At 41.0% G+C, this 127,131-nt stretch overlaps 2 protein-coding genes and 2 long non-coding RNA genes across 5 annotated transcripts; 1 reads left to right on the top strand and 3 right to left on the bottom strand.

Annotated features, from left to right (window-relative positions):
* Positions 1-4,039: 4,039 nt before the first annotated feature.
* Positions 4,040-30,760, bottom strand: LOC307219451 (desmocollin-1-like). 2 transcript variants are annotated; one of them, XM_079982668.1, is made up of 17 exons: positions 30,534-30,760; positions 22,630-22,714; positions 21,370-21,572; positions 20,566-20,676; positions 19,923-20,078; positions 19,275-19,419; positions 17,293-17,468; positions 16,308-16,442; positions 15,737-15,922; positions 14,068-14,327; positions 13,126-13,265; positions 11,438-11,650; positions 11,098-11,346; positions 9,034-9,161; positions 6,765-7,034; positions 6,165-6,210; positions 5,944-6,083 (listed from the first exon to the last, which is right to left on the bottom strand). In XM_079982668.1, exons 1-16 carry the CDS (start codon positions 30,609-30,611, stop codon positions 6,175-6,177), a joined length of 2,571 nt encoding a protein of 856 aa, XP_079838794.1. In that variant the 5' UTR covers positions 30,612-30,760; the 3' UTR covers positions 5,944-6,083; positions 6,165-6,174. The 2 variants fall into 2 exon arrangements, with proteins under 2 accessions (XP_079838793.1, XP_079838794.1); XM_079982667.1 differs by lacking the exon at positions 6,165-6,210 and having other exon boundaries at positions 4,040-6,083.
* LOC307219514 lies at positions 9,168-11,055 on the bottom strand. The gene is made up of 3 exons (XR_013840461.1): positions 11,003-11,055; positions 10,677-10,696; positions 9,168-10,525 (listed from the first exon to the last, which is right to left on the bottom strand). It is a non-coding gene; the product is annotated as an uncharacterized lncRNA (long non-coding RNA).
* Positions 30,761-31,075: 315 nt separating the features above from the next.
* On the top strand, positions 31,076-112,485 carry LOC307219509. The gene is made up of 3 exons (XR_013840455.1): positions 31,076-31,197; positions 34,283-34,340; positions 112,027-112,485. It is a non-coding gene; the product is annotated as an uncharacterized lncRNA (long non-coding RNA).
* On the bottom strand, positions 39,907-57,231 carry LOC307219527 (desmocollin-1-like; the record flags this gene model as incomplete). The annotated part of the gene is made up of 16 exons (XM_079982787.1): positions 39,907-40,642; positions 43,477-43,998; positions 44,737-44,888; positions 45,888-46,160; positions 46,261-46,473; positions 47,662-47,801; positions 47,930-48,186; positions 48,780-48,965; positions 49,817-49,951; positions 50,376-50,551; positions 51,646-51,790; positions 53,610-53,765; positions 54,525-54,650; positions 55,036-55,238; positions 55,620-55,704; positions 57,046-57,231. The coding sequence occupies 16 exons, from the start codon at positions 57,229-57,231 to the stop codon at positions 40,181-40,183; spliced, it is 3,417 nt and encodes a 1,138-aa protein (XP_079838913.1). The 3' UTR covers positions 39,907-40,180.
* Positions 112,486-127,131: the final 14,646 nt, after the last annotated feature.

Genomic DNA, 127,131 nt, shown 5'->3' on the forward strand with positions numbered 1-127,131 from the left:
AAGAACATGGGAAGCATTCACGCGACACACCTACACACTGCAGCCGACATACTTATGTGTCGCGACGCACCGTTTGGAAAGCTCTGGCCTAAAGCAAGCTGGCTTACATGTAGGATTTCCAACATAGAGATGGGAATCCTTGTGAATGTCTCGCCATATTTATAAAGGAATTCTGAAACACCCTGCAAGTGAGGCAGAGAACAAAATCAGAAGCCTCTTTAAGCAGGAGAAGAAAACCCTGGAGAACTTGGAGGACAAGTTTTGGCAGATCCCTAGATCTTATGCCAGCATCATTATGCTTTTCCTATGAAGTGCTGCCTCAGCAGAACAGCTCATTTCAACTCAGGGAGTGGGGAGTTGGTGTGGAAGTGAAGGGAAACACCTGGGAGCTTCAGTCTGTATCCTGAGCTTGTGTTTCTTCCTCCCACCCCTCAGGTATTTAAGTGGGAGGTACCCACCCAGATGCAGGAGCCAAAGGGTTCTTGGCCCCTGGCTCTTCTTGAGGGCTTGATTCTTGAATTAACCCTTTTAAAAAGTCCCTTTGATTATGCCATATCAGGCTTGTATTGCTGGATTCTGTAAACAGCACTAGATATTGTCCAGAGCAGCATTAGAGAGAACCTACTAATCAAGAATTGCAGCTTTCAAAGCAGAGACATTTTTTCCTATCCACTTACTGATTTTTTTTCCATATAGTAGGTGGTGCTACTTTTGAAGTTGTCAAATGTTTGAGGTTTTTGGGATACATGCAGTTTTATGTTCTGAATGATTTAAGGTTGCAGCAATTGTATTTCTGGTATAGAACTATACAAAGTTGGGAAATATCCTTTTGAGGCTCCCATGTGTTGTCTTTTCACACATCCATCAGTTTGCTGCAATGACTACTAAAGATCTTCTCCATCCTATCTGTTCCATTTACTTCCAAATAGACAGTACATGAGGCAGCTCAACATTTTAAAAGCTTCTTTCATCGTTGTGATGAAAAGTGTGATCTAGAAAACCTGCAGGACTTACAAACTGCCCAAACATGTTGCCAATGGCTAGAAACTGGGCCTAGTAAGTCATTATATCTGGAAAACAATGATATTATATGGCCCAACATCTATGAAATGGGTACTGGTTGCCATCTGGACAACTTAGAAGAAAGAAGTAGTGCTATAGACTAGGCAATGAATGAGCCCCTGGTGAAACTTGGCCCATATTTGCAACAGTACCGGCCAGTGAGCATCAGACAGAACACATAATAAATAAGCAAATTCTATAGTAGGTCCCTTTGATTTTGAAATAAAAGCTATTTTATTACTCTTGTACAAAATGCATTTAAAATACAAAATGAAACAAGATGTTTACACAGAGACAGTTCTTGAGAAGAACGTCATTGGGAATCATTTTGCATTTTGAGTCAAAACATTTTGTTGGTGAGGTAAAGAAAATAAAATATGATATATACCTATAGCCTGTAAAGTTATAAATACTTAATACAAATCTCTCAACTTTACATGATAATCATACGTTATTTTACATTTTTATCTCTCCAGGCCAGCAAATTTTATAATTCTGTGGATTGCCTGGTACAGGGGTTCTCACAATTTCTGCTGTCAGGCAGCCTTTCCATATCAAGCAGACTGCCACAGAACCTTGGTGCAGTTTAAAGAAGTGTTTGGCCACATTCTAGGGTACACATGTGATTCATGCAGGATGCAAACAAGGTCTGTTATGCTCCATTTGAGCTGCACACTGCAATGGAAGATGGATAGTGGTTGACACCCTGACTTTTAGAGGGCTTGTCCACCATTATTGATCATCAAAGACTCTTTGATAAACAGATGCAGCTAGGAAAGGCACCATATTTGCACACCGTAGTAACAGATAAACATTACAAATAACATAGTTAAATTAACGCTTTGTTAAATTTAAACAGATACTTGTCATCTTTGGGATTCTAATAGTTTGTACCCAAAAGCAGAGCAAGCAAATAGGGAGTAACTGGTTGAAGAGGCAGAGGAAATAACCCAGTGCAAAATGCTAAAAACAATTACCTATTAATACGTTTCATTACTTTACAGCACTTTGCCTCAGTGCTCAAGGACTTTACACAGAGTGCGTCAACCCACCATCTAGGGATCTGAGAGATATTGGGTTGCCTCAGGTCATCTAGTAAATTTACAGGTAAGTCAAGCTTTTAACTGGGCACATCTCACATCCAACTGTTCAAAGCAATCCTAACCCCAGATCCTCTGCCTTGAGGAGGTCAGGACATGTGTGTGCAGATAGATAATCTACACCCGACCCCTGCCCAACAGCAAAAACCAGCAAAGATTTGCTAGTGGCATATCATCCACTACTTCATTCCCCACTTAAGATTGAACTCTTCATCAGAGAGAGATAGCTCAGTTAGTAGAGCATCAGACTCTTAATCTCAGAGTCATGGGTTTTGCCCCACACTGGGCAAAAAGATTCCTGCATTTCAGGAAGTTGTACAAGATGACCATTGTGGTCCCTTCCAACACTATGATTCTAGGGTTCCTTTTAAGGAAACAGAAAATATAGTGTATGATTTGGAGTTCATATTTTATTTCATGGCGTTTCGTATTTAGAAGAAAACCAATAGAAATAGCAACATTTTTCTTAGTTTATACTGTAATTGGCTTTTTGCAATTTCTATTGTTTTAAAAAACAAAATAGATTTGTAAGACTACCTTGGTTTCAATAAATACAGTCACTGACACAACTCAGGATTAGCGGGGGTGGGTAGTGACAAATTAAGGACCCAAAGCTGGTCTCCATTTTAAAACCACAGAAAACTTCTCAGTAAAGTATTCTTCTGGAGACTTCCATCTTCTCCAATAACTTTGAACAGGTTCTTCTTAGATGTTTAAATGGTACACAAATGAGGGGAAAGAGCTGAATTGAAACCTTCTGTGATAGCTCATCAGTTAGTACTTTTATGCCATACTGTGTTTTCTTTTCAGCAAAAGCCCCTGCATCAGATTTATAGCTGTTGTGACTCAGTGCAGCACCCATTAACATTGCAACATTACTTAAGCAGATTTAAACTGATGGGTAAGCTAGCCCGACATACAAAAACTCTTACTCAATAAGGCGTAGCTGCTACTTTTGCAAGCTTGCAATTTAGCAGAATTAGTTCAGAATACTATATACTTAATTTGCTCTTAGATTTTGCTTTATACATTGGTATATGAATTATTTGGAGTGTAAGATACAAACAGAGAAGCCTATATTTCTGTTTTTACTTTTTCTCAAAGCTTAAAAGTAAACCACAAAACCCATGATTTCTCCATTTTCTTTTTATATTATTTATTGCCAGAAAAAATACCAAGAATGTAGTATTTGATACAGCCCATTCATTCATCTTCTTTCTGTTCCATCAGTTTTTACTTCTTTTGCTTTATGTCTTTTGTATGGGGGCTACAATCTACCTAAGGTTAATCAGTCATCCATGTCCCACTGAAGTAAATGCAAGAAGGTAGTCATGTGTAAATTAAATCCCAATTATTTCAATGAGACTTCATCATGACTGTAAACTGGTTAAGGGCTCTGATGTCCAAAGTAGGGCCTATTTATTAATAACACACCCATGTAAGCCAGTGAGTGTTAAGTGTGAAGAAGTGACTTCAGAAGTCTGTGCATTAGAAACCCAACCCCTGAAAATACCCTGAAACTAAAAGCTATATTAATGGTAAGTTAAGGCCTTATAATGCTTTGCAACATTTTGAATATCTTCTCTGGATTCTGCAGATCTAGAGAAATATGTCTGTCTGGCATAAAAGGCTAGAAGACTAATATGAGATGTACTAGGGGGAAAACCTATTTAAAATAGACTATATACCAATTTCACCAAAGTAACAGGATCTTCAGTGTTTAAGATCCTTTGTGCACCAGAAGAATCATTATTCTATTGCTCCAGCAACTTAATGTTATTCTCTGCTCAATGGCACTGACATGAGCATAATAAAGCACAAAAGAAAAGCCTAAAATACCAACTTGATGAGAATAAAAGCCTTTCATTTTAGGTCAATTAATTTCTAGCAAAGAAACAACATCTGCTTTTTAAAAATCAGTTTTTTAAATGCATAGCTTTAAATCCACTTGATTAAAGAGAAGACTATGATGTGTAACATCAAAACAGCAGCTACAGCACACCTCCTTCCCTTTATTTACAATTCAAAATTTCCAATACATTTTTCTTGAATTCCCAAACAAACTGTATGTATACAGATGTATAAAAAATATCAGTCAATGTTTATTCCATCAGAACCAAATACAACAAGCACATTCATGCATGTTAAGTGCAAAGCACCAGTCACTACGTGATAACACAGAATCAGCACAGATCATACCTTTGTTGCTCCAAGTTCAGCTCCCCAATTTTCCTGAGATGGGAGGAGTCAACAATAAGTAGTGCCTGAATACTAGCAATTTTCTCCAGTTCCTATTGTAGTATTTTAACACTCAGCTGTATTAGAGTGGCGAATACAAGTATTACACTTTGAATTAATCTAAAGTCTTTTGGGGGGAAACTGTGGCCTTGGCAAATGTTTTCAATGACATGCGAATGTCACATTTTAATTTCTATACTTATTCCTCAAGTGGATTTGAACATACAAACTAATGCTGTCAGATTTGGTGAACACAAAAATTCAGTACAAAGAAAAATGTGTACATATATACATTAAAACATTTCACTCTCCTCCTTCTCTATTTACTAATTTAGGAGCTTTGGCCTAATTAAACTCATCTAGCAGTCCATACAGCGTAGCCCTCTCAACACCAACACCAGTATCACTGCAGCTGGTGAGGCTGGAGCTGTGCCAGGTGAGCTTTGCCAGTGCACCTGCACGGACTGACCTCACTACCACTGTGCTCCATTCATGTATGCTAAAGCAATATTAGCGTTCGCAGGGCCAGCTCCCCTCTGCCATTACATATATGCTAATAATCAGTGCTATTTTTCTAGAAAGAGGTGCCGGAACACACCACGAACACCTCCCTCATTCTCATAGAATGGCAATGGCGCCCACCTGAGAGGTGGCAGAACTGAATTCCGGCGAGTTCAGGATGAAAAAAAGCCCTGCTAATAATGAACGCATTCTCTGAATATCAGTCATTACATAATCAAAGCAACACTGTCCATACTCAAGGAGGAGGTGCTCATCAGGTTAGTGAATATGCTTAAAAAGAAAAATATAAAGGGAGAATCAAATCGGCTCAATGCATGCATGCTCAGTAGCCACAATAAGCTGTGCTTTGGGGGAACTGGGACTGTAGGGGGGTGTGGAGTATTCGAGAAAAGGTCATGGCTGGCTGCAAATTTTGTTAGAGATCCCATTTAAAAAAATACTTAGAAACCCTGTTTTTCTTAAGAATGTAAGAAATGAATAACTATTTTAACATTCAGCAATAGTATTTAGCGTTTATTTCTATAAAACTAAAGGAAAGATTCATATGAATCAAACCATGCTTGCTATAACCCAGACCCAAACAGCCAGAAATTTTCGAAGCTCAGTTCTTAAAATGATAAAGAATGCATTTTGCCTCCCTGTAACGGTAGATGCAGAGAACACTAGAAACTCTGTTGCTATTTTGAAAAGTTATGTGACTACAATATTGACTGTACATTTGGTTAAAAAAAATACTTTTTGGTGTAAATCTAAGGCAGTACACATGTAGGTAGGTCAAATAGCACAGAGTATCCAGAGGTTTAAAAACAGAAAGTTTGATACTGACAAACCTAATGTCAGAATGTCTTCTGATTAACTACTCCCATGAGAAAAGTGGGGGGGGGGGGAATAAAAATATTTTGTATTCAAGTTGCTATCCTGTGGAAAGGGCGACAATTCTCTGCATTGTTGTTGTCAGCACATTTATCTCTTTATACAGGTTTCTGCTAATGTCCTAAACTTTGGTTCCAGCTGATCTAAAAAGTCAAGCGCCTCTTCATCTTGCTGATCAGTGCAGCAGCCTACAGAGCCAGCCAGCGATCCTCTTCCTTCATAATTATATGAAAGGACATAGTCTTCGGAATGCTTATGCTCTTCATCTTGTCCACAGAGATATACCTTCTGCATAGGGGGAAAAACAGGGTGTTACTTGTTTTCTTAAACTAACCTGAACATGACATAAAAATGATTTCGTGGATTTACCTTTCAATGTTTAATTTTTAATCAGAGTGTGTCCTCTAATGGGTTCCTATATACAAAAAATGCACATGATTGGTCTATATCATTCATTCTATGACGAATTTAACAAAATCAGACCTACTGATCACATACGTAATAATCAAATGCAATGAACTTCCTTATCAGTTTTTAAAAAAACAATGTTCAGATAAATTGGGGGTGGGGACGCCCTAGTTATATATTGCTTATTACAGGGCAGGCTCAGATTTAGGAGCCCAGTTCATAACATATACAGTTTCTTGGGCGACATTACAGCCATTACTATCAACCGTGGTCAATACTGGAGAAGTAATGAGAGATGAGGTCAAAGCAGGAGAGAATCAATACAGGAAAAACAAGTTAAAACAACACAGATATACAAAACAAATACCTGGTCAGGTTACCTTTTCTAAATCCAAACACTAAAACTAAAGGATTGCTTTTCACATTCCAAGCTGCAGGGTGATTTCAAAGTAAATCCTAAAGATTTGCTCAGAAAATATCACCTATAGTTGCAGGCCATTAATATTATATCCAGCTAAGAAGATGTGAGCTCTGAATAAAAGTATGTTTAACAGTGCTTACCTCAGTTAGGCGAGGGTGTGTGAAATTTTGCCATTCTGAATAATTGTATCTATATGCATCCATCGCAGATTGTCCATATCCTCCTCTTTCTAATGTCTGATGCCCCATTTTAACAGAGTCTAAGGTGTGGTGTCCTCCGCCCTTGACTGATTCCAGTGTCTGGTGTCCCTTGACCATCTCAAAGCTTTCCTGTCCTCCAGTTTTCACTCCAAGAGTTCCTTGATCACAAGTAACCATGTTTCCTGTTTTCACAGGAAGTATATTGGGGTCCTAAAAAGAAAGAAAAAACAGCAAAAGAAATACATTAGGGTGCTTGGCAAGAAGGAATTGGACATTATGAGAAACCACGAGAACAAGGAATGGCATTTGGATTTCTGTATTCCCTGCTGGGTATTCAGTCTCTCCAGTAGGTATATAATGGAAGCCAATCCAATTAACTATCCCTGATTTTGCTTAACATCAAGTAATAGCTCCTGTTTATCCTCCTCCACTTACATTTGTGACAGACATAGGCAACTTCTGTGGCCCTGGGATAAATGGAATTCAAAATACCCCAATTCTGAAGTCCTCCCTACACACACAGATGTTCAGGATTGGAGTAATTGTTGTCTGTTACCCACTGCAAAATATCATAACTATTTCCCCAGTGGAGGATGAACACTCAGAAAAGCAAATGACTCAATTAACCTTAGCCTAGAAAGTGCAGCTCAACCTGACCTGTTAAATTCTGGCTAAAATGGGTGTATGTGCAGAAAGAAAACTTGAACTGTTCATTGTCTCATTTTCTTTGCTTGAGCCATTGAAATACTTTTAACTGAAATAATAAGCAGCTTTCCTTAAAGCAAAGGAATGCTAAGTACACTTAATATTCTATAGTTGTGTGCATGATGTAACATTTTGCTAAGTTCAGTTCTCTCATTCAAGCTAGTTAAGAATTAAGTGTCAAATGCTTATTACCATCCACTATAAGAATAAGAATCCACTATATACTGTGGTGTATATATGAACTTAAACTCCGATTTAAAAATTAACACAGTAATCAGAAATACATTACCCCTATTTTTTATTCTTGGGATTAATTGGCTGAGATACCATGGGATTTATATTAGTTCCAGCATTCAAACTACAACTAATATTTTTCCCCAGCACCTTATATATAGTCTCTCCTTTTGTCCCATTCTCCTTCTTTATCTCCCTTAAAAGCCAAACTAATAGCTTTTTAAAAGCATGTACCATATTTTTCGCCCTATAGGACGCACTTTTTCCCCTCCAAAAATGAAGGGGAAATGTGTGTGCATCCTATGGGGCGAATGCAGGCTTTCGCTGAAGCCTGGAGAGCGAAGGGGGTCAGTGCGCACCGACCCCTCTCGCTCTCCAGGCTTCAGGAAGCTATCCGCTGGCCGTGGGAGAGCTTGCCGGCAGTCAGAAGCTTGCGGCGCGCTGAGCTCCGCACGCCCCAAGCTTCGGGATTAGCGCAGCACTCCGCTAGCCGTGGGAGAGCCGCGCGGCTCTCCCACGGCTAGCGGAGACCTTGCCAGCAGTCAGAAGCTTGGGGCGCGCTGAGCTCCGCACGCCCCAAGCTTCAGGATTAGCGCAGCGCTCCGCTAGCCGTGGGAGAGCCGCACGAAGTTGCACGGCTTTCCCAAGGCTAGCGGAGACCTTGCCGGCACCCAGAAACTTGGGGCGCGCTGAACTCCGCACGCCCCAAGCTTCGGGATTAGTGCAGAGCACCTGGGGGAGAAATAATTTTTTTCCCTTTATTTCCCCCCAAAAAAACTAGGTGCGTCCTATGGGCCGGTGCGTCCTATGGGGCGAAAAATACGATATATTGGCGGCATTTAATTTCGAATGTGAGGCAGTCCTGATGCAGTGCTGCTTTCCCAATACAGATTGGGGACCCAATGCCAAAAATTGTATTCCCCATTACTATTTGTTCCCTAGGATTGTGACATCATCTTTAGGGGTAAATAGCAGCCAGGAGGCTGATAGAATACCAGTGCAAGGCCAGTTTTTGTTTTTTTAAAAAAGTTGTTTAACAAAACATATACGGTAGTTTGTTATGTCTTGTCATTCCACATAATTAGAATGCCTTCACTCTCGGATCTGTTCCCATCTAGCCCTCTCTGCTTCAGCATTTAAACAATATTAAAATCTTTTCACTTTCTCAAATCAAGTTCCCACCCCCTCCTTCCACTTGCTCTGAAGCTCTGTGGGTGGGTGGGTATGGCATCTATTGCCCAAGAAATAATGAGCAGATAAAACAACTTACCATTACTTCTTCACCAGGTGCCTCAGTGTTTGAAATGATCAAGTTCTGATTAGCTAAATCATCACATACATGCTTACTGCTACTCACAGGTGCAGCACCACAACAGCCGCAAAGTGTTATCAGGATTACTGGAAAAGCGGATGGGGAGAGGAAAAAGAATCAGATACAATAAGGCATCAGGGCATCTACATATTATTAGCCTTTTATTTCTTAACAATATTTTTACCACCCTCTTCCTCCAAGATGGCGTCATCAGCAGTCTATGCCCTGCCCCCACATTCATCCACACAATATGCTCATGAGATAGTTTCAAAGAGGATAAAAAATCAGTGGCCCAAAGTGACCTAGCAATCACCCAGTGGATGATTGGGGATTTGAACCTGGGTCTCACCAATCTAAGTTCAGCACTCTTAACTACAATCCACACAGGTTTTCTTTATGAATGCTCAGACCCAGTGTTTTGGGGTAAAAAGTGAGGTGCTGGAATTCATAACTTGATAAAAGTGCTGCGGGTTCATGCACAAAATGTCTGCCACGGGCAGCAAAAAAGAGGTGTGGCAGTACTCCATACTAGTGAGTACCATCACAAAAACCCGCTACTTAGACCTAATAAAAAAAATATGTGCTTCCAAGAAAGCTCCAGACCAGCTTCAGTTGAACTTGCTTCTAAACAGTATGTGTAAGAAAGACACAGAAGTGCCATTCACTCTGTTAGAGTAAATGAGCAGGTCAAATAATGTGTTGGTTAAATACTAACAGAACTGGCATCAAAGGTTGACAGGACTGGGTACTTGCCAAGAGCCCACCCTCCGGCAAGGGCACCTACCAACATGAAGCAGCCTCACTGAGCAGGGGAATGAAGGGAGGGTGTCTTGCCCAAGGGCCTGGATATGACAGTGAGTACTTCCCTGAAAATCTACCTCCCCCAGTCCATATTCAGTAGTGTACTGGTTTAATTGCAGTTGACACTGATATAAGTCACCTTGCCATAAAATGCAGTTTAAATGCTTAGAAAATACAATATATTTCTTTTTTTTTTTACTATTCAAAAGCAACCACCACAAACTACTGCAGTATTTTAAGAATCAGAACAAGTTTCAGCACTTCTCTCTAGTTAAAATCAAGGCACAGTACTGTACATATCGGAAGCAGAAGCCAAGAGTAGTCACATAATCCACTGGATGTCTAAAAATAATTTAAATGCACAATTTTATCCAGTGGAAACCATATGAGCTCTTTCTCCAATATGTTCACTAGCTGGAAGGAAATAATTAGGCAAAGGGACCCAGCCCCCTGCTCCACCTTCCCAAATGTCAATTGCTTGAATTCTAGATTTAAATAATGACTCCATACAATCAGTCCAGGCAACTGACTTGGAGGGGATAGCCAGGCACATAGCATTTACTTGTATAGGTGCATCTCTATCCAGCTAGGGATACACCTATAGAAACCTACTTCAATCTGCAGAGATATGCTAGCTGTATTGGGGTGCCTATGCATTTAAGGAAAGGAACCTTTATGGGACTTAAAGAGCCTGAAGTACATTTGACATTTTAAAAAATTATTAGTTCTTTTATTGCCTATAGTATCATTTCAACGCAGTGTTTAATGGACAATTGTTTACATAAATGAATTAAATAAGCCATCTTCACAGCTTTGCAAACTTCAATAATAATAATAATAATAATAATTTATTATTTATATCCCGCCCATCGGGCTGGGCCTTCCCAGCCACTCTGGGCGGCTTCCATAAAAACCAAAAATACAGTAAAATCACACGTTAAAAACTTCCCTGAACAGGGCTGCCTTAAGATGTCTTCTGAATGTCAGGTAGTTGTTTATCGCTTTGACATCTGCTGGAAGGGCGTTCCACAGGGTGGGCGCCACTACCGAGAAGGCCCTCTGCCTGGTTCCCTGTAGCTTTGCTTCTCGCAATGAGGGAACCGCCAGAAGGCCCTCGGCGCTGGACCTCAGCGTGTCCAAAGCAGTCTTAACAATCTTATAACATAGCCCTTCAACTTGACATTCATGGCAAACGCTACATTTCATATATAACATACTTACATAATAGCAACAAGGATCCCCCAATCATTGCAAGGATGGCCCAAAGACCAAGAGTCACATTAGGAGTCTGACGTGCAACCGGTGGCCCCACCCGTGGCCAGTAACGGCAATCACTAGGGGTGGTGCAATCACACATAATTACACGAACTTCAGTGATTCCACCTTTGCCTGCACGATCGGTTACCATCACAGGGATCTCATAAGCGCCAAATGGCAAATTCTCTGCTGGTACCAGGTATGCAGAGTTCTCTGCCAAAAATGAAACAAAAACACAACTCAGTGACGAGCATTCTTTCATTAATTACTGCAGATGCAAGAAATTTAGGAATGCAACACACACCATCATGTTGTGTCAATTTCCACTGTGGGATCATGCGGTCAGGAAGAGTAAAACTGAAAGGGGCTCCATGTTCAGGTAAATCAGCATCCACAGCAGTAAGGCAAACTGGTTGTCTGTCTCTGCAAATTATGTACTCTTTCTTGGGAATCACTGGGAAATTGTCGTTCTCATCTAATAGATTAACCACTATTACTCCAGTGCCCGTTTTACCACCTAGGAAATAACAAAGAATGAGTTATAGCCTTACAATTTAATGCTGTTTCCATGGTTTAACATATCTTTGTCCTACTCATAAGTTACACTTCTGAAATTATTAATTTTACTATTTCCAACAGCAGTTCACAACAAATACTTGCAAGGAAACTCACCCAAACAATAGAATCTGAGATGGGCTCAATAAGATAGCCTGTGTCCAAGATGGATCCCACCCCTACATACTCAATGTTAATTACAAGGCATTTCCAGGCTGATGTTCCATTTTTCGACTAGCATTCATGAGGAAAGGCAATGCTTTTTTCTGGGGGTACGCTTAGATTCATTTTGTGAATCTAAGTTTGGCCTCATTGAGGGGCAGTATTTCAATATGAGTAGGAAAATATGAGTACCCCTAAACAATTTTTTAGGGAAAAAAAGCACTGAGGAAAGGCATTGCTTTTTAAATAACAGAAGAGTGAACCGGGTCCTTCCTTTCTTTGACACAGAGGCCTGGGAAAGTTGTGTGCACCCCTAAGAGCAAGGCATGTGTCCACATCATGTAAATGGACTGAAAGCAAATCCAGAGGCTTGGGATATTGACAAAAGACTTTGAGCACCCATGCCAGCCCCTCTGGAAACAAAATAATTAATTCCTGAATGGCAATATTTTCTTGTAAAGGATGGCAGTTATATTTTTATACCGATTTATGAGGGGAGCAGTGCTGCCTGAATCTTCCCTTGCTTTGTAAACCTCTATGTGGATTTCATTTTAATGTGTTTCATAGTTTGTTGATGTTGTGTAATATTCTATGTGGCCTTATGATATACATAACTCATGTACAAATTTGTTTTAAAATGTCAATTTAATTAATGTATATATAAACATTAAAAAAACTGTTAAGAAACCTGGTTAAGAAAATATCATGGCTAGTTTCAAACATAGCTAACACTGGTCCCAACGTTAAGCTTAACCATGGTTAATGCTGGCAGGGAGGAATCCACAATCAGCAAAGAAAGGCCAAGGAATAAATGCATGGGTCTGTAGGTTAATTCTAATTTCTTAATTGTGGTTAAGCATTCAGAGGCATGGCATGAGTAGCGGCTCTAATTGTTCATTATTTAACTTAGTTTGAAAAGGGTTTGATCGTATAGACAAAAGTATTATAAAGTGATTATACTGAGCAATGGTACACCCAATAAATAAAATAAAATAAAATAAATAAGCCCCACCCCTGGCAAAAGAAAAACAAGACCCAAAATGATGAGCCCTGGGAGTAGCAGTGTGATTTCCCTCTCTCTCACTGGAGTCAAGGAACGGTTGAGAAAGAATAAATGGAAGAAAAAGCTTCCCCCACATATACACACTTCCCGCCCCAGTTGAAGCTAGCAAACACAGCTTTGGATGTGGTATTTGCTCTGCCACATACGTTTTCAGTAGTTTTGTAGGCTACTTTATTGAACTTTGTAGTCTATTTATAGTATGTAATACTCACTCCTGTCCGTTGCAGAGACTGTTACGTTACACTGGTAGAGCTGCATTTGTGGTTGCTCCCTGTCTAGGAGTCTAGTGGTTCTGATCTGACCTGCGTTGTCAATGGTGATCCAGTTACAGGGATCATTTATTATTCTATAACTGTTAGGAATAAATACAGCTGTTAGAAACAAACACCAAAATATATGCTTTATTATATCTTAATGGTTTTTAGGCCTGGTGCAGTTAAATAAGCTGGTACAAATCTCTGTGTTGCACCATCACACAGCAATAGATTCTCAAGCAGCCTCATACTAGGTAGTAGGTCTTTAGTATATACGTAAGACATTTCTATAATTCAGAGCATTTCCCTGCTGCGCTGGTGTCCAATAAATTTAGAGTATACTTAGTTCTTCCAACCTGATCTGCTCCCCACTGGCATTTCTGGCTATACTCCACGAGGATGGCAGTACCATCAGGCCAGCATAAAACTCACAGAATGAACCCAATACCCGCATGTACTCCTATGTAACAGAACAAGGTTTGCCTGTGTAATGTGCAGATAGCCCCCAGTGTAGTGGTGCAACAACAGAGGTACAACAATGTTTATCCATCACCAGTAACAGCTGGCAGACTGGGATAGAACAGCACTGCTTGCCTGGCTTCCCAACACGGAGGTCATTGCTTTTAACAAAGAGGGGAGGGTGAGGTAGGAGGGAAGTTTGGGCAGTGCAGGTACAGTGGCAGAGCCAAGCCAATGCTGCTGCTGCCATTGAGCTTACACCTACTGACCTTATTGCCACATCACCCCTCTCCCCTGGTTATAAGCGGCAAACTCTCCCTTGGAAAGCAATGCACTGCCTGCTCCCACCCTGCTCTGCCAGCTGCTACATCTGTGAATCAGATGGTTGTATTAATACTAACACTAATAGTATAACATGAATTAGCCAACAAAATACTATACATTATGCCTTCAGAATTTCCAGTTTCTGGGTCCCTTGCTGTGTACTGGCCAACCATCGTTTCAGCAGGCAAACATTCCTTGATGTTCAAAAAAAATACACAAGGATCAAATACAGGGCCTTCGTCCATATCCCGCACTTTGACAACAACGACGCAAGTACTTGTAGAAACTGCTCTTGAATTTGGTGGGAGGAAATAAGGTGCTTCATTATTTACAACAATTTCCAACTTTCTCTCCTTGTTTCTTTCGTAGTCTAGCCCCTGGAAAATAAATAAATGTGTGTGTCAATTGCAAGATTTTTCTAATATTCACAGCAAAACAGACAATTATGGAGGGATGATTCCCTATTCAGAAGCAGGTTGTGGATGGAATGTCTCTGCCTCCCAGATAGTTTTGTCAATGAAGTAAGGGTTTTTATTGGCTCTTTGTCTGCTGGACCAGAAGCCCACTTCTGGCCCTGAACCTTTTCACTTGCCTTAAAACAAGCATAAGGGACCCACAGCCTGCAGGCCAAATTAGGTCCATGAAGCCATTTTCCCACAGATGACATCATGGACTCAGCTATACAGCTGCAAATAAAATGATTTAAGTGTGTTTTAATTGCAATATAACAATGTGACACTAGGTGGCGATGGTGAGCCTTATGGAAAATTCAACGCATTTTTGTGGTCCACTCCCTTAGCATTTTATGTAAAGATTTTGTGCTTCTGAAAAGCCTGCTAATACCTCCCTCTTGTACAGAGGTGGTGGTATTTTGACAACATAAGCAATGACACTCAAAACCTGAACACTGCGAATGATGGTACAGTTTTACGTAACGCAAATGCATTGTGAGTTTCTTACTTTCCCATACATCTACTTTAAAATGAAAAGAATAAAACATCTACAATGGCTTGGTTCACATAACATGCTAAACCAAATAATAAATAATAATAATAATTTTATTATTTAATATGCCACCTATGTGACTAGGTTGCCCCAGCCACTCTGGGCGGCTCCCAACAAAATATTAAAAAGCTCAAAAAGAAAAAGACTTCCCTGTACAGAGCTGCCTTCAGATGTCTTCTAAAAGTCATATAATTGGTAATCTGTTTGACATCTGATGGGAGGGTGTTCCACAGGGTGGGCACCACTTCCAAGAAGACCCTCTGCCTAGTTCCCTGTAACTTCACTTCTTGCAGTGAAGGAACTGCCAGAAGGCCCTTCGAGCTGGACCACAATGTCTGAGCTGCACAATGGGGGTGGAGACGCTCCACTCTGGCTTACCACAAACAAGTAAGCATCTAGGCTCTCAGAGAGAAGCTCACAGCTGCTTTGTTTCTACCCAGCATTTCTTGCTGCTGTGCGACATTAAGCTAAGTCAAGGTTTAACATAGTGTGTCTTCTGAACCGTGGCTTGTGATTATGCTCTTAACTGTAACCAAGATTTGGCTTAGTGTGTCATGCAACCACAGCCATTATGTGATCAATATACAGACTGGAAAATCATTGCTGAGAAATAATTATAAATTTAAATTCAGGGACCTCGGTGCTGCCACAGAAGGTCAGAGGTGTTAAACTCTGCTGAAAATTATTACCCACTTCTGTATTGGTCAGTATGATTGGAATTATCATAATACTTATTAAACTATATTCAATTGGATATAGAAAAGCTGTGAAATGTAATTACCTTTTCAACACATAGTGTACCAATATTTGAATCAGGATTTTTTACAATTTTGAAGGCACCATCTTCATTTCCCTTTATAATGTTGAAGGTAGCATGCCAGGCAGGTGTTCCAGGTGAATCTTTGTCAACGACACCGATGTCCATTACTTTTTCGCCAACTGTGTTTTCACTAACATATGCTTCATACTGAAATGAACAAGATTTTCAGAAATTTGTTTCAAAACCATATGGTCACCACAACATAGTTTTCTATGCACATGCTGTCATATATGTTTTTGCAAATTGCTATGGGTTGATAAATTATAGCCTTCAAATATTAATGCTTAAGATATAATGCAATGATGAGATTAAATCTCTGCCAGCAACTGAAACAAAGTGTGTGTCTTTATCCTTCTTATTGACCAGCTTCTTAACCAGGGCTGATGCAATCAGAATAGAGTTAAAAGCTGCAGGATTGGACACATAATTATGAAACTCATGCAAATGACAAAAACAAAATAAAAGAGAGAGAATGCAGAAGATCTTAAAAAGAAGAGTAATGTTCTAAGAAGTGTGAAGGCAGCAAACATACCATACTGTGCTCACACATGGGTGCATGATCATTTGCATCATCAACTTCAATTACAACTGTTGCAGTATTGCACAAACCAAAGGGCTGACCTCCCATATCTCTTGCTTCTACCAGTATTGTGTATGTCGTTATTTTCTGAAAAAGAACACAGCAAACAGTATATGAATATAGTACAATATAAACACAGTAATGGGAGGGGAAGGCCAATGGAACACAATATCCTCTTAATACTGACTCTCTTTAGTCATATTGTAATAATAATAATAATAATAATAATAATAATAATAATAATATTTATACCCCATCCATCTAACTGGGTTTCCCCAGCCACTCTGGGCAGCTTACAACACATATAAAAACATAGTAAAACGCCAAACATTAAAAACTTCCTGATACATGGCTGCCTTCAAATGTCTTCCAAAAGTTGTGTAGTACTTTATCTCACCGACATCTGATGGGAGGGTGTTCCACAGGGTGGGCACCACTGCTAAGAAGGCCCTGCATGGTTCCCTGTAACTTCACTTCTCGCAGTGAGGAAACCACCAGAACTTCACCAGAGGGAACCGCCAGAGTTCCTAGCTAAACAAATGCTTTTAAGGCTTCTTATGCAGAAGTCCATCAAGTACCCTTTCTCTCATTTTCACTGCTGCCTCCTGCAAAAAAGTGATGGAAAGAGAGAGAACCTCTCCCTTTTTCCCCGTTGATGAAAGACAAGATAGGTCACCTCCCTTTCTGTTGTATTTTTGCAGGACTAAGCAGCAGCTTGTATCTCCTGCAACAACCTGCCACTAACACAAACTCTCTTTTCTGCATAGGATTTAGAGAAGGGAGGTGTCAATGACAACAACAAAATAATGAGTTTGTCAAGCAAGCAAACTATAAATTTCCCAGAGATTCGTGCGTCCTCTCCCCGCCTCCCCATCAAATTATGTCTTACTCATAGGCATAATGCTAAATAACAACATTAGACTTTCAATAAAATTACCTCTCTGTCCAGAACTGGATATGCAACAGTAATAGAACCTGTATCTGGATGTATAGAGAACGTATTGGAACCTTGAAGCGGTATAGGATTCTGGCCCACAATTCTGTATTTCAGTTTAGTGTGCAGTGTACCAGGTTCATCTCTGTCCGTTGCAGTTATTTGTCCAACCACGGTACCTGCATACACAGATTATCATTGTAACCTTTTTAAGATTATACTATAAAATACTGATCAAATTATCGTTGGAGATCTAGCCTAATAATACGGCACACATGCAATAATACGGCACACATGCAAGTACTCGAAAAGAAAATACAATACATGGTTGTTAACTTCACCCTTAATAAAGCTTATGGACTGCTGCTTTGCTTTGAAACCTCTCCTTACTTCATTTTGGTTAGTGCAGGCCTAGGCAAACTCAGCCCTCCAGATGTTTTGGGACTACAACTCCCATCATCCCTGACCACTGGTCCTGTTAGCTAGGGGTGATGGGAGTTGTACTCCCAAAACATCTGGAGGGCCGAATTTGCCTATGCCTGGGTTAGTGCAAGGGATTCCAGCCCAAGCCCTGGTGAAATGAACAGAAGATATGCAGCAGTAGATGAAGAAGCCCTGCACTGTTTATGTGATTTTTAAAAAGAAGTAATTCTGAGCTTTCAGTTAATTACATATATTTGTAATGATCTACAGATTTTGAATCACAGAGATTCCTAATAGAGGACATTGCCTAAGAAAATAATCTAGGTTTCATATTATCATATTCTGATAAATCTATGCAGGCCGATGTCTCAAAAGTGGTCTTACAATCACTCGCTCCCCATGTATACCTATGGAAATTTGTTAAGTTAGCAATTACATGAAATTGCACCGAATAAGCATGTGCGCAATTGCTGCTGTTAAACGATATTCTCGGCATACAGTAGGCACAGATCTTCTCACTGATGCTGTTCGTGTTACATTCATTTTGTTAATGACCGTCTAACATTTATCCCTGTCTTCATAAGCAGCAGTTAAATGCTGAATGATGAAAACATGTTTTGATGAGATACAACTTTTATTCTACATAGAAAATAATATCTTCACTATTTTGGAGCAAAGGTTTACCCAGTTACAAACATACACAGATAAATGAAAAACACTCTTCAAACTGGACAGACCAGTTATAAATCTGACTAGCATTTATATCAAGAGTCACTGAAATGAATATGGATGCAAATACATGGTCTAATCTGAAAGCTTTTGAAAAATGTGATGGGAAGGATTATAGCTCAGTGGTAATGCATATTTTGAAAGCAGAAGGTCCTGACTCCCAGGTTCAATCACAGGCACCACCAGTTAAATGATCAGGAAGCAGGTGATGGGAAAGATTTCTGCTTCAGTCCCTAAAATGCTGGTGCTAATAAGAGTAGACAATTCTGGACTAGATGGGCTAGTCATTTGACTTGGTGTACGTTCATATATATCAATGCTCAATATAATAGTAATATGGCACATTCATGCATAATTAGTGAAATTGTATGTATTTGTATGTTTGCCCATGCATTTATTTATTAGATTACTAACCTGCCCCATTCCAAGGGGATGGTGCAGTCAATACTTTTAAAATCCAAAATAGTATAGTAAAACAAATTAATATTAACCTACACTGGCTTAACATCTGCCATTATATAACATCCAAGTAAGAAGATTAAAGATCTTAACACTGGGCCACATTCAATGACAGGCAAATAGATGTCTGATTATACATCCAGGTTTTCCTTTCCCCCCCCCTCCTCTTTACTGCTCCCCCATCTGCTCCAGATGGTTTGCCAATCCTTCAGCAAAGATTTTGGGAGCACACAGAGGTCTGCAGGGAGGAGGGGAAAGAGAGCAAGTCATGTTGCACATGTGAAGGTTCATTACACTGGTGGAAGGGCACCATTAGATTTCACTCATTGGATAAAAATAATTGAAATGATATTATAAAATTTCTAGCTGCTTACCAGCTCTGCAGTTTTCTACAACATTAAAAGACCAAGTAACTGGGTCAAACATTGGTGGGTTGTCATTATCATCCTCAATTCGGATTACATGTCTAAGTGGTACCTCTGGAGTATAGCCATCTAATGTCCTTGCATTGCAAATTATCTGTAAAAAAAAGAGGGAACACTTTTAGTAGCTACCTATGTAAGGATAATTGGTTTTATTGTAATGCATTGCTATTTGCTTCTGAACAAACACAAGAACTTCCAATATTTTACGTTTCTTATACTTTAACAGTGAAAGACTGACAGGTTTACAGTTTCCATTTTACCAATAGCCATATTTCTGTAGAATTCTTAAACTCAAGTACATTTCTGTGTTTCATCAGAAAGACATCCAAACTTTTTACTTTATACATTCTTTTCCCCTGTCAAACTTCTCCATCATTAATTTCTATCAGATAAAGTTCTATTCAGTATCTCAGAAAAAGCTTTGCTTAGTAAAAGCAGAACAAGGTTGCAGATCCTACCATTCCAATTCAAATACTCAAAATGAACAAAGTGTCAATGAACACTACTGATCCATTGTTTAAAACACATCATTTTATACTTACAACACATTTGGCTTCATATTATAATTGTTACAACTGACAAAGTTTGCATTCTTACCTCAAATTCTGAATACTCTTCCCGATCTATTGGGACAGTAACAAAGAGATTTCCCGTTTCCCTCTCAATATAAAAATAATTTAGTGGTGGTTGGTCAACTCCACGACCACTTATAGAATATGTGATGTTGTATTTTTGGGCTGTATCAGAAGACAGCTGTATAAAGAGAATGATGTATGAAACAGAAAAACGTAAGTCATCATACTATAGCTAGTATCTCAGAATTAAAGTATCAATTTGTCTCTTAATTTTCTGGTACCAAAGTTAGTTCAGACTCCTGAAGAACATGACAAATATTTGTTCATTTAAAATCCTTTACCATTTATACAGGAGTGTAATTTAGTACACACTGTTTAGGCTGTGAGATCATAATCACACTGAGGCAGTAAGTCCTGTTTTAATAGAACTGATTTTCAAGTGTGCTTAGGATCACTCTATCTGGTACAAATTACTCTCCAGCAACTACTTAGTCATTAACAGTATTGATATCATTGATGTTTCCTTTTTCATGTACAAGACTTCTCAAAAAGTCATTAGAATTATCCTAAGATCATAACTTACATAGGTTTCTTCTACTCATCTTATTCATAAAACACATTTGCTAGAGCGTAGAGTGTAATCAGACTGGTTTATTAAACGTTACCTGCTGAATTTGCATTGGGAAAGGTCCTAGTGAGTTTTCCATTATTAGGGTTGGAAGAGGACCCCATCTTCGTTTAGTTCGTCTAAGAACAGTCTCTCCTGTTTTATGAGCCTGTGTTCAGGAATAGAAACGAACAATAGTAATATATTCTAGTAATTCCTTACTTTTTCCATTCTCCTATACTGTGTTGTTCCTATTAACGTTCTCCAGCATTTCACCATGGTATCCATCTTTTTCTCCATGAATTGCTATAACATTCTGGTATGGTGATTTTTGAGTACTTCAACCCTGCATAACTGTTTTCAGTTTTTCATGCCTCTATTTTCATTATGTTTGTGTGTGTTTTTGGAATTCTAATGTCCTTGATGAAGATAATTCCTTTTTTGCTACATCAGTTTTAACTGGGCAATAAAGAGACAGATTCAGCCCTCCTCTTTACCTGAAGTGAGAGCTTAAGTTATATGCTAAATCAAATGTTCTGTTGACAGTCAATTAAGGCCAAAAATAGACATTACAGGAACTGCAAAGCTGCTGTCAAAAGAAGCAGAATTATGTATCCTCCTACTCTCTCATCCATACTGGAATGTATATATGACATAATCATAATGTTCTCACTCCTTTTCAATGGCTGAAGTTTGCTTGCAGGGGCAAGGAAACTTTCAGTGCAGTTCTGTCATGTCAAGCATTACTTCTCCCCACCCTAAAACCCCACCTCGTTTTCAGTACCTATAACATCTATATTTGCCTAACGAGGAAGATAACTGAAATGTACTTTGATCTAAAAAAAAATTGCATGTCACTTACCTTTTTTGGATGTGATAGCAAATTGACATGTATTTTCTTTTGCAGATGACCTTGCAAGTCATTAAGCGATATGGTAAAAGCTTTCTTCTCAGAAGACAAAGAAACAGCATTTGTTGTATATACAGAACCATCTTCTAGTACTATGAAATCAGGATCACTTGAACTGATCAGGTCAGATGTCCTAAGATACTGTCTCAGATTTACTGTAAAAAAAAAAAAAAACAGTAAAAACTGTAAACCAAGAAACAAAGCAGCAAAGAACAACTCCCAAATTCATGTCCTAAATTTATATTTGCATGCTTACAATTTTAAAATTTGTACATAGTTGCAGTGTCAGGGTAAAGTTTCTAGAGCATTATCATGACACTCTAGTATGAATCCAATAAGTCGATCTTATCCACCCAGAGCCTTCACAACTGGGGAAAAAGGCTATGACTCAAACTAAGAACAATTAAATAAACAAATAGCGAATAAGCGAATGGATAAATAAACTGGTTACAGATGAGAATGAAATGCAAAATCCAAAAACTTATTTAGTAGTTTTGTTGGTTATAGATTCAAAAGCAAGCTTTATTTACAATCAATAATGAAATACATATCCCATGCTGCCTAAGGCATGGCAGAGTGCAGCACAACTAGAGGCAGTTCATCTGCTTCAACTGTAAGGGCAGAGGAGCCCTCTTGCAGTCCTCTGTCATTTTCTGGGGCTGGGTTTAGGGCAGGGGGTGTTTAGTATGCTTAGGGGACATGTCAGGAGAGCAGAAATGCATGTGATCCTTCAGGTTCAATACTTGTCTACCCTTTACACCACCACCCTTTCTGGCTCCACTGATGTCTGACCCCTGACACTAAGTCAATGAAGTTTTCACAGTGGTGTGGGTGGGGGAATCTAGCATCTGATCTCCTTCTCCAAGGTCAGAGCGCTCTCTCTGCCTTCAGAAAGTGAGATCCAATACTTCCTTTGACCCCATGGGCACCCTCCTAAGGACCATAAGATTTCAGCATAGCAGCACAATCCAATGCATATTTATTTGAAAGGAACCCCATTCAGTTGGGGCTTGCTGCCCATTAAGTGTGTCCAGGATTGAAGTTGTAAGCTTATGCTATACTGTAACTAAGCATAAGCCCCACTGAACACAGATAGGCTTCCAAAATGATGTGCATTGGAGTGCGCTATAAATGAGAGATGGGTTGCAGGGAGAAGAAAACAGAACATCATTGTGAAAGCAACAGAAAGAGGCTCTAGTAATTGTTACTCACATCTGCCAATTAATGTTCCTGCTTCTAGTTTGGAAGGCACGTTAAAAGTCACTTTCTTGCTAGCTTCACAAAATAAACTTAGTACCTGAGGAGTAAAAGAATCGCATTATTATTTTTTGTTATTTTTGTATATACAGAACTATAAACAATAGGCCGAAATATAGCATAGTGATCTAACCTTATCCATGAATTAGATTGTAATATTCCTTAATATGACTGAAATTTGCACATATACATTTCCAGGTTCCCCCATTAAGAATGGTTGACAAGCCTTCATACTATTTGATGTCAATATGAGGAAGGATTTGAGATTATTTTGATGCAACAACATCTAGGCCATATTGCACTGTTATGTGCACAAGATGAATTTCAGTAAGCCATCTATAAGGTTATGTTCTGTTGATAAAGCATCTTCTGGTCAGCAAACCAGAGGAAATTGGCAGCAAACCAGAAAAATTGACCCATTAATTAATGTATTCACCCAGAAAATGAAGTTAGGCTCATGTGGTGCCAATCAGATGGCTGGATTTAGAGACAGTTTTGACAAGCAGATAAAAAGATATTTGACAGAGGGAAGTGCTGCAAAGCACCAACACTATTAGGCCCTCTCTCTTCAGAAGGAACTGCTGGAATGTTAATGGCATGCAACTCTTGAGAAGTGCTCTTTTAGGGAAGTATTTATGATGGGAATACTGATTTTGAATTCAAAGTCTGTTGTTCCAACTGTCTCACAGCTCTTGGCACTGTACCATTGATCTAGCTTGGGGGAGGGAGAATCACTAATTGGGAATCTTAGTTGCAAGGTGAGTTGCCATCTTGGCAGCTTGGGCAACCAAATTTAATTCCAGCATGCCCAGGAACCCAGCAAAAACAACATGACATTTCTCTAGGCAGTCTTCAAATGGGGAAAAAGACAAAAAAATAACAGATGTAAGCTATAGCTGAATGAGCCTGTGGCTGGAATTAACCATAGGAATTAGTTCAGAGATATGTGGGAATCAATGAGATTTCAAAACGTTCCACAAATTGTTGCATATAGTCTGTACCAAGGCTATAAGGAGTTGAGGTGTAATATGCTCCAATGCTCAATTTAATTCCCCAACAAGCAGGATATAGTTTCTTCAGTGCAAACAGCTTTGCAGAACTGTACATTATGGAGCCCCAAATCTAGTCTGGAGTAGATCAACACCCTGTAGATTTGCAGTATATAAGTGTACTCTGTTCCTGAAGTGGTTGAAGAATGCAAAACAGGACATTCAGTGCCTTCATGTATAACACCTATAGGAAGTTAATGTGCAGTAAGAATGTGAGCGTCTTGTTCAACCCTAGATACATACACTCTGAAGCTACAAGGTATGAAACTACTAGGAATTTCAATGCAACTTCAGGATGTAAGCTACACCTTCAGCAAAAGTACAAACAAATGTTTTTTGTTTGAGAAAGGTATAGTCACAAAGTACAGCCGATTGGTATAAAAAAAGGTAAAGGTACCCCTGCCCGTACGGGCCAGTCTTGACCGACTCTGGGGTTGTGCGCCCATCTCACTTAAGAGGCCAGGGGCCAGCACTGTCCGGAGACACTTCCGGGTCACGTGGCCAGCGTGACATCGCTGCTCTGGCAAGCCAGAGCCGCACACGGAAACGCCGTTTACCTTCCCGCTGGTAAGCGGTCCCTATTTATCTACTTGCACCCGGAGGTGCTTTCGAACTGCTAGGTTGGCAGGCGCTGGGACCGAGCAGCGGGAGCGCACCCCGCCGCAGGGATTCGAACTGCCGACCTTTCGATCGGCAAGCCCTAGGCGCTGAGGCTTTAACCCACAGCGCCACCTGCGTCCCATTGGTATACAGCCGATTGGTATACACCAATATATATTGAGAGAGCGGGAAGCTTGTTGTAGTTATCTTTCATTAAACCATGTAACAAAAGACCTACAGAACATCTGGAAATTATCTGCAAAAAGGCAACTGTATGCTATAAGATATGATATCACACTGCAACAAATCTTTACAGAGAAGACAAACACTACCTTGAGGGACACTTTTCTCCCACTTGAAAGTCAAAACTAACGTGAACCTGGAATGCACATTTCCTGAAAAGGATCTGTATGAAGATGAGGAGATTGCTTCTTAATCCAAAATTATAAGACTTTCTGTTGATTTCATATTTCATAAGCCTTTCCTTCTTCTTTTTAAGTGAACTATCAGTTGATCTGATTTCCAGCTTAATCAGGTGATAAGTGTCTGCAGAAACTATATTGAGTATTTGCCAGTATGTTGTTGGGTCTCATGAATGCTGATCATGCATTTCAGAAGCTTGCCAACATGGCATGTCAAAACAACAGGTGGATATACGAAAGCCTTAGGATTCAAACCACGCTTCAAAGGAGGTACTTTATGATAGTCTATATTCTCTATAACAAATCTAGATACACATGATCTGGTTATAGAGGGTCAGCAGCAGATCAAACCCATCTTGAGGCAGTTGTTGTCATCCAGTCCTACCACCATGTTATCAGATGAGTGTGGTGCCACTTATACAGTGGTACCTCGGGTTAAGTATTTACCATAATTCGTTCCGGAGGTCCCTTCTTAACCTGAAGCACCACTTTAGGTAATGGGGCCTCCCGCTGCCACCGCGCTGCTGGAGCACAATTTCTTTTCTCATCCTGAAGCAAAGTTCTTAACCTGAGGTATTATTTCTGGGTTAGCGGAGTCTAACCTGAAGCATATGTAACCTGAAGCGTATGTAACCCGAGGTACCACTGTAGTAAGAAAGGCTCATTGGCTGTTATATATTTAAAAAATTAAAAAATACAAATTGAGGAAGCTTCTGCCCTAAGTTCAACAGGCAAGAATTCAGCTTGGTAGCTAAGAAAACACACCTTCTAAGATCCTTTCCATTATGATACTGATGGGGAACCTGTGAATACAGTGCCCAGAAGTTTTCAGAATTTATTCCTAACAGCTTTGAGGCTAACAGCGCTGGCAATTCCAAAAATTGGAACCCTTATCATATGCCCCCTTTCACTGGAATCAGCTGATCCCCTAAATCAAGGAGTCTCAAAAAACAACAACACACAAATAAATGTTTTCAATTATTCCTCTCCTCTTTTTATTATTTTTACATCAGTAGACATTGCCTTACTGGAGCGACTAATGAAAGGTTTGGCATTACTAGATGCATCTCTGAGCATATCATTCTTTTCAAGTGCAGATTTCCATTTGATAAGGAACAGATTCCACTGCAACCTCTTCAGTGCCTGAGGATTGTGCCATTGCTACATGGCTAGGAGAAGCTTTGGAGGGAGCCAGCACATGGGGCTCGGGAAAATAAATATTCACCTGTTGGGACGTTTTTCAGTCTACCATTTAACACAGAAGCATTACTCACATGGTTCCTCTCAATAGTGACTTTGCCCTCTGTAGGAAAGCTGTTAAGCATCATGTTGTATTAAGTCCATAAGACCAAACTGAGAAACACTGTGATTGTAATTTGTTTTAAAACTATTTTTAATGTTGTGTTTTAAATTGTTGTGACCTTCCCTGGGGCAATATAATAGAGACATAAAAAGATAATAAATTAATAATAATAAAGTGGCAGATATAACAGAATCTGATAACAGAGGCATAAAAGGAGACTACTTGATAAATTGAACACCTACAGAGTCACAATCACAGAGTATCGAATGTATCTGCTGCTGCAGTAGATTTATCTATATGTACAAGTATTATTATTATTATTATTATTATTTAATTTTTACCCCATCCTTCCATTGTGCTCAGGGCAAATTATAAATAATGGTAATTCACATGGAACTACTAATATTTGGGTGTGGGAAGGAGGGATGCAACAGAATACAGATTAGGAGCACTCCTTTATCAAGTAGCAAGAAAGTGAAAGTGAGGTAATTAAAAGGTATTACTGGGTTTCTAACAAAAGTGCCCAGGAAAATAGTATGTAGATTAAATTACCACTTTAAATGTAAAATGGATTAAAGTTTTTAAGAGCAAAAGCGGTGACATTTTTCCCGCATTCCAATTTTCCATTACTGTCTTATACTTTTACAAAAGTCTAGTGACGTCACACTGCTTCATTATTTCTACTCTGGAATAAGTGGGTTTATGATCATTACAAAAGGTTGTTAAAGGCACTACAAATGGTCTTGGAATTACAGGAGTGTCAATAAATTCAGTATGAGTAAGTCGAAGAGAATATGTCACACCAAACAATAACCAGTTAAAGTTAGTGTAGAGTTGTCTTATTGAAAGCAATTCATGTCAATTTGAGAATCAAGTGTTTCATATATGCAGCACAGTTCCATTATTCCTAGCTATGTTTAAAGAACATTAAGAATAAGAGAGAAAATAGCCGTGTGCTTCTATGCATGTCCTTTTAGAAGGAAGTCCTTCTGAATTCCATGGGATTTACTCAGATGTGTGTCTAGTAGGATTGCAGTCTAAAAATCACTTTGCAGATTTTATTTGTATATTACAATTCAGGTAACACATTCAGCACTTTCAAACTGGTTTAAACACATACAAACATTCTAAACATTCACAGAATTACCAGTGCCAGGGATGGGATTTACAGAGCTCTGTTTTGTAAATCAAATACTTTAACTCATTGTTTTCTTTGTGAAGTTCCTATTTTCATCCAAAAAAAAGATAGCAAACTTTTTCTGAAGTGTTTGCATTTTAGAACAATGGAATTCTGTCCAATAAGATAGGCTTTATTTATTTTAAAGTATTGTGTCACAATGAAAGCATTATAAAAATGGGACTTGGGTGGTATGTATAAATCTTATGATTTCAATGGGATTCAAACATATTAAACATCCTGTTCCTAAACACCTTGTTTGAAAACAAGGTACAATTATATCAGCAGGCCTTATAAGTAATACTGTATCTAAAATTGTGAAGTACTTAGATGGAAGAGTGCAAGTTTCTCTATACTGCAACATTAATTGAAACAAGTGGGTTCCATGGAAGTCAGTTTGATACACTGTCAACTAATTCACATAGAATAGGAGTGAGTGTAAGCAGTTACTATACATTAGATATTCCAAAAATAAATAATGAAATTAATGCTATAAAGGCTAGAGTGCAGATTGAATACCATCAGTAGCAGAGGATACTTTTTTTAAAAAAAGCAGGAAAAGTCTATTGAAGGGGAAGTAAAACCAATCAATTAGGAAATTAAATTACTTGCTATTTCTGGCCACAAATGGCAAGCTAGAAGAGCCACCAATTAATAGTTATATTATTATTAATGTATTGAAGGCAAGGGGCAAGTGAACTATTTGCGTCTTGAAACGAAAATCTGATAAACGTGCAGGCTTTCAAAATGAATCTGAGCAGCACTCTGGTTGTGTTTTGTATGGATCACAGAATTAGGTTGACGACCTTGAAATAAATTAGAATGTTGATTTAATTCGTTTGAAAAGATATCAAAATAATCCAGAGTGGGACTTAGTCTGAAGCAAATGTGCACATGACTACAGTCATTACTCCAATTTTTTTGATGTTAAGGAATGATACAAACAATTGTGAGAGAAAATTCCGAACCGTAACTCAATACAGTAAGGTACTGGGAGCCACAGAAAGGCTATGGGCTCTATAAAGATCTCAGTAAGAAAGGAAGCCCAATGTTTTCCATAAGTCTAGCATGATACTGGACAAAGGAAGATACTGGACAAAGGAAGTAAGGTACATTTCTTAAAATAAAATTCATATAGAGACTCTGGGTTGTGTAAATGAGCCTATGTATATTAACTGGCCTATTGCTTACAAAGGATTAGAAGCTCAAATTTCAACCAACATGTCTATGTCTGCACAATCGCTAGTTTTTATAGATTTTAAAAAGGATGTTCACACTGTTAATCATGTTCCCCATTTGTGGGTTGGATCCAGACAAGCATACAGGCAAAGCAGGCCTATTGAAACCAAGGGGACAAGTTAGCCGTGGCTTTTATTTCAATGGGTCTACTCCCAGCATGACTAAATCTGGACCCAACCCATTGTCTGTATTTGACAAAGGGTTGGTAATTTATATAAGCTTCTTTTTTCTACTAGACAGCCAACACTTTGGACAGCTTTAAAGTGGAATTGGACAAATTCAAGAAGGCTATACCCATCAATGTCTTCTAGTCATGATTTCCGTGTGCTCCAGCATTGGATGATATGTGACACCACCGTCTGGGGAGCAGGGTACTGTCTCATGTCCTGCTTGTGGGTTTCCCATAGGTGCATCTGGTTGGCCACTGTGAGAACTAGAAGGGGACTTTGGCCTGATCCAACAGAGCTCTTATGTTCTTAGATGCAACCTTAGAATTATTATTTGAAACATGCAAATCAAATTCACTGCAATAAGAGTGTACCGCAGCTGTTATTTCCTATATGACTGACAAGGGGGGGAAATATTTCCAATCTCCTATTTGCTTACAGCTTTTCTGGTGAACATAAACCCATTGGCAACAGAAGTCAAACTCGGACAACAGCAATAGTTTACTGATAGCAAATGGCTAGAAAATGGTTATTTTTTATTAAATCTGTATACCGTCCTATACCTGCAGGTCTAAGGGCAGTTACAACATAAAATCACAATATGAAAACACAAAATACAGTGGTACCTCGGGTTAAGTACTTAATTCGTTCCGGAGGTCCGTACTTAACCTGAAACTATTCTTAACCTGAAGCACCACTTTAGCTAATGGGGCCTCCTCTTGCTGCCGCGCTGCCAGAGCACGATTTCTGTTCTTATCCTGAAGCAAAGTTCTTAACCTGAAGCAATATTTCTGGGTTAGCGGAGTCTGTAACCTGAAGGGTATGTAACCTGAAGCATATATAACCCGAGGTACCACTGTACATAATAAAAATGAAAAGCAACCTAAAAGTTGCCTCCTCCAGTCTCAATAATCCGTTTCAAATACAGTAGAGAAATGTAGGAAGAAGAGGTACTGAATTTCCTGTGCCTCTAGAGAGTTTTGCCCCCACTTCAGGACCTCTTCCAGGCAAATATATTCCCAAGTCTAATACTGATATGTAAGCACACAGATTAACCATCTCACAGGTATAATAAAAGCATGCCGTCAATTCTTAACCAGCACATTTCCTTTTCAAAGTGGGAACCATCCCGGGCAAGACTAAGGCAGATCAAAGGCACGAGTTAATAAGGGCAGGGCGAAACCCGCAGAGAACACAAACGCCACTTAGCCCAGGCGCGTCGCCGATTTCAAAAAGCCAGTCCCACGGTATATTCCATCGGATCCTAACTCTCCCCACCCCCCGCCCCCCAAAAAACCCCACAGCAAATTCCAGGACGAAACTTCCACCCTGAACGCCCCTGAAGTCACCGTGTGAAAAAAAAAAAGTGAGCTCACTTCCGAGTAAACGCGTCTCTCCTTTTTTAAAGGAGTCTATGCATTTTCTCTCCTCGCCACAGCACAATGAAGTCTCCCCAGTCCCACTTTTAAAAACTTCAGAGTTTCGCAACTCCTACGAGAACACCCCCCCTCCCCATTTTCTCTCTCTCTGCGAATATGCAAGTCGGAATCTGGGGAGGGAAAGCTTCTCCCAGCTTCGAAAGCCTAAGAACGAAAAATTACTTTTCGGTGTGCGCAAATAGCATAAAGAGTCCGGCTTTTTGTTTCTTCCGAAGAGGCGTCCCTGAAAATCCAGGTGGGCGCTGCTCCCCCCCCCCCCCTCGCAGCGCCTCCCGCCCAAGAGCCCCGCAGCACGTCCGCCAGGCCGAACCCAACGAACTTAGCCCGCAAGTTCCCACTTCGGCGCCGTTACCTGTGGCCGCCGCCGCCGCCGCCGCCCAGACTTCCCGCTCCTCTCTCCCTTCAGCCCACCCTCTGCCTCCCTTCTCCCGCTCCACAAAGCGCGACTCCTACTACTACTCACCAGGAGGCCGACGAAGACCCGGAGGCCGGCGTCCGTCCACCAGCCACCCCTGCGCCGCGCTCTCGCCAGCGGGGCCATGCTGCAGCCGGATTGGGGTCGTGCGCGCGAGCGAGCGAAGGTGGGCTCGGCGGGAAAAAGAGACCAGCGGAAACGGCGGCGCGCGCGCGCTGGACGAGCGACCAGGTGAGTCTGAGGCGACCCGCCTGTCTCCACAGCAGGAGCTGCAAGGGTGGTGGCGGCAGCGATAGTGGATCAGCAGAGAGGCGGAGACGGTTGTTTTCTCCTACTCGGGTGATTTTTTTTTTTGTCCTTCTTCTGTTAACTCAAGTCTCCTCCCGTCCGCTGGAGGATTTGCCTCCGAGCGAGGGTGTGGGGCGAGGCGAAGGGAGGTGAGTTTACCTCAGCGGCTCTTCTGAGCGAGCACCTTTAATTAGGTTTCCTTTTTTCTCTCTCTCTCCCTCCTCCCTCCCTCCCTTCGCCCCGCCCCACTTTTTCTTTCTTTCTACTCGGCCAGGGAGTGGAGCGGGAGACACCCTGGTTGGCTCCGACCCCGCCCCGCTGCTGGGCAGATAGGAGATGCGCGGAGGATTAACACACGCCGTTCCCAGCTGCTTGGCCCCTGACTGTGCCCGGAGAGCGAGACTCGCGCGCAGGCAGGGCAAAGGTGCGAGGCGGGCCGCGACGTCACGGCCTCGGTCTTCAGGTTGCCCTGGACGTCCAGGGCCGCCTCTCCAGGCAAGCCCGGGCTGCTTCCATGGACGTCTGGGACACCAGCAGAGCCTCCCACCAGGGGAGACCCTGCACAGGCAGGCGTCCTCGCCCACACTCGGATCAGGAGTTCACATAGCTGTCTTTAAAAACAAACAAACACCTCATTCTGAGCAGGGGAAAAGTCCCTACGAAGTCTAGTTTCGCTTTGCTAGACCCGCTTTCAATGCGTCCATTCCTCTCTCGCTCTCTGCCTTCGCAGGCCAAAGCGACGTCCTGCAGCCGCGCCCTCTTTTCTCTCATGGTGCACAGGTTGCTGAGCAGAGAGCATGCACGTCTGCACCTGGCTCACATTCTCTTATTAATAACAGAATTATTTGTAAACGTAGACTGAGTAGTACTAAACATGATTACTCTCATAACAGACGAGCATAAGCGCCTTTAAAACATTTTATCCAGTACAGAGGGACGCAGGTGGCGCTGTGGGTTAAAGCCTCAGCGCCTAGGGCTTGCCGATCGAAAGGTCGGCGGTTCGAATCCCTGCGGCGGGGTGCGCTCCCGCTGCTCGGTCCCAGCGCCTGCCAACCTAGCAGTTCGAAAGCACCTCCGGGTGCAAGTAGATAAATAGGGACCGCTTACCAGCGGGAAGGTAAACGGCGTTTCCGTGTGCGGCTCTGGCTCGCCAGAGCAGCGATGTCACGCTGGCCACGTGACCCGGAAGTGTCTCCGGACAGCGCTGGCCCCTGGCCTCTTAAGTGAGATGGGCGCACAACCCCAGAGTCTGTCAAGACTGGCCCGTACGGGCAGGGGTACCTTTACCTTTACCTTTTTATCCAGTACAGATGGGATCTTTTTTATTGAGGCGAAAGACACACAATAAAGAAAAATGTGGGTACCCACAGAAAAGCACCTTTCGGGGTGGCAGAACATAGGAAATGTTTTAGCATTTGGGAACAGTTGCATGGTCATGCGTTCTGAATGGTATGGAGAAATGTATGTTATACTGTAATCTGGAAACATTTTTAAGGGATTCTGCCTATATTCTACACCACAGCTCACTTTTTTAGATTACTAATTTTTTAGATTACTATTTTTTGCACCATAACACTCACTTTTTTCCTCCTAGAAAGTAAGGGGAAATGTCTGTGCGTGTTGTGGAGGGAATGCCTACGGGTGGCATGCCTACGGATTTTCCTCCTCTAAAAACTACGTGCATGTTATGGTCGGGTGCGTGTTATAGAGCGAAAAATACGGTTACTGACCACCACTGTTTAGTTCTGTTAATATAAGTATATTTATTGTTTATTTCTTGATTGCATGGAAAGGCAAACCAGTTGTGGCAGAAGAAGGTACCTATCACTGAGCAATCCTAAATTATCAGATTCCTGGATTGTGAAATACCAGCTACTATGACAGGGGAAAAAACTTTTCAGGGTGATCCTCTGACACTGCAGTCTTTAGCATACAATAGGTGTCATATTTTGCACAACGGGATAGTTCAAATTGTATTTCACAATGAGACTACCCAGTGTTGGTGTGAATGTGTGTGTGTGTGTGTGTGAGAGAGAGAGAGAGAGAGAGAGAGAGTGCACAGTGAATTAATGAGAGAAAGATTAAGGGTGAGTGGAAGATAACCCCAAAGGGAAGTAGGAAGGCTGGCCAGTAGGGTTTGGGAAAGCCTATGTGTGAGAGAGGGAGGAGATAGATGGATGGAGAGAAAAGGGCTGCATAGTCTCTGATCTATATAGCCCCTGACCTCTTTCCTCCGAAGGAATGTGATTTTCAACTACAATAAGGTTGCCCACCACCCAGAATTTTGAATTGACAATAATGCTAATACAATGAGAGGTGCCATATTCCCCCAGTTGGGGCAGGTCCATATTTAAAATAGATGTTGCCTATTCCATATCATCACAGCCCTGTCAGAACAGGATGGCCAATAATGCAAACCTGTAAGGCCATCTAAAGATGGCTATTTCACCCAAATAAGATTATCCAGATCTGAGTTAAATTGGAGTTACGGTACCATAAGAGGTTCACGTTAATACATACAGTGGGAATTAACCATGGCAATGAGGCAATGAGACAAATACTATTGATTATCAAAGGATTATAGGGAGGATTAAAGAGGAAAGTATTTGGCCCTCTTATAGTTCTGTTGGGAACTCTCTGTGTGCATGTGTGTATTTGCACTTGCCCACCATTATGCAGTAGTTTGCATAGCTGGTAACAGATGGCGATGCAAACTGCAGTGTGTGTGTGACAAGAAGCAGTGGATGGACAGCCATGGGGAACTACCGAGGGGCAGCAAGAATATGCAGCTGCTGACTCCTCCACTTTCCAGTGTCAGCGGCCCTGCCCCCAGGATCCAGATCCTCAAGCAGGCTGGCACCACTACTGACTGCCCTCATCCTCTGCAGCTGGCCACCAGTTAGCACCAGTTAGTAGTATGAGGAGTGGCATGGGAAAGAAAAAGATGCCCATAAGCATTGGCCAGCCTCATGATCCATAGTGGCATGAGGTGGAAAAGGACAAAGTGGCAGCCAGCCAGACTCAGGATCCATAGCGTCAGGAGCAGTACCAGGTGCTAAGGAGAAGGTCTCAGCTCCCTTGCACTGATCCTTCCAATTGATGCCTGGTGTTGAAAGGTTCAGTGTGGGGTGGGCTTGCAAAATGCAAGCTTTCTCACTTTCCACTTGGGCAGCAGCAGGGGGAAGGAACACAATTGCTGTGGGAAGCAGGAGAAGGAAGCAGGGGGTGATTGAGAACCTGGGAGGGGGTTGATGAGTTTAGCGACCAAGGGCACAGCCATGTGTGTGCATGTGCATAGAGTATTATGTTTGTAGCATTTTAATGGCATTTCGTATATTGCTGGTAAAGCTGCCATAGGCTTCAACTTCCATATATTGAGGCATGAAAATGAAAAGTATGAAGTAAAATGTTAATGAATAAATTAACATGCTTTGGAAGACACGGCGGGAGGTGATGCAGGTGTGTTTGTGTGTGTTTTTAACTAAATCATCTTTTTTATTCAATACTAGACTCAGACTAGACCAAGAGAAGCAGGTTTTCAAGTTATATTGGATGCATGTGAAATAGGTAAGGCGTGATATTTCCAATATTGTTATTCTACATTACTTCTTACTTTTTATAAGTATCTATGATTGTAAATTTATCTGAATATATACTGCTCACTGAAGATACAAGGACTAAAGTTTTCAGCCTCCGTGTACGTGCAGATGTTTATATGTTTATGTTTTTAGTGTTACTATTGATTCTGAGGTCTGTTTGCTGTTTGCTATATATATATATATATATATATATATATATATATATCACTATTTATAATTTCTTCAGAGTTCAGTACATATTTCATTTGTGTTCTTTTACTGCCATTTAAACAAGAATTTAGACTGCTTACCATACTCAAAACTGGTACGATATTTATATGCTTGTTTTTTATTTCTGAATTGATCTTTCTCTTTTGTGGGGATATTGTTGAAAGATTCCCTTTTATTTAGAAGGTAGACCCATATCCAAAATGAAAACTGAATAAACAATGTACAAATAAATAAAGTCCTGCCTAAGAGATTTGCACCACTTTTTATTTCTCTTTTTATTTATGGTTATCCCATCCATGTAGATAACACACAACTTGTATTTTGCTTAGATAATAATTACCCATAATAACCTATGTGCTATTCAGTTATTATTCATACTTTAGACTCCATGACTGAATAGACCATGGAATTGGCACAGTGATTTTATAGCACATTCTTTTTTCCTGTCCTGATGAACCACATAGGATTCACATTCCATATAGGAATAGTTGCACTAGAAAGGAGTTGCACTAATGTATCTGCAGAACAATCTATGATCTGTTGTGCTATTATTTTCAATCCTGTTATTAAGTACCAGTCAACCACCTGTTATTAATGCAAATGTGGTATGGGTGGGAAGCTTCGGAGTATGCATAGTGTTGCCTGAGCACTATTATATTGGGCATGGATGCAATGTCATAACTGTGGGGTAGCCAGCAAAGGGCAGAGGCAGTTATTGCAAGGGAAGACCTGCACTTGGGTCCTGCTTGCCTGCTTCCTATGGGCATCTGGTTGGCCACCATAAGAACAGGATGCTGGACTAGATAGGCATTTAGCCTCACCCAACAACATTCTTCGTATGATCTTATGAGGAGCTTCAGCCACTGCAGCAATAATTGTTCCTTATTTTAAACAATTATTTGCTGGTTCAGGGTTGTGGTTTTGTGAGCCCAAGGGTTTTTCCCTCAGAGAGAAGCCACCTATTCCACATGGCAAACTGCTTTTGAAATTGAGGTTTTCAAAGCTACCGGTAATTTATGATATCACATAGGAGTCACTGCTAAAAACATAGAAGAATTACTACCTGAATAAAATTTGTGTAAATGTTGTATCCAATTCTGCCTGTGTACATGGTGCTGTTGTCATTGAGATATATAACAAAGTGTCTTTAACAATATTTTATTGCAATGTTTTTCCAGTAGCTTGTAAGTCTTTCGATTGTATACATTTTTTTCAAAGTATTGTTGCAATTTCTCTGTAACCACAATCAGTGCTTAAAAAGTAAATCTCTTTCATAATTGTTCTCCTATAACAATATATTGGGAATACATGTTATAGGCATCTCAGAAATCACTGGAAATTATCTGTCTTATGTTCTCACATTTACAATGATGGAAGAGACTAACAGTGCAATCCTGTATGTTTCATCTTAGACATTGAGTCAACAGAGCTTATTGACAGGAAAGAGGATATTGACTTGCAGCCTAAAAGTCCATACAATGCAACCTATAAGACATGATCAATCATAAATCACATAGCAGTTTCTGCAGCCATGATGCCTGGGGCGGAGAGGGTGTTACAGGAAAACCTTGTGTGCTTGGTGGCTGACTTGTTGGGTTTGAATGTGGAAAACCCCATAATAAATCCTGACTTGGCTAGGAAGTGCACTTGATGGTAAACCATTGGTAAACCATTACCTTCCAAATTTATCTCTCTTTAAGGGTTCTTATTAGGTTATAAACACTTTGGATGATGAGTAATATACAAGCATGAGAAGAAAGAGGTGACTACATACTATAATGACTGTCCGACACTGTGGTGGTTTCGCACTATGGTTGCTGTGTTAATTGTTTGGGTGACAACAGGGACATTTAGATAGCTGCTCACCTGGAAAGCTTAGGTATATGTGCAAAACGGTGCTGAATAAGCTCTGACGTGTTTTGTGTAATCTCATTTATATGCTTTACCTTTCCCTTCTCTGACCAGTCTTGTATTCTAAACAAAGCTTGGCATTAATAAAAAGCAGTCATCGGCCTAGTTGTCACAGAGAGCAGATGGGCTGGTGAACCTATATATGAAGGCTGCATCTCTTCAGATTGACGGTAGGGGCCCACACGACTGAATGATCTTTCCTACACAAAAATTCCCCAAATAGCTGTACCATCATAAGAAAAACAGTAGCAGGACTGTCAGCTTGGCTCCACCAAAATCTGCCCCTTTCCCCTCCCCTCTCCTTTTCTGCAAGGGGCAGCTAGAACCTTTACTCCAGGCATCCCCAAACTCTGCCCTCCAGATGTTTTGGGACTACAATTCCCATCATCCCTGACCACTGGTCCTGTTAGCTAGGGATGATGGGAGTTGTAGTCCCAAAACATCTGGAGGGCCAAGTTTGGGGGTGCCTGCTTCACTCCTTTGTTTTCTACATACCAGAACCTTTTGTGAATAGAAGAGGATTAATTCACATGACACATCTGCCCCAAATGTGTCCTTATCCACAGTTTTAGAGAACTAGGCCTCATTTTAAAACATGAAAACTTTAATATATAAAACAATATATTCTTATAGCAGAAGATCAGCGAAACTAAGTGTGCACAGGCACCCTTTTTATCACAGCAAAAGGATCCCAGCTGCATTTACGATCAACTATTTTGCCACAGATTGGGGCTATATTACTACATTTTCCTGCCTTTTATAAGACTGTCGTAACAAATAAGCACAATTTTGTAAAGATGCAAAACAGGCAGAGATTTTAATAGTCTACTTAGCTATATTAGTCCAAATAGCTGTTTTCTTTGGTAGATAAAACAAGGAAACAGTTGAACAAAATCATGTTTTCTGCACACATATCACCCATCTGGATTAGGGGCATGGAAATCTACACCATATTTTTAGGGTTTTATCTGCTGTAACTGTAGCTGGGTAGGAGTTTTGCCCACAGCACTGAACAGCTCTTATTCTAGTCATCAGCTTTTTCTACTCTCCGAAACCATCAGCACTGTCAAAACAGATAATTGGTCCAGCAGGAAAATCCTCAATTTCAGCAACATGAAAGCAGCCTAATGTAGTAGAGTAGAAGAAGACTGCTGCGTTTGCATGCATGTCTGTTAGGGTTGACATTTGGGCAATTAATAAATTACATGTAAAAGTGTGCAAACAATGCCTTAAACATCTCTCAAGGCATCTGGGAGATACACTTTACCCTGTCAGGGTAGTATTTCCGGTATGGGAGGCACAGTTCTGAGTTATGTTCCTAGAGGCTGCAGGGCAGTGTTCTAATTCCTTCTCACTGCAGAAGTGTCATGAGAAGAAACTTTGTCATATTCTGCTTTCAGCATTTCCCATTATCACAAGCAGCTTACAATCATAACAGGTCACTTTCAGTCATACTGTACAACATTAATTTATGATGTGACTATTATACAGAAGTATATTAATATTTTTAGCATACAAAACAAATGAGCTCCTGTTTAAATGCCAGTTTATTTTTGAAAGAACAAAACTTTATCAGATATTTAAAATAATCAGCAAGGAAGAAATATATATATTCAACTAGGCCATTTGTCTTCATCCAGTGGGTCAGGACTCACTGCTGGGTCACAACAGCAGCACTACCATCACCAAATAAATACACTGTATAAAATTAAGAAATGGGCCTCCAAATGCATGTTTAGGTTAAAGGTCTGAAAAAGCTAGCGACTGGGCAGTTCTCAAAAGTAACCTTGTTGATGAAATATCAATAACTCTCTTTGATTTCAATCCAGAACAGCACTCATCTCTGGAATAAGTGTATGGAAACAGCCTTAATGCATTTTGGTAAAGCTTGGATAAAATTGAGAATATTGGAATATTAAGAAAGATTATTTCTGAAAGGTTGCTATGCCAGTCTTGCCAGTCTTGCATACTTATCTTTGCCAACTTGGTGCCCTCCAGATGTTTTGACTATGATTCCCATCAGCCCAGCTAGTATGGTTGTGTTGCTTGGGAATGATGGTGTCAGGGAACTGACATCGGAGTCAAGGCTCTCGAGCGATGCAGGAGAGGGGCCCAGCAGGGAGAGAGGAAGCTCACCGCCTGGGGAAGGAAATCAGCGCAACGCCAGTAGAGAAGGGGGGCAGATGGGGGATTCGGAGAGGGGTCTCCAAGACTCTTCGCCCAAAACACCTCTGCCCACTCCTTCCCTGCGCGCAGGGAGAGATTTCCGCGCAGGGAGAGTAGGAGGAGACTTGGCGTCAAACAACTTCTTTGCTGGAAGAGATTCAAGAAACGCCCACTGACGGATTCTGCGAGTGACTGAACGGCCACGGAGTGAAGGGCTGTCAGCCGAGCCAAGGTTAACCAGGCAATCTAGCCAGCAGCGACGGCAACTTACGCACAAGCAACCCCTTATAACCATTACAGATGGGAACTTGTAGTAGCCCAAAACATCTGGAAAGCACAAGGTTGGCAAAGGCTGATGTATTCACTGACCTGAGCTTTGCATACAAAACTTTTTGAATTTGATTTCATGGCCTTTGACCTCACTGTTTACAATGTTAGAAAATACATAATGCATCTGAAATTTAGTTTGTTGCTTGGTTAGCTGATCTTCATTTTATGCTCAAGTTCAATTACCTTGTGGTCAGGAACCAAATATAACACCAGGCAAATGTTAGACATATCAGTAGTTCTTGTTATTGCTATGATTCTTCAAGCACTTGCCCCAAGCCATATAATCTAATCAATATGCAGTTTCAACATATTGATCAGCTCTGCTGGGTGGACAGAAGCCAGAGGCAAGAGTGAAAAAGGATCTGAAAGGCAAATAGCATGTGACGTATGGGCCTGGCAGCAGTTTGCACATGATTGCTCTCATACACACACGGCATGAGGGCTTTATTTTTTATTTCATTGCAGGAGGAGCTACAGAAAAATAACTGCATGCTTACAACTGCTGTGTGGACAGAGATAAAGTATGGAGGGCTTTTAATGGCATTTATTTGCTAGTGGACTAGTGCTGCATTCCAATTTAATCTTATTTCCACAGTTCAGGCTATAAAATCTAAACGTTGTATCCAGTACATTGTTATGCACATGAGTTGTGTTGATTTCAGTTGGACTTCCTAGGCAACTATGCGCTGGCTTAGTTCAGAACCTTAGTTCAGAACCCAGTACACAGATGATATGTAAGAAATTAAAAGAATATAAATAAGCAATTAATATAAGTAAGAAACTAAGAAAATACTTTAACATGCACACCAGTATCATTTCATGGTTATTACTAGAAGTCTTTGAAAAGAGACACTAAACCAAGTAATACTTTCTGTTTACCAGACATGTGACAGATAATTGAAATAATAGAGTGTTACTGTTTCCAAAGGGTGTTTTTAAAGATAAGGACGAAACTACATTTTGTTAAAAATATAAAATTAGGCACCTGAGCTTAAAACTGTTTTGTGCAGTTAGGTCAAATTTCAGAATCTCAAATTATTATTTTTTAAAAACCCACTAAATCAACTCTTTTAGAGCCTACTTAAATAAAAAATGGGGGGGGGAGAGAGAGATGTGAATGGGGACAGCCTACAGTAGGCCATGCTTTCCTGCTCAAATCCTATTGGGATGAACTAGGGAGGTACAAGAACATTAATTCATTTCAATGGAGTTAAGAAGATAAGACGAGCCTGCTGTGTCAGACCAGTGGCCCATCTGGTCCAGCATCCTGTTCTCACAGTGGCCAACAAGTTGCCTTTGGGAAACCAGCAAGCACGTTCTGGGCACGAGAGCACTCTTCTGTCCTGTGGTTTCCAGCAGCTGGTATTCAGAAGCATTGCTGCCTCCAACTGTGGAAGTTAGCACATAGCTTCCTGTAGAATTGTGCAGGTGGGTTTCAGAACCAATGGAAGCATGCTTCTTCATTACAAAGGCTTCAACCAATGTCTTAAAAGCAGGCTCTGGCTCATTTAAAAACTCAAGTTCTTCTGATGATGACTCGCCAGTACAGGAGCTTAGGGAACCAACCAGCGATCCTTTTCCTTCATATTTATATGAATGTACATATTCGCCGACACGTTTACGTTCTTCCTCCTGTTCGCACAAAAACACCTTCTGCACGCAAAGAAAGTACATGTTAACCATTTTCTTAAATGCACCTAAACATAAATCAGAGCTTCTAACTGGTTCCTGCATACAAAGAAGAATATAATTCATGTATATGATTCATACTATTTAAGTCCCTTTCTATAAAGCATAACAATGCAGTTTGCATACTGTTTATTAAAGGCAATGATCAGCTTCTTGTGTCAATCTATCCCATACTACACAGGATAGAATCACTGGGTTGAAAGGGATTTTCTAGCCGCCTATTTATTAATATTTATTGTGCTTTTATGTCACCCTTCATTCAACAGAATGCCTGGGCAGTGAACAAAATACCCCCTTCCTGGTCAGTACAGGATCTGTGGGCTTGCTTTCTTTTCTCAATTTCCTTTTAAAATTTTGATGGCAAGAACTAGACAGAGGACTTCACATTTGGCCTGACTAGTGCAGACCAGAATGGAACTCTTTCATCTTGTGTTCCGAGCACTGTGCTGCTATAAATGCAACCTAAGATTGCATTAGCTCCCATTGCTCTGTCCCAGCTCCTGCCAGCCTAGCAGTTCGAAAGCACACCAGTACAAGTAGAAAAATAGGTACTGCTGTGGCAGGAAGGTAAACGGTGTTTCCGTGTGCTCTGGTTTCTGTCAAGGTGTTCCGTTGCACCAGAAGCGGTTTAGTCATGCTGGCCACATGACCAGGAAATATGTCTGCAGACAAACACCAGCTCCCTTGGCCTGAAAGTGAGATGAACACCGTAACCACGTAGTCACCTTTGACTGGACTTAACTGTCCAGGGGTCCTTTACCTTTACCTTTTTTACCTTCTATTAGCAGCCACATCACACTGTGGGATACCTTGAGCATCAGCATTAGGCTCTGCATTCAAATAATGGAAGCATTTGAATAGGGAGGACTTTCTCAGTAGTTGCACCAAAGCTCTGAAACGCCATCCCAAAGGAAGGTGGTCTGGTTTCCCCCACTCTTATAATAATAATAATAATTTAATAATAATTTATTATTTATACCCCGCCCATCTGGCTGAGTTTCCCCAGCCACTCTGGGCGGCTCCCAATCAGTGTTAAAAACAGTACAGCATTACATATTAAAAACTTCCCTGAACAAGGCTGCCTTAAGATGTCTTCTGAATGTCAGGTAATTCTTTATCTCTTTGACATCTGATGGGAGGGCGTTCCACAGGGCGGGCGCCACTACCGAGAAGGCCCTCTGTCTGGTTCCCTGTAGCCTCACTTCTCGCAATGAGGGAACCGCCAGAAGGCCCTCAGCGCTGGATCTCAGTGTCCGGGCTGGACGATGGGGGTGGAGATGCTCCTTCAGGTATACAGGACCGAGGCCGTTTAGGGCTTTAAAGGTCAGCACCAACACTTTGAATCGTGCTCGGAAACGTACTGGGAGCCAGTGCAGATCTCTCAGAACCGGTGTTATGTGGTCCCGGCGGCCACTCCCAGTCACCAGTCTAGCTGCCGCATTCTGGATTAATTGCAGTTTCCGGGTCACCTTCAAAGGTAGCCCCACGTAGAGCGCGTTGCAGTAGTCCAAGCGTGAGATAACCAGAGCATGCACCACTCTGGCGAGACAGTCCGCGGGGAGGTAGGGTCTTAGCCTGCGTACCAGGTGGAGCTGGTAGACAGCTGCCCTGGACACAGAGTTAACCTGCGCCTCCATGGACAGCTGTGAGTCCAAAATGACTCCCAGGCTGCACACCTGGTCCTTCAGGGGCACAGTTACCCCATTCAGGACCAGGGAATCCTCCACACCTGCCCGCCTCCTGTCCCCCAAAAACAGTACTTCTGTCTTGTCAGGATTCAACCTCAATCTGTTAGCCGCCATCCAACCTCCAACCGCCTCCAGGCACTCACACAGGACCTTCACCGCCTTCACTGGTTCTGATTTAAAGGAGAGGTAGAGCTGGGTGTCATCTGCATACTGATGAACACCCAGTCCAAACCCCCTGATGATCTCTCCCAGCGGCTTCATATAGATGTTAAAAAGCATGGGGGAGAGGACGGAACCCTGAGGTACCCCACAAGTGAGGGCCCAAGGGTCTGAACACTCATCCCCCACCACCACTTTCTGAACACGGCCCAGGAGGAAGGAGCGAAACCACTGTATAACAGTGCCCCCAGCTCCCAACCCCTCTAGACGGTCCAGAAGGATGTTATGGTCGATGGTGTCAAAGGCCACTGAGAGATCCAGCAGAACTAGGAAACAGCTCTCACCTTTGTCCCTAGCCCGCCGGAGATCATCAACCAGCGCGACCAAGGCAGTTTCAGTCCCATGGTGAGGCCTGAATCCCGATTGGAAGGGATCCAAATGGTCCGTTTCCTCCAGGCGTGCTTGGAGTTGTTCAGCAACCACCCGCTCAATCACCTTGCCCACTCTTTGGGCTATGTTGCCTTGCTTGATAAGTGACTGATACTATTTTATACTGCTTGTATGAGGTGTTAATTGATGGTATTGACTTGTTTTCTCCTGTGATCTTTATAGATTACCATATGTTTTATCTCACTGCTTTATGCTATTTAGTATTATAACTGAATTTTTAGCTTTTATTGTATTGTATACTATGCTGTGAGTGACCTTCAATTCTATTTTGGAAATAAATTAATAATTGTGGGCCACACAAATACCTCACAAGCATGAACAACATGGATCTTTCCAGTAAAACAGCCTAAGTGTATCAAATAACTAGAGAGCTACAGCCAATATTAAAATCCAAAATATGAACTAACTGTAGCTCCTTAACTGAAATATATCACACTACGGTGGATAGTCTTAACATTAATCCAAACATAAACCATGGGAAATCTGTATCAGAATGCTTACTTTAGCTAAATGAGGATTGGTAAATTCCTGCCATTGTGAGCACAAATCCCTGGAGGAACTTCGTATGGGTTGTTTGATATTGTGTAAAGATGCTGTCAAGTGATTTCCTCCACCTTTGAATAATTCTGGTTTGCGATACCCTCTGATATCATGTAAAGATGCTGCCAATAGAGTTCCTCCGCCTTTTACTAATTCTGGTTTGCGATGCCCTCTAATATCATGTAAAGATGCTGCCACGATATTTCCTCCACCTTTGACTAGTTCTGGTTTGTGATGCCCTGTAATATCATGTAAAGATGATGCCAAGAGTTTTCCTCCTCCTTTGACTAATTCTGGTTTGCTCTGCCCTCTGATGTCATGTAAAGATGCTGCCAGTTTATTTCCTCCACCTTTGACCAATTCTGGTGGGTGATGGCCTTCTCCTTTTATCACTTCCAAACTTTCCTGCTTTCCAGTTTTCTCTGCAACTGTGCCCATGCTTACAGCTGTATTCAGTGTGCTCACTGGAAGTATATTTAGAACCTGAAAAGAAAGATAACAGCAGAATTTTGTAAAAGAAGCAGCAGTTTCTTTTTACCATCTATAGTTTGGGAGATAAGATTCCTGAATTCTCGGAAAAACAGGGCCTGAACCCAAACCAACTATTTTCCCCATTATGTATACATATCCCATACCAACTCAAAGCAGTAACTTGTGGGCCTTACCATCTCCACAACTCAGCAACTCTCTTGCCTGCATGCCATTCCAGGATCCAGAAATACATTTTGCAGCACCAGGCCACATAACAACCTGTAGGTCCTCTTATAACCATGATAAAGCGCTGCAGCTAACTTACTGCCCACCATCTTATTTGGCACGTAGAGTTGGCTTAACTTGACTTCCAAACCCAAGAAAATGAATCCCAATCTTTTCTGAACCCAGAAACGTAGCCATGTTCATTAATTTCCATGTGTATATTCTGAATAAAACTTAGTTGAATACCACCTTATGTTTTGGAATTTTTTGGGTGCTCAGGAGTCTTCTTACTGATCCCCTACCTTTCTCTGTCTCTCACTCACACGCTCTCTCACACCCACAGTGCAGGAGTTAGCTCAAAAGTACACACACTAAAAAGATAAAACATTGCAAGCATGTTTTTCCCCCTTTATAGTAACACAGCAACTCTAATATTTAGTGTGCACCCGCCCACCCACACCCCACTTTTTAGAAAGCAAATGCAGTACGGAACTTCATAACTTTTAGCCAAAAAATGCTACTTACTGTCATTTCTTCACCTGGTGCCTCTGTGTTTGACATCATTAAGTTCTCAAAAGCTGCATTATTAGACGCTTCTCCAGGTGCTTCTCCGGGCACTTCTTCAGTATTGGAATTTCTTTTATGGAGCCAGTAACCACAGGGTACCATCATCCCCGCTGTAGAAAGAAATACACATAATCTGAGCTTTAGTTTTTAATGATGTGATTCAAAGTCATGCATGAAGGGAACTGAATTTAAATAAGTAAACAATAAGTAAATTGTTACATATTTTCTATAAAGCAAATAGCATCGGAGGCCGGCATGTACCTCAGGAAGTGGGGGGCTGGAGAAGTAAATACAATAATCAAAGTAAAGGGTGGCTCTCCATTTGTGAAATGCTCTCTCCAGGGATGTTCAGCTGGTACCTTCATCATACACCATTAGGCACCAGGTGAAAATGTTCCTCTTCAACTAAGCCTTTGGCTGATTAACATCCTATAGCCTTTTAAATGTTTTTGGGGGAGCAGGAGGAGGTTATTGGTTTGGTTTGGTTTGGTTTGTTCTTGTTCTTATTATGTTTATTTGTGTCTTTAGCTTGTATTTTTATGCTGTGAACTACCCTGAGATCTACGGATGAAGGGTGGTGTACAAATCTAATGAATACGACTAATAATAAAATGCTATGGATGATTTTTCATTTCAGGGCATTCCCCCCTCCCTTTTCTTCCTCTGGAAGATTTGATAGCTCTGGAAAAAAGGCCTAGTTCTCCCAAACACCAAACAGTCAGCATGTATGTACAGAATGCAGTTGAGATATGCACGTTTTGCAAGGCCTGTTGGAGATAATGCATATTGGCCAGAGAACATACCTAATGTAGTTGATACATGCACAATGCCCAAAGCTTGTTGTGGATTGTACAAATTGACCAGGAAATGTGCAGAATTCCATCTTCGTGGACATGTGCAGATTTTCCATGACACCTGGTGAATGTGCACAGTAGCTAATTGCTATGTGCATTTTCCATTTAACATACCTATATACACAAACATGGGACTAAGCCACCTTAAGTGAACATTTAGAACTCCAAGGAAGAGTCAAGGGAGAAGCAGTTTTGCGACAGACTGGAGTTAATGGCTCATTTTGTATATCATCTATAAGAGAGAGATATACTTACACAGTGATAATACTGATCCAAGGACTGTTGCAGCAATGCCCCAGGGACCAAAAGCAGATTCTGCTTGATATGGAACGCGATCTACAGGGATTGCCCCATTCTCCAGAGCAGCGACTGTGCTGCGTTCAGAACAATTACTTGGAATGTCACAGTCACAGTAGTGAACTGTTATTTCACTTATTCCACTGTTACCTTCATTATCATATATCCTAACAGGTATTATATAATAGCCATAGTCAATATCTTCCACGGGTGAAAGCAATGCTGATTCATCTGTAAAACAAATTGTGCAATGATGAACATTTTTACATTATTTGTTCTGTTAGCTACAGTTATTACTACAGAAGTGGGACAGGGAAAACCATGTACATACCATCATTTGGTGTTAACCTCCATGTTAAGCCCATTCGATTCTCTATTTCAAAATGGAAAGGTCCAGTGTAAGGAGGTAGATCAGCATCAAAGGCCGTAATACAAATTGGTTTTTTGTCCTTACACATGGTGTAATTCTTTGTTGTAATCACTGGGAAATTGTCATTCTCATCCATGATGTTTATCACAATTTTCCCTTGACCTGTTTTACCACCTGGAAAATGGAAGTTTTTCATGATTTAATGCTGTAAATAGTCACACACTGTCACAGTAGCAGGCTCCAGCTAATCTGTGCAAATATGTAGTAGTGGAAAAAAGTTTTGCCCCAAATATAGAAAATTATAAGAATTTTTATCTCTCTCTCTCTCTCTCTCTCTCATGGATTAAAGCTAGCTTTTAGACTTATTTCTGTGGCAACAGGGCAACAAACTAGGAATTCAGTTCAGCAACAGAAGATGGAGTTTTGCATAGGACTCTGAGGGAAAAAAATGCAACCTTTCTGGTATCAATTTATCAAGTGAATAGGCTTAGAAAAAAGCATCTGAATTATGCTTTTCCTATCTGGGTCTACACTTAAACAAACAGCAGAAACCAGGGCTAGGAGGGGAATAGTGCTTTTTTTAGGGGGATACAGTAGCACTGTGGTCTAAACCACTGAGCTTCTTGAGTTTACAGATCATAAGGTCGGCAGTTCTAATCTGTGTGATGGAATGAGCTCCTATTGCTCTGTCCCAGCTTCTGCAAACCTAGCAGTTCAAAAACATACAAGGGTGAGTAGATAAATAGGTACCGCTGTGGCGGGAAGGTAAACAGCATTTCCATGCGATCTGGCTTTTGTCACAGTGTCCCATTGCACCAGAAGCCATTTAGTTACGCTGACCACATGACCGGAAAGCTGTCTTCAAACAAACATTGGCTCACACGGCCTGAAAGTGGAGATGAACGCCGTACCCCATAGTTGAATTCGACTGGACTTAGCCATCCAGGGGTCCTTTACCTTTTACCATTTAGTGCTCTTTTTAAACACTTACTGAATTATCAACAATATTTCAAAATATTTATTCACAAAAATGTCTGTACTGCCATTCAGAAAAAATAAGCAGCATGAAATTGATAAAATTGCATTCATAAAACAAGTACAAAATATGTGGATTTGGTATTATTTAATTTAACCTTTTTATGATTCAGTTTACTGGGTTTTTCTGTTGTTTCATTTTCTTCATGGTATCAAGCTTATTATATATAAAATACAGATGGAACCATGATTTATATCCATATTGTGAGCTCACTGATATCATAGAATTAGAGTTCTTTTAACACTGTGGTTTAAAAGAAAGATACAAAATACTACTGCAAATATGTAGATGGCGTAATCAGCAGTTTACAAGCATTTGTTACTCACTTTGGTCAGTTGCAGAGACTGTTACAATGCATTGACTGTATTCCTCATTTAATATATCTCTGTCTAAAATTGTAGTGGTTATCAGCTGTCCTGTTTCATCAATGGTGATCCAGTTGCATGGGTCATTTATTATTCCGTAACTATTGAGAACATTTTAGGAGGGTTGTATACCATTAGTACAATGTGATTATATAAACCAATTATAATTGTTCCCTGTTTTTAACCACAATCTATAAACCAGATTACTGTGTTATGATTAAAAGTGTACCTTATGCCTGTGCTATCTCCAGTTTCTGGGTCATATGCTTGATAGATTCCAACCACTGTTCCTTTTGGGAAAGATTCCCTTAAAGTTATAATATATTCAGTGGCAAATGTTGGCCCCTCATCCACATCCATAACTTCAATGACAATTGTGGTGGGGTTTCTTGATGGGGCTCTTGAATTTGGTGCTAGGATATAAGGTGCTTCATTATTTACAACAATTTCTAATCTTCTCTCCTTGGAAGTTTCATGGTCCAGTCCCTGGAAACAAACACATTTCTGTTAAAACTAACACAATATTTATTACTGGGTTGCTGTTATAAACTTTGAACAAATATGGTAAAAATAATGAGTGGAATCCAATGGGTATCACTCTGCTGACAGAAGACATGCATAAGCAGAACAGGGAGAGGAATTTTTTTGGGGGTGATTTCTCTGGCCAGGGACCCTGTAGAGTAGATTAAGGGGATGTGGGCTGCATAGGGAGTCTTCAAAAATTGCCTCCCTGTTGGTATAGTGGATTCCTTCCATTAGTGGAATGGCACCTTTTGGATTCCACACAATGGTTATCAACTGGTATTTTGCAATTTCATTAAGTTTCTTGCCTCCCTTCCTTTTCCTCATACTTGCTCATTTCCCCCAAATTGTATAAACCACGGATAAATTTCCTTTAGAGGAACATTTCAAGCTTGGGAACCCTTGGAAAATAGTTACAAATATAACATTTCAAGAACAGCCTTTCAGGGCTTAAAATTATGTTGCATACCATCAAATAATTTCCAAAAAAACTCTAGATGATTCCCATTAGTAATATACCTTTGTACCATAGGTAATTTTTCCCCATCTGCATTTACCTTTAAAGCAAGTAAACACCCGACATTCCTCTCTTGATCAATATTCATAGAAAAAACATTATCTTCATTTCCTTTTATAATTGTGAATACAGCCAACCATGAAGGAGTCCCAGGTTCATCATTATCTCTTACAGGAATGCACAATATTTCTATATTTTCTTCGTTTTCATATATTTTCACTTCATACTGAAATGAAGTTTTCAAATAAGCAATTAATAAACACTTCTAGAACAGTGAAATGATTTTCCAAAGGCAACAATAAAATATTTTAACTCCAGTGGTGAAGCTGCAGAGTTTCAAGCCTTGTGCAGATCTGACACTACCAGACCTGAAATGAGCCGCAAATGGGAATGGCTAGCTCACTACAGGATGTGATTGTCCCTTGGTGTTTACATATACAGTATTATTCATTTTGCTTTTCCTGTTCATTATCTTTGGAGATTAGACCACATTGTCTCTTGAGTTGATACTTTACCCCTAGGATGGGAATTTGTTTGCATCTATGCCTTGTTTGCATTTGTATTTTAGTTACCATAGTAATAGGACACACGTATCTCTTGTTTTGGTGACCTCCTGGCCACACATGGTAATAGCATTCCACTCCCACCTCTTCTTTTTTACCCACATGTCTATATAGCTGCAAACTGAGGTTAACCCTTCATGCATCTAACAGAGTAGAATCTGATAGACACATACTTTTGCTACTTTGGGACTTGGGCTGCAATCCTATATTCATGTACCAGTGAGTAAGCCCAACTGAATTTAATAGGCCATGCTTCTGGGCAGATATCTGTAGGATTGCACTATAACAAAGCTGTACTTTTGAAGGATTCAGAGAAATAGAATAGTCTTGGCAATGATTCTGTAAATACGTGTTCCATCCTGATAGAATTCTCTATAGCTAAAATGCAAATAATTCTATTTTTCCTCAATTTAACATTTATTATGATTACATTTACACCATAGGAAATGCTGGCTGCTCAGGAGGTCCCCACGTTTTTTAAAGCTCTGTTGAATTTTAACAATAACAAACTTACCACATTTTGTTCTAATTGTGGAGCATTGTCATTTACATCTCCAACTGTAATTATAACTTGTGCTGTAGTGCACAGACCAAATTCCTGGCCTCCCATATCTCTTGCTTCAATTTGTAGCTTATACTCTGGTGTTGTCTGCATTAAAAAGAATATATAAACATAATTTCCCTGTTCTGATTGAAATCACAAGATTTTATGAAAAGGAAAACCAGAGACCATGGGACTGCAAAGTTCTTCAGATAGTTACACATTTGTATAATATTAGCCAAGATGATGGATGCTGCATTGAAAAAAAACAGCTTGGCATTGTTTGAGCCTACAAAATAGCATTTGAGAAATATATATGCTTTAAATGATCTGTTTGCAACATCAAACACATCTCTGTATTTTTTTAAAGAGGGAGCAAGAATGACTTCACATTCTGATCCTAAACAACAATTGCATGGCGATGTACCAATTTATTTCACTTATAATCTACCTTCCCTCTAAAAAGCTCCAAGTTGCCCTTCTTGATAGAGTTTTGGCATGTGAATGAAGGCTAGGTGCACAGGAAATTTACCTCTCTGTCCAGATGTGATGTTACCACCGTAATAGAGCCTGAATCTGGATTTATAGCAAATACCCTTAAATTCTGATAACTTTGAAGATCCTGGGATACAATTCTGTATTTCACTTCAGTATGTAGGGTGTATGGCTCATCATTGTCTGTTGCAGTCACTTGCCCAACTAGCGTCCCTGCATGTACAATACATCATCTTTAAATTTCCAGCTTTCCTTCATAAGATAGTTTTAAAATAATTATTTAAATGTGGTGATTTTTCACTTAATCTAAACATGTAAATCCAGGCATATATGTCAGAATGCTTTTTTAAAAAATCACTTTTGTATACCTAGGTATACCTATTTTAAAACATCTGTAGAGAAATATAACCGTTCTTAACATTTGATCAACGAAACAGATATATCTGTCTATGCATCTTTCTATATTCTTATTTGAAACAGATTGGTTTCCCCCGCTGTTGGGGACTTCCTACTGCATAAATAGTGAAGTTCGTTATTTTAGGACTGCATTGTTGAACAGTAGTTCACCACCCTTTCTTTGATGAGAAACCGAAGTTCTCCTGCTGGTTATAGCAGCAACTCATTTGGGGGACAGGTACACTCTGGAGATGACTTTACCAGTGTCATGCTTACTCATCAACATTCTCATCAGTTAGAGAGCAATTGTGGGAAGCAGGGAACCTACTGTATTTGTAGGGCTTGTAGACACCTGGAAAATCAGTATTTTAAAATGCATGGGGAGGCTCCACAAGTATAGAAGGCTCCCCATTTCACACAGTTGCCCTCTAACTCATGGAGAGCAACAGGGGGTGCCAACTTGAATGAATTATGCTCTGCATAATCGTTTCACATGATACATTACATGGAAGCCATTTGGATGGCAATACCCATAAACCTTAGGGGCCCCTGACCCCCTCAAATATTTTACTGGGGGAGCAAAGACACACACCCCAGCCCCTAGGAGTTGGCTCCTATGTAGAGTAACAGAAATGATGGCTATGAAGATGGAGGTAGGCCTCTCATCCCCGTGTGACTGAGGATGGGGGCTGTTACATGATTACTCTAACCAGAATCAGAATCCTTGTATAGGGCTATATGTAGATTAATATTTGTCTGAACTCAGATATAAGCTCAGAATTATAGCAAATAAAAATGATATGGAGCTTACATAACAATTCACAGCACCTCAGTTTTTAATTAGTACTTTAAAATATTGCTGTCTAAACTAAACATGATTTATTTAAAAAAGAAAAGATTTTTAAAATTACCAATTCCACAGTTTTCAAAGACAAGAAAAGTATAAACGTCCTGCTCAAACACTGGGGCATTATCATTATCATCTTCTATTCTAATTATATGCACAAGCGGTATCTCTGGTGTATATCCATCTGTTGTCATTGCATAGCAAATCAGCTGTATAAAAGAGAGCAAACAAACAAACAAACAAACTTTTATTTGCTAGTTGATCTGAAGCAGAAAAAAAATATTTTTAACAAATCAGGATACAATTACTTCAGTCCAAGTTTCTAAACAGGAATCTGCCAAGGTGAACAGGCTGTTATATGCTGTGTGTGGCCATTGTGGTGAGCAGTCCACCTGTACATCCAGAAAAGCACGGGACATTCTGTCCCCATGATCTCCCAGAGAATATGCATTTTAAAACAGACATAAGGATAGGCTACAGTTGAGTTGGACTAAGAAGAAGAGAGAAAGGAGGCATGAGGTAAAGTGGCATAAGAGGCATGAGGAGGCATGAGGTAAAGTGGCATAAGAGGAAATGGACAGAGTCCAAGAGCCATGGGAAGGAGGTACAAAGGAGTTGTGCGTCATACAAAGTAAAGTACAGAGGAAGCAATGGTCAAATAAAGTAGTCCATTGAATGGCCTGGGAAAGAAGGACTTGTGCAAGGCAATTGTGTGTTGGAACAGGGGTCTGAGGCAAGGAAACAAACAAATAGGCACAGCCATTTGGGCCATGGAAAGGAGAGATGAAGGAAGAAGGAGATATGGGAAAGATAGGAAAGACCACATGGGTACAGTGAAGGGAAGGTGGGGCAAGTACCTTTTTGCTGGTTCAACTATAATCCATCTTTGTGGACAAGTTTTCATATATATCCCCATCAATTGGCGCTGCACCTTGAGTGTTAGTATTTATATATTTATTATTGTAGTCTCCTCTTTACTGAATGAAAACAAAATAAAAAAATTCCTTCCAGTAGCACCTTAAAGACCAACTAAGTTAGTTCTTGGTATGAGCTTTCGTGTGCATGCACACTTCTTCAGATACATAGATACATAGTGTGCATGCACATGAAAGCTCATACCAAGAAATAACTTAGTTGGTCTTTAAGGTGCTACTGGAAGGAATTTTTTTAATTTTGTTTTGACTATGGCAGACCAACACGGCTACCTATCTGTAACTTTACTGAATGGTTATAGGAAGTACAATTTTCATTGAAATCATAAAATAAAACCACAATACAGCCAATGACAAAATATCAACACAGCAGCCCAGAACAACAGTTTAGGAGGAAAGACATCTAGTCAGTCAAATGCCTGGTTCAAGCATCATGTTCTTTGTGTCTGCTTGCCTGTTCACCTTTTCCTGAACTGTTTCACTAGTATGATTGGGCAAGTGTTATCAGAAAGCTGTGAAGTAAAGGAAGATAATAGGCTGAGGTGAGCGCAGGCTGGTTGCTATCTTTCATCTGTAAGAAAACCTACAAATGCCTTCTCAGGTTTCCTTGAGTGCCTTGGTACTCAGTCTTCTCCCCCCACCTATTTACATGTACAGGAACATCTGGCTCTGATTGGCAAGTTGATGCTGTGCATGGCCTGTTGATGATTCTACATGTTGCTCACCAACCAAATCCCTCTCACCTTCTATTGAAGAACTGAGGACTAATGTAAACATTGTGAGGCTACCAAAAACAGCTTCTCTGTAGTGGATACAGTGTTTGAAAACTCATTTCCCCACGTGTTTCCCTCAATCATGCAGTTACCTGTCAAAAAGTAACATGAGGAGACTATACTGCAGAGGGCCTTCTTAGCAGTGGAGGCTCTCCCTGTGGAATGTCCTCCCATCAGATGTCAGGGAGATAAAGAATTACACAACTTTTAGAAAACATCTGAAGGCAGCCCTGTTCAGAGAAACCTTTAGTAAAAGAAATACCATGGATCTGTCCAATTGTTACTTATCAGTAAATACGTAAACAGAAGTCTGAAACTCATACCTGAAATTCTGGGTACTCTTCCCGATCGATTGGACAGGTAACAAATAGATTTCCAGTGTCCTCCTCTATGTAGAAATAATTATATGGTGGCTTGTCAACACCATGACCACTTATGGAGTATCTGATATCGTATGTTAGCGATGTGTCGGAAAGCAGCTGTGTAAATGCAAACCAATTTGAAACAGAAATAATAATTAACAAAATCTTGTTTTCTTGTCTATTTATTCAGAATCTGTTAGCAATCCCAAGATGCAAAAACAAAATATTTACACATCAATTCAAATATTATGGACACAGGAAATAAATGTTTCATGTGATAGTAGCTCCATGTAAAGTCTAAAAAGCTTGTGACTTGCTTACCATGTTCCTGGTGAGAGTAGGGAGAATTCATATGATTAGGCTGTTCCACATAGCTAGTTGCTTACAAATGTAAAAGCCTTATATTGAACTCCCATCAGACTCAAGCTGTTGTTTCCTTGGTACTTCCAGGCAAAAGCTGAAGCATTTAAATGGATTTCCATCTCTGGTGTTAAATAGCTGACTTTAGATATTTACATTGCAATTACAAGCTTCTTCAAAAGATGTAGGCAGAGACAAACTGGTTTCCCTAATCCCAGATTTCTGCAGCAATGTATATATCAGCAGCAGTGATGCAACAAACAATTCCCCCAGACAGATGAGTTTACCAGATGGGGTAGACATTTATAGACACAAACGATGGGTTTAACAGTAAAGTTCTTGGCTGCCTAGCAAGAATTGGGGGGCAGAGAGTATGCTGTGTATCTGAAGGCTTCAATCATAGTTCCTATTGATTGAAGTTCTGTTACTGATCACTTATAGCATATGCCAAGCTGCTCAAAAATCCTTGACTGATAATTTGAAAAGTAAAAATGAAGAGGTGAATTTAAAACATACCTGTTGAATCTGCATTGGATAAGGTCCAAGTGAGTTTTCCATTAAAATAGTTGGGACAGGACCCCATCTCCGTTTAGTTCGTCTAAGAAAAGTATCTCGTAAATGTCTTGCCTTTGCTATTGGGACCTAGAAGAACGGGAGAGATAACTAAGCAAACAACAATAGCAATCATAAGCAGTATTCAGCCAAGTCATACTCAAGGCACCTAAATCCATTGATTTCAATGGGTCTCCTCTGATTAAGTTGGATGCCACCCTATGTGTTGCATCACTTTATTTTTCAGTCCCTCTGTGTCTATCTCTCTGCTAGAATTACAAATATTTTAACAGTTAATAAGACTTCCTGACTTCTAGGATAATTGTAGCATATGGGAATACACATTCAGATTCTGATCACAGAGTCATGAAAATTGTCCTTCAAAGTAAAACAGCAGCACTAAAAGATGAGGAAGAAGTGAAAAGAGCAGAAAAAAGCAGGATAAGATATACTGATGCAAATCAGATATGCTTACCTTTTTTGAATGTGTGAGCAAACTAATATGTATCTTCTTTTTTTCCTGTTCATGATTGCTTTTAAGAAATATGGTGATGATGATTTCATGGGAAGTCAGGGAAACATCCCTTGTTGTATACAATGAGCCATCTTCTTGAATTGTGAAATTGGGATTGTTTGAGTAAATAATTTCAGAATGATTAAGACACTGTTTCATGTTTACTGTAGGAAAATATAAATTTAAAGGACTAGTTGAAATGAGGAGGAAAAATAGTTTACAAGGACGTAATTCCAAACAAAGGTGTCTAAAACTGTATTTAGTGCCAAATCAAATTTATGATATACAGGCAGAGGAGTCCCCACTGCCCTGGCCAAAAATTGCTTAGCTGTTGATGGCACAGGTGGTCTGGGCACTCCCCATAACCTATTGTCCTCCAGATCTGTACAATTCACATAATATGTAGGATAATTTAGGTAACCTTAGAATTTGAACTCCAGAATCTGGAAACAACTCAGGTTAAATTTTAATTTCCCTATATATTATTGGTTTTCAAATAGTACATATTTGACAACAACAGCTATAACGCATTATTGGATTCTCACCTTGGCCAACAAATGCCCCTGCCTTTAGATTATGAGGGACATGAAAAGTTACTTTCTTGCAAGCTTCAGAAGATAAACTCAATACCTTAAAGAGAGAGAGAGAGACCAAAACCTTAAATATTCTTTTTTCATGAAGCAACAAAATTATTTCAATACAAACTTTGTACTGATTGGCTTGTTATTTAAATTCTAAAAGTATTCAGCAGTTAGTTTGCTTTGATGACAACAAACATCTACATCAGTGGAACTGTAGAGTTCTCATAGCCCAGTCCTGTATTCCTCATTCCAGCAAATTTCTTTGCTGACCCCAAATTCAAAAGACCTGTGAATTGTAAAGGGTTCATTTGAGAAGCAAAATGTCCATTAATGGATCTCATATATCTTCAAAATATATGTTGCTTCAGGTTCCTTTACACCAAATAAGAGACTCTACTCAAAGGCTCTACTAAAAGTTAACACACAAAGAGAGAGAATTATCAGTAATGAAGAATATTGCCCTTGGAATTTTGCAAACTGCTTAGAGATTTTATTGTAGTCAAGTGATATACTGTATAAATGTAGTGAAATAAATAAATAAACTGGGCTTGGAATATGGAACAGTTTCCCTCAAAACTGGGAAAAAAAAACTCAAGCTTGATCAACAGACTCCATCCCTCATATCCCTAATTATATTTTCAGGAATGCAACAGTTTCCCACAGCCCAGTGAGCCCCTTCTTCCCATGAATTTACCATCTGTTTGCAAGCCATCTCCCATCTTCCCACTAAATAGGTTTGGTGTTCCTACAATGGTGAAAGAAGAGGGGTCTTGAAGCAAGAGTGACAGGAGTGTATCTCCCTCTTCACTCTTTCTGTTATGCTTTACTTGCTGCTATGGCCATTAGTCAGGAACCAAGGAAGAATGGAGAGGGACCCGCTTCCTGTTTCCATTCCACCATTTCTGAAGCTGCAAGGAAATTAAGTGGGTAAGGGAGTCGGCAGGAAGCTGGATGTATACTATTCTCCAGACCATATTTTGTAATACTTAGAGAAGAACTTTGGAAGCCAGACTTATTGTATCGTATTTCAGATTAGTATTACAAGCCACCAATATTTGTATTGCACTTGCAAGAGACATCATTAAAGCAAGCAAATGCAGGAAGAGAATATTAGTTCTGGTATAAAGTAAATGATGTATCATTCAGCATCTAACACATTCAAGATGTATGAATGGACTAGGGGGAAATATATTGCAAACCATGTGTTACAAAGCTTCCCTTTGTTTTATTTATTTATATTTATATACTGCTTGCTTGTAGAAAAAACCTCAGTGGTTTACAAAAAGGATAAAACAATGAAATTGTAACTAAAAAGTATACAGCTGTAATTTAAAACATAAAAAGGTTAAAACCACAATAAAAGACTAAAAATATTAAAACTCCTACAAACTTTATAAACATCTGCACTAGCTGCAGCTTCGGCATCAAGCGTGAGGGAAGCCCCCACATAGAGCACATTGCAATAGTCCAGTCTTGAAGTTACCAACGCATAAACTATTGTGGCAAGGCTTTCCTGGTCCAGGAATGGCCGTCGCTGTTGAACCAGCTGCCCTTGGTAAAAGGCACTTCTAGCCATTGCGGCTGTCTGAGCCTCTAATGACAGAGCTGGATCTAGAAGCATCCCCAAACTGTGAACCTGCTGCTTCAAGGCCAGCCCAAGTCATTTTGGCACTTGAGGCAAATCACAAAATGGTGCCCCCCTCCCATCACCAGGGAAGAAGAGGGAGTGAAGATCTACATCAGGAACAAGGGTGAGATAAATAGCAACATTGGGAGCAGGGTGGAAGGAGACCAGCAGTGCCTCCTAGAGGAGCCGCTGTGGAGGTGGGGGGGGGGGGGACTGCTGAGGAGGAGGAAGATCCAGCTTCCAATGAGTATTCTGCAACTGCCAGTGGCACTATAGCAGCAGCAATAGGTGATGCATTCCTCGGAGCCCAGATCTGTAGATCCTGCCACCCCCTTACTTCTTGTTAAGGGGGAGTGCAACCCCATCCAAGGTAGGCCATTGGCCAATTTCTCAGACCTGGGAACTACTCACCCACAGTGCCTCCACGTTGCCAAGATTCAAGTTCAGCTTGTTCTCCCTCATCCATCTCACCACTGTATCCATGCAGTAGCCAAGAAACTGCATGGTCTCTCCTGATTCAGATGTTATTAAGAAGTAGAGCTGAGCGTCATCAGCATGCTGATGGCACCTCACTCTAAAACTCCTAATGACTGCTCACAGTGACTTCATGTAGATGTTAAATAGCAATGGAGATAAGATAGCCAATGCTACTCTCTGAACTCAGTCCCAAAGGTAGGATCAGAACCACTGTACAGTGGTACCTTGGTTCTCAAATGCCTTGGTACTCAAACAACTTGGAACCCAAACACTGCAAACCCGGAAGTAAGTGTTCCAGTTTGCGAACATTTTTTGGAAGCCAGACGTGCTCTGTTTTGAGTGTTACAGTTCTGATTTGAGTGCCACACTTCCGTTTTGAGTGTTAAGCTGTGGTCTGTCTGTTTTTGCTATTTATTTTGCATTTTTGTTTTTGTGGCTTTTTTTTGTTTTTGTGACTGTGTGAAACCCAGTTCAGCTACTGATTGATTGATTGATTGATTGATTGATTGTGTGACTGCAGTACATTGTTTATTGCTTTCATTTTATGAATTAATGGTCTCATGAGATAGTAAAATTCATGTTAAATTGATGTTTTAGGGGTTGTTTTTAAAAGTCTAGAACAGATTAATCCATTTTGCATTACTTTCTATGGGAAAGCGCACCTTAGTTTTGGAATGCTTTGGTTTTGGAATGGACTTCTGGAATGGATTAAATTTCAGAACCAAGGTACCACTGTAATATGGTGTCTCCAATTCCCATTCCCTGGAGTTGTTCCAGGAGGATACCTTGGTTGATGGTACCAAATGCTGTTGAGAGATCAAGAAGCAGGAGCAAGGTCACACTCTGCAGAGGTCATCCATCAAGACGACCAAGAGCAACTCGGTTCTGTGGCCCAGATAATCTGTGTCCTCCAAAAATGTGCAGCTACTCCACCACAGCCTCTATCACCTTCTCCCAAAAGGGTGTATTTGCAACTGGTCAATAGTTGTTCCAATCCAAAGGCCCAAACAAGGTGTAAGAGTCAGACACAAACCTGCAGATCTCAGCCAAAACTAAAAACAAGCAACCCCTGCCCCACATTCATTCAGAAGTTGTACAGTCATATATAACCTATACCATATGCCTTCCTAATGGTTTGAATTGACTGAAGTGAAAGGATGTGAGTCTTTTCCTGGAAGTTCCTAAATGTGATGATGTGCTCTACATATTGCACTCCTGTTGTGACCCTGACATGGCCAGGTTTTTCATAAATTCCTTATCTCCAACTTTTTGTTTTATTTTATTTAGTACAAGTTCTAATACCGAACCAAATTTCTCCTGATTTGTGGTCTGGCCCCAGTCTCATTTCCTTTGCCTCAGGGGTAGGAAATCTGTGGCCTTTATTGGCTACAACTCCCATCATTTCTGACAATTGGCTATGTTTACTGGGGCTGATGGGAACTGGAGGCACCCTCTCTGCTTTTTCTTCTCCTTTTTTATTTTATGTAAATAGAGTAACATAACAGACTCCTTGTTCAGAATGACCATAAATATCTCTATCTGCAATCATATTCTTATTAAATATTACAAACCACTTCCAATACATAGCCAGGATAGGATCTCAGCAATAATTTACTGACCATAAATTCCTACAAGAAATAAATACAAGAGAATTTAACAAAACCAGAAATTGTCCCCCCCCCCACACACACACATTTAACTAGGACTTTGCCCAAAGAATCAAATAAAAACTCGTTTATTTTAGAATAATCCTTATTATAATATTTCAGTACAAATGCAGAAACAATCCTGCTGATATTATCTGTCACTGAGTATTTCCCCTTCTAAAAAATTCTAAAGAGAGCCAATACCTGATGCAAAGAAATTAATATAGAACACTTAGACCTCTCAAAAGTTTGTTGATATCAGAATATTAAAGTTCCTTAAATCAAAATTAATATCCCTGATGCTGGAACACAGTGATTCCAGTAAACTGTACCAAACAGTTCCATGCATCAATTACTTTAAATGTAATCAGCTTATTAGCATACCGTTTTAAAAACAATAAATAGGACCCCACAATGATCTTTAGACTTTCAGTGTTATTTTGACAATTAGAAAGGCATACTGGAATTGTTGCAAGAAGTTTAAATAATAATAGCAACTGTTTCGTATTCAGCATTGCCAAGAGTCAGTGTAAGGGATGTCTCCTGTACTAAGACATGCAACATATTTAAAACTACATCAGCTACATAAAATAAAGCAGATGTTCTTTATTTTAGCAGATACTATTCTCACCATACTCCAGAGAACAGCTCTATAATGGCCGTAGTCTTTGGCAGAGAATAGTTAAATACAAATATCTACATAGATTTTATTTGGTCCCTTTATTTCATGATGAATTCTGACTACTTACTATTGATATACAACCAATTCAACATTCTGTTCTACTCACCAGTAGACTGAAGAGAAGCTGTAGCCAGATAGATCTACATAAGATGCTGCCTTTAGACCATCTTACAGCTAGTAGCACCATTTCTAGTATAGAAATTCAATGGGCTGCAGGGCTTTTCCAGCTACTGACTTGCTGGGTCTGGTGATAGTCCCCAGAGGAGTCAGGGTGAAAGGAAACACTGCAAGGCAGCAGCAGCGAGTATATGGTGCAAAAAGTGAATGCAACTTTCTTCCTTTTCTTCCCTTTCACTTAAAGCTTTTGCTGTCTGAGAAGGGCCGGGTTGTTAATTCAGCTCTCTTGCTAAATGTCATGGGGCTTGTCCTGAAAGAGACTTGTGGAATGTGCTCTATTTCATTTCAGACTTTCCTTGCCCTGGTGAAATGCTGGGGGAAAGGGAGAAGTTGGATGGATTAGGCTCCTGGGCTTGCCCTTCCCCTCCCAATTGCTTAGGACTAAATTGTTTTTGGTTTCACAGAGATAATTCTTGGTTTCATAGAATCTTAAGCTAGAGGCTGAAGCAGTGAGTGCAAAGATTCTGGCCTCCTCATTCAAGGACCATGCTCCCCAGTCAGCCATGCCGCTTTGTCTCATCTACCGTATCTTTCTTGATTGCCGGGATCCCAATTAAATTAATATAAAACAATTCTTTTCTATTTATAGAAGAAGCTCTAGCCTTCCTTTTCATCACCAAGGTTTTCAGTTGTCCTTTATTCAAAGGACGTTGATTAATTTAAATATCATCCTTATAAACCTATTGATTTGTAAATGATGGTGGGTGTTCCTTGCTTCAGAAAAGAGGAACTTCAGAGCACTAGCTAAATCAACCTTGGTGATCTTTCCAGATACTTTGGATAACAACTCTTATCATACCTGGCCATTGTAAAGGGACTTTGCATTTGGCAGTCATATTATCAAAGCATGAAATATTCACAATTCCATTTGTTATAAATGTAAGAGGAGAATGAATGAAATTTTATTCATTCATATAAATGCACATATATCCCACTTTTCAATGGAATGATCTTGAATTTGTGGTCGCCATGCAAATAATCATGAATCCTTTTATAAAGAGTGTGAAGGTTTTATAATACACTAGGGGAAACTACTTTCCAGGAAGAATAACTATGGTAAAAATGGTATTGCTACCAATATTGGTTTTTTTAAAAAATCAAGAATTGGACACTTTCAGTTAGGATAACAAACCAGCAAATCAAAAAGGGGCAATATCTTATATAAAAGTATATCTAAAATAAGAAAAAAAACAAACAAAGGATTTTCATGCTGAATAAATAGGGGTGGGTTATGAGCAATGCTACTTTAGTACACTGGACATGGACTCCAGATTCCTCAGTATTGCAATTTTAGGAGAACCCCTAAAATCTCCATTGCACATAAAACACTGTGAGGGGATAGAACCAATTTACCAAAATTAACAAAAACTCTTTAATTTCACACTGATTAAAGGTATGGCACTGTAATAAGTGGTTATTAAGCATGCACATATCTCCTTTATAACCTGTTTTGGATTATCTAGATTCAGATAATTGCTTTAAGAACTGGAGAAGGAACAAACACTTAATAAAAAAAATATGACTGACTGCTCTGAAATTAAAAGCTAGTGTATGTACATACACTTGGCAAAACAATCATGGTTCAAATAGTTTTAGACAAGAGCATTAACATTAGAATACTAGAGAATAAACCACCTGTAAACCACCAGACCCATTAAAGTCTGGTCCTTCTCAGATCTCAGAGGGGATAGAATATAGTCTGCCTCAACCTGTTTCCAGGCAGATTTTTGATGTCACATCCTTAAAAATCTGCCTGGAAAAAAACATTTAAAAGTACTTATGTGGTGGCCGAAAGCTTATATGCCTCTTTCATCCCTCCCCCATTTTTTCTTTAAAACTTTTGGAATAGAGTCAGCAGGTTACATACAGGGCTTCTTAGCCCCACATGCCTTGAGTGAACATAGAACAAGTCCCACTAGGGGTGATGGCACTAGTTGCTTCTTCACTCCCATGGGATTTGCACAGAAAAATCTTACTTAATTACTTGCACAGATAATTTGCTTATATTAAAAAACACATGGAAGGCTTCTTTTTTTCTCCAGAAGTTAAATGGCCCAGTAAAATACTCTCTTTGTGGCTTACATATCTTGCCTACTTTTTTTAAAATAAAAGATCAAAATTGTACAAGGAAGCTAAAGAGGGACAAAAGTTAGTTTAACATCAACATAAAGTATAAGTTATGCAATTTTTTTACATGTTGAGGAAAGAATTATAACTAAAAGAAACTTGCAAATTACAAGGTTTATCATATGTCCAGTGGAACTATGACCTTTAACTTAATTGCAAAATTTGGTGATGGAAAATATGTGATATCGTATGAGACAGTAAAGAATAGAATGAATGTATATCATCCAGATGTTCCAATATTTTCAGCTAAGGCATATTATAAATCAACCTATACTTAAATATAGGCATTTACAAACAAAATCTGAATTTCAGCTGTTAATTACATGCCCTAAGTTAATGAATCTTATAAGCAAATGGTGCACAAGCCAACTAAGCTTTACTCAGCTAGCGCTGATAAATGCAAGAGATGTGATTCATCTATGGCAGATTCCATGCAAATTTTCCAAGCCATTTGGAAAAATATGTAGAATACACTTGATAGGCCAAGAAGCTCAGTTACCACCACATATTTTTCATTTAAAACACACCCATTTGCTTATTTTGCAAGAGTTATGTGCAAAAGAAAGGCATATATCTCTGAAAATTACTTGGTTAACTTGCCACTCACAAATAAGGAGATCTGGTCCAACCCCTGCAATGCAGGAATCTTTTGCGCAACATGGAGTTCGAACCCACAACCCTAAGATTAAGAGTCTCATGCTCTACTGATGGTGCAAGCATCCTGAGCGGTACTGTATATGGTTTTCAAAGATCAAAAGCAGAACTGTCTATAATCTTGGAAAAGTATTGGAGGACAGGTGAGGTCCCTGCAGGCTGGAGATGGGCAAATGTTGTCCTCATCTTCAAAAGGGGAGTGAAAGAAGACCCAGGTAACTACCAACTGGTAAGCTTAACATTGATACCAGGAAAGATCCTAGAACTAATGGTTCCTCAACACCCTGGAAAAAGGGGACACATGAGTCCTGCAGGGTTCTGTCCAGGTATTGAGGGGGTGCTCATCAAATTTGCAGATGACACCAAACAGGGAAGGGTAGTGAATGCCACAGAAGACAGAATTGGGATTCAGTATGACCTTAACAGATTGGAGAACAGGGCAAAAACTAACTAAATGAAATTTAATAGGGATGAATGTAAGGTTCTACACTTAGGTAGGAATAACCATCTGCAAAAATATAAGATGAGAGACACCTGGTTTTCCAGTAGTACATGTGAAAAGGTTCTGAGGGTCTTAATAGACCACAAATATAACATGAGTCAACAGTGTGATACAGCAGCAGAAAATGCTAATGCTATCTGAGGCTGCTACCCGTGGGACACGGGTGGCGCTGTGGGTAAAACCTCAGCGCCTAGGACTTGCCGATCGCATGGTCGGCGGATCAAATCCCCGCGGCGGGGTGCGCTCCCGTTGTTCGGTCCCAGCACCTGCCAACCTAGCAGTTCGAAAGCACCCCCGGGTGCAAGTAGATAAATAGGGACCGCTTACCAGCGGGAAGGTAAACGACGTTCCGTGTGCTGCACTGGCTCGCCAGATGCAGCTTGTCACGCTGGCCACGTGACCTGGAAGTGTCTGCGGACAGCGCTGGCTCCCGGCCTATAGAGTGAAATGAGCACACAACCCTAGAGTCTGGCAAGACTGGCCTGAACGGGCAGGGGTACCTAGGCTGCATCAACAGATGTATAGTGTCCAGACCAAGGAAAGTAAAAGAACTCTCTGTTCTGCCTCAAACCACACCTGGAGCACTGCTTCCAGTTCTAGGCACAACAATTGAGGAAGGATACTGACACGCTGGAACGTCTGCAGAGATGGGCAATCAAGATGATCAAGGAAACCAAGCCTTAAGAAGAACCCTTGAGAGAGTTGGGTATCTTTAGCCTGGAAAAAGGGAGACTGAGAAGAGAGATGATGGTCATCTTCAAATATCTTAATGGCTGTCAGGTGGAAGATAGAGCAAGCTTGTTTTCTCCTGCTCCTGAGGGTAGGACCTGAATCAATGGCTTCAACAAGAAATGAGATTCTGACTAAGCATCAGAAATAACTTTTTGACAGTAAAAGGTGCCACACAGTAGAATGAACTCCCTCGGGAGGTTGTGGACTTTCCTTTACTGGAAGTTTTAAAGCAGAAGTTGGATGACCACCTGTCATGGTTGCTTTAGTTGGGATTCCTACATTGCAGGGGGTTGGACTAGATGACCCTTGGGTCTCTTTCAACTATGATTCTAAGTTCCTGAACAGCCTTTTCTTATCAAACCTTTATTAGGCATTTTGCAGGTAAAACCATAAAAAGAAAATAACCTATAAAAGCCTTGAGATATATATAAAAAGGCAGGAGTTGGCTACATACATATATAAATATATACATATAGAATCAGTAGTTTTCCTTGTTAACTTGCTCCTTGGAGGACTGCTGCCAAAAACTCGGCTACCCCCGCCGTTACCCTTTGGTCAGCGTCGGATAGGTAGAGTCCCACACATTCAGCTTGCTGGGGTTCCAGACCACCCGAAAGGGGGGACAGCACGCGTTGACGGAGCGTACTGTACAATGGGCAATGAAAGAGGATATGCTCTACAGTGTCCGGGACATTCATAGAACATCTGCAGAATCTCTTGCTTCTGGGAATGTTTTGATATCTTCCCCAGACAAATGCTGAGGGAAAAACATTCAAACGGGCCAGCATAAAAGCCCTACGTTGGGCTGGGATTATTAATTTAGAGACGTAATTGGCTCTGCAATCTAAGATATTTAAATCATAGAATCTGGGGGAGCAAATTTTGTTTACAGCTGCCATAATATTTTGTCTCTCGACATCCTTTAGTCTAGTTAGGATATTATGGAGAATGTATTGCTCATTAGAATTGTACAGGAGCTCCAGCTCGATGCCCAAAGATTCAATTTTTTTTTCGAGGTGCTGATACCATCTTGATTTATAAGGGTCTTTGAGCAAATCAGCGAGCAGACTTGATGGAGGGCAGCGAAAATGGCAGCGTAACCAATACTTTATTGAGGTGGACCATGCCCAGTATTCCATTGTGTGTATGCCTATTTCTGCACACATTGTTTCATATTTGATCATAGGAGGGAGTCCAAGAATACGTCTCAGAAAGCTGGAGTGAATCTTTTTTAAATCACTGTTATATGCTTGGACCCATAGCGGGATACCATAGAATATCTGGGATTGCACTTTTGCTTGAAATATCTGATTGGCCGCAGGAATAAATTGATTACCTTTCTGATAATAAAAACAGGCAACTGCTGATGAGATGCACTTTGCCTGTTTTATGGCATTTGTGCGATGGGTTGCCCACCCTAAGTTGCTCTGGAATAAGATTCCCAGATATCTATGGATTTTCACTTGTTGGATTTCTTGCCCTCTTATTTTCCATTTCTCTAATTTCCAACCATTCGAGAAGACCAAAATTTTTGTCTTCTCATAATTTATAGAGAGTTTGTTACATTCGCAGTAAAGGATCAGTGAGGATATAAGACGTTTCAGACCCAAGCTCGTTAGTGATAGTAAGACAGCATCGTCTGCGTATAATAGGAGAGGAACTGGTTTCTGATTGAGTTTAGGGGCATGTGATTCTATTTTTTGAAGGTGATCTGGCAAGTCTGATAAAAATAAATTAAATAGAAAGGGGGCAAGAATACACCCTTGTTTTACCCCTTTCGAGTTTGGGATGTCTGAGGAAAGGTGACCTTTGGTGTTAAGTTTGACTTGACAGGTATTGGAAGAGTGTAGATTTTGCATTAGAATCAATAAGCGCTGATCAATTTTTAATTCTGTGAGTTTCCTCCACAACTTTGGGCGGTCAATTGAGTCGAATGCACCACGAAAATCTACAAAAGCAGCATATATCTTAGATTGCCTTTGGGATCTGTATTTTTCAACCAGATGCATAAGTGTAAGACAGTGGTCTAGAGTAGAGCAACCTTTGGAGAAACCTATTTGTTCTTTCCCTGGTAAATTTAGATTTTTCATCCAGGTAAGAAGTTTAGATAAGAGGTGCTTAGCGTAGATTTTCCCTATCACTGATAGTAGGCTTATCGGTCTATAATTCCTTGGTTCTTTTGGGTCGCCATTTTTAAAGATTGGAATAATTATTGATCTTAACCATATCTCAGGTATGGTCCCATATTTATCTATAAGAGTAAACAATTGAGCTAAGGGTTCTGCCCACCAATCTATATAGGTCTTAAATAGTTCTATTGGTAGACCGTCTGGCCCAGGAGATTTCCCCGATTTGAAGTTTTTAACTATCTCTCTAATTTCCTCTTCCTCTACCCTTGGCCACTCCTGGAGTTTATTAATTTTATTTTTAATGGTTTCATTTCCTTTAAGTTCACCGTGTAGATTGTTAAATACAGATGTAAAGTATTGGGACCATTTGGATTCTGCAATTGGTGGCAGAGTTAGTTGATTTTCGGCTTTCAGTCCTCCGTACACTAGGCTCCAGAACGCTTTGTTGTTTTTACTCTGAATTGAGTCGAATAATTGTAGCCATTTTTGGGTTGCGTATTTCTGTTTCTTTTCGGCCAGAATATAATGGTATTTTCTTTTTTCATCAAGATAAGAGGGCTCTAGTTTAGTGCGATTATTTTTAAATGTTTGGCGCAGTTTTCTTTTTAGCTGGAAACATTCATCATCAAACCAAGGGCTAGCGCTATGTTTAAGTTCCCAAACTTTAGGTGGAGTACTAAGCTCTACAAACATTTGGAAGATTTCATTATAAATTTTAGGAATATCACAGTAGAAATTAGTGGTCTTTAGGTTGAATAATACTTGTTTTCTCAGGTTAGCTGTAAGTTTATGCCCCACTTCTGCACTCATTTCCTGGGACCATTTTAATTGGGTCATTTGTTTGTATTGAGAAGGTTCTATGATATTGTGCTTAGTTATTTTGGTTTCGTCCTTTAAGCTAATAGACAGCAATAATGGCTGATGATCGCTTTCAGTGCGCGTTCCAATTTTGAGGTCCATGATCGAATTTATAATATTATAAGGGACAAGGATATAGTCGATGACACTGCATCCTCGGGGGGAGAAGTATGTAAACTCCCCGCTTCTATCGCCTTTTGTTGAACCATTCACAATCTGCAAATTAAAGTTGTTACATAATTCAAGTAGGCGTAAGCCTGCGTTGTTAACAACCCTGTCTCTGGAGAATCGTCCTATTTTCAGGGCATGTGCGATATCATTATCAGTATTCCAATTTAGTTTGCTACATAGTTGTTCATTGTTGGTTCCCACTCTGGCATTAAAATCACCTGCTATTATCAGTGAGGCATTTGGGTATTTATCGGACAGATTTTCTATATAAAAGGTTAGTTGTGACCAATTTTCACTACTGATGTTGTTTTTGGTTGGGGGGATATAGACATTTACAAGTAGCAAAGAGTCTTTTTTTTGGGTTAAAAGTAGAGCTTGTGCAAGTGGTAAGCATATTTCTAGTTGCTTGATTTCAAACCCTAAGTTGTCTTTGATCATACAACAGAACCCTGCTTTCGGCCGGCCCTTCGTGTTTGTTTTCAATGCGGGTTTCGTATAGGAGATGAATCCGTTAATTTTAATATCTCTAGTTGACCATGTTTCTTGTAGGAGTATTAGTTCAAAATCCTTAAAGAAGTTCATTAGGTCTGGGTCTCCGTCTTTGTTTCCCCACCCTGCGATATTCCAGGACAGCAGGCGTAAGATCCGTTTTTGGGTTGGTGGCTGGTTGACAGCATTTAGTCATTCTAGTTCTGTCATTAAGTCCAGCGAGGAATTTTGTCTTGTGCAGATACAGCCGTTTGTCGCTGCTTTCGGTGGGGAACGTAATGGTGGATCTTTTAGATTCTTTTTTAAAGTGCGGGAAATTAGAATTTCCTCCCTTTCTTGATTTTCTTCCTTAACTGTTCCTTGTTCCTGAGAGATTTCTGTGGTTGGTGGGCTATTATGGGCAGTAGGACTGTTTTTAGTCTCTACTTCCATTTCTTTGGCCTCATTTGATGTTGAGCTCGGTGTATCAGGTCTGTTGGAGGTCATCTTTTGTTCGGCAATGTTAGAGTCCTTTGTAGTACTTAAATAAGGGGTACCTATTTCGTTTGGAGCTAGTATTTGATATCTCAGCCAGGAGTTTGTAGTCTCATTACTGGAGTTTTTCCTTGCCGTTTCATATTCTAAAGGCGGCTGGATTTGTAGCTCTGCATCTATACATTTGAAAGTTCCATTTGCAGCTCTCTTTTTGACTATGCATTTTGGGGAAAGGGCTGGCAAGTGTAAAGTTTGATTGTATATTGTATCTACTGCATTTTGTTGACCTTGTCGGTGAATTTCGGTCAATCTGGCCTGTAGTTTCGTCAATTTACTGAGTATGTTTATTTGTTCTTTATCTGGTAGCTTGGCAAAGTTACTCAACAGATCTTCTTCTTCTGGGACTGTCCAGTCTATTGTGTCAAGGGCGAGGTTGTTATTTGATGCTACAGTCGCATGGTTTGGGAGCTTGGATTTTTCTTGCGTAATTTCCCGGGTAGCTGACTGCGATTTCTCCCATCTACTGGGTTCTTCCACGGGGGTAGGGCAGGTGTCGGCTTCTGGTGGAATGGCCTTGTTCATCTTATTCTGTCTTTTAGATGCAAACAATGGTCTGAGTGATATATCTTCAAAGTGTCGGCGCGGAAAAATTCCTTTCTGGGCTAAATGAGCCTTTACCCTTAAGATTTTAGTTGGGATTCTATGGCTACCAAATCTTAGTAGTACCTTTTTGGAATATCCGTCGTTAGTGAGCCTCTTGACTACTTTTAAGTCAATGCTTCCGCCCTCAGAACCAAGGAGCAGATTTAGATGGTGTCTGGCCCAGAAAGATGACTCCCAGTAAGGTAGGGGTCCTCTATATGGAAAAATGTGGAGAACAATCTCACATGGCCTCAGTATCAGGTTGATTGAGTGAGGGGGGCTTCCTCTGCTTTTTGACTGGTTTAGAGGTATAAATTTGTATTTGTTCTGTTTATTTCCAGGGGTTGTTAAGGATGGCAAAAAGGGAGTGAGTTGCCTCCTTTCATCTGGGTTATCCAGCTTCTTGGAGATGTTTTGTAATTGTTCAAAGATTTTTTGAACTGTTTGAGCAGTCAATAGGCAGCATTCCTCCAGCAGCTCCACCTTTCTATCAATTAGTGCTTGTGCCTCGGTTATGGGAGTAGTAGCCTTGTCCTCATTTACTCCTAGGGATATCTCTTCAATTGTCTTTCCATGTAAGGAGTTGAGGGAGGTTTTGGGAGGAGATACGTGCTGTTTTTGAGGTAGCAGGTAATTATCTAGATTACTCTGTTTAAAACCAGAGGGCTCTATGTCAGTTTCTATATCAAGGCACCTGGGTCTTTTGCCTCTTCTCATTACTAGATTCTTAAATCAATGAGATCAGACTTCTAAATAGAGTGATAAAGTTCTCAAGTCGCAATCTCGTTCAATTCTCATTCGGTCCTAGCTGGACTGCTGCGAGGTAAGTAACGAGTAACTGGGAGGGAGTGCCTTAGTGCTCGAGAGAGAATGTCTGAGAGCCTCCGTTAAAACTTCTTTAACTTCATTAAGTCCCGGCACCGAGGAGGATAAGATAAGATAAAATGTTCAAAAGCACAGCGAAATAATGAAAGGAAATAGAATCCGAAAGGAGGAGGAGAGCCGGCAACATTTAGTTAAAAGATCTCTTTGAGCTCCGATAAGAGCGTCTTACCTCGGCGCCATCTTGTCTCCTGAACAGCCTTCAAAGCAGCCCCACATACAGCACACTGCAGTAATCCAGCCTGGAGATGAATCTTGCTCATCCAACGCATCTTGAACAGATATTCTTTATTTGTATTACAACCAGCTAGATAAGCTGGTTCATTCGATTTATTGTTTGAAGAAGAGGAGAAGGAGGTTGAGCTTCTCTCCCAATATTAATTTATTCACTGGAAATACTGTGCTTATGACTTACATAGAACTAAGTGCCATGTATGTCATCTGTATCTGAAGACTCAAAAAAAGGTGTGGTTCTGTGTATATTATTTTACTACCTTCTTTGACATGTTCTTTGCAATTGATCCATATCCTACCTAAGCTCAAACTTGCCTGTGCATGTTGGTTTCAGTACAGATTTCATATTTATTCATTTAGATGCTTTATGAAATCATTATGATACATAGTTTGTGCCATGAATTCCTAATTGTTTGATGATTCTTGCTTCCTATCATTTATAGGAGTCTAGCAACAACAGCAACATTCCTGCCATTATGACAAGAAATATGGAAGGTATTTGCCTGAAGTTCCCTGCCCCAGATTCTCTCTAGTGAGAACTCATCACCTACTGTCAGATGTGTTTTTCAACCTCTACTTCAGTGCTCCTGGGCACAGTGCTTAATTTCCCAGTGCTTAAGACTGGAGAGAATAGCACTTCCTTCTTGCAACAGGAGGAATGTATGGGGTACACTAGTAAAAGAGGCCAAATTTGCTCCTTGCTTCCTGGGGATCCCAGATATTATCATACGTTCCTGTCTGCATAGCCCTATTCTTGGTTCTGCATAGCTATATTATGGGCTATGATTCTTCATCATAGGATACTAGAATTGTGATACTTCTTGAGAATGGTGGAATACTGGGGATTGGTGTTATACATATAGATAATACATCTCTTGTGGACAGTCTTTATCATCATTAAAAGAATAGTTGATGGCTCTTATTATCATATTTTATTTCTTTTCGTTCAGTAAATCTTCATAGTCCATACACAGTAGATTGACATTCCACTCATAAGCATATCCATTTCTAAGCAAGTACCATTAAAGTGTGTGTGTGTGTGTGTGTGTGTGTGTGTGTGTGTGTGTGTGTGTGTTTTGGACTGAATATGAAACCACAATATTGATTTTAGGATTCTGAGCAAACTAACATTTTGCGGGGACATGTTCCAGAAGACTTCACATCAGGAAATGATTGATTTGGAGCCTTCTTCCAGGAGAGCCTTAGATAATTGAGACTGGGTGTCACTAGAAATCTGTTTTCTGTGACCTTCTGTTTTGTGTCTACAAAATAAATGCAAGAAGACATGCATAATTTTACCCATGTTAAACAGTCATTTCATAGTAATGAATACGTAGGGGCTTGGAGCCTAACAACTGCAGGCACAATTCTACTTATGCAATAGGTCTTTTCCACATCTCTGGTGCAGCTCTGTCTGAAAAGACAGAATGGCATGCAATGCAGTACAGGGGGTGCACCTTATGGGAAGGGGGGCGGGGTCAGCAACAAAAAAAGAAGACCCTTGCATAGCATCTACAGGGCTACAGGTTCCCCCAACCCTGGTCTGTAAAGTGGTGGGATGCATACAGCTCAATCAATAATCCACCAACACTGATATATTAGGAATAAAGCAAATTTAGTTCCACTAACTCTAGTAGGTCTAAATATCTGACCAAGTTCAACACTAAATTCAAGACTGGAACTTTTTTATTGCTTTCTCTATGAGTTAGAAGATGCAGTCTATAGAGCATGTGTGGCTAACCTTTGCCCTCCATGTTTTGCTGGACTTCAACTCCCATCAACCTTAACCACTTGGCATTTCTGGCTGGAGCAGATGACACTGGAGTCCAACAACATCTGGAAGGCCACAGATTAATCACCTCTGCGCAAGAGCCTTTGGAGCAAATGCTGGGTGAAATTAAAGCACTGAGCATCACTATTAAGGGCATTTGCTAAATATAATATTTATATTCAGTTTTCTGTGTGATTGAGCCTGCAATCCTATACACATTTACCTGAGGGATGTTTTTCTAAGTGAATATGCATGGGTTTACTCTGTGCTTGAGATAAAAAAAGAGCACATGAGCCTATTCAGGGAAGAAAGAAAGTAACCTATAAAACTGGTACCCATCATTAGGTCATGCTTCATCATAAGGTCATTCATGTAAAAAAAACCTACTTCTGTAACAGGAGTAATCCAATACTTTTAAAAATAATACAATACCTTTAGAATTTCCCCCTCTGATCTCTGATAACAGCAGTAGCAACAGCAATACATTAACTTGCATTTTGCATCAGTGCATTGCCTTAATATTGTGTTTTACAATTCTTTTAAGGTATAGTTCAAGGATGATGAAACAGGCACAGCATTACTGCAGTTTCATGATCTGGGTTCATGTCTTATGTGATCCAGAACCATTCTACTACAACATAATACAGTACCTTTTGTAAAGGGAGCTCATTTACATGAACTTCATGTAAATTAACATTAACCCAGAGGGATTATAGAACCGCCCTTTTTCTTAAACACCAGTCTCACCCTGGCCTGTCCCCATGGATTTTGAAACTGAGGAAAGTTTCGAAATGTACCTAAAAGGAGCAAAGAAAACTAAAGCAAAACAATAAGAACAGCAACCAATAACTGTCAGCTAACCTTCCAAACTTAACATTACATGAACATTGAGATTTATGTATTTTTAGAATAAGAGGATGGGGACACGACAATACAGAAACATGACAGTTTATAATAATAATTTTTTAAAATAAAATAGGCTTTAGGTTAAGCAAAGAGCAGAAGAGCAGGTTAGGCCTGCCCAGAGAGCTGCTGCTTCTTTTCCTAATCTGGATTTGTTTCATCTACTGGGTGTGTTTAGATAACTCAGCCCTTAAGGAGATGGGTGTGCCTCATTCCATCCAGTAGAAACATTTCTAAAGGAGCAGTATAAGCAAGAAGGGGTGCTTTTTAGACTGCCTTGCTTTGAAGGACCATGACTTTCAGGTTGGTAGTGTCAAAGCTTGAGAAGGCCAACCTCATGACTCAGAAAATGATGTCTAAGAAAAGAAGGTAGTAATATTTTGGCGTGGCTGCAAAGGAAAGGAAAGACTTGCATGGTATCCAACACACCCTGTGTTCATTGGAATCAAAGGGCAGCTGGCTCAATTCTGCATGAAGATTGCATTTAGGTTGTTAGAACTTCATATGCTGCGTGAATTTGATTGTGGAACCTGTAAAATTTGATTCAGGGCTTTAGAACTTTATCATTGGTAGCCATTTTAGATCATTGAATCATAACCCTCCAACACTTCAAATAGGGAAATAGTGACACACCTGGAGCACCATTATATGAAGAATTGCTGTTGAACAGCCAACTCTCCTTGTAACATGCCTGAAGGCTCTACTCTGCCTGTTTTCATACTGTATTCTTTGTGTGTGTGCAGCATCCTGTCCTTCCATGATTTACAGAGGGTGAGTGTCCTTTGAGTTAAAGAAATACCAGAAGAACATGTGCCCCACAATTCAACACTTTCTATAGCAACTACAGCCCTGAATGAACATAAGAAGCTGTGTTATACTCAATCAGGCCATTGGTCTATGCAGGTCAGTATTGTGTTAGAAGAGTGGCCCAAGACCCACTTCTCACTCCCAAACTGCAACATGAGACCCACTTTCACATTTTCTTTATACATAATAGTGCTAATAATACATATTATTAATACTAAAATGGCAAATCACAAAGCAGTATACCTTAGCAATACTACTAAATGAAAAACAGTGCTGCAGTGTGGCAACGGAAAGGAGTGAGCATGTAGTTGGCCAGAAATATGTATCTTATTTTAAAATGGCTCAGGCTTTTCTCTTGCCACATTGCAGCACTTGTGGAGATTGATAAAATGAGTGCATCTTAGTCCAGTCCCATATGCAATGTTCCTTTGGTCTGGTCAGTTGGAATCCAATGTGGCTGTGGAAGCTTTGCTGTGACCCAAATAGTGTTGCCTTGCAACCCACATGGTAGGGCCTCGTGGCCACTGGTTGAAACCTATAATCTGCACTGACTGGCAATGGCATTCCAGGATTTCAGGCAGGGGACATTCCCAGACTTTACTTCGAGATGGCACGGATTAAATCCGAGACCTTTTACATGAAAGGCAGATAGATGCATGGCAACTTCCCCAAAAAGCAATGTGAAATGGCAGCCTTCTCTGTCATGGCACTCTGGTTGTAGAACTCCTTCCCATTTGTCCCCTTCATCATCTTTTTATTGCCAAGCAAAGGCATACTTACCCTTCCGGGAAGGGTGAGCTAAATTCTGTTTGGATCACAGCAGGATTGTTTTATTTATTTGTTTGTTTTTGAACTTCTGAGATGGTAGTGTTTATGGTTTAAATACATGTGTTATATGATGCTGTACTTTGCATACCACCTTGGAATCCCTTGGGATGAAGGGTGGTCTAAAAATACAACATAATGTCCTGTATATGTTAATCCTTGCACTCTGATACATCTAAATAACCCAGCTCACCATTCTCTTGCCTTAGGTCTTCAGGCATCATTGGACTACAACCAGCATAAAGCCACCCTAGGTAAACCCCAAAGAACCACAATGCTGGCAACTCACACAGACAACATTTTAACAAGGCATCTCTAAAGGGGGGATTTATCAGGGATACATAATCAGAAAAGGGGCTGCTGCTTCAATCTTTAAGAGAGAGAAAAGTGTGTGTGTGTGTGTGTGTGTGTGTGTGTGTGTAAATAAACTGTTTCAATCAGTACAAAACAAATCACAAAACATAAAGTAGGGTGAAGGATTGTTACAAATGAACTATACTATTACCTCATCAACTGGAAAATGAGCAAGCAAATAAATAAAATATAGCTTGTTGACAATTTCAAATTAATAAGCATCTTACTTACAGCTTCTAGATTACCCTTTACTTCCTCCCAAACCAATAGTTATTACCATAACCACAAACAAGCATATGCTGCAGGGGGGAGGGACAACCAACTCCTGTATGTTCAATAAAGCAAAGCCATACAGCAGTAAACTTACCCTGTGTTCACTGTGTTCTTTGTACCCTGGCAATTACCACCTTTTGTGTGAGTTTCTCTACCAGGGCAATGTGCCACAACTTTTTACTGTATATCAATATTCAAGGCCATTTATTTGTAAATCTTCCCAATGCTTGGCAATTGTGGTTCTCACTGGCAATGAAAAGTGAATTATCAGTTATCTATGGTCCTGCTACAATCTTATACCTTATTATCTGGGAACAACCCTCACTTAACTCAGTGGGGCTTGCTTCTGAGTGGACACAAAGGATAGCACAGTGTGTCTAGTGAATAGGAACTCTGGAGACGTACACTGAAAGTTCCAAGGCAGCTGTTACACTCAAAACTTCCATCAGCTCCAGCAGTGGTAAGGCATGATGGGTATTGTAGTCCAGTAACATCTGGAGGGTCACAGGCTCCCAATCCCCATCCGAAGGATTTATGTATGAGAAGTTAATCTCAGCAAGAACTCCCAGATCTCAACTGTGGAACTTGCTTTTAATTACAGGGTTCAGAGAAATGAAGTTAAGGATACAGAATATAAGGTAAAGGTAAAGGTACCCCTGCCCGTACGGGCCAGTCTTGACAGACTCTGGGGTTGTGCGCCCATCTCACTTAAGAGGCCAGGGGCCAGCGCTGTCCGGAGACACTTCTGGGTCACGTGGCCAGCGTGACATCGCTGCTCTGGCGAGCCAGAGCCGCACACGGAAACGCCGTTTACCTTCCCGCTGGTAAGCGGTCCCTATTTATCTACTTGCACCCGGAGGTGCTTTCGAACTGCTAGGTTGGCAGGCGCTGGGACCGAGCAGCGGGAGCGCACCCTGCCGCAGGGATTCGAACCGCCGACCTTTCGATCGGCAAGTTCTAGGCGCTGAGGCTTTTAACCCACAGCGCCACCTGCGTCCCTGATACAGAATATAGTTGTTCCAAATTCTGAAACACTTTCTCCCCTTTCTGAGTAGCATCCATTTCCAAGTCATCTGTGGTTAGTTCTTCCTGGTCAAAAGATATAGCTTCTCAGCAGACTTGAGTCCCTCCACACCTCTGTGCTTATGGCTTGCTTGCAATTCCTGAATAATGTGTAATGTGTGGAGTGTCAATTCATGCCTCATGAGATGAGCAGGTACTACTTGCACCCTGAACACATTTCAACACATTTCACAATGGCACATGCTCTGCAGGAAGTATGAAAATAAGATAGGCAGGTCACTAAGGATGGACGAATATGTCAATTTCGGTTTCTCTTAAGTTTCTCATTTTTTCAAATTTTTTCCACATTTCCACATGAGCTTGCAGTTTTGGTTTTTTTAAGGGTTCTCATGAAAAAATCATCATCAGTGCAAACTTTTCCTAATATACAAATTTATGTGCAATTTTGCCTAGTACAGTATACATATTTTTGCAAAAACATTTTTTTTTTCCTAATAGAGTGCATTTTTGTATATTTTCACATTTACATGCACACTTTGCACTATTATATGCATTTTTGTACACATTGCTTGGCTGGAGAACTGCACTATTAAAATGAAGAATAGCAAATTTCAAAGGATTGCTGTGTTTCCATTCACATCTCATTTCAGAAAGTGCAAGTTAGATAAGGTCACCTTTAAATGCAAACTTAATAAAATTTCTCCCCCATTCCTGCAAACACTGCTTGTTTGAATGTGTGACGTTGGAATGGTTTGTGTGGGTTTTTTAGATGTGATGCCTCTGCTGTATGATGCATATTGCTAGAAAGAAAGAACAAAACCACAAGGTATAAAGGGTTGTATCCAGTCTTAATCCTAATCACCCACTGAAATAAATGGACATGAATAATTTAGGACTCTTTTATTTCTATAGGTCTGCTCTGAATATAACTTAGTTGGGCACAATACAAAGTATAACCAAGGGTTTTCTTAACTTCTCAGAAATAAGAATTTGTATATCTCTATTTCTCTCATCCATACACAAAAAACAGCCATGCTATGCCCACCATATGCTCTCTTTCCTTTACATCAGTGGCAGTGGGACAGCTGTGGAGGTACATGGAGTGATGTAAGGGGTAGAAAATGTCTCTTGTCATAGTAATCACATGAATGATGTAGCCTTAGTAGGAAGCATTCCCAGCTTCTATCATAGTGATTCATTTAGTACCTGAAGGCTGTGTGGCAAAATAGTTCAATCCCCTTCTTTAATCATGCCCAAAAAAAGCTTCACAAGCATACAAAACACTCCTCCTACCAGCTAATAAAATTGTCCTATAATAAACAATTGTATAGTGCTCAATTTTAATTGCTGGGCACTCTGTATTTGATCACATACCACTGTATTAATTTTTATATCATCCTTATGAATAATGTGTTAAACGATACTCTTTATGATGAGTTCCACACAGCAAGTCAGGTCATGCCAATTTGAAAGCTTGGACCTCACCAGTGATGTGGTTTCTGAGGAATTTCAGAAGCATAAAGAGCAAATGCATACGGTTACCTCTAAACCAGGAAACTATTTGATGTATCTACATAATTGGTAAATAATGAATAAATGATGGCCATTAAGAAGAAAACATGGAGGTCCATATTACCATCACACACACCCCAAAATAAAACCAGTACAGTGGCAACTACCATTCCTTCTATAGGTGTGTTCCAACTATTATAGGCTGCCAAGAGTCCCTAGTTCCATATGAATCAGATTTATATAATTAAAAACCCAATTGCCATTTCTACTAACCAATATTATATTTATTACCAGCTAGTTTGTAATAAATGTATCAAAGGTTTATGTCATCAAAAGCCAAAAATGAATGGCCATAGCCAATGATACATTTACCAACTTATCAAGGTTTGCATAGTTCAAGTAATCCTTCATTAAAATTAGTAATATGCTGTAAAATTCAGGTGGAAGAAGGGAAAGCAGAGGATGGTACCTGAGCTAAGCAACTGATTGTCACAGTTACTTTATGAAGAAACCACAGTACAAAAGAGCTAAACTCTTTCCATCTGTGCATTTATAAGCAAGGGAACAAAACAATACCTTACCTTCAAAAGTGAGGACAAAACCCCACCTGTGTTAAAACGATTGTTTCACACTGTGAGAACAAGGATGAATTGTGCCTTGACCACAACTTAGTGGTTTAAAAAGAAAAAAGAAAAACAAGTTACATATTGGATGGAAGCATAGAGTAATCCCAGTGAAATAAATGAGACTAATCTAAGCATGAGAAGGTTCAGATCTCAGGCAGAGCAATCCTAATGGGATAGGAAGTAGTGGAGTGCTAGACCCCAAGTCCTGCTGGTTCTCATAATATAGAAAGTGGGGGTAGTGTTTTGTTTTCTTATTGCCACACCACCTCCAGGCTGGCATAGTCCAAGTGCCCAGGAATAGGCCCCCTCAGAGGATCTACAGGATCCAGTTATCTAAAGTCACCACCACACCACCCCATCCCGAAACACCCTGTTCCAAGCCTTCCTGCCAGTTACTGCCAGCAGCGCTACCACCAGCAGAGGATTTCTACCCAAGTCGGCAAAGCTGGGGTTTGAAGCTGTCATGACATCCCTCTTCGCCAACAGAAGCTGGAAGAGGGGCACTACATGCCATAGCAACACACTTAGTAATACATAGTAACACACAACCATCTGCATTTCCAAGTGTATCTAATGTCACAATTGCCTTCATAATAAGGGGTTAGTATTTCAATGTTAAAAGGAAATGAAAAGAGTAAGAGATATTGCCATGTACCAATAAAGACTATTTTAACATTCCTTTTCAGTGGTTAGTAGGGAAGTGTTTTATGGTTCAGCCCTATTTGCTAACATGTAGAATATCATGTTATCTGGTGGAGTACAAGCTTCCATTTCTATCACAGTAGATAAATGGCTGTTTCCAGATCTGGTTGTCTGACTTCTAATCAGAATATCTCCAATTGTTTCCTTATTTGAAGACACAGGAAATTGGTCTTGGCAGCTCCTTAATGCTCTAGCTATGTCAATATCTGTGGCTGATACAAATATGTAGGGGTATTTTTAGTGTGTGTTGTGCTTGGAAAGTCTAGGTGAAAATATTTATCTCATCACACAATGTGGGTGTTGGCATGGGCAGCTGAAGGAAAGTTAAATGTTTATCCAGTAAAAACACAGAAGGTTGTTCAGTAACTGCTGCTATTTGATTTTTGTTGAACAGGAAAAATAACTGATTTCCATAAATAGCATCCTATTCCTTGTCGATGTTACACTTGGCTGCAGAACTGAAGATTCTGAAAATTAAATTCCACTGAAAATTTGACACTATGACAATATGGTGATCAGGCATTGCTTTATCGCAGCCTTCAGCAACCTAGAGCTCTCCAGATGTTTTGGACTACAAAAGAGGGCTGTCTGGGAGCTGATGGACATTGTAGGTAGGGATGAAGAAGAAATTGGATTCAGTTTGCATTTAAAGGTGAGCATGCTTACCTTGCAAAAGAATAAGAGATGGTTCTTCAAAACTTGCACTTCTCCGAATTTTGTAATGCAGTTCTCCAACCAAGTAATGTGTAATGTGTAAGGTAAAGGTACCCTTGACTGTTAGGTCCAGTCATGGACGACTCTGGGGTTGCGCGCTCATCTCGCTCCATAGGCCGAAGGAGCCAGCGTTTGTCCGCAGACAGCTTCCAGGTCATGTGGCCAGCATGACTTAACCACTTCTGGCGAACCAGAGCAGCGCACAGAAATGCCGTTTACCTTCCCGCCGGAGTGGTACCTATTTATCTACTTGCACTTTGATGTGCTTTCAAACTGCTAGGTGGGCAGGAGCTGGGACCGAACAACAGGAGCTCACCCCATCGCAGGGATTCGAACTGCTGATCTTCTGATTGGCAAGCCCTAGACTCTGTGGTTTAGACCACACTGCCACCCACATCCCAAGTAATGTGTACAAAAATGCATATACCTGGGTAAAGTGTGGATATAGTAGCATACAAAAATGCATTATATTAGGTAAAACTGCTTTGCAGAAATGTGCATATTAGCCAAAATTGCATACAGTTGTACCTTGGTTTTCGAACAGAATGCGTTCCGGAAGTTCGTTCAACTTCGAAAATGTTTAGAAACCAAGGTGTGGCTTCCGATTGTCTGCAGAAACATCTGAATGTAATATAAGTAAATAAAGAAATAAGTCAAAAAGCCTGAAGAGGGCTATACCCTCGTTCATGTCTTTTGTGCTAAATGGAAAATGTGTGGAGAAAACTAAGCAGCATCTTGCAGAAAAACATCCTTTGGGCAAGGGTCACCAAAGGTCAAACCAGATTTGATGCAATTCGTGCAATTCGCACTATTAGCAGATTGCATGAGTGGCTTTCTAAAGTATATTACAGTTGCAAGGAGCTTTCCCCGAAAGCTAACAGCAGACGGGGGGGGGGGGCAGTCAACCAGTGGCAAAGGGTTAAAGCTCTCCTAGCCTCATGCTGTGGTCCTGATCTGAGCACTCTTGTTCTTCAAACCTAGCATGAGGATCCACCCTAATTAGCCAGATATTAAAGCACATGTGCTTCTTAAGGAAGACATGTGTGCTAAGCACCTGTAAATTACATATTTCACACTTTAAGATAGCTATGAGTTGAAATAAACAGTTAAATGCTTTATTGACCATGTTTCACTGAAAGCTAAACACAGGCTTTAACAGTACAAACCCCTAAGCCAACCTCTCTGCTATGTGTTGCCAGCATTGTTTATCTGCCAAGCTGCCTGAACTAGCTAAGACTCGTCAACCTCTTCATGAGGGAACATGTGTAATCCATCAAGCACCCCATCCACCCTGCAGAAAACAGGACTATCTTCAAGCACTCACCTGGTCCCTGCCTTTTCCAAGAAAAACTCCCAATGGAACAAGCTTCTCAGACATTTTAATGTGGCAAACAATACAATCTGATATATATAAAAAACCTATCTCAAAATAAACCTTTATTTCCCAAAGAGAGAAGATAGACAACATGGTAGTTCTATAATGCAGAAGACAGTCTACTGTTTTTAATGTTTGTAAACTGCATGAGAGTAGACTCACAGGTGTTTGAAGTGTCCAAAGTTACTAGTTTACATATCTGGCAATCTGTCTATCTATAGATTTTACTTTTGCATTTTTCAGAAGCACTACCAAGGATATTCATACCACACACCGTTCCACTGAAGCTCCTCCCTGGAGCAATGCAACTTAACTCCTCCTAATCGCTGTGTTATGTTTACTGCACAGGTTTTCATCCTGACTATCTAGTCTTGCAAGCTACCGAGTGCCAGCAGTTACTTTTTTTTTTTAATGGAGGCAAAGAGTCTAGACAAAGCTCCCTTTAAGAAATTAACTTGGATCTTATGTAGAAATGGCAAAGGATTATGAGTCCTTTAGAAAGAATTGACAGATGTTAAGGTAGTGAAACTAATGGGCATTTTCAGTGAAGCAATAGATTCCCTCCACATTTTCAGTGGAAGCAGATTTAAGTCTTATGCATCTTTTGACACATGTAACACTTCATAGATCCTACACCCAGCAAGTGCAAATGTCAGCTATATATGTGTCCTTACAGAAATTAGTGGCCCCGGAGAGGTCACTACAGGGTTTGACTTCATCCCTGGAGGTACACTCCATTGCCTCTCAAGACAGACAGATACCAACAACACTTGCCATGAAATATCTTCTCATTTAAAGCTGTAATTATGGAACAGTCAAATGTCATGGACTGTCATTAGATGCAGAACACATTGTCCAAACCAGCTGATACTAAGTATTTGGGGGAAATTCATTCCGAAGTTCAAAAGAACAAGAGTTGACTTATGGCTATGCAGTGGCCTAGTATGCAGTTTAGTCTGTATTTTTAAGGGCATATACCTTAGTTTGGTTGGCACAACCAAACCATCTCAATAAATGCAAATCACAAAAATTCACTTCCATGTGACTTTAAAAGGCAAAAATAAGGTTATGTGAATTAGACCCTTTTTATAATCTATTCCAAAGCCATGTAGTTTACAAAACAAGTGTTAAAGTGGTAATGAGCAGAATGGCACTAGATGAACATGAACAGAATCCCACATGTGCAGGAATGAACATACACTGACATCAATGGAATGTATAATTTGGCTTAGAGAAGGAGAAAAAGGAAGAAACCGAGGTTAATCCTGCATATTGTAAACTTTTGTGTTTCCTTTGTATAGATTTATCTCATTAAAGCCACTTGAGAAGATGGTTACCCTTGGATCTATCACTAGAACATGCCTCTTCCTGCTTTCTCATGAAACTGGTGTAGATTTAATGATGACTGCACTGAGATTGGCATTTATAACCAAGCCAAATAATCATTTGTATCCTCCTATCCGTGACATGCACTTGACAAAATTCATCATGTCAAATGCTTCCATGGGAAAGTACTTAGGATAATACAACTCCTTCAAAACAGTCTGCAAAAGATAAACCTTTGTTTAGGCCTTGGTTGATTAAAATACATACTCACTAAATTCCAACAATATCCCATAAATAGATGCTACTGAGATGATACTATTCCATCAGTTTACAATATGTCTAATTCCCCCTACCAGTCTTCCTTGGTTTCAGTTCTGTTTGTAGTTTCCTGTCCCACTTATCCATCACTGGTAGAGCTGCCATACATCCAGATTTTCCCAGACATTACCAGGCTTTCAAAGGCAAAAATGACATCCAGGGGGGATTTCTGAATTTTTGTTCTGGATTTTAGGCAATTCAATCGAAAAATCACATTTTTGGGATGTCTTTGTTTTTACTTTTTGAAATATGACAACCCTAATCACTGGAACACTGCCAAGTTCCTGCTGTATCTAATGTTTTAGTGAGACTGTTCCCGTAGAAATTGTGCTGTTCTTCTTTGCAGTGCTAGAATGCATCATGCTAATTCTCAAACAACTGACAAAATTATGCTTTTGAAATAGCCTTTCAGACTATTTTACTGGACACATAGTCTGCTCCATCCTGAGGGTTCAAAGTATGTACAATGGTAATTAGCCTACTCTTTCTTTCCCTGCCCTGAATTAGAACTTAATACCTCTCCCTGCCCCCAACCTCATAATTTTCAGCTCTGGTAGACTTAGTTCACCCTGTAGTCAGACACATTTATGTTATTATTCATTTAGTTTATATCCTGCCCTTCCTCCAGAAGGAACTTTTCAAAAATTCAAAGTGTTTCACATATATTAGGCTACTGTAATGTACAATATCTCTGAAGATGGTTCAGAAGTTTTGGCTAGGCACAGCTTCCTGGCTGTTTGTGGGGACCAAGTAGTCAGAGTATAAGTCATAGTTCTGCATCAGCTGTGTTGGTTGCTGATGCACTTTCAGGCCAATTTAAAGTGCAGGTGGATATCTTTAAAGCCACAAATCGCTTGTGACCTGGGTATTTGACGGTTCGCTTGCACTACAATGAACCTGCCCAGGCCCTAAGATCAGCTACAGAGACCTTTGTTGCCAGCTAGTCATCAGGGTCAATTAGATTAGTAGGCACATGAGACAGGCCTTATTGGTGGTGGTCCCATCTCCATAGACCTCCGCCTCTCAGGAGGTGTGTTTTGTACCCCTTTTAGTTGCTTCTACACAAACCTTTAAAACTTCGTATTCCAATCTGTTCTTATTTTGCTATTGCTGGTGGAATTGTAAAAATGTTGTTGCTCCGTGTTTTACCTTTGCTCATCTAGATCAGGATACTTCACTGTCTTAAATTTACTGTATTTTATATGTGATTGGTGTGCATGTGTGTGCATGTGTGTGCACCTCTCTCCCTCCATATATACATATATGCACATACATAGATATATCTCTGAACAAGCTGGTGCTTCTGGGCTGATTCACACATCCTTTGCTGCTGGGTCTCATTAAAGATAATTGGCTCCCCTGTGGCTGCAGACTCCCATTCTTTGTTGCTTTTGCTCCAGACTAACAGGCTGCTCCTCTGGAATCCTCTGCACAATGAGCTTGCAAGTGGCAGTCATGCAATGCTGTGTCATCTGAGTCCACCCTTGATATCAGAGGAGGAGTTTCATTCAGTTGTTCCAGGTTCCATAGTTCTCATTACTATATTCCGTGGGCAGATATCAAAGGGCCACATAAATTTCAAAGCACAGTTTTTCAGCCAATCCTAAACCTGTAGGGAAACCATATTCATGGGAGGTTCCCCCTCCTCACCTTCCCTCACATGCCCCACCCACAAGTATGTCCTTCTAAAATGCTAACACTTATGAATAGCATTCAGTCAGCATTTTCACACACTCAGCTTGCCAATTAAAAGAGGGCTTGGTACTGAGTTTACAAGTTAATTTAGATACCCCTCCTTTGGGTAAAGAAACGCTTCAAGGAAGGGTGGTGTGCGTACTTATATTGTATCAGATGTCACACCTGCTTGGCTAAGACGCCATGACTCATTAGTTAGCTGGCACTGGGAAAACACAGATTGGTTTCCCTCTGTTTCTGTCATAGCCTGTGATTAAACAATAAAGAAACCAGGCTTCAGTTAAGAGAAAAGGACATGCCCGTGCCTTAGAAAGAAAGTGTCTACATGTCACCTGTCATTTTATTTCATTTTTTCAAGAGGCAGTCTAATATAATGTCCCAACTGCCCCAGGTACCTCTGAACTAGTCTGGCATGGGGAAAAGGGAAGAGGGAGGGGGAGAAGAGGGAGGCAGCTACAACAATGGGCTGTTGTTAACTCCTTAGTTCCTACCAAACAGCTTAACCCAAGGCAAGTCCATTCATGAGCTTCCCACATTGCTGGTTTGGTGAGTTACTGCTAAACTGGAAACCGAGAAAAGCTGCCCTTTCTACTTTTCCACAGCTGTGTGGACTGCAGCCCTCTTTATACTGACTCCACACAGCTTCAACTCTGCTGCTTAGCAAGAAGAAACCATTTAGAAACAATACATTTAAATTTCCAACCCCACCTCAAAACAGTAAACAACATAAAGCTCCATAAAGCTCCAGCATGAGAGGCCCAGGAGTTGGAATTAACCTACATCTGTAATATCCTGCAGATTTGAGGATAAGTGAAGACTGCATGGATACATTGAGGGCACTACTGTAGCAGCATGCAAAATGTGCTATCGCAGACCAATCTTGCAGGCACACTTCAGCTGAAATTAAAACAAGCTTGTGACTTGTCAATCTGAGCATAGGCGACAAACCCTATATGGTAATTCACCAAGAACCCTCCTGTAGCTTGTTGGCATCCATATGTCTTGAGAGACAGTGGAGTGTGCCTCCAGGGGTGAATCCAAACCACTGCATTAGCAGCACCAAAATGACATCCTCGGGCAGCAAGCCTGGGCAGTGTGTCTGGAGGTCCTGGGATGCCCATACAACAAGACCCCCCCCCCCTTTCAGCCTCACTGATGTGCACCAAATGAAAGCAGAGCAATACATTTCAGACCAGCTTGGCTGATGGAGTTGTCAAAAGGAGGTGTACAAAGTACCATCCAACCGTTTTAGCGACTCCAGTCCAGATTTGTGTGGTATTTATTCCTTAGTCTTTTCTTCTCCTGAATATATTGTGCAAGGAAACAGAGGTTTATGACCAGAATTATCCTTCTCCTAAATGGGCTACTTTTCCAGGTTGATGAGCCCCATCAGCCCCTCATTTCCCTCTAGCACAGCCTTTCTCAACCTTGGGTCCCCAGATGTTATTGGACTACAACTCCCATCATTCCTGACTACTGGTCCTGCTAGGCTGGGATAATGGGAGCCATAGTCTAACAACATCTGGGGACCCAAGGTTGAGAAAGGCTGCTCTAGCATATGTGCAAAAAGTGCCTTCTTGACCATTGAACCCAGTATTAGTCTTGTCTGCTCAATCTGCCATAGCTTGTCTTTGCATGCAGAGGAAGTTCTTAACTCACCAAGAGTTTGAGACCCATTAGTTACCCTCACATGGTTTAGTTGGCCAGTCAGAGCCATTCCTGGGATGTGGCCACTGCCACATGCTGATAGCTTCTAGGAGCCACAGTTGAGAACTGCATGCAGAGACCAAAGGTGGACAAACTACCCCAGAAGCAGCATGATGTGCCCCACACCAGAGGTACTACCCTTCCCCTAACACCCCATACACCCTGACTGCCTATCTAGAACTGCAGAAGCTGGGGGCGGGGGTTGCCAAGCACCTGGCTGGCAAGCTGAATAGGGTTTGATGAACAGGGGAGGGCGGGGCACTCACTGCCCCACAAGATTCTGCTGCCCAAGCCCTGGCCAGAGGAAGTGGACTTTGTAGCACCTGAATTCTTTGTAGCACTCCCTGTCCTTATGCATTAGTCTTAACAAAAATAGCACTTTTTCCTCCATGGACCTCAGGGTGTCATATGTAGGGTTATGCCAGTTTATCCACAGAGCAATCCTATGAGGTATCATATCCATACCATGCACTCTTATACCACTTTATCAGTCCTGCCTTCCACATCCCTAAAGGAACCTGGGAACTATAGTTTGTTAAGGTTGCTGGCCTCACAGACCTACAGCACTCTTAACAAACTAAAGGTCCCAGAATTCTCCATGACTCTTAAAAATAGACCCAATTGTTGCAGGTTCACCCACTGAGCTTCGTGCCTGAGCATGGATTTGAGCTCATGTATCTGCAGTCCAAGTCTAGCATATTATTCACACCTTACTAGCTGTAAATGTGACAGATTTTCATCTCACACATTTAGCTCTGCAAAAGGCATGGCTGGTTTTTGTATGTGGGATGTCGCACATTCTTAATTTATTTTTTTAATGTGGGAGGTAACCTGGAAACTGTGTATGCAAACTTATCTGTCCCTGTGATAATGCACCATCCTTATCTAATTTGTCCATGCTGTTGCCGTAAGTGTGAGCACAAATTGGGTCTTTGCACTACTACCTTTAACCAGTCTGACAATCAGGGTTATGTATTTACAATAGACAATTAGCATATGACGCCTTTTGACATTTCCTGTCTTCTCCCTGCCCTCTTTGATCATGGCGACAAAACCTTTCGGACAAGCAGAAAACAGCAGCTTTATTATTTCAGATAATGACACCAATTACTTTGTCTTGTTGTGAATAATCTGATTTGGGAAATACCACATTCCACCCATCACTCAAATGACACAAGGTTACCGCTTGCCTTCAGCTAACGACATCTACACTGACTATGTACGTCAACACTTCCCACCTTCTTGTAAAACTTCTCAGGAAGCTTATACAAGAAGAAACCTGCCTTCTTTGCACTGCCTCCCCTCTGCAATACCATGTAGTAAAATTCCAAACACATGTAAGTTCATGCAATGGAGTTCTTTCTTCATATCCTCCCCCCAGCAGTCCCCTGCGACCAGTAAAAAGCCTCTGCAACCCAATGTCCCTGTTGCAAATCACACAGCACATAAACTGTGGCAATTGCTCCCACAAGAGGCAGTGCTGGCCATGGGCTTGGATGCCTCTAAAAGAGGCTTAGACAAATTAACAGAGGCTATGTTCTGCTTCCAGGGTCGGAGACAGTACGCTTCTCAGTACCAGTTGCTGAAAACATCAGGAAGGCAGCTTGCTGTTACAATCCAATCCTGCTTGTGGGCATCTGGTTGGTCACTGTGAGAACAGGAAGCTGGACAAGGTGGTCCACTGGCTTGATCCAGCAGGGATGTTCTGGTGTTCTGATGTTCCTGCATTTTGAATGCAATCATTCTCAGGCCCAGTGCATTTGTTATTCACACAGCTGTGCCATTTATGTATAAAACTAGTGGTTTTATACATTATACCTTAGCTAGTAGTGCTGGTATAATTTTTACAATAAAGCATGCATGTGTAAGAGGGGAACTAGAGTCTGTTTTCCCCCTGCCTTACTGCTTACGTGCTATCAGTACCAACTAGCCCCGCTTTTGACATCAAGTGCTGAAACTAGTACCGTTTTCTGGTAGTCAATATGTTACAGCACATGCCTCTGCAAGAAGGGGAGCCTTCACATGTACAACTGTGAACGTGAAGGTTTCCACATGTTCTAATAACCTAATTGCTCATGGAGATGTGCTAAAGCTCTCTCCCTGAAGATGTCGACAACTTATTTGAGCATACAATTTTTCTGTAACTGCACTCTATTCCAGGCCTAGGAATTGAGAAAATGTATAATGACATGTATCTTATCTTCAAGAGCCAGTGTGGTGTAGTGGTTAAGAGCGGTAGACTCCTAATCTGGGGAACCGGGTTTGCGTCTCCGCTCCTCCACATGCAGCTGCTGGGTGACCTTAGGCTAGTCACACTTCTCTGAAGTCTCTCAGCCCCACTCACCTCACAGAGTGTTTGTTGTGGGGGAGGAAGGGAAAGGAGAATGTTAGCCGCTTTGAGACTCCTTAAAGGGAGTGAAAGGCGGGATATCAAATCCAAACTCTTCTTCTTCTTCTTCAGATAACTGTGTAAATAAATTTAGCTTTGGATTTGGAATACCCTCCTCGAGTAATTCAGGAGGCATAGACAACAAAGAGCTTTAAACACTTCTTAAAATTGTGTATGCTTACCTAGGCTGTCCCACACTCTAACTCTTAATTATTTATTTATTTTTCCATTGTTCAACTTCATTTAATTTCATATAGTCTCATTGGATTTATTTATTTTTACTTGGTCTATATAATTTTTACCAAATCTTGTTGTATTAAGTATAGTATTGTATTCATATTTAAGTGGGTGGGATGTTTTAATGTATTTCTCTTTCCTCTTGGCTTTAATGTATCTAAATGGGGTTTATTGTCTATTTGTTTTGTTGTATGGAAGTCGTTTTGGGTTTTGCTGGACAAGATAAAGTGACTGACAAATATAATAAAGTAAAAACAAAAAATGATATTGGTATTTCCCCTAATATTTACCTATGGCTTATATTTTGCATATTGTATGTAAATTGCTTAGAGAACCTGCTATATTAAGTGGATACAAATTGGATGTATGAGTCAGTAATTATGCATAAACAAAGTAATAGCTTTTTAAGGCTTTCACTCCTCGTGTCAATTGAATGCATGCAGGGAGGCCCTACTCACCAGCCATAGCATGTGCATTCTGTAGCAGGAATTTAAAAGGTTACGGTCAGAGATTTATCACGTCCATTTTCCCATTTTCATTTATGTGTTTCTGTCTTGCACAATTTCCCAGAAAAAAGTCAGGCCTAAGAAATTTGATTTCTACACGTTGTCTTCAAATTCATGACTCACTGCTGACTTGAGCTGAAATAGCTACAGACCCAACTACAAGATGTAACAACCTCCCAGACCATGATTCAAGAGGGGAAATCTGTCATTTCTGAATAGTTCAAGGCCAGCTGTTTTCTTTTCTCCTGTGCCTTAAATAGGTTGTCTGGGGTTCTGTCCATTTTATTTCAACACATTCAGGCCAGGAGTGGCAAACCTGTGGCCCCTCAGATGTTGCTAAAGTCCAGCTCCCATCATTCCTAGCCATTGGCCATGCTGGTGGGAAATGATGGGAGTCCACATCTGGAGGCCAAAGATTCCCTTTTTACCAGTTTTATCTACTTCTTTGCAAAATAGAAATCCTGAAAGATCAGCTTCAGAATAATAGAAACCATAGTGGTGAAGACAAATCTATTCTGCCTCACCTACTCACCCTCCACCCATTATAGTCTAAGTTAACTTCTCTTGAGACAATACTTTGGGACGGTGTCTTCTGAGGACATGGCCTGTCTGTTCCACTTGGATTTTCATAGATGTCTGCATTCCTTTTCTTTGACTTTTCATCACATAACCATTTTTCAAGACCAAATCAAGCTGCTTTGTGTGGTCACATGATCTTGGCAGGATGTCATATTGGGTGCAAAAAGTACCACACTGGTGGAGAAGCAGCACTAGCATTGGTGCCGACTTCCAGCAAGATCTCACTAAAATATTGCTAGATCTCGCCAGAGGTTGGCATCAGTGTTGGTGCTTTGTGCCACTGCTGTGCAACCTAGGTATGAGATGCTTCAACAGGGGTAGGTCAGCACTTCTCATTTTGCCTCAGTGTTACTTTTGTGCTTCTAGGATTTGCTGAACAGCTCGGATTTTGTTAACTTATTATTTGAGCATGTATTGTGAGGTAATGATCATTTTTTAAAAACTTAATAAATCTGTTTTTATTACTGTTTGTTAGCTCCTTTAGTGCCTTTGGAGAAAGAGGCAGCACAGACATCTTAAACATTTCCATTTATTTACTTACTATCAGATGTGCTTGAGGCTGCACGGAATACAAAAAACAAATTTACACAAATCCTGTCTAAAGCACTTATACAATGGTACCTCATGTTTCGTAACCTCCAAGTTACGGCATCTTCAGGTTACAGCCACAGCAAACCTGGAAGTGTGTTTGCTGCTCGCATGTACACAGAAATGGTCCTCCGGTTATGATTTTTTTGGGATACAGCTGGGCCTCCAGAACGGATCCCTTTCATAACTGGAGGTACCACTGTAGTGTCTTTTTACAGGTTCAGTAACCACTTTGAGATTGTTGTTTTTACAATCAAGTGGTATGAAATTTTTATGAAATAAAATAAATTCTGATGAATTAATGCCAATCTACAAATCAATGGAGAATGGGTACTTGCTTTTTCTGTGTAGTTCACACACAATCTAGATCTAGTGCATTATTTTTTTACCCTGAAAGTCATTTCTTAAGAAACAAGCTTCATTTTAAGAATAAAAGCTCCTTGTAGATTGATTCTGCATTATTCTGCAGTGTAATGCAGTTGAAAGCAGATGCCACCAGTCCTGACAATGGGCTGCATCCATACCTGCCCAATGGTGTTGTAAGTGGGTATATATCAAAATTATGATCATTTCTTGCTTCATTTGCCTTGGGCATGGGCAGGGAGGAAAAGGCATGGATAAATTAATCAAAGGGGAGGGGATTTCAAACACATATCAAGTAACCATACCCACTCCGGAGGATAGCAGGATCTAGAATCAATCTAGATCAAAAGAAGCATGTTAAGGATCAGCATGAACTACGTTTTTGTGCTATAGAAGGGTTGGCGTGTACACAGTCTGAGTCTGCTGATGGTATGTTAAGTCAGATCTGTTAAGCAAGAGAGAAAACCAGGACGAGGCAGACAATGACATATGAATAACAGGGATAGGCAAGGTGAGGTAGGCAATAAAAGAGCAGGTGTAGCTTATTGGAGTAGCTCTAGTTCCAGAAAGGCTTTGATTAAATCTCAAGCAGTGACTTAAAGGAGGAGAGGGAAGCAAAACTGAAGGTGTATTAAAGTGGAATAAAATTTGGAATACAGATCCATTGTTTGACAGAGCCACTGATCTTGACGTGAACCTTCAGAGGCAGTTGGTAACAACTTCAAGCTGTCTTGAAGAGTTTGTCACAATTAATCATGAAATTGCACTGATCAGACTTGCTGGCCTGTTGTCAGCTATGGAATGAGGATGCCTTCTACTTCCACAAACCCAGGGTCCACCCTCTCCTGACCTCCTCCCTCCATGTACAATAAAAGTAATAAGGTTGCACTCTGAGATCCCCAGTGAGTCAAGGTGATGTTGCTTGTTGGCTCAAGAGGGAGATGCTCCTCAGAATGCATCTTCACATCCCATTCATTTTCTGGCAGCGGAACAATGAATCATCCTGTGATGAGGTCAGACACTACTTCATAGTAACTGTCCAAGTATACTTTTTCTCTTGTAGTAATACTGTGGTGTTTTACCACAAGGATGGTGTGTGTTGTTGTTTTTAATGTGACATTAAAAATTGGATGCTGATTTAAAGTAGCACAGCAGGTAAACTGTACAGAGACCCAATCTCTTTCTGCCAAGAAGCTCAACTAAATAGCCATATCTGGCATTCCCCTCTACCTAACTGCAATTGCATGTGAGGGGAGAGCAGGGATGATTCTGCTGACACCACCCCAGTTACTGCAACCCCACTGCACTCCATCACTCTGAGCCAAACCTACCTCACAGGATTGAGATGAGGATAAAACAAAATATGGCATAAGCATCTTGAAGGACACCATGCAAAAAAAATAATTATTATAATTTACTTCATAGAATTTATAAACTATCTTTTTCCAAAGCTCCCAAAGTGTACGCTGACTGTGAAATAATGTCATCTACAAAGCACAATCAATTAAAATAAAATCCATACAGTACCATACAAATATTAATTACAGCATCAAGGCAATACAGACAGCCAAAGCCCAAAGGCAGAATTAGTCAGTTGCTCCAAAGGCTTTTGAGAAAAGATATTGACTGGAGAGCAGAAGCCCCTTAGTAACATTACCATCCATGACTCTTAAGGGGAGAGAATTGTACAGACATGGCACAGTCATCAAGAAGACCTGAATAAAACTGTTGAATAACAGGCCTGGTGCAAGTGTGGAGGACTGCCTCTTCCTCCTCCTCTACACCACTGCCTCCTCATCCACCACTGTGCCTCCTTTCTCCTCCTGGGTGTTGTGGGTGGCACTGCTGCCATGCTACAACTGTCACCTTTGCTGTTGTATGTGTAAGTGTTCTTCCCCAGTTGTTGTACTGTGGCAACTGAGACAATCTCTGGAACATTCGCTCTGAAGAAGGGCTGCTTTCAAGCAATATCAAAGCACTTTAAACATAGGCAAACTCGGCCCTCCAGATGTTTTGGGACTACAGCTCCCTTCATCCCTGACCACTGTTCCTGTTAGCTAGGGATGATGGGAGTTGTAGTCTCAAAACATCTGGAGGGCCAAGTTTGCCTATGCCTGAACTATACCATTTTGTTTCCCCCAGGCCATCCTGGGAACTGTGATTTGTTAAGGGTGCTGAACATTGAATTGTTGGGATGCCTAAATGACTGCGAATGTGACATAATTTCTCTGTGGCATCACAGGTACTCAAGATTTTCCAGGTAACATAATGTAAAGATGCCAAGGAAGCAACTTGTTCTGAAGCATTTGTTCAGCTGACTTAATGGATAGACTTGACTACATATTTCTTGTACTTAGGTTCCAAATTAGCCATACTAGAGCTGTGTACTCTTATAGAATACAGTTCATGTATACTTATTTGTGAGTACATATATTTATAATGTAAAGGTCTTTAATGCTTAAAGCATCACTGTTCTTTATGGGCAGGAAACTGTAATGTTCAAAATCCACATCAAACACTCTCGGTTTGAATAATTATTATGCTCCTGGTGTACACTTGATATAAGTAGCAGCCATGAGATATATTTAGAAAATGTCCATGCAAAGTACTTAAATAATTATTACTAATCTGCAGTGTCTCAGGTTGGACGCTGTAAAAGTATATGACCTACTGTCAGAAGAAATCTAAAAGAGACCTCAGTTATATATAAGCAAGGGTGTGATCTACGAAGCATAACCATCATGTGTCTCCATATGAGGTCCAAATTAGACAGAATGTGAGATGCAATACTGTATTGCACATATATCTGTTAATAAATAGCAGCCATGGAAAGGGGTTGTGATCAGAATTGTGGCATGTACGGAGAAGTTTAACTCTTTCCCCATGCACTTGCAGTTCCAATACAAATCCTCCCCACCAACTACTACATACCTTGGAAGGAATACTACCATTTGCAGGCTTTCCTCCTGAGGTTAATTACAACTTCAATGCACTGTAACTTCAGAGCTGTTATTTTGACAAAGCCACTTCCGCTCTGCAGAGGAGGTGGGATTGCAGGCATCACGGCCCCAACACGCACACAGTGGCTGGAGCCCAGCCCCCACACGATTGGGGAAATCCCCAGCCGTGTCACCCCCTGGCCAGCCATTTGGCTGGCTTTGGAGGCATGGCCCACCCAATTTAAACGCAGGCGCGGCCAGGGATCTCCCTCTTTTCCTGCACACCAGCTGTTCCTGTTTCCACCCTCCCACCCTTTAAGCTTTTCGTTCCTTGACCTTGCTATGGACCTTGGTTGGTCACCGTTGAGGGGCCTGGTAGGAATTTTTCCACTTGGCAAATTGGCAGCAGCCACTTGGTTTTCACCTACCTCATAGCAAATTGTCACAACTTTCTTAGTATTGGCGGTTAGGCATTGGTATTGGTATTGTCTTGTAAATGGAAGAGGGGAGGAAGCTCCATCACCTGCCCTGCATATTGAAGGGTAGTCCGATAAAGGATTCTGGGGGGCGTGGCCCTGACCGAAGCCTGTGGATGTAGGGCCTAAGGCACGCCCCCGAGCGGTGACCCCGGGGGAGTTCCTAGTTGATGTGCATCAGCAGGACTCCCCCTACTGGTGGTTAACCCTTCTCGGATTTCAAGCAGACAGGCTGAAGCCGGATAGGACCAATGCCTAAGCCAATACCGCTCATCACCTGTAACCAATAAAGTTGTGGCCATATTTAGCCCAATAACCTTAAATAATTGTGTCATGTGTCTTTATTTCCACTGGGGGGGACAGGAACTCGCCATGCAATCAACAGCAAGACAGATATGTATAATGCAATCAAACGTTTCATATATAAGCCCAGTTCACACAATATGGCTTACCAAGACTGCATAAACTCACAGGCTCCCAGAGAGGAGGTCACAGCTGTTTTGCTTCTCCCCAGTCCTTCAGCTTAGCTAAGGTGTGGCATAACTGCATCACCCAAACAGGGGCTTGTGTCTTCTCGCTTGGCTGCAGCTTGTGGCTAGTGAAGAAAGAGCTTAAACACAAGCCCAGGTTCAGACAACACCATGGCTTAGCTCAGCGCAGGAGCAAAAAAGGACTGCAGAGGAACAAAGCCACATTGAGCTCCTCTTCAGGAGCCAGCACCATTGGTCATGCAAACCAAGCCATTGCTTACTTTGGCCCTGAGGCCAGTTTTGTCCCTGAAATCAGAAGTGGTTGCAGAGCAGCATTCCTTGGTAGATTGCTCCCTTTGTGAGATGTTCATATTTTTATTATTCTAACTTGAATGAAAAAGTGGCTGATGAGCACTGATTTACTTACTTTAATCGACTCCTTGGGCAGTATGAAAGTGGCTATGACGTAGGCCCTAATGTTTATGCACTGTATTTTTTCCATCTGTAATTTGGGTGTATCATTGTAGCTGGCCTCCAACAATATAAGTACTTAAATAAATAAATAAATAAATAAATAAATAAGCAAGCCTATAGTCTTGAGGCCTTGGAGTATTTTGAATTTAAAGCTTATAAAGACTTAATTATGGAATATTTGGGGCAGTGGAGTCTTCTGAGGGCAGGAGTGGCACCCTGGGAACCAAGTGACAGGACAAACTTACCTGCCTGCTCCCTAAGGGAGCACTGCTAGTCTTGCACAAAGGGATAGGATGGACCAGAGCCACAATATGGTGCATTCTGTGTAGTATGGAAAAATGTTTGGTTAGACAGTGCCACAAGGCACACAGTGCACACCAGTATGTCATCAACGACACACATGTTTGCTGAAGGAAACAATGGAGCAACATGATGTGGAGCTATTCCTAGCTGAGCCCTTTATTGACAAGGATTTTTTTTCCCCCAAAGCAACTTCTCTGTAATGATCTCAGGCAGGCAGGCAAGTCCCAATAAGAATTAACAACTCTCTGGCACTTTTAGTTACATTTATTTACAAATTACACCCAGAGTGTGGCTCCTAGCCTACTGCTCTTTGATACAAGTTGGTCATTCTAAGTTTCCAAGCCTGTCACAGCAAGAAGGGTGCCAATGTCCGGTCCTTCCTCTTTTGCACTTCAGTTGTATTTTAACCCTTTCAGCTCTTCTGGCTCGGGGAGAAAGCGGGTGGAGTTCTCCCCCCTCCCCGCTCTCAAAAGAAGAACTCTCTGCATGCTATTTCTCTGCTGGTTGCCTAGCAACCCCCTCAATGCCGTCTCTCTCTCCCCTCCTCCTTCCTGGGAACTGTCCAAGTCTGCTGCTCTGGCTGAGTCTGGGAACTCTTTGTGAAAGGGGGTCGAGCTCACCCACTCCTGTTCTGTCTGCATTCTTTCATCTCCAGAGTCAGACTCTGGCTCTCTTTGTACTGGCAATCCTTCATCTCCCGAGTCAGACTCTTCCCAGGCATTTGATTCAGCCAGGTCCCTGACATTCTCTCTGTTTGGCAAATCTTTAATCCACCAACACAAATAACTCTCTAGTGGCAATACATATGTATGGCAGGAGTCCATCTACCACAAATACTCCTGCACATTATTAACAGTTGGCTTCTGGAAAGGAAGAAGGCAATAATGCATTCATAAGCAAATTTAAATGCATCAGGTGCTAAAAGTTCTTGAAATGTAAACAAGGAGATTTGTAAAGAACAAAAGTCATATGGGAAAGAAAAAAGTCATTTTCACCTAGGTAGTCCTAGCACATTGATTTTTATCTGGGTGTAGTTCTTGCCCAAGATTAAAGGTCATACTTTAACGGAAGGAGGAACAGCTTATTCTAATAGTAGCTCATTATCCTTATTTAGCTATAAGATGAGTATAACTGATAGCTTTTGTGTTTTCATTTATTAAAATTTCCTTGGTGTGCCTAATGACCCCCCAGGGGTTGCTGTGCCCACTCTCCACACCCAGTTTCTGAAACTTCACGCAGAAGATAAGACTCATAAATGATGGAGAAGGTGGTGACTTATTGCCTTAACCTAATATTATGACTGGACTTAAGAGATTAGACAGGTGCAACTACACTTATTTTAGCCTCTAGTCGGCACATAAATATTCTATGACTAGTTCAACATGCCCCAAGGGGATTTTGGACTTCTATTTTCCCAAAGAGCAGACCTCCCATGTGGTATGCTAAATTGTTTTTTTGAAACTGTGGGGTGTTTCAGGAAGAATTGTGATATAGCACAGATATCGCCTATGTAAAGGAAAGCATCAAAAATCCCATTAGACATAGTGAAGCCCTTGGATACATGTGTCTGTGTGTGTCAGAGAGACAGAGAGAGAGAGAACACTTGTTATGGTGTCTTTATAATATGGGTGTAATTTTCAAAGCAGAGCATACTACAATCAAGATAGATTCCAAAAGCATGCAGCACAGCCACTGATCCCACTTCAGATTCCCCAAAGAAGAGCATGGGCCCTCGCAGCCTGGCTCCTTCCAGTTCAGCTATCTGTAGCTGAAAACTCTCTCTGCTCTCTTGATTTGTTTCCAAATTCCAGCTTGGCCTACTATCTTCTCGACAACAAAGAGACAAGGGGAAGAAATCATAGGTTTTGTGCACTCCAACAATCAAAGTGTGACAGGCAGGGGCAGAGGTTTGATCAAGTGCCACGCCTTCATTGTGTACACTTGGAAGACAACATGGAAGAGGTTGCTGCTTCTGTCACATCAGAATCCACCTTTGATCTCACACACATAAGGAAGCAATATTTAACACCACATCTACTGAAAACAGTGGGTGGTTATATACTTTCAAAAAAAAATCCATGGAACAACAAATACCATCAAGCCACTATAAATGCAAGATAAACCTCTCAGTTTTCTGTTCTAGCTAAAAGGGAGGGGAAGTTTATGGTACCTCTCTCCATTCAAGGAACAAAGAGAGCTTGTGTATCAGCTAGAACACTTATGCTTTTCTCTTTACTTTTAAGACTCTCACTGCACAAGCTTATACATACAGTATTTGCTTGGCTCACTGAGTTCAGTGGGATTTCCTTTAGGTAAGAAGGAATGGGATTGCAATCTAAGAAGCTGCAACAGTTGCATTAATAACAGGGCCGGCCTGCCAAGGTGAGGAGACCACCTCAGGCAGCAGAATCCACAGGGACAGTAGATCCCAGTGTCAATCTTTCTCTCCCCTCCCCCCCAGTTCCTGATGTGGATCTTCCCTCACACCTTCTTCCCTGGTGAGGAAGGGGGTGCTACTTGCGGTCCACCTCAGGTGCCAAAATGTCTTGGTACAGACCTGATTAATAATTACCATCCATCACAAAGCAATGTAAAACTCAAAGTCTCTTTGGTCCTGATGTATATATGTCCAAATGGATATATTTTTCCAACATATTTTACGCATAGTTTTCTGTGTTTCTATGAGATTGAGGGAAATGAAGCTGTGAGCTCTCAGTACTGGATTTTTGTACTAAGGACAAGCCCCAATTTTTCATATCCAACGTAGATCTGAGAACTATCACTCTGAAGCTAGATATTAAGTACAAAGCATTAGTCTTGACATGTTCAGTGCCTTAGGGATTCAACAGTGTGCACACTGGAAAGAAGAATGCCTTTGTCCTTTAGCCAAGGAAGCAATTATTTCTGCAGCTGATTATTTGTATAATGATTGGTTAAAATAGGGTGTACCTGCTGCAGACGCTCATGAAAACAAGTGCTTGGCTTTAATTTTGCAGCTTCTACTTTATTTGATGGGTTAAATTATTCCAGTACGGTTGCTAAAAATACCTGTTTTTGGAATTTTTACAACAGGCAGTGTTTTTATTTACAGTGTAGTCTTCATTCCACTCCACCCACAAAACACACACTGCTGGCATTTAATTCACCCCTTAAGAAAAGAGGGGGCGTTCTGAGGCATTAAGAACAATCAGTTGTAAAACAGATGTTACATAAAATTCTTCCCTATCCGATTTCTGACTTCCATCTACTCCATATTTTTTGGAAAGCTGTTAGCTTGTGATGCATTTGGACACCTGGTATGATATCAAAACCAATTTTTGCATGATTTCTGAGATGAAAGAGCAATTTTGGATATAAGTTGATGCCATTTTGAATCAAGTTAGTGGACTTAACTTCTCCAAACTGAACTAATTTTTATTTCTTTCACTTCTCAAATTTCCTAAGCAACACCAGGTATGAGGCTGCTATTCCTTTATATATATAATGCTACATATTACGTATAGACACAACTAAGCAGTACATCTGTGCATACTACATTCCTCTGTCTCTTAGGAGAGAAATATATTATAGGTGTTTGCAGTGTTCAAAACTCCCATTGTTCTAGCTGCATTTTTGCGACAGGGAATTTCATTAGTGCAAGCAGTTTCTGAGCTCTGGGCACAGTACTGTGCCTAAGATTTCAGATTAAAACTGCAGAGTGGAAGGAAAGGAGGACCTTTTTCTGCCTCTCTACTTCCTGCTACTCTGTGGAGAAGAGAGCCTCTTAAAAACAGGGGGTGGGGCAGGGGAAGGACTAGACCATGTGAAAAATTAACATAATATTTTACCTTGTAGTTCATTCATTTTTAGCTTTGTATTTTTGTTATTAAAAAAGCACACCTAGACATTCCATTGTTGTGGCCATAACCGAGGTTTAAGATACCATTTAGCCATTTGTTTTCCACAAGCACTGTAAACCAAATAATGCTTTAATGAAAAGTATAAGAAGCACCTGCAAGACATTCCCAGTAAGGAAGAAATTTTCTGGGAACCTATATTAGCACCCTCTGCTGTAGTTCATAGGCACTGGCTGATGCGCTGGGAGGGGAATTGCAGAACCAGGGTTCTGCATAGCTCCCTTCAGAAGATGTAAAACTTCAAGTAGCTCTTGCTTACCTCTAAGCATCAAGACCAATGTCTGGGGATTTTGTGTAGGAATATGTGGCAGATTTTCTTGTTGGCATCCCACCCAGTGGCACAGTAGTACATCTTTAAGTTCAGGAGCTCATAATAACAACCCCCATTGCCGTGTTCACAAGGAGAATCCAAAAATACAGGCAGTTATACATCAAACAGCAGCAGTACATAATACCAAATTTATTAGCATCAGCATGCCTAAGGAACTGAGTAAAGAAAAGGAAAGGAATATCCAACCTCTGCTCAGTTATCTTTATCATTCTCTGATTTCTAGGTTCTCACAAACAAACTTGAAAGCCTTGTGGTCATCATCGTTCACTTAGCAGATCATGAAGGGTTCACCCAATATCCCAGTGTTGATAATGTCATCACCCATACTCTGAAAAATAGGACTTAGAGCTGTGCTTCTCTATGCTCCGCTATTCTCCCTATCCCAATAAATAAATATTCTGAACTGGATAAATAAATGGTAAAATATTCCATAATGGGATGTCCAGAAATGCCCACAGCTGTACATTTTCCTTGAGCAAAATTATATTTTTAAAAAAGATTAGCCTTGTGGGGTTTCAAGACACATATGGTTAAATGTTGAAAAAATACATCTTCTTATACAATACAACATATAATGGCTGAGAACTGAATGTGTGCCAGAAGCTATGGGATTATTTTGCTGAGTGCAGTGCAATCTTGGGCTGCATACAGACTGTACCCTGAAAGCATATTCAAATCACATTTCTCCTCTCAAAGAATTCTGGGCACTTGAGTTTACCCCTTGCAGAGCTTCAGTAGACAGCCACCCTCAATGGACTACAGTGGCCAGAATTCTTTGAGGAAGGAAATGTGCTTAAAATGTGTTTTAAAGGTACAGTGTAGGCAACCTCATCAAAAACAGTTTGGCTTGGCTGGTCTCCTTTGACAGCTGTCTGCAACACCAAACCTGCCAAGCAGCTTTTCTCGGGTGGGGACTTGGGTGAATAATTAGCCTTGAGCAATGAAACTGCAGAGCCACACCTTGCTTGACTCTCTGATTTCTCCTCTCACTGCTGGAACCACATTATGACAGGGATGCTACAATCTTGATCCTTCTCATGATAAAAGCATTGACACTGTTTATTATATATATGTGTGTATATATTTCTTCTGTGCCGGTACAGCTGTTGAAGCCATCAGCTTAATTGTGCTGGAAGCCCAATACTTCATTTTGGTGTGGCAGGTTCTTTAGAATGCTTTGGTATTTACCTCCACTATGAGAACTTTCTTACTCTTTTCAGCCCCACCTCAAGAATCCAAAATTGTTTGACACATACTTCTGTGATAACGCCATCAAGAATACCTGCAACACACCATCTGAATTTGTCTTATTTAAAGGACAGCCTTATTTTAAAGTGTTAAAGAGAAAAGCAAATCTTTTAATGAGCTATTATGATAGCCTAATCATGATAATGTTGCTAATGTCTTCTACTTCATTAATCTAAGACAGGAATTTAAAAGGGGTATAAAGTCTCATATCCTATAATCATTTTTTCTGAAACTTAAAAGGGTGGCTAGAAGAAAAAAGAAGAGTGTCTCATCACTAGCTTTGGCCCCAATTAATTTTGGCTTTGGCACCACCCACTGATGACTTCAGTCCCACCCATATTTGGTATGTGGCTTCTAAGTGATTTACCACAAGATAATGCAACCCTTTGATTCAAAAATGTTCCCAAGTCTTGTCTTAAAGGGCTGCAGTAAATGTTCATTGGGAAAAACTAAGCACAAAAACTAAGTCAGCGCCGTCTTACCCATAGACACTAGTGGTGCGGGGCGCTGGGGCGCCAAGTTCTGGAGGGTGCCAGGCGAGAGTCCAGGCAACACCAAACGAGCGTGCTGAGTGAGCAAAGGTGCCTGAGCCACTCCCACCGAGCATTGGCTTGGTTTTTTCCCTTTTAGCCTGCAGGCACCAAATTCTGTGGGGCGCCAGAAGGCTAAAAGGGAAAAAATCAAGCCAACGCTCAGCAGGGGCCCAACGGGTTGAGGTGCAGGTCTCACGGCGCCCCTCCTGCTTGCCGTCTTTGTCTTCGAGCCGGGCATCAGGCACCGCGGATCTCCATGGGGCCGGCTCCAATGGACCAAATAATAAAATAAAGTGTGTATTTGCTTATTCTGTTGTCTGTCCTGAGATCACCTGTTGATGAAGGGCAGGGTATATTTTTTAATAAATATATAATTCTAAATAACCCAGAATATAGGTAAGGAGCTACAAAAGAAGAGTTAGATGTCAGTGGGCAAACCTCTCCAAATAACTTTTGTTAAAAGCTACAACAAAAGCCCAAAATATCATAAGCCAGCCAAAGTTACCCCGGTTCCAAACCCTGCTCAGAAGGGAGGCTGCTGAATCGGTCCAAGCCAGGCAGAAGAAAAACAAAACTTTCAAACAGAGTTTGACACACACCATCATTTTTGCCAGTGTAACTTCAGTTGGGTTGCTGGGTCAGATGACTGAGATATAAGGAGTTTGGAATAGGAATGCGTCTCCCCCTGCCCTGCCCCACCACTGCCACACACACTCATCTACAATGGCCCCTTTCAGGTCTTCTGCCAGACTTCGCAAAGAGAGATGAGAGCCAGCTGAGCTAGGATGGAAGACTTACACCAGTGTATCTTCAGCTGAGCCAGGCAGGGGAATTTGGCTGGCATAACCCTGGCTGAACCCAGGCTCAGCTGGAGATGCACTTATTCCAAACTGCCCTTAGAGGTTTGTGAGCAACAGAATGGGGAGGCCATGTGTGGACTGGGTTGAACCCTTTCCATTCCAGACATTTTCCCAGTGGCAGACCTTTGGGTCTCAAATTTCAGCGGTGCCCTGTGTGGTGCCAAAATCCTCCCACCTGCCTCTCACCTTCCATTCTACATCATAGTTGTGGTGCCCCCTGTGGTGCCCCTGAAGCTCCATGCCCAGTGTGACCAAATCACCTCCATTGCTCCACCCACGTTTTTCTATGGCCCACCCACCACAAATATGGCCTGGCAGGTTGTCTGTGAGGGAGTGTGGTATTCAGGCTAGAAATGTTCCCCATCCCTGGCCTGCAGCCTCTCTGGTGCCAGCTCCAGCAGCTTATCTCAATGATCCTGAGCTAAAGAACACACCTCCCCCCATTAATATTCAAGTACACTTGCCCATGGCTGTGACATGTCCCTGACAATAAACACCCTTAACCTTATCTACTCCCCCACACAACAACAACAACAGTGGGACAGGCTGCTATCATTCCTGCATCTGTAAGCCAGGAGATGCATCTTCTGTTGCACTTCCATATGCCATGCAGTTACTAAAATAATATGCAAATAGTGGCAACTCCAAGGTAGGAACTGAATCTGTCTCAAGTTCTCCAGCCTCCTTGGCTCTTGAGGAGAGATTTTATCAGGATGCAACAGCCTGAAGGGTGTAATTGGGGATTGGTCTGAGCTGTAGGGTGTCCCCCTGGGAGAGAGAGAGAAAAAGGGTTGCTGGAACTTAGGTGCTGACATAATAACCTTTGTAGCAGTGAGAGGGGCAATTTAATATATAGCATGTAGTGGCACTTATGCATTTGGGGACATCTTTCTAAGGCTGCTTAGTCCTGGGGGCAAGGCAGGGCAGATGATTTTCATTCCAACCTAAATGAGGGAGTGAAGACAGAAGGTTTCCCTGCCCATGCACTGCCTTTACCTTAAGAATTGGGCTCCCCCACCCCCGTAATTAGTTAAGAAAAAAAACAAGTTATGTAGCTGTCTGAAATGTATATAAGTGCATGCCTAGTTTGGTCCTCAGAAGCATCCAAACAGTTGGTTTGGTTGCTATCTCTATTAGGAACTTCAGTATTCACGTTTGGGAGCATTTCTGCTTTGAGAGTCTGCAAAATTGCTTTTCTCTCCTGTTCTGTGAATAGCTACAGATGGCATTTGGTGGTCTATGTGGCAGTGGATTAATGATGAATCCTCATAGCATCTTTAGTTTTGTTCCAAGTTCATGGTCCTATTGTTATCACAAAGAATACGAAGCTATATTTGAAATGGTCTGAAAAGTAACAGTGGACAACTGGCTCCCAGTAGTTGCTTGATCCAATTGCTTCAGACAAATATCATGGCATTCCCGTCTAGTTCTGTACGCTTGAAGCCTGAAGTGATGCTCTTCGGGTGCTGATTATCTTTTTGATCACTTCTGCCTAAACCTCCCTGTTTCCATAGCTATTAACATAAGAGGGGAGGATAACACCTTTGGACATATTCTGACAGAAATGCTTCATAGCTCAAAGAGTTCACAGAACACAGCAGGACTTCCAAACATGAAGTCAAAGCTCTTTTTGCTTCATTCTGGTTCCTAATATAAATTTAAAATCTTTGCTGGCTGGAGAACTGACTTTCCAAATGCATCTCTTCTGTATTCTTTTCTGCATTGGCAAGTGACATATTAGCATAAATAGTGTGCAAGAGGCTCAGAGGTGATCTAAGTCTGACATCTGAAAATGCTGTGCAAATATTTGATTACATCAGTCCAAATCAGAACTGTCACCAAGTTAAATACCGGTATATCTTAGAGTTGTCTCCAATGTTAGTCCTATTCAGAGCGGATCCACTGAAAATAGTTCATTAAGCATGTTTATTAATTTCAGTGAATTTACCATATGTAAGAGTAACATTGGATCCTCCCATAAGAGTTGTAGTCAACTAAGCCCTACTCAGAGTAGACTCATTGAAATTAGTAGACCTAAGCTAGTCATGTCTATTAATTCACTGGTCCTAGCATTGAATACCACACTTAGTATTTGAGTGGTATGAATTTTAAGCTATTATCCTATGCATACTTACCTGAGAGTAAGCCCCATGGAACACAATGGCCCTTATTTCTCATTAAATGAACATAAAATTGCACTGTGAATCAAGTATCATGCAATCCTATGCATGTTTACTCAGAAGTAAACTATAGTGAATTCAATGAGACTTAATCTCAGATAAGTGTATTGTATTGCAGCCTTAAATCAATTAAATAAAAAAATTCCTTCCAGTAGCACCTTAAAGACCAACTAAGTTAGTTCTTGGTATGAGCTTTCGTGTGCATGCACAGCTCATACCAAGAACTAACTTAGTTGGTCTTTAAGCTGCTACTGGAAGGAATTTTTTTATTTTGTTTTGACTATGGCAGACCAACACGGCTACCTATCTGTAACTTAAATTAATTAAGTCTGCATGTGAGTCAATCTTTCTGAAGGGACAGGGAAAGACTTCCTCCAAATAAACACTTTGTTGTTGTTGTTGTTGTTAACTGATTAGTCTAACAAATTATTAAAGGTAAAGGTAAAGGTACCCCTGCCCGTACGGGCCAGTCTTGACAGACTCTGGGGTTGTGCGCCCATCTCACTCAAGAGGCCAGGGGCCAGCGCTGTCCGGAGACACTTCCGGGTCACGTGGCCAGCGTGACATCACTGCTCTGGCGAGCCAGAGCCGCACACGGAAACGCCGTTTACCTTCCCGCTGGTAAGCGGTCCCTATTTATCTACTTGCACCCGGAGGTGCTTTCGAACTGCTAGGTTGGCAGGCGCTGGGACCGAGCAGCGGGAGCGCACCCCGCCGCAGGGATTCGAACCGCCGACCTTTCGATCGGCAAGTCCTAGGCGCTGAGGCTTTAACCCACAGCGCCACATGCGTCCCTTAACAAATTATTAATTAGCAGCAATTACAAATCATCACAAAGGCACCAAAATGGCTTTGCCCAGGCCACAAATGAGCTGTTTAGTGGGGCCTGAGTGCAAACCCTGCTTTGAGTCCATCTGACAACATAGGGCAAGTGGGCATGGTTTGACTAAAATGGCCTGGCAAACCTTATTAGATCCACAGGCCAGAAGTTCCCCGTACTAATCTGATTCTGTCCTAATTCCAGTATATGTATGTGTATATATATATGTACACACACACAATTTCAAGAAAGAAGTTATAACTATTTCAGTGTTGTTAGCCGCCCTGAGCCCGGTTTCGGCTGGGGAGGGCGGGATATAAATAAATTTTATTATTTATTTATTATTATTATTATTATTAACTATATTTGACTAAGATCAGTATATTTCAGAGTGCTGTAATGAAATTAAATCCTGCTGATGGAATTTAGATATTCATAACATTCTCTGGACTACATCACACATGGAATGTGTGTGCGTGATTCTCCAGAAAATCAAGGTTCTGTTTCCAAATTGCCCTGCAAGAGAAACCTCCAATTAACAACAACAACAAAACTAAGGCATTTTGGATGTATTTGTTATGACCTGGCAGATCATATCCTGAAATTAAGAGAGGTTATTTTATACGTAGAATGGAAATCATGCATTGAGCCTGCAATTCTGTACCCATTTATCTAGAGTAAGCTCCAATGTACTTGATGGGAGCCCCCTTGGTGTATTGTTAGAATGTTGGATTAGGGACCAGGAGACCAAGGATCAAACCCCCACATGGCCATGAAACTCAATGGGTGACCTTGGGCCAATCATTCCTTCTCAGCCCAACCTCCTGCAGAGGGGTTGTTGAGGAGAACCATATATGCCACTCCGAGCTGCTTGTGGGGTGGGGTGGAAGGTGTGATACAAATGCAATGAATAAATAAATAAATTCTGCTAAGTAAGTAAGTACAACCTATATTTTAGTGATGTTACAGTTAGAAGATATATGGTTAGCTCAAGAAGATACATGTGAACATCCTAATTAGTCAATGTGAATGTGCTTGTGCAATTTAAAATATAGAATATGAACTATAGTTACCAATGCCTTTTTATTAGTTTGGCTACCCAAAAAAATTCACAGCATTTACCGTATTTTTCACCCTATAGGACGCACTTTTTCCCCTCCAAAAATGAAGGGGAAATCTGTGTGCGTCCTATGGGGCGAATACAGGCTTTCGCTGAAGCTTGGAGAGCGAGAGGGGTCGGTGCGCACCGACCCCTCTCGCTCTGCAGGCTTCAGGAAGCTATCAGCAAGCCTGGGGAGCTCGCGGGAGTTCCCGCAGGGCTCCCTAGGCTGTGGATAGCAGCCTGCTGCATGGAGCGCGGGGCGCGCTGAAGCAGAGCGCCCCGTGCTTTGGGCAGACATTGGCCAGCCCCACAAGCTCGGGGGACAGCGGGGAGGCGCAGCGCCACCATCCCGCTGTTCCCCGACCTGGTTTTGGGGGGAAATAAAGGGGGGAAATTCCTTTATTTCCCCCCCCCAAAAAAAAAAACTAAGTGCGTCCTATGGGACGGAGCGTCCTATGGGATGAAAATACGGTAATAAGTTCAAAAACAGGGATTGCTTTGAAGAATTAAAAACTTAAACATATGCCAAGCTATTTTTTTTTTTGCTTGACATCTTTTTTTTCTTTTCTTTTTTAAGAAAACAGTATGATGTAGGGGTTAGTGTTGAATTAGGACCCGGGCAGCCAGAGTTCATACCCCTGCTCAGCCATGAAGCTCACATGGTGACCTATGGCCAGTTGCTGTCTCTCAGCCTAACCTACCTCACAGGGTTGTCATGAGGATAAAATGGAGAGGTGAAGAACCATCTACATCACCTTGAGCTCCTTAGAGAAAAAGATATTAATTGCTAAGTGACTGTATAGAGGTCCTCACACTCCTATTTCTTGAAATCTCAATAACACCTCCAGTTTGTGCTTTGGGGTGATCATTCTTTTCGCAGATACACATCAGGCTGTATGTGGATGTGGGTATTGGTATTGCTTGACCACTCTGCCAGCATTTAAACAAATTCTGAGAGATAAAGAATCTTTCTTTAAATTGGCTGGTAATTAAACTCTTGGTGTAGACATGACGCTGTAACCCAAGTGGGTCTATTTCCTTTGCACTTCCTCTTTCATACTAGAATGCAATAAGTTTTAGTAAGTTATTATCCTCTTATCAATAATTGGGCTGGCAGCACACCCATCATTTGGGGTGTGGTTCTATATTTCAAAAGGAATCAAGCCACCTTTGTCTCCAAACTCCAATTAGTCATCTTTTCCGTCTCCTCTTTGACAGTCCATGCAATTCTTGCAGCATGGTCATTGGAAACTGTGTGATTTGATGTTTGAATATGTTTAAATCTGGTTTTGGTTAGGAATTCTTTAAATATGGAACTAGTGAAGTTTGGCCCATTATTGTCACAGTTATGTATAATCACAAATAAGGATAGTCTTTGGGTAGCAAAGCTTTGTGTAATCCAGAAAATGCTGTCATTCTCAATATTTAGTTCTGTACTCCTGACTTTTGAGGTGGCAACAGACTTCTCAAGAGGAAATATATCTGACAGCCATAGACACAGAGAAAAATTACTTTCTGTTTGTCCTCATTTGTGATCTCACGTTATTCGTTGCTGGGAAGAAACTGAAGGGCCAAGTTGTGGCCCTGCCCTGTCAGAATGACAGTGTAAGTTACATTTTTTAAAAAAATATTATGTTGACAAAAAAATACAAACAAGTAAAAAAATGGTAATCATTTATTGCCAACCTAGAGCGCAGGATTTGTTTTGCTTCCCATTAATTTCAACAAAATCCAGACCAGAGCTGCATTCCTACGCTATCAGTAACCTAGTTCAAAGTACAGGACTGAATGTTTAACTAAAGTTAATCCATGTACATTTGGAGCTTCACATGCCTGATGTGTCTTTTCTGTATTTGCTGTGGAAATCCATTACATGCTTCACATATAAATTGTGGTAGTTTACAAACTATAAAAGATAGGAAAAAAATGAATCAAATGATATCTTTTAAGGGAAAAATCACACATTGCATGCTATTACATGAAGCAAAAGCCCCAACGTTTTTGTTGCTGCTGCTGTTATTTTTCATGAGAAGCTGCCTCTGGAGACAGTGATGTTGTTGTTTTGTTTTTAATGAAAAGCTGCCTCCGGAGGCTGTGCTTTGGAGCAGAAGAGTAACACAGAGAACAGGTGCCTAACCCTTTCCCTGCAGGTCACAATTGTCCTTCCATTGTATAATTGTCATTGTAAATATGCACTTGGAACCCTGTGAAGGGGAGGGGAGCAGCAGACTGGGGAGCAATTTTGCATGGGGAAACAACCGGCGGCTAAAAGGGTTGTTTATTTATGAAAAGGTTTTGTCCCATGCTTCCTGTAAAGCGCTAAGAGTGGCATACATATTTCTCCTTTTATCCACACAACAAACCTGTCGGATAGGTTAAGCTGAGCGATGCTTACTGTCCCAAAGTCACCCAGTAAGCTTTGTTGCTGTGGGAGGATTTGAGCCTAAATCTCCTTGGTCCAAGTCCAACCCCCCAACTGCTGCGTTACACAGGCTGTGCAACTCCGTTTCTGGCCATTCAAAATTAGTTTACCCTCAAGCCTATTATTTTTCCATTTTAACATATCAGGGCTTCCTTGCACACGTTTGTATTTAACATGTAGGTTGTGTGCATGCCAACTTGTTTCTAAGGCAAAATCATTCATGCTCATCCTCAACGTGCTTCTTTCAATCTAGATTGCTTGTAGAACCTGCCATCCACAAAGGGTGGTCATGGGGACTTGATATGCACTTGGAAACCCTCCCCTTGATTAAGTTATCCAAACCTTTTCCTCCCTGCACATGCTCCAGATGAAGGAAGAAGGAAATAGTAATGTGCGCCTCCCACAGCATCATTGCACAGCTGTGGCAAATCCATTGCCAGGACCACCTACATCTGTTTTCAAATGGACACACTGAGATGTAGTGCAATAGATCTAAATTGTGTGAGGACTACATGGGTAAAAACAAGTGCTCGGTCTCCATTGATTCTAGAATAAAGCGTCATGTGTATGCTGGCATGCCCCCCCCCCACTTATTTTAAACAGTTTTTTGTAGCACAGAAGTCTGCAAGATTTAATGCTACACTATAAAAAAAAATTTTAATGCTACACTTGATGCTAGGCCACTGAATGGCTACTAGTAGAGTTGTGCTGACACCTGTTCTCCATTTTCTCAATAGTTTTCTTCCTCTGTGAAAGAAGTGTCCTTTCTTCTCATTCTTGCTTTGGAATTTATGTGATTGTGAAATTTTGACCTTAACGGTTGCACGGTGGCCAGGGGTGGTATGGGTGTGTTTCCTTTCCATCAAACATTTCTCCAGGACTCTGCAACCTCCCTGGCTGCCTACACTTCCTGATTTGAAAAAGTCTAATGGGAGGAATTTCTTCCTGGTGTATTTTCTTCCTGGTGTATCTTCCTGGTGGGACGCAGGTGGCGCTGTGGGTTAAAGCCTCAGCGCCTAGGGCTTGCCGATCGAAAGGTCGGCAGTTCGAATCCCTGCGGCGGGGTGCGCTCCCGCTGCTCGGTCCCAGCGCCTGCCAACCTAGCAGTTCGAAAGCACCTCCGGGTGCAAGTAGATAAATAGGGACAGCTTACCAGCGGGAAGGTAAACGGCGTTTCCGTGTGCGGCTCTGGCTCGCCAGAGCAGCGATGTCACGCTGGCCACGTGACCCGGAAGTGTCTCCGGACAGCGCTGGCCCCTGGCCTCTAAAGTGAGATGGGCGCACAACCCCAGAGTCTGTCAAGACTGGCCCCTACGGGCAGGGGTACCTTTACCCTTTTTACCTTTAATGGGAGGAATTTCTTCCTGGTGTATTCCACTGGAAGGCAACTAGGAAGGCTGTAGAGTGCAGATCCTACCCAGAAGAATTACACAAAAACCGTTTTGCTTTGATAATTTTCCAGTACATTTATTTGTATTAATTGTATTGATGGAGAGTGAAGAATGGCTCAGAGCATTAACATTCTAAAAGTCCTTGTCTCCTCATTAGGTTTATGGGGAGAGAGGCAGGGTCCCAGAAGCCAGAGCTTTGGATCCAGCACATATCAAGACATGTCTGTCTTTCCAGCTTCCCTCTCCAGCTTCAGACTAAACACCAAGACTAGTTCCCTGGCTCATTGTTTTCCTAAACTCTAGGATTACATGACATCCAGGCAGGTAAGAGGGGAGATGGCTTACCCCCTCCTCATAACTCACTTGTATCTATGGCAACATAGCAAACACTTCAGTCATGCAGTTATTTGTGCCAGCTAGGCCATCAACTAAACACAGAAACTGGTATGACGGGTTTAGCAGTTCCTGCTACTACAGGCCCCCATCTTGTAGATACAAAAAACACAGGTTTGTTGGCGATTCGCAAGCATTATCAAAACCAAACTGCCCAAATCTATAACAGTACTGATGATGTACTCTTTATATAGCCAAAATTGTACCATCCATACACAAGAGGGAGTTAGTGGCACATTTAGGGTAGCCATAAGTTTTGAAAAAGTAAAAACAATGTGAGGAAAATACCCTAAGAGGGGGAAACCACCCCCCCATTGCCAAGAGCCCATTGAGGACTGGCCAGAGTCAGTGGCCACAGTGTCTATTGATAGCAGTGGTGGGATTAAAAAAAAAGGTAGGAGGATGGAATTGAATATCATTGAAAGGGGCAGAACCTGCACAGAACCTGCAGGTTCCACATGTAAGCAGAAGAATCAGTTCTCTATGTCCTGCTGTTGGGCATCCAAGCCTCTTTGAAATGAATAGAGGATGCATGGCCAGGCTTGTGTAGCCAGAATAAATGTTGCTGTACTATTGCTCTGTTCCAGCTCCTGGTTTTACAGTGTTTGAATACTGGGCTTTGCCAAATGAAATATATATGTAATGAGTATGCTATAAAATAATAATAATAATAATAAACAGTGTCCTGCGTGTTTTAAAAACTGTAGTGATGATGGCTGATTTATGTTTTCTGCATATTTGTAATCTCTATGGCTGTAAACTATCCTTCAGAGATCATACTATTCCTGGTTGTCTTGATTTAAGAATTTAGCAAAGCTAAGATCTGCACATATGAACAAACGTACATGCGCAAATATATTAGTAGGAGTTAAGTAAATTGTCAATTTTTTCTGCCATTATTATTTCACTTAGTGGAGGCTGCTACCATCACAATTACTAAAATAGTTTCTTAACATAATTCCTGAACTTAGACCTACTTAACTACACATTGTTTTATACAGATAGTTGTAGAGTTTGGATATATTAGCCCTTATGGCATTCTGTTTTTAGAAGTTTTGCTTTGTACTTCAGTGAAATATTGAAAAATAATCCTTTACCTGGGTAAAATTAACATAAGCAAATAAATATTTGCTAAATATTCATTTGTTGGTTAAGAGTTTAGAGAAATGGAAAAATGCAAACAAGCAATAAAAGGACAAGTGTCAAAAATGGTGCCGTGTCAAAAATGACCACAAGTCATATTTCACCTTTTCACCTTTTCTCTACCCTCCTTCCCAAGTAAGCCCATGAAATCCAGTGTCTAATTCCACCATTGCCCAAGCGGCACCATCTGAACTGACAAGTATGGATTGTTTGACCTGCCTATATGGTGCAGGAGCATAATACGTGCATATACTCTGGGGCACTGAGTACAGTTTTTGTTTTATTCGCCCATAGCTTGTTGCACATTTGGGTTATATCTACCCAGAAGGCTGATCCATATATGGAACCCTGTATGACCTTCACTGAATTGCAGTGGGGAGAGTTGCAACCCACAACCAATGAAGTCAAGGCAGCAGAGCTGGGGACAGGGAAGGAACGCCCTCTGGTTTGATTGGTTATAAACTTCACCCAGAAGTATTCGTTTTACTAATGGCAATCAACTGCATTTTGATTTTTTTAAATTAAACTGTAGTTATCTCTTGAGTTTCAAAGCACTTTGTGAATAGCAGCTCATTCATGGGAAATAAAAGCTTTGGGTCAAAAGAGTTTTTTAAAATTCCTTTGACTTGAAACGTGGGTGTTCACTTTGGCTGCCTCCCAAGCAAAAAGAACCAAGGGAGCAAATTATAGTCCACACCCAGTTGGGAACTTTCTTCAGGTATTTCACAGACATGTCTTGCATCTGAATTGTTCATATTTTTTCTGCAGAGAAAAAAGCTTCTCCAAACAACACTGGGCAGAATATTTCTCTTTCAACTGTTTTGTTTTGTTTTTAAGCATATTAATTTTGTGTGGGGTTTGGCAATGTGTGAGGCAGGGAACCTATTCATGTTTCCCTATGAAGTATTTTTTCTACAGTTTTGCCTTATTTAGTTATTGGATTATTATTATTAATAACAACAACAACAAATCATTTCATGCCCTTCAACTTCAAGTCCCAGGGTGAGTTACAACAATTTAAAATTCAGAATTAAAAATAGTTAAAACAAATTACGGTTATAGGAATAGGGTGGGTCCTGAAAACACACCTCAGGTGTCAAAAGTTGGGATAAAGATCTGCATCTACAGCATTCACCAAAAGCTGTACAGTGGTACCTCGGGTTACATACGCTTCAGGTTACATACGCTTCAGATAACAGACTCTGTTAACCCAGAAATAGTGCTTCAGGTTAAGCACTTTGCTTCAGGATGAGAACAGAAATCGTGCTCCGGCGGCGCAGCAGCAGCAGGAGACCCCATTAGCTAAAGTGGTGCTTGAGGTTAAGAACAGTTTCAGGTTAAGTACGGACCTCCGGAACAAATTAAGTACTTAACCTGGAGTACCACTGTACCATGAATATGCCAGATGCACCTCTGTGGGGATGCCTTCTCCTGTGCCTTTTGTGGAACTAATGAGAGCCCCTATTGCAGCTGTGAACATCCAAAAGTATCTGTAGGAAAGGAGGTGATCTTTCAGATATTTGGGGCCTAAGTCATTTAGCGCTTTAAACGCTAGTGTGAGCAAATTAAATTGGGCCCAGAAATGAACTGGCAGTCAATGATGGTTTTAGAACAGGGTTTATATATGAGTTCTAAATAGAACCTCAGTCAATAATCTGGCAGCTACATTTTGAACTAGTGAAATTTCTGAGGGCTTCAAGGACAGCTGCACATCAAACACATTGTAATAATCCAGTCTAGAAGTTACCAAAGCATGGAGTACCAGTCATCTCTGTCCAAAATGGGCCATACCTGGTGAACTAGCCAGAGCTAGAAATAATCAAACCAAGCTACCAAGGCCACCTGAGTGGAATACCCTCAAGCTATGGTCCTGCCCCTTCCAGGGCAGTGCAAGCTTGTTCATAACAGGCCATCTTCCTGCCCACATCCTCGACTCAAGAACTTGGAATACATAACACCTGTTTTTTCAGGGTACAGTTTCGGTTTCAATTTCTTGGCTCATACCCAGCACATTGTTGCCTCCAAACACCTATCCAGCTTCTCAGCCACCTCTCCTGATGTAGATGGAACAGAAATAGAGCAGGTAGTCACCAGCATATTGGTGACACTTGGTTCCAAAAGTTCTCTCACTGGCTTCATGTAAATGTTAAATAGCATGGAGAACAAGAACCCTCTGGGCCTCTCACAACTGCTTTTTGGAAACAGCCCTGGAAATAGGAACAGAACCACTGAAGTACAGTGCCTCCAGGCTCCAATTCCATGAGCCTCTCTAGAAGGATACCATGGTCAATGATGTTGAAAGCCATCAGGAGGTCAAGAAGAACAAGCAGGTTCACACTCCCCACATCTCTTTCCTTACAAATGTCATCAACCAGGGTGGTCAAGGCAGCTTCAGTGCCATGATCAGGTCTGAAGACAGGCTGAAATGGATTCAGATATTCAGTCTCCTTCAAGCATGCCCAAAGCTGAACCACAACTGCCACCCCCCTCTCAAGCACCTTGCCCCAAATGGAGATATATGCCACTGGGCATTAGTTTAAAACTTCCTCATCCTGGGAAGCCCTCTGTGTGAGAAAGTGGGGGGGGGGGGGGAGAGAGAGAAAGATTCTGCATTTTTCTGCATGAAATAAGTAGTTCATTCACCTTTAAGAAAAAAATGTCTATTGTATGACTGGCTGTTGTTTTTTTTAAAACCAACTATCATGCCAGTATAACCAGTCAGGGATGAGAACTTCTCAAACTTGTGAAGTGAGAGAGGGAACTAGTCGTTGTTGTAGCTTGTCCTGTGGAACGACTTGTGCATTAAGTAGAGGTGTGGCCAGGAATGCCTGAGAGCAAGAAAGATTGAATGATTGCAAATCAGATATTTCAGTTCATGATGAGAGAGCAGAGTAGTCTATGGATTACAACACAGAGAACATACTCTCTGAATCAACCATTCATGGCACCAGAAAATACATGTTTAAAATGGTCGTAAACAACTAGTGTACCTGCCTACAAACATAAACGCAATGTGGAGTCCCTTCTGCCATGTTCAGTTTTCGTGAGGAAGATCTTGACTAGTGGCACCCATCAGTATATGCACAAGTAGCCTCCTTCCATCAGTTGCTTATGAGGAGAGGCAAAATGCTTTCCCCTCATCCCTGACTCACTGCATGATGCTACTTGCAAACTGAGTATGATGATTAGGTGGAGACGTGGAACCACTCTGCATATCCTCAGTCAGCAAAATTGGTCTGGTAGGATAGTCTACCTTCTGAGGATCCCATGACTGACAGAAAGAGGGTGGCTCAAAATCCAAGGTTCCGCCTTGCTCTGGCCCAGCTGTGTGTTCAGCCTGCCTCTGGCTCCCCTTTCCCACAAATGCTGTTGCAGACTTAGGGTAGTATTAAACTAAGTATTACTCAGAGCAGTCGTGTTCATTGATTTCATTGGGTCTACTCTGAGTAAAGTTTAATTAGAATACCACCCTTATAACCTTTTCTTACCTTTTCAAGGGACGCAGGTGGCGCTGTGGGTTAAAGCCTCAGCGCCTAGGGCTTGCCGATCGAAAGGTCGGCGGTTCGAATCCCTGCGGCGGGGTGCGCTCCCGCTGCTCAGTCCCAGCGCCTGCCAACCTAGCAGTTCGAAAGCACCTCCGGGTGCAAGTAGATAAATAGGGACCGCTTACCAGCGGGAAGGTAAACGGCGTTTCCGTGTGCGGCTCTGGCTCTGGCTCTGGCTCTGGCCAGAGCAGCGATGTCACGCTGGCCACGTGACCCGGAAGTGTCTCCGGTCAGCGCTGGCCCCTGGCCTCTTAAGTGAGATGGGCGCACAACCCCAGAGTCTGTCAAGACTGGCCCGTACGGGCAGGGGTACCTTTACCTTTACCTTACCTTTTCAAGAGGCCCCAAGGGCCATATACATTATGATATGTAAAGACGCTGTCAGGAAAAAGTGAAGCATTCACATGTAAAGGGGCCTGAGATGTTGATGCATTGCTCTGATTAAATCTGCTAAATCCTTTCCAGTTTTCTTGATATCAGATGGAAATTCATATGAGGAACAGGGAATTTTGCATCTTCTCGGTTCTTGAGGCACTATCAGGAGTCAGGCAGATGCTGTTGGACTCCAATTCCCATCAGTCCCAGCCAGCATTACCAGTGGTTGGCAATAATGGGAGTTGTAGTCCAACAACGTTCGGAGGGTCATATGTTCCACACTACATGAAGGGTTATATGTAGAGTCCATATTTATATGTAATGGTTTTCATTGTTTCTTTCAACAACAAGGCTTTCTTTTAGTACTGCTGCCTCTCGTTATTTTAGCTGTTGATGCTTTTGTTTGAAAGGAATGTGTGGTTTTAATTTTGTTAGTTCTTAGTTAGTTATTATGAAGTACATTTACATAATGGCTTTTCCCCACTTTAGAACTGAAGGTTCCCAAGTGATCTTCCATCCAAGCACTGACCAGATCAAGAGCTGCTTAGCTTCATCAAGGTTTTATTGCAGTTTATTGTAAGCCACTTTTTTTATTGCTTTAATAGAAAAGCAGAGTATTAATCTTAAAACAAACTAACAGCAATCCAAATAGTCTGTGAGAAGTTTGGATTGAGCAGATACATCTCTTCACTTGAATCCACCAGCTCAGATGGCCTCCCGTCAGCTGCAAAACTTGTGGGAAGTCTACTCACAGCATCCCTGCTAGGTGGAGCCCAGTGGAAAGCCCCAAGCAGGGCATTTGGAAGGTGGGGCTGAGCCAGCCTGTGATCTGTTTGATCCCAAGATCTTCTCACACCTTTCGTCAGCCAGCAGTAGGACCAGACCAGATCTGATTGCTGCACTAGCCTGATTGTCCTGTTCTCTCCCCTTCCATCATGGCTGCTGAGAAGTGCAGAGCTGCAGATCCGGTGGTGGCTCAGCCACTCCTCAAAGCTCTGACAACAGCAACATAAAGTTTGGATTGTCTCCTTAGTATATTAAGAGAGGATTGCAACAATGGACTACAGTAGTTGCTTACTACAGCTTTCCTTCTGCAACAGTTTCCTGAAAAACTGTCCAAATGGCGACTTTGCTGAGTGTTTGATTATATATCTCAAGAAATGTGTGCATTTAAAACCCTCTTAAGAAAATACCATTACTGGAGGCCAGCAAAATGGCTGTGCATACTTAACATAAGTGAGCAGGTGGTTCTGGCAGTATCTTTGGGGACCTTTCCAAATAAAGTTTTGACTCAAGAGGCCACATCTGGATGTACACCTCAAGAAAACCCATTGCATGGTGACTCACAGGACAGCTTACATCTGCTTCCCACGAGAGCTGTTTTACAACATGGGAGTGTGCATGCCTCAAAATGACTCCCATGTCTAAAAACTCACATGGGATGAATTAATACAGTGGTACCTCTGGTTACATATGCTTCAGGTTACATACGCTTCAGGTTACAGACTCCGCTAACCCAGAAATATTACCTCGGGTTAAGAACTTTGCTTCAGGGTGAGAACAGAAATTGTGCAGCAGCGGCGCAGCGGCAGCAGGAGGCCCCATTAGCTAAAGTGGTCTTCAGGATAAGAAGAGTTTCAGGTTAAGAACAGACCTCCAGAACGAATTAAATACTTAACCCAAGGTACCACTGTATTGAGTGTAAAGCATTTTTAAGGAAAATGTAGTACCTGGGACTGGTTCCTCAATATTGCAAACGACAACAGCATTACTGTATCCTAAAAACTAAGCATAAGACAAGTGAAGAGATGAACCTGAAGCTGGAAAAGGATAAAGGAATCATAAACTTTCAGGGAGCTAGACTCTGTTCAATTTGAAACTTTATTTTCAGACTTTCCACCTTGAAACTAGAGCAAATCTTTAGAAGAGGATCCATCTGCTGATTGAGATCAATGTAACTCACAATATTTGTTTAAAAAATTTTTTTTTTAAAAAAATGGCTTAATCGCATACTTCAGCAGATCAGCAGCAATAATTTGGTAACTTTCAAACAGTCTCTTTCTGCCAGATGATGGGCATGATCCGCCTGAAGCACTTTTAAGTTGTATTGATGGATTTAATTTTTTGTGAGGATGGTGAACTTTAAGCCCAGGGGCCAAAGGTAGCCTTTCATCCCTCTCTTTCTGGTTCATGAGACTCTTCCCAGGACACACACATGCTACATGGAAACATCACTGAACTAAATGTTACTTCCTTGTGCTATAAGTAGGAAGAATGTGAAAACAGCACAAAACAAATCATAGACTGAGATTTTAAAGCATCTTAAGATAAAGGCATTGACGAATAAAGTAATAATAAATGGTTATTAGCAATTTCATTGCAAAGAAAATGCCTATTTACTAACATTTGGTTTTACACAGGATCCAGCCAAACTCCAGGGCTTTAAAGTGTCCCTATGGTTTCTGAAAGGTCATTTTGAAGATAGCTGGAACTATTAGGGTTTATTGTTACCACCTTATGGAGGAACTGTGCCTTGGTTTCCTGGGTGATAGGATGCTAACTGTGGATGTATCTCTTGTCTCAATGTACTGTAATGGCCAACCTCTCATGTCTTCTTACTTCTCACTCTCATTCCTTGTCTTTGTTGACTGCACAATTATACAAAACCCATGATAACCTTAAGAAGCTGACAAGTGATAGCTTGCATTTGAAACATCACATTTTCCCCTAATGAATCATCAGTTTATTTATAAGCGTCAATAAGTCAGTTAAGCCTTCTAAAATGATTTTGTTTTATGTAGCTGCGTTACACACACCGATGCATCCTTGAATCACTGGGTGTCTACTTCACTCCTGGGGTGGAGGAGGGTTGTGTCAGCATAATAGGCACTCGTGGACCTGCCATTCCCATGTGCAGGGCACACTGCAATGTGCTTAGCATTGCTGAATGTCACCAAGGGTACTACTGCATTGTTTGGGTGTTGTCTCTCCTCAGTTTATTTACGTGCCACTTTTCTGTGGTAAACCCTGTTCAAAGCCCCTTACAACAAGGGCAAAATGGGACATGCAATAAAATATAGCGTTTCAAGAGAATTCAGTAGTAATTACAAGACATGGCAGGAATAAGTAAATCAAGAGTCATTTTAAACAATACTTCAACAGGCCAATCAATAGGTCCTATGTGATTAGTTACATCTGAATTGGACTACATGCTCTACATGCTCTATATGGGACTGTAGGACAAAGTCTGACCATACCTGGAATGGGTGAACTGGGCAAAAACACCCCTTTGCCATTTCCTTTCATTTCAAAAGAGAAAGGATATACCACTACAAGAGACCCACTAGAAAAACTTAGTTATGGACGGGAACACTCACTTCCTTTGGCCTGAGGAGAAAAAAGTCACAGGCAGAGAGACCTTGGAAACCATCATTAAATAAAAATAAATAACTTGATTTATAAAGCAGTTTTTTATGCTGTAATTAGGGATGCTCAATGAATTCATTGGGTCCATATGTCAAAGTGAACTCACCTGATCCACAGCTCCTGGACTAATCTACAGATTGAAGCATAATTCAGTTTTATTGGACCACCTCAGACAACAAATTGTCTAAGGTGGTCCAATAAAAACCCTTCCTGACTGGCAAAAGCTGCTCTGAGTGGCCAGAAAACACAGCTGCTGTCACATGCATTGAAAATAGGCCACTCTAGAAGAAAAGGAACATCATTTTATGCCAACCCTCCCAAAGACATTGTATGGGGTGGGGGACATGGCTGCTCCTAAATGCAGGGAGTGCCACTAATGAAAAAGTCATTGTGCTTATATTGTGCTTACAGTGTGGGGATACCATACCATGGAATGGTGCTTCCAGGGGAAATGTTGCTTCTTTGCAACCTGCTGGTGGTCACATTCGTTCCTGACGTGACTGTATGGCAGCCACCATGGAGATGGCTGCCTTTAGACAACGCACTCAATTGCACTTCATGAAAAGGATCAGTAGGCAAAATTACATCCCACTTAAGCCAAAATAAAGTTAGTAAGACTCAGTGGCCTTAAGTGAGCTGTATTGGTAGTTTTTTAACATCTCACCATTCAAATACTGATGTTGGCTGTTTTAGTGTTTTCCTTGGAAGACTTTATGAATGGTAAATGTAATGATAAAGTAAAATGATTGGCTGACTTGCGTGATTTTCAGGATGAGAAATTACTGTTATTTTACACCTTGTAGGAAATAACCTGTTAAAGCCTCTGTGACTGTCATAACAACAACAACAACAACAACAACAACAACAACAACAACAACAACAACAACAACAACAGTCCTCTTTATGTAGAAATCTTATGTCTAGGCACGATTAACTGTGACCTGGGTGCATATAATGAAGCAGATGTTTCAAGTCCCTGGGTAAATAACTCTGACAACTGCAAATGTTATAGTCACATGGAAATATGTCAGATAACAGAATTGAAGGATTAAGTTCAATACAATACTGATTCAACCTAGGTTGTTGCATTTAACATTATATTAATATAATTTAGTAGTATAATAATATGTGCATTTAAAGCATAATTCATATTACATGAAAACCTTGGGATTTTCTCCTCTTTTTCCAGCATTATATCCTGCATTTTCATACTTGTTTCTGGTTTCTTTCTGGTTTCCCTTCCTTCCTGAAGCTATTGAAACTTTGGGGGTTTGAAAGATTTTTTAGATTCATTACATTAGCATTGATATATTAGCACAGTTATCGTAGGCTGAAATCCCATACCCACTTACCTAGGAATAAGCCCCATTGAGACATTCTTTTTGTAAAGGATTGCACTGTAATAGGCTTTTAATTGAACATATTTGCTGTGGTGGTTTCCTCCGGTCAGCTCTATGGTGCTTTTTTTCAATTAACATGCTTGAAAGCGGGTTCAAAGGAATATATTAGTGTGTATATTCTTGCTCCCAAACTGCAATCTTGATATTACCCTCCAAGTCTGGTATTTAATTTTTAAAAACACATGACATGATTGCTGATGATTGCTTTGTTAAAGCCATGTGTATGTAAGCTATGAGTTTGCTGTTAGTGTATACGATGTGTTCACACAATGAAAGTGTACGTCAGAATTTTGTGTTTACTGAAGGGAGCAAATGTTTCGTTGGTGCCAAATTCACTAGATGCTTCTAGACATTTTCAGTTTTCACATTTAATCCCTGTCTGATTATTGGACTTGCACTAGGAACCCAGCCCAGTCCGAGTATTCATCAAGGGCTTGTCCTTGATCATTTGCAGGCCATATCATTATGAATCTCCACCCATCTAAGTAAAAAGTTCAGAAACAGCTGAAGTCATGTAGCCATACTCAGAGACAACTCACCAGGGTGCAACAAGTGCAACAGAACATTTAACGTGAGTGGAGGAGGAAATGAGAGTTTAACCCAGTTGTCATTGTCATCTGACCACAGATGCATCGCCTTCAGTAATTCCTCTATGGCACATCAGGTTGACTTAAATTTATGCTGATACAAAAATTTCTGTTTCAGCTTTCAACAAATACAACACAAGGTGATCTGAGTTCAGATAACAATATGTAAACTGTAAAGTAATTTCACCCAATAGCTGTATATGTAATGAAACTGTGGTGGTGGCACTTTTCCTAGAGGCTCAACATGGTACAAAATATGCATTAATATAATGAAGTACAGCAAAACATTCATTTAACACAGGGATGGGGAACTTGTGGCCTTTCAGCTGTTGCTGGACTCCAACTCCCATCAACCCCAGCCAGAATGGCCAAAGGTCAGGGATGATGTGAATTGGAGTCCAACAGCATCCGTAGGGCCCCAGGTTCTTCATCCTTTCTTTAATATTGTAACAGTGAAGAATCTGGTCAAATAGCAAGAGTGATAGCTATAATAAATGAAATAACTAATATCTGTTTCTAATTGAATGCATACATAACAGGGGGAGAAATTCAATGTTGCACTAAGGTGAACGTTCTATGACACATTGCCCAGTGGAATGTTCTTCCCTCTGTTCCCTCGCATGCTGATTTGTGGGTTCTGCTGACCGCTCCTCCCCTGGTCAATTTTGGGGTGTACATGGTCTTCTGCTAGAGGGACTTACTTGTCAAATTTGGCCCGGTATAAATAAAATAGTGAGAATCAGACTTTTGTGACTTTTCAAGATTATTGAGAATGTCTGTACAATTTCCAGTTTAAGATACTTCATTTTTATCTTTAAAGCTTCTACTAAGAACACGCTCCCCTTCAGAATATGCAAGAGAATTCAGATTATGAAAGACTCTCATTAATATAAAATGATAAAATTATGTCTGTGTTAGTATTATTTTTTTCATTAAGTCTGCACCAGATGCTGATAAAAACAGAACAGAACAGAAAAGAAAAGAAAAGAAAAGAGCTGAAGGGTTTTCATGCTGTTTCCAGAATATATATATATATATTAATCCAATTTGTTGGGATTGTTGCTAGATTCAGACCAATGCATAAAAACATGCCTTAATCTTTGCACGTCAGTTAATTTTGTGCTGCCAGGAGAGTAGCGGGAGCTTTGGCTGACTTTGTTCTTGGTTTCAAACTACTGGTTTCTATGGAGGCACTGGAACATAGATGCCACTCCCTAGTTCTAAATCAAGTCAGACAAGTTTCCCAAGACAGATTTATCAAACCTTTCGCACTGTAATTGCTCAGTCGCTCAAACCAGCTAATGTGGAAAGGATTATATACTTTTTATAACTCCCATAGTCTTGATAAGCATGGCCTCACCTGCAAACAGACTTCTTTTATACTTTGTCCACTAGCCCACGCATACTGTTTTCTGAATTTTTAGCTTTCATGAGCAATGAGATGAAACTTGAATTGTTTAAAATACAGCAATTGTAGACATCTATGTCGTGGCAGAAGGAGGGAGGAAGTTCCCCCCAATGTGTGTGTGTGTGTGTGTGTGTGTGTGTGTACGTACGTACTATTTCTAAAAGATACAGGGATTGTGCTCACTCATCATATTTTCCTGGGGATTCCTGGGGAGGTTTCTGAAAGTGATGTTGTGGGTCTATAGGAATGGGGAGCCTGCAGCTCTCCAGCTTCAATCATTCCTGACTATTGGCCATTCTGGCTTGGGCTGATGAGAGGTGAAGTCCTAGAAGGCCATAGGCTAGCCACCCCTGGCCTATGTAGATGGTCAAATTGCCGTGAGAGGAGTTGTGTCAACCCAGCATAGCCTGGTTGCATTATTACCTTGCCAAGTGTGTCAGTTGCAATTGTATAGAGTTCTGCAAATATAATAAAGCAGAATTGTATATATAGTAAAATTGTCATTGGCAGGAGCTCTGTGAAATAAAGAGGGAGTTGCAAAAAAAAAGTCTGCAAAACTTTGAAATCTGGAAAGTAAATGACCATTTTAAAGACATTGCTGTGGTTAGGAAATAGTAGAGAATGAAAGTCTTGGAGCAAATGAAAGAAAGGTAGCAAGGACATACCCATGAACAAATGTACAAGTCTGTGCTGGAGGTAAAGGGGAGAGATGAAGAGACTGAAGGTGTGGTCAGCCTCACAAGATAAATTATCCTCCCTGTAATGAGTGAGGCAAAGTTAGAGAGGTCAAAATGAAAACAAGAAAGCCCATTGAGGAGGCCTAACTGGCCCCATTGATTTCAGCAGAGCTGAGTTATGATTCATTTTAAATTGATCAGAGACATTCATCTATAAGGAATGAGCCCAGATCTTGGGATAAGAGAGACTGCAGGCAAAGGGAAGGATCTCATTTAAAAGAATTAATACTGAAATATACAGGAAGAGTATGAAGAGAGAAGAAATGTTCCAGTTTGTCAAGGGAGACTAGAACTAAAGAATAATGCATGAGTAGATTTTACCATGCTATGGCAAAATTCTTTAAGAAGAGTGAGACCTGGGGAACTATAGGCATAGCAACTAGAGGTGGCTAAACTATGGCATTCCAGATGTTGTTGGACTGTAGTTCCTATCATCCCTGATCATTGGCCCATCAAATACAGGTTAACTATACCTGCACTAGAGGAATTCAACCGATGAACACTCAAGAAATATTTGGATGGTTTGGGAATGAGTGTTGCCTGGCCTAACACATAGAGTTGTATTAAAAAGGCCTACATGTGTAAAGAGGGGGAAATAACTGAAGAAGGATATTTTAAAGACTGGTAAGATACTGAGGAACCAAGCACTGGAAACTGGATGAGATAGTGAATTAAAGAGAATGGAAGATTTGTTGGATAAATCAGAAATGATTAGGAAAGAACATAGGAAGCTGCCTAACATCAAGCCAGACTTTTGGTCCTGCTAACTCAGCACAGTCTACAGCAGGCTTCCTCAAACTCGGCCCTCCAGATGTTTTTAGCCTACTACTCCCATGATCCCTAGCTAGCAGAACCAGTGGTCAGGGATAATGGGAATTGTAATCTCAAAACATCTGGAGGGCCGAGTTTGAGGAAGCCTGGCTAACCTCTGGCCCTCCAGGGGTTTCTGGACTCTAACTGCCATTATTACAAACCACTGGGCATGCTGGCTAGGGCTGATAGAAGGTGAAGCCAAACAACATCTGGTCTTGCAGTGGCTCCATAGGATTTCTCTTGCTTTCTTTCCGATTTAGATTGGCAAAATAGAGTCAGGAGGATACTAGATGATCTCAAAAGTTGCAATAAGATATAAGGACTGTGATAGGAACCAAGCTACTTTGAGATGTGTACTTTCATCAACACAAATTTTAACTAGGGGTATACACTGAAGACATGACTCAGTTTGGATTCTGCTTTGATGCTTCAGAACGTGGGTTGATTTGGCTAGGACCACTGCAGAAGACACTTGCTTTGTCTTAATCAGAATCTCACATCTGAACAGTCAAGGCTTCTTACATATTTGCATTGGTTTATATGGGGAAAGGTTCAAATGGCTATACACACACACACACACACACACACACACACAAACGTTGACAGAAGTGGATGAAATTTGCAATTTGCAGGTGTAGTTCCATATTCTGAGGAAATTCAGCTCACACAACTCTCTATGCAATTATATAGAACTTTCCAAACATCAAATATACATACGACATTTTTATTCCACCAAGTGTCTGTTTCTTTAAATATAAAGGTAAAGGGTAAAGGGACTCCTGACCATTAGGTCCAGTTGTGACCGACTCTGGGGTTGCGGCGTTCATCTCGCTTTATTGGCCGAGGGAGCCGGTGTACAGCTTCCGGGTCATGTGGCCAGCATGACTAAGCCACTTCTGGCGACCAGAGCATCGCACAGAAATGCCGTTTACCTTCCCGCCGGAGCAGTACCTATTTATCTGTTTGCACTTTGACGTGCTTTCGAACTGCTAGGTTGGCAGGAGCAGGGACCGAGCAATGGGAGCTCACCCCGTCGCTGGGATTCAAACCTGACTGTATATTTGTTGTTAAAGGATAATCAACAGACCAGGAAAAAGCTGTTGTGGGAGTGTTGTAGCTTTGCTCTCAGTCACTCAAGTCGCAGTGGCCGTGCCCCAGTTGCATGAAATCCTAAGCAGGACTCTGATGATGAGATCACTGGATGCAAATCTTTGTTTTGAATATCTTCTTCCAGTTGGCCTGCAATGGAATGCTGAATTATATATAACATGCTGATAAAAACCTTCATACAATATAATAAATTTACATTTGAAAATTATTCAAGGAATTACACTTACATATGACAGCAAAACATATGCTTAAATAGAAAAGTCAGCTCCATAAAATTGAAAAGGCACTCTGCTCATTCTGTAAGGGCTGATGCAGACACAGCTGTGTGTTCTGCTTAAAGAGGCCATGACTCCAATTACAATCTTCTCCATCAATAGGAATGATTAATTTTTAAAAAACTCAATTCTAAGTTAAAATTTAAGCCCTTTGGAATGACAGTTTCCAAGTGGAAAATCCACTTGGACTCCAATTGTAATAAAGTATTTTTGAGATCCAATCTGTTATATGGGTGAGGTTTGAAAACTTGGAGGATCCTGGTGTCGTTCTGGTTCAGGATGACACCAGCACTCCACGCTTCAGCATTGGTGACCACACGCTTGAGGAGGTAGATGATTTTGTCTCCCAAGACAGATGGATGCCAAGCAACAACTGAATTATAAACCCTTGCTTTTGAAACATACAATACCTTCCCTGGATATAATACCCTGGGTTCGTACCATTTTCTTCCAAATATAAAAATATGTTTATAGGATGTGTTAACAACCAACCCAGTGTCAGATGTTTGTCCTCAGTAAAATTAAAAGCAGAAATGACTTTTTTGTCAGTTTTTTAGTATCTTGTGCATTTGGTAAGACTTGGCTGCCTATTCCTGGGGAATTTTCTGCACTCGTGCGCTTCTGCCTTTGAGTGGGAGAATATTGTTTGTTCAGCTTAGTTTTGTGGAGTCATATAGTGGCAAAGGTCCCTGAAAGTCCCTCTGACAGTGTTGGATATTCTTGATAGGTGGGTGCCAAGGCTTGTGGCTCCCAGAAGGAAGGATTCTCAGAAGGTAAGATTCTTCACCCACTTTATGCCAAGGACTTTATCCATGGCTGCCTCATGCCCAGATTCTCATTCAAGTATGTCCTCTATTCTTTGCTATTCACCACTGCAATCCTAGTGAGAATGGGGCCACCATCACACCATGCATTTTATCTCACTACGACACCACTTTAAATAGTCATGGCTATCCCCAAATAATTATAGGTGCTGTAGTTTGTTAAACGAGCTGAGTGTTGCTAGGAAACCCTTATTCCTCTCACAGAGCTATGATTTCCAGAATTCCTTGGGTATTATTTGTGGGAAGCCATGACTCTTTGAAGTGGCACCATAGCCAAATAAAGCAAATGGGAATTCTACACAATGCAGCAAGAGGCTGGCTTGATCCATTACAGGTCAGTGCTCCTGGACACAAAGCCACACCCACAACTTCAGTTTCACAGCAGTTTGGGCCAAAAATTGCTTATGCTCCAATTAGGGCCTGCATGGGGGATGAAGAGATGTAGCCAACATAGAAATATTCAGCTTGTCAATAACCTACTGTGGTGCTATGATGCAAGAGTCACATCCATTGTTCTGCCCTCTTTTGCCTCTGGCCCTGCCCGTAACTGGCATGTCGGCCCCAAAAGCTTGCCCAAGAGGTAACACAGTCCTCAGGATGAATGCAGCTGCAAGATTGCTGATACAGAGAAGTGACAGGGCATGACATCAGATCTTCTCACACACTACTGATTCTGCTGTGACTTTTGGAGCCATACCCTTTGGTTTCTTAAAAAATAATGATGAAAGAGTCCAGAGTAAAAATCTGTCCCAAGAAGAATACTAGGAAGAGTGAAAGCCTTCAGTCAGTCGCCATCACCTTTGTGGTCATCCACACTCTGTCCAAACTGAGTTACGCCACATGCCTCCATTTGTATCCCACAAATCATCAGTAAGAAAGGAAAGTTGTTGCATTGCTCC

Source organism: Podarcis cretensis, assembly GCF_951804945.1.
Source record: "Podarcis cretensis genome assembly, chromosome: 7".
NCBI lineage: Eukaryota > Metazoa > Chordata > Lepidosauria > Squamata > Lacertidae > Podarcis > Podarcis cretensis.

What these genes read in the sequence shown, in the direction of transcription:
- LOC307219451 (XM_079982667.1), bottom strand. Translation starts at nt 30,611, where the DNA reads ATGGCCCCGCTGGCGAGAGCGCGGCGCAGGGGTGGCTGGTGGACGGAC. An exon ending in CCATGTGTGAGCACAGTATG is followed by an intron (nt 15,923 to 16,307) that starts GTATGTTTGCTG and finishes TGTTCATTTCAG; the next exon opens with TATGAAGCATATGTTAGTGA. An exon ending in GGGATCCTTGTTGCTATTAT is followed by an intron (nt 9,162 to 11,097) that starts GTAAGTATGTTA and finishes CCGCTTTTCCAG; the next exon opens with TAATCCTGATAACACTTTGC.